The 131581-nt window shown below is 44.6% G+C and overlaps 1 long non-coding RNA gene across 2 annotated transcripts; it reads left to right on the forward strand.

Moving 5' to 3' along the window:
- Positions 1-30729: 30729 nt before the first annotated feature.
- On the forward strand, positions 30730-118943 carry LOC146857353 (uncharacterized). 2 transcript variants are annotated; one of them, XR_014979567.1, is made up of 5 exons: positions 30742-30820; positions 30908-30950; positions 70089-70286; positions 78242-78402; positions 118732-118943. It is a non-coding gene; the product is annotated as an uncharacterized LOC146857353 (long non-coding RNA). The 2 variants fall into 2 exon arrangements; XR_014979568.1 differs by lacking the exon at positions 30908-30950 and having other exon boundaries at positions 30730-30820.
- Positions 118944-131581: the final 12638 nt, after the last annotated feature.

Raw genomic sequence — 131581 nt, forward strand, 5'->3', positions numbered from 1 at the left:
TTTTCGTGGTTAATAAACGTGGCAGTACCTGTACTAATAAACCTGGTAATGCTTTAGTTTTGTCCCCAAGCCCTGAACCTGGACCTCGGGCCTTTTCTTCTGTTTCTAGTGCTGTCCAATCTATCTTTTGGTCTCCTACCTCCCACTCTTTTTCCTTGAGTTTTTCATAAATGGCAGCAGGCATTAATACCTTTAATATTGTCATAATGTCGGGATAGGTATACTCTCCCATGAGTAGCATGTCTTTAATTTCTCGGTGGAAACCCGCTGGGTCTTTGTCATGACTGGGTACCACTTTCTTCATTTCTAACAATTCTATTTTTGATATGGGCGTATACACATATACCCGTTTAAACTGATTGTCCTCGCCCTTTATTGGGTGCACTTCTCGTAAGGGATTCTGTCTGTCCATGTAATACATGGTTCTTTCCTTGATGGGCAGTGAGACATGTTCTGGGCATATAAAAAGAATGTACTGCTTTCTTGATTCTAGTATTTCTTTAATTAGCTTAGTACCTGAACCTCTCCATCTATTCGTGAGTAATTCGGTCAATATATCAGGTAAGGGACCAGGATCTGAATGTTGGCTTTTATATAGTATAAGAAGTTGTTGAATCATATAAATCCCAGCTAAACGCTGTTCATCTGGGGTGAGATTCAAAAATGTGTGTGCTACTGTGTCATCACTATACTTCCCGGGACTGTCAACCCAATGAACGGCTGACCTGGCTAATTCTTGTTCATCCATAGAATCGAGAAAATGATAACCCCTTCGTTCTCGGAGTAATTTATCTGCTGCTTGGAATGAATGCTCGTTAGACCTTATATTTATTATTGGTGTTTGAAATTTCCTGTTATTTTCTAGACACATCGGACGTATCGGATCAGTAAGACATCTAGTACTATTACAATATTTTCTTCTACCTACATAGGCTATAGTTTCTGACTGTCCTGTGGGCAGTCCTGATGCTTCTTCCTCGCTTTGTTCGAACTGGTCTACCGCTAATCTTTCTTCGTGTAGGCGTTCTATTTCTTTACGGATCTTTCTGCACATGGCTATTATACAGTTTTGCTTATCATGTCTCCCTTCTGATATATTCTGGCTCCATCTGGTAAGAGTTTGCATTGCTTCCGGGTCTACCCCCGGTCGGTCTTGATTTCTGATCACACAATTTATGAGGAAACGCAACAGTTCCCCCTGTATTTCCACCTTCTGGTATTCCATAGCTCTGTTAATACATTCAGAATCTCGCCCGGTTTGGACAAAATGATATATATTATCTAGATGTGCAGTCATTCCCGGTAATTTCCCTAAATACACTGCGGCTCGTCTGATACGTAATGATGCTAGGGTCATTTCGTCCTCTTTTCCGGGCACAGGGTCATATCTACAATCTATTAGAAGTTCCTTAAGCGTACGGGCATTTATGAGTTTGGGGGTACGTGAATGTGCTGACTCTTGAAAAGTAAGTTTATTTATTCTAGGTGGCGTAGAAAAGATGTTGGTAGCACCTCCGGTAGCCCCATCTGGGGTATCGGGTGTGAAAGGATTCGTTGAACGTGATACAGCAACTATAGGTGTGGATACAGCTATAGAAGTAGCTGTAGGGACAGATGCAGAAACAGATGTGCTTGCCGGAACTTGTCTCAGAACTTGATGCTGTAAGGGTACAGGTACTGGATCTTGGCGTTGAACCTCCCCGGCCAACGGTCTATGTGGGGCGGGGTTAGCATACTCGGGAGCTGCGTCATCTAAATATGAGGAAAGAAAAACATCTTCTGCGGTTCTAGGATGCCCCTTAGGATGTACCTTTATTGGAAATAATGGGGTTGGCAAGTCTTTTGGTATCCCTGGAGTAGCCTTAGGTAATCCTTCAGCCAGAAGGGGATACATACCATTCATAAGGGCATTTCTCTGTCTGTCTACTTGTTCTGATTTCACTCGTGCACCTTCTTTAATTAATAGATTTTCTCGGACTTCATTGGAATTCTCTTTACTCTTCTCTTCCTGTCTACGTGCTTTTTCTGTGCGTCTATATGATTCTTTACGCCATAATTCAATGGCGTCTTTCTGCGATTGTCTAGCTTTCTTTTTCCATAATTCTTCCTCTACTTTCACGATGCACTCTGCATCCCAAGTCCCCGCTGCGGGCCACCTCTGACTTTCTGGTAATTCCTTAGTGTAGTCTACCCATAGATCGAGAAATAATATGGCGTCTAGGCCATGTTTATGATACATGAAGTACCCTGGAGTGTCCCTAGGAGGAATGGGAACAGCTTCTTCGAGTACCCCTTTTCTGGTTGTGATCTGTCTTAGTTTCGAAAAAAGCGGCATATTGAGAACTGATCTGATACTTGATCTTGAACAAACTTAATACAGTAATCACAATAATGAACAGTCATTCATACCACAATATGCAGAACGTACTATAAACATTTAACATTTAACATTTAACTGAGCAACAGTGATGATGACGATGATCTAAGAAAAACTTAATCATTAAACATGATACTCGACTTGAACTGAATTATTCTGAATTTTTATACTTGATATACTAGATATACTGCTAAACAGTACAGATACACTGCTGAAACAGTGCAGACCGGATTTGTGTACCCAAACCCGTCTGGACCGGCACAACTTATGTGCACGCCAGAACGCCTCCCCAGTAATGGTACTCACCGGGTAGCTCGGAAACGGAAGGCCTCAGAAACTCGACTGAACTTGAACCGGACTCGACTCGAACACTTCGGACACTGGACTCGACTTGGGACTTCGGAAACTGGTGGGCCTCTGTATACCTCGGATCTTGCTCTCTCAGCTAGGCTCTGGTCGGGATACTTCGCACTTCTCACCGCCTCGTCTGGGTGTTGATCGCAGCCTCAGTCGCCCCCGCTTGACCGGAGGGAGATACAGGAAATCCTGCTGGTACGCGTTATTGTCCGTCCAGCTGTGGCAGGAGACCGGGCCTGCAACGCACCGCCGGCGCGTGAGATGAGAAAGTGTCCCTGTTCGGGCGCCATTCATGTGGTAAATAATTTAATTACCGGGACTTAATTTGGTACAGAAACATAATGAAATAGCTCAGTAAATAAGAGGCAGAATCCGTGGTATTAGAGGTTCGGAATGGGCTTTATTCCAGAAGTCGATTATAATCGGTTGCTCCAGGTTCCATCACCACGAAGGTTCAGGAAGTGAAGTACATACATTATTGACAAGAAATGACTTTTATAGAACATACATTACAATGAAATAGATGCGGGAGGCGTAACAATTGATAAGGAAGGTGACGATTCACATGCGTAACCGAAAATGGGTGTAATGAGGAGTAAAAAGGAACATAATTGGTTATGATGTCATATATAGGTGGATCTATAAGATTATACTTGGCATAGATGCGCGCGCAGCAGTATGACGTGTGATTGACGTGCAACTAGGGGGTGAGGGGGACTTGACATTTAGCTCTACATGTGGCGACAGAAGTCTGGAGGGTCAAGTCAACCTAATCCCAAATCATATCTAACATCCTATGTTTAAAGAACTAAGTTATCCAAAAGAGAGGTTTCTTCGAGTAGAATCTTATTCTATACTGACTATACTGACTGTTAGTGCGTGTACAAGCGTCTAAGTGTCTACACTAGATGCGAGGGCAGGAATTTTCCATAGTAACAGGGCTATGAATTACTTGTATGAAGACAGAGAAGCCGGGCCTTTTGCTCGGTAGCTGGCAGAATGTTTACTTAAGCTACTAGACAGGAATGCATTGGGCAGGGAGCGGAACAGATAATTTTCGAAGGTGAAATACAGTTCTTGGCAGGCAGCAAGCTGATGTCAGGCTTCGTGAGCCGCGCAGGGAATGAGACAAAGTTCATGGTCACAGATGCAGGCTCAGACTGGAGCTTTCAGAGGCAGAAGGCAAGAAAAGCTTGATGACAGAATCAGGGCCTACTTGCCTGGACTGTAAAATGGCATAAGTGAACCATATAAAGGTGGTGGCCTTTCGTACTTAGGAATGGAATATCCGGCCCATTCATGGCGGATCAACAGAGGACATGTTAACGGTGGACGCACATGTATTTGCGTCTTCATAACTGGAACTGGAGGGAACATACATGTACTTGTAACATGCACATAGAACCGTTGGGGTCCAAGATAGGGGACATAACTGACCAGAAAAATCCATATTTCCACAGCATGACCTCTGAGGCGGAGGCACGATAGACCACGTGCACGAAAAGTTAACCCCTCTCAGCATTGTCTCTGCATGCGTGCTGGGAGTCTGACCTGACTAGAGAAAAAGAGCGGGCAATTCCAAAGAGGGACAGAAAGTCTCTCTCTTTGCCTGTAGCCTGTCTGAATCTTTCCGACTCACAGGAAATGGAACTGAATCTTTCCCCAGACATGACACCTTCTTTAAAACTGTGGTGTGGGTAAGTTTTGCATTTCTTTCACTTATGCACTCTAGCAGAAAGGGAACCACTGGACAACTTTCATGATATATTGCAACGAGCAATAAATATAACAAAAGAAATGTTTGAAATGCATAGTTAGTCCTGCAGGTACGATGCCAGAAATCCTTGCGTGTTACAGTTTGGAGCGCTAATGTACATTTTAAAAACAACAATCGACTACACTGTCAGGATGATAACTGCAATTGGTGTTTTAATGTATTCTCAGAACATCAGGTATTACTTTCACACTTCAGAATTGTTGCTTGCACACTTATAAATGGTGCCAGTGGGCCCTATTATGTGTAACACAAACAACCACTCAAACTTTTAATCCAATCGCACTTTCAGTTTGAAATGCTTTATTGAGATAACTTGAAAGAATACAGAAATACTGACCAATACATATGATCTTAACGATAATGAATGACAGGGACAATAGGCCAATACTATCTAATAAGTAAACAAAAAGCATTTTATAAGGTTTTATGGATGAGACGGGAGGGAAAGAAGAAAGAAAGAAAGAAAGAAAAGAAACAGAAAAGAGGAAGAAGGAGAACAGAAGAAAAGAAGAAAGAAAGGGAAACAATATGAAGATGGTAGGAAGCAAACATGGCAAATAGAACAAGCAGATAAAGAAGTCAAAAAGCGATTGTCAGTTGAGTAAAGGAGAAAATAAACAATATGGGAGATATGATAAGGAGGACAGAGCAGAAACAATCAATCATTCATGGAGGTTTAAAATTCTCAGAAGAGCAGTGTGAAATGCGCCTCGACGCCATGCGATCAAGGTATGTTGTGAGGGGCAACCAAAACAAGTCCCTATTAAGAGAGGGAGTGGAGGAGGCAGCAAAGCGTACATCAAGCCTATGATGATGACAAAGAGAGTTCCACCAGCATTTTATGGATAGATTAGTGAGAGATTTCCACTTAAAGGCTATGTGTTGGAATGCCAGGGCAATCATAAGGTCTAATAGACCAGAGCAGTCTGAGGGGATATCTAAGGAATCAGAAAGGCTGCCTAAGAAAAGAAGAGGAATAGAGTAGGGGAGAGAGATGGAAAATAGTCGAGAAACATAAGACCAAACCTCACTCCACAAAGTAGCAACAGAAGGGCAAAGAAAGAGAAGGTGAAGAAGATCAGCATCAGAGGAACCACAGGTCCAACAATTAGAACCATGAGTAGGGGAGAAACGAGAAATCGAAACCGGGGAGAGATATAGTCTGTGATAAAGAAAAAATAAAGACTGAGTCAGGGAAGCAGAGCGAGACGTTTTCAATGATCTGGACCAGATTTTATCCCAAAGAGCAATCGACCAGTCACAACCTAGATCTAACTCCCAAGCGCACTCCAGCTTAGATTTAGAATGGTTCAGAGGAGGGGACGAGAAAGATTTATAAATAAGAGAGGCTTTGGGTAGATTGAGCAACATTTGGAGGAGAGGAGGCTGGGAGATAGGAGTTGATGAAGGAGGAAGGGAATAGTAAACATCGAGAAGGAGAGTCATGAGAACAGTGAATTTGCGCAAGAAAGACTGAGGACAGTGAAATAAAAGCCAAAAGTTAGGAAAGGAGCATGGGATAAGTCCATCAAAGAGCTGTTTAACCCATACAAGACCCTTTGACCTCCAAGAAGACCAATAAATAGGCCTATTATTTAAGAGGATAAGTGAATTATACCAAATAGGGGATTCTAAAAAGGATTCACGAGTAATAGGAGTAGAGCAGACTAGACAATGTAGAAGGGAGGAGGTATATCTGAATAAGGGAAGAGAAGTGAATAGATTTTTAACAGAGAAATGTATGGTTTCAAGAGGAGAAAACGGAGAGAGTAGTGAGCGCTCAATAGAAAGCCAAAGAGGGTCAAAAGGAGAGGGTTGTGAGATAAGCCATCTAGAGGCCTGACTCAGAGAGAAAGCCTTATGATAGAGACGGAAATCTGGAAAGTTGACTCCACCGTTCGGTTTAGGTTTACGAAGGGTGGCTAAAGCAATCCTGGACCTCTTATTCCTCCACAGAAACTTAGAAAGGCAGGAATCAATGCGTTTAAAATGGACATCCGGAATGTGCACAGGGAGCATGGATAAAGTATATATGAGAATGGGAGATACCATCATCTTAATCGAGTCAAGCCGACCCCACCATGAAAGATAAAGAGGGTTCCAGGATTATAATAATTTATCAATACGGGAAAGAACTATAGACATATTCAATTGGATGGACGCGGCGATGGAATTTGAGAACCATATTCCAAGATATTTAATTTTAGAGGAGTTCCATGCAAAACCAGTAGAAGAAAACTGATGGGGAAGGCAATATTTTGTAAGGGGAAGAATGTCAGTTTTGTCAGAGTTGATCTTATATCCAGAGACTTGTGAGAAGGAGGTAAACTCAGATAGTAGAGCTGGAATAGATTGTTCAGGGGTAGAGATAAATAAAAGAATGTCATCAGCATATGCGGAGAGTTTCAGATGCGTCTTGCCATACAGAAAGCCAGAGATAGAAACATTATTCCGAATAGACGTCAAAAATGGTTCGAGGGCAAGAACAAAAAGAAGCGGGGATAAAGGACAACCTTGACGGACACCACGTTGGAGAGGGAAATACGAAGAGAGATGGCCGTTGACAAGAACAGATGCCTTAGGGGCCGAGTAAAGCAAGGAGATAAGGGAAATAAATTTAGGACCAAAGCCATGCCAACGCAAAGCAGCAAACAAAAAGGACCAATCCACCCTATCGAAAGCTTTCTCAGCATCAACAGAGATAGCAGCAAGAGGAATGGAAAGAGACGTGACTTTATTTAAAACGTTAAGGAAAAGGCGAGAATTGTCCGAAGTGAGTCTACCTTTGACAAAACCACACTGTTCCTTCCCAATGAGATGGGGCATAAGAGGATCCAGACGTAGGGCAAGGAGTTTGGCAAATAATTTATAGTCTACGTTGACTAAAGATATTGGACGGTAATTTTTACATAGTTGAGGATCACGACCTTCCTTGGGGATAAGGCAGATCGTGGCCTCATGGAAAGAGCCAGCTGCAGAACCGGAGAGAAAAAATGATTGAAAAAGTGGTAGAAGTTTAGGAAGCAAAAGGTCAGAGAAATGCATGTAAAACTCAACAGAGAAACCATCGGGGCCGGCGCTTTGCCTTTGGTGAGAGTCCTTAAGGCACTATCCAGTTCAATGATAGAAAGGTCATGCTCAAGATCAAGGAAGTTAAGATGGGAGGTGGAGGGGGCAGGGAGCTTTTCAAAATAGGATTGAGGAAGAGAAGGGGAAGGAGGAGACTCGGGCGTATAGAGGGACTGATAAAAGAGTTGGAATTGGTTAAGAATCTCCTGTTCCTTATGAAGAAGTAGGTTATCCGAAGAGTATATGGAGTCTATAGAGGTACGCTCTTTGCGGGTTTTAAGATAGTTAGCTAGAAGCTTACCTGATTTATTGCGACCCCATAGTAACGAGCACTACTCCGAAGCAAAATTGAAGAGGCATTATCAGTCGTGGTTTTGTTAAAATCCATTTTTGCACGTATAAGGTCTGGCAAAACAGACTTGCTCGAGGAAGTATAGAACTTATGCTCTAAAGATTTAATATGAGCCAACACGCTTTCCTGCTTTTTAAGAAAATGTTTCTTCTTTTTAGAGACAAAATCAATAACAAAGCCCCGTGCAGTCGCCTTAAAAGAATCCCAAATAACACGAGGGGCCAGAGAGGGGTCAGAATTAAGTAAGAAGAATTCATTAGCAAAGGAAAGAAAAGAGGAAGAGAAAAGAGGATCTGTGAGGAGGGAATTGTTAAATCGCCAGCGGGAAGGCTTAGGAGGTGCAGGGAGAAGATCGAAGGTCGTGACAATAGGGGCATGATCAGAAATGACTATGGGTTCGATAGAAGAGGATAAGAGGTTCTGAGAAAGGGGTTGAGAAAGAAAGATATAATCAAGGCGGGAGAGGGAGGCATGAGGAGGCGAGAAGAAGGAATAATCAAGGGTGTCAGGGTGTGAAAGTCTCCATGAACCAATGAGGTGCGACTGCGAAATGGTGTCGAGAAATTGTTTGTGTGATTTGTGAGGGTTAAAACGGACAGAGGATTTGCGGTCAAGAAACGGATCAACAATCTGATTGCAGTCACCTCCTAAAACAAACATGGTATCTTTATGCTGAAAACATTTCGAGGTAATTACAGGCCAAAAATTACAATCAGGGTGAGTAGGGCCATAAACATTAAGAACAGTTAGAGATACAGAATTGATTAACAACTTAGCTAATACCCATCGACCATCAGTGTCAGTATCTTGGGAAACAACTTTACATTTTAACCTTTTATGGCATAAAATAGCAACACCATTCTTTTTATTAGAAGAGGGAGAGAATAAAACCGTGCCCACCCAGCTTCTTTTCAACTTAAGCGATTCCGCTTCAGTAAGATGAGTTTCTTGTAAAAGTACTAAATCGGGGTTGTAAGAAGCTAGGTGGGAAAGGACTCTCTGTCTCTTAATCGGGTTAATAAAACCTTTTACATTCCATGAAATAACTTTGAAGGCAAAAACAGTAAATTATGAACATGGAAAGAAAACCACAATAACAGAAAATAAGAAAAAGATGCCAGTAAGTACATATGAAGAGAAGAAGGAAAAAGAAGAATGAAAGGTGCAGTTAAAAGGGAATAAGAAAAAAGATGTAATAATAGAGCAGGCGGAGGAAAGATGGGAATAAATAAAAGGAGAAGCGAAAAAGAAGGGGAAGAAGAGGAAGGACAGGAAGAAGAAAGTACAAGAAGAGACAGTACATATCCAAAAAGGATGACTGAAAGAGACATACCTGAGAGGGAAAAAGGGGAGATAATGGGGTTATGGAAGGATTCGACAAGGATGACCACCCAAAGCCAGGAGAGCCATCTGCACCAGGACGGGGAAGGAACAAAACGACCACATGGGATGGAGAATAATAATACACCAGCCAATCTAGGGAAGGAAAAAGATAATGCAGACAATTAGACTAAAAAACAACAATATAAAAGCAGGAAATATACATAGGAAACGAAAAACACAATCCAGCAGCTAATAAAAAACAACGACAAAAGCGACAAAGGAAAGCCCACACCAGAACATTAACCGAAAAAACCTGCAAGAGAAGAAAAGAGGTTAAAATAGTCAACCATTAGCAGAATTGGAGGTATCCATGCCAGCATTAGTCTGAATATGAATGACATTTTTAAGTTCGGCAGGGTCATGAAAAGTCCACGTCTGATTCTGATGGGTCACCTTGAAGAGGCAGGGATGGAATAAACCATACCTAGCACCCAGAGAGCGTAGAGAAGGTCGAAGACTCAAAAATTCCTTTCTTCTCGCAGCAGTAACGTTAGAGACATCTTGCGAGAGGAACACCCTCTGGCCCATCCAGGAGACTTGGCGTTTGGATCGAGCTGCAGAAAGGACCAGAAGGAGATCAGTGAACTTCAGAAATAGGATGATGACTCCTCGTGGTTTAGTTGAGGCTGAGGAGCGAGGACCAAGTCTATGTGCTCTCTGAATACTAAGAGAAGTAGTAGAAGGGATGTCCAAAAGTTTCAAAAGAAAAGAAGAGAAAAATGCAACAGGGTCATCCCCCTCCAAAGATTCCGGCAGACCATAAATACGTAGGTTATTCCTCCTGTTTCTATTTTCCAAGTCCTCAGTGTGTTGTTGAAGTGTGAGAACAGACTTTTCCAGCAAGGAAATACGTTGAGAGTTAGTGTGGATATCTGTAATCTGCTGCTCCACGGAGGATACTCGGGTGTCCATAGTCGCCCATCTTGCCTCAAAAAGTTGCATTTTCGCATTGGTCTCTTCCACAAACGGGCGTAAAGCGCGAATTTCCTCCAGCAGTAGTTCCATAGAGATAGGAGACGAAGGTTTATCGGGAGGAGGAGAATCCTGTTTCAAGCGTTTAGAAGAAGTAGTAGAAGGAGACGCTTTATTAGAGGCTGATGATGGTGGAGAAGGGCGATTGGGAGCCGCTGCCGCCATTGTCTCTGTAAGTGAAGAATGATCCGCTGCTGAGGAAGAAGAGGAAGAGGGCATAGGAGAAGACTTCGAGGACACAAAGACGAACTTTGGATTGCGTAGCTTGCCCATAAAGCCCAAACGTGCAGAAAACAGAGTGAAAAGGACCCTGGCGAGCGTCGTGTACCACAAATAACAAAGTTCAAAAATGGAGCAACAGTGTTCAACTATGTGTGGTAAAGCTCAATAACGGTCCATAGAGATGTGTGGAGGCAGCAGCACACCCGGTATCAAAGGAAGTCCCAACCAACGATGAGCTGACCTTCAAAGAGTAGCAAAAATGACCTGCGGACATCCAGGAGCCATGCAGAATATATTTGTTTGTCAACTAAAGTGGGAGAGTCTGAAACTTCATATTCATACTTGGGGCAGAGAGGCAGAAGTCACCCATGAGGCAGGAATAATGGCTGGTGAGGGAGACAAGCTGCAGCATATCGTGAGAGAGAGTAAGAAGCAGCTATCAAAAATATAGGTAAAAGGAGGTGCAAATGTTCAGAGGCAGCGGGCAAGAGTAGGAGGAGGCATCAGACGCTATCCACTATTCTCCGTGTGAGGAGAATTTACACAGATTTGGCCGCGCGCGAAAGTCGCGCCAGCCTCAAAATGGCGGACGCGCTGAGGCACCTACGGTTCCAGCCAAAAAACGGAGCATTACCGCACAGAGGTCGGGTCTGGCGGTCACATCGGAGGCACACCACGGTCCGTAGGTGGCAGCCGAAAGAAATCCACAGGAACGGCCGGAAAACAGCAGAAACGGAAGAGAAGTCCGTCTCGGTGCAGCGGAGCTCCGGAGTCAGGCGGCCATCTTGTTCGGCGTCCAAGCCACGCCCCCCAATCCAATCGCACTTTCAATTTCTTTTTTACCACAAAAATCGTGCCTGTAAACATCAGTTCATGTAAGGTACTGTTATGTGAAATCAAGGACAGCTCCAAAGCCTGCTACATGACCTAATGCCCCCTGGTAGATTTGCATACCTGTCCCTGCTAGAAGTATGTACATATTTTGTGAGGGAGTCTTGAAATGATGATTGCTTCGTAAAATCGTAAATCCGGTATTTGTAAAGCACGAACTACCCACCCCTACAGGTCTCAAGGCGCTGGGGGCTGTCGTGGAAATTAAGGGAGCTATTGCCCAGAGTCACATGGTGCTGAGCTCAGCTGCCGCCGGAGCCGGGGATAGAACCGTGAGCCCTGTGCTCCGAAGTCAGCTGCCCATGCCGCTGCGCCACACCCCTCCCTCTCCTCTTCCTGTCCCTCTATTTTGTAAATGATAGTGAGGTTTGCACAGTTGTCATCTACGGTATTTGTTTTGTAAAGGTGAGTTTCAGCACCTGAAAACACGGCGATAGTGCGCTCTACAAATGTGCATGATATATCATTTACTTCCAGTGACCTACCTGTTTTAAGAGCTGCTGTCCATGCTGCTCATGTTTTGTGCAAAGTTTTTCACTCATCTCCTACCATTCTCTACCTATATTGTGAAGGAGCGTTCTCCTGCTACTTGATATAACTATGTGAAGGACACCTGCACAACTCTTTCTGGGATGCACCATGTTGTGGAAGAGATGCCTGCCCAACTCATTTCCATGGATCAGCTGCTTTTCCTAAGAGTTATTTTTAGGGTCCAGCCTGCAAGAGCATGCGCCTTGCTTACGAGACACTCTTGTATAGAGAAAAGGGCTTGGAGACTGCCAGTTTCTTACCATTTGTCGGCTTGCGTGGCACTCTTCTTTACCGCTCAGTAATTCGTCACTGCATGCCTAACATAATTTCTGTTCATCTCTGTGGAGCGGGGACCAAGCACTGATTGATTCAACTTAATCAGTGTCCGTCCGCTGCTCCTGACGTGATTGAGGTACTATTTTGTTCTTTTTAACTTTTAGTGCCGTGCAAACAGACGGAGTATGACTGGCAAAAACATACCCAGCAAGACAAATACAATTGCAAAAGTTTAATTTCTACAGTTAACTTTGTTTTATTTTAGCAAGTCTTCTTTTCTCACTTTGCACTCATGTTTTATACTATTTGTGATCATGGGCGTTATTCTAAAAAAAATTGGATTATTTTATTGCAAAGCGACATCCTTTCTTTCTTATGTGAAATTTCTGAAACCATGCTTTAACCCATAATCATGCAGTACACCCAAAATCACCACTCTCAAATCCGCCCCACTCAATTCAATCCACACCACACCAGACCAATCCAATCCAACCCACTCCAATCCAAATCACTTTCCCCAATCCAAACCCCTCACCCCAATAAAATCCACTCCAAACCTCTACACTCCAATCCTCCCAACCCGTCCCACTCTAACCTGCCCCACTCCAATCCAAAACAATCTGTCCCACTCCAAAACAATCTGCTCCTACTCCAATTCAAAACAATCGCCCCTCTCCAATTTGCTCACTCCAAACTGCCCCACTCCAATCCAAAACAGTCTCCTTCATTTCAATCTGCCCCACTCCAATCCAAAACAATCTGCCCTACTCCAAAACAATCTTCCCCACTCCGATCCATCCCACACCAATCCCAAACAATATACCCTATTCCAATCTGCCCCACTCCAATCTAAAACAATCTGCCCCAATCCAAAACAGTTTGCCCCACTCCAATTCAAAACAATCTGCCCCACTCCAATCCAAAATAATGTGCCTCACTTCCATCCAAACAAACTGCCCCACTCCAATCCAAAACAATCTGCTCCACTTCAATCCAAACAATCTGCCCCACTTCAATACAAACAATCTGCTCCTCTCCAATCAAAAACAATCTGCCCTACTTCAATCCATACAAAAACTGCCCCACGTCAGTCCAAACAATTTTCCCCACTCCAATCCAAAACAATCTACCCCACTTCAATCCAAACAATTTTCCCCACTTCAATCCAAACAATTTGCCCCACTCCAATCCAAAACAATCTGCCCAGTCCAATCCACCCACACCAATCCAAAACAATCTGCCTACTCCAATCTTCCCCACTCCAGTCTGCCCCTCTCCAATTCAAAACAGACAGCCCCACTTTAATCCACCCAACTCAAATATAAAACAATTTGCCCACTACAGTCCGCCCACTCTGATCTGCCCTACTATAATTTGCCCCACTCCAATCTAACTCACCCCAATCCACCTACTCCATCCCAATTCACCACTCTCCAATCCACCACAATCCCCACACTCCAATTCAATCCACCCCACACCAATCCAATCCACCCCAATCCAGCCTAACCCAATCTACCCCAACCCAATCTACCCCAATCCAATCCACCTCATCCCCATCCATTCCATCCCACTCCAATCCAGTCCACTCCAATCCACTCCAGTCCAAAACAATCTGTCCCACTCCAATCCATTCCACTCCACCCTTCCCCAATACAGTCCAAAACAATGTACCCCACTCCAATCTGCCCCACTCCAATCTAAAACAATCTTCCCCACTCCAATCTGCCCCAATCCCAAAAAGATTACCCCACCTGTCTGCCCCACTCCAATCCAAAACAATCTGCCCCACTCCAATTCAAAACAATCCGCCCCACTCCAATCTGCCCCACTCAATCTAAAACAATCTGCCCCACTCCGATTCAAACAATCTGCCCCACTCAATCCACAATAATATGCCCCACTTCAATCCAAGACAATCTGTCCTACTTCAATCAAAAACAATTTGCCCCACTCCAATCAAAAACAATTTGCCCCACTATAATCTGCCTTACTCCAGTCTACCCCACTCCAGTCTGCCTCACTCCAATCCAAAAGAGACAGCCCCACCTTATCCACCCTACTCCAATCTGTCCCACTCCAGATCCCCCCACTCCAATCCCCCCACCCCAATCCAATCTAATCCACCTCACCCAATCCACCAACACTCCAATGTACCACAATCCAGTCCACCCCACATCAATCCAATCCAGCCCAATCCAATCTACCCAACTCCAATCCAATCCACCTCATCCCAATCCAGCCAACCCCAATCCAATCTAGTCCACTCTAATCCACTCCAATGTGCCCCACTCCAATGTGACCCACACCAATGTGCTGGTTTCAAACAAGGGGGATGGAGAAGGGGGGGCTTTTTCTGCTCAAAATGGAGCAGGAGGTCCAAACAGGTAGGGTGCCCCAACAGCTAGACTACCAAAGGGAGTGTTACCTGTTGTTCCTCAATAGAAAGAGAAGGTTGAGAGTGGATCATCAAGAAAAGTGGATTAGACTCCAAGTGTGATATGTACGGAGTGGGTAATCCTTTTGTTGGATTTTAATGCCCTCACACACCCTTTCAGGTGTCATGCTTCATCATCTGGGCTGCTCCTCGTCGGGCCGGCGGTGCAATGCCCAACGGGCTCCCTTAAAAAGGGGCACTTTGTCGGAGTTCTTTTATCCAACAGCCGTTTGGTGAAGTGCGGGTATGGGGGCCTGATTGATGTAGATTAGCAAAAGTGATTTAAAACAGGGTCGAGATTACCAATATAGGGAATCAATTTTATTCTAGAGGTCTCCTTCCCTGATTAAAAAGGTTTGTTTAACAATCGGTAGAGTTTAATGTCTCTAATTAGAGTGTTTAAGATCAGTGTAAGTGGTCAACATGTTTCTCGCTTAGAGCTCGTGCACTCGCGATTCGTCAGGACCTATAAACAAAACTATCTACAAATGGGTGGGGACTATCTGAATAATTAGTCTCTGAATCACAACAAGTAATGTGATAAAGTCATTCATCTAAAATACCTGCCCCGCTTACGCCGTGCTTGTAGACCTACCCGAGCCACCGAGTCTGGGATCGGGTAGGTCTACAAGCACGGCGTAAGCGGGGAAGACACCTACTTTTAGAGGTTCCCCGGCTCATGCAGAGCCCACCCAGCACTGTTGTGGTCCACAGTCCTACTGAATAGGGTAGCACCAGACCATGACAGGTATTTTAGATGAATGACTTTATCACATTACTTGTTGTGATTCAGAGACTAATTATTCAGATAGTCCCCACCCATTTGTAGATAGTTTTGTTTATAGGTCCTGACGAATCGCGAGTGCACGAGCTCTAAGCGAGAAACATGTTGACCACTTACACTGATCTTAAACACTCTAATTAGAGACATTAAACTCTACCGAGTGTTAAACAAACCTTTTTAATCAGGGAAGGAGACCTCTAGAATAAAATTGATTCCCTATATTGGTACTCTCGACCCTGTTTTAAATCACTTTTGCTAATCTACATCAATCAGGCCCCCATACCCGCACTTCACCAAACGGCTGTTGGATAAAAGAACTCCGACAAAGTGCCCCTTTTTAAGGGAGCCCGTTGGGCATTGCACCGCCGGCCCGACGAGGAGCAGCCCAGATGATGAAGCATGACACCTGAAAGGGTGTGTGAGGGCATTAAAATCCAACAAAAGGATTACCCACTCCGTACATATCACACTTGGAGTCTAATCCACTTTTCTTGATGATCCACTCTCAACCTTCTCTTTCTATTGAGGAACAACAGGTAACACTCCCTTTGGTAGCCACACCAATGTGCCCCACTTAAATCCAAAACAATCTGCTCACTCCAATCCAAAACAATCTGCCCCACTCCAATTGTATTGTATTTTATTGTATGAAATTCTTGTATAGCGCAGCTGTCACCCGACGGTAATCCTGGCGCTCCAATCCAAAACAATCTGCACCACCTCCAATCTGCCCCACTCCAATTCAAAAGAATCTGTCCCACTCCAATCCAAAACAATCAGTCCCACTCCAATCCAAAACACTCTGTCCCACTCCAATCTGCCCCACTCCAATCCAAAACAATCTGCACCACTCCAATCTGCCCCCGAACCAATACAAAACAATCCACTCCTCTTCAATTCAAAACAATCTGCCCCACTCCAATCCAAAACAATCCACTCCTCTCAAATCCAAAACAGTCTGCCCCACTCCAATACAAAACAATTTGCCCCACCCCAATCAGCCCCACTCCAATCCAAACAATCTGCCCCACTCCAATCAGACCCACTCCAATGTGCCCTACTCCAATCCAAAACAATCTACCCCACTCCAAATTCAAAACATTCCACCCCACTCCAACCCAACCACTATACCCTAATCCAATCCACCCCGCTCCAATCCAATCCATCCCACCCAAATCCAATTTACCCCACTTCAATCTATTCCACCTCTCCCCAATTCAATCCACCTCAATCCAATCCACCCCTCTGTAATCCAATCTAATCCACTCCAATCCACCCCATGTCAAAACAGTCCACCCACTCCAATCCACCCCACTCCACTTAATCCAACACACTCTATCCCAATCCAATTCAATCCACCCAAATCTACTCCAGTCCAGTCCACCCCACTACCTCAGTCCACTCTACCCTATTCCACCACACCACACTCCACTCTGCACCACTCTTGGATAGTGCACTCTGGCACTGCACTCTACGACACTCTCTGCCACTGAACCAGTGAACTCTACTCCCCTCTACTCAACTCTATGACACTCTACTCCCCCTACTCCACTCTACTCCAACAAATCCAGTGTATGGGACTCTACTCCCCCACTTCACTCTAGGACACCCCTGCCACTTACTTGTAGCCACGCTGGATAGCAGCCACACTGGCGTACAACATGGCAAAACCACATTGCCAAAGCCAATAGCTTTTGGATAGGCAAGACCTATTAGCTTTGCCAGTGCTTGTTATAGTTGCTGTCTATATTGTGCCTTTTTTGTCCTAATCTGAGGAAAGCTTGCACTGCATCTGTCAATGTTTCTATGTTTGAAGAAAACTTGTAAAGGGACTTTTGTGTTTTACCTCTACTGCTTATGTGAGCGAAGCTTCAAATCCTGCTGCCTAAGGTATACCTCTTCTCTGTGTGATGAAATCTCACCTTCTAGCCTCTGTTCTCTCTGGTTTGTGTTGCCAACAAGCCTGCAATGCTGCTATCTGTGCAGTACAATTACAGCATGTGAGTTACGTTTAAAATTCTGTTGCTTCTGTCCCTTGCACCCTATGAGAGAAACCTTATTTGTTGCTTCCTTTTCATTCTGTTGCAAATATTTCAGTGATTTATTTGCCCTCACACCATTGAGCTATACACTCAACCACCGTGTCATAAGTAATCTGGGTGAGACATATACACTCAACCACAGTGTCATAAGTAATCTGGGTGAGAAACTGACTTGACTGGGCAGAAGGACCACAGTGATGGACTGCAGAGAACAAGTTGCGAGAGAAGAACAAACACAATGCTGTCAAGGAAGAGGCAGGACAACAGGCAAAGATGGGAGGAAATAAATCTAAGTGGGAGAGGAAAGGAAAATGTTGTGACCCCTTGATTCAATGCACCTTTGCAGCTACCACACTATTTCTCTCCTTCCCATTTCAAAATAAGCTTTAGATTGGGCATCTTGGTCTCGAGTCAGTATCACATAGCACAGCACGGCCTCCCCCATCATGTATATGCAGACTTTCTTCCACACTATAGAATGGGACTGATAGTGCTGTTGAATCTGGGTAACCTGAGAGGAGAGGTGTATGCTGGCTCTCAGTGTCCACATTCTTTTATATCTGGTGGCATCATTCACAATTAACATCTGTCATAATGGATTTTACAGAGGTGGGTATTCACGGCAGTCTAAACCAACATTGCTAAGACAGTGCCTTGAATACCTATCCATGATTGAATTTAGCAAAATCTCAGCAGCCTTGGTTTCCCAGTTTTGCTTGCTGTAAGAACTTGGAGTATTGCTTGAGAACCCACCTCAAATAATAATCACAAGCCTTATCAGCATAAAGCACTAGAGTCACTAAATAAACCTATGCTTAACTCTCTGGTAGCTTGCTACACAACAGTCAGTCTTACCTTTAAGGTAATGTGTATAGTATTTATGCAGTACTCAAACAGTAATAAAGTGAAAACACAACAAAACAAAAATCCCAAGCCAATTTAGGAAAATATAATACATTTTAATAAACAAGACTATACCAAATCGATACAAATCCAATAGGTAGAACCGGAGATACGAATAAGCATCAATCGTGGGCATCTGATCGTGTTAGACCAGTTCAAAATCAAAAGTTAACGACGACCTTGATGGAGAGTGGGTCAGATGCAGGGACTAGGTTCCTGCCAGTGGAAGGTTTACCTTCTTACTTAGAAAGTTTTATGGGGAAAATGTGGTATCTGAAGAGTCATCGGCGGGGCAAGCTGGATCTGAAGTGGTGTTTGATGATGGTGGGTTACTTATGAGCGGAATCACGGTGCGATTGTCGACGAAGGCGGGAAAGCGAGCGGGCGAAGTTTGAAGTCCATGCCTCAGAAGGCCTCAAGGATGATCAGATGCTGTTTCGCATGGATCCTGGTGTAGCCCTCTACATTCAGACTTAGAAACGTTTCTAGAAGTCATATCTCCTTCAATGGGGCAAACAAGAAAGACGAGACCGACAGAAGGGGGGTTGGGAGCACACTGCCTCACATCCCAGCACGACTGGCGATTTTACATCAATGACAGAGCTCTGGCTGCGATCCCGGTCTGTCAGTCCTCCAGGCAGACAGCCGCCAGAAAGTTTGAGTCCCACTTCTTGCAGTTTAGGGACAGGAGGAGTAGACTTTAACACCAGCCAAGGGTCTGTGCATAATTAAATTAATTTACTATTGCATGGTCACCATTTGTGAATGCCTTGCACTTGAAAATGAAGCCATTTACCTATGTACGACTACCAGTCTAGCTTCAGATCATGCTGTAGCTTTGAGACTACTACCTTACACGTCGTAAATAATACCCTCCTAATCCCAGATGATGTTACCACTGCCTCCTGATATTTCTGGACCTCTCTGCTTCCTTCAACACACCGATGATACACAGTTTTACAGTGCCTCAAACACTGCCTGCATATCATGCAAAGCTGGATGCCCAGCACCTAGCAGAAGCTCAACCCAACCAAGATAGAATTTCTGTTGTTTGAAAAAGCACCCAAAAGCAGTGTGCAATTTCAAATCTTGCATACTGTACATTTCCCCTACAAATACTTGGGAAAGAATATACGTATAGTGCACAGCCTTAATGTTTCGTCATAGCTGAGGGCCATGCCCCCCTAAAAATATCATTCTGCCTACGGGCCTGGGAGAGCTCCTGATTGTGTCCGGAGGGGGCCCCTCCACGTACCTTGCAGGGGGGCCCCCTCAAGTTTCGTTACGCCACTGGGCGTCAGACTCTACATAGGAATGGCATAAGGACCAGACATGTGGCATGCACCAGTGTACATTCATACAGTTATCATATCAGTGATTCTAAAATATTTTGTGACTAATTTATATGCTATTTGTGATTAAAACCATGCTCAAGGGAGCTATTTTGTATGAATAAGAACCTTAAGATGGCCACTGCAACCTGATTTAAGGACTAGCGTCCCATTGATTTAAAAAATGAACACCCACAAATCAGGATAAAAGCTGACTTACTAAATGTAATTATTAGAATACTGCTATTTTATTAGAGTACTATGGATCAACAACCTGAGGTCAGTGAAAAATTTAAAGTATGCAACCCAATTCACAATTGGATGATGCAGAATAGAAGGCTATATAGTTTCTACTCCGACAAACAAAAATCCTAAAAACTCCAGGTAACATTTAGATTACCTGAAAATGAAAAAGTGGACTATTTATCAACTAACTGAAAGGAAATCTCACAAATGATTGACTCGAGAGTTCTTGTGTCCAAGGCACATCAAGCACAGACTTTAAAAGTCTATTTAAAACTGACACTCTGATGCATGGGTGTGAGCCTAGGAGCCACAAGAAGAACCCACATTTTTAATGAGAAAAAACACCTATGGCCAATGCAGTCACAGACAGACACCTCCTTTCCCACCCTCTGGCTCCAACTCACAACCCACGTTGCTGCCTCACTGGGTCGTTGCTGCTGCAGGTTGTCTCAGTGACGATGGTGGAGGCTGCGGTACTGCTAATGGACCCGGCTTTGGCAAGGAGTCACATAATTCACAAAGCAGCTCTCTGCCTTCAGCACTAGCAGAAAGAAGATACAGCAACAAACAAGTTGCACATGTGCAATCCTTCCCTTCCTAAAGGCAGACATGTGCAGTACAGCGCTTCCCAAGCTCGCGCATGCAACTTCAGAACTGCGTAAACAGAGAGCAAGTGATAATTATGTTGAAGCCATGACGTAGGTGTAGAGCCACTCCTTCGATGCCCCAGTGACCGACAGCACTGTCTGTACATCACTTGCCGCGCTGCTGTAAATATAACACCGACAGTCGCGGTCACTGGCTCTCAGGAAACAGGTTTTCTCAAGGTGCTAAAAATGAGCGATTAATGAATTTATGAATTTAAACACAGCAAGGCGTATGGAGAGGTGTGGCTCACTGGTTAGAGGCGGCAGACCCGTAAGCAGAGAATCGGCCAGAGACCAGGGTTCAATTCCCGACGCGGCAGGGTCGTGGACCAGGGTCAAAACGGACTCGATAATTCTCGCCTCGGTACCTACTCTAACCAGGAACACACTCGGCAACTCTGGGCATTAAGCTTGCCTCATCTCCACAACGGCCCCCCACAGATGCTGGGGATGCCTGGTTTCACCTTGGAGATACCCAGAAAGGGACCATCTCACAGGGATAGCCAGGACGGGTTCCCCAGCGGTCTATAGCGCCGGGACACCTCCTTGTGAGGTAGCTGTTCGCGCTCTACAAATATCAGTATTATTATTATTATAATGGGCTGTCTCTGACTGTTCTCAATTGCCAACTTCTGGAAGGTTCCAGGACTAGGACCTCCATACACTTGTTTACAGTGCTCTCAGTGAAGAATATTTTAAGGCAACTTTGAAATTCTGCATTGCATTTGAAATCATATATAATGTGCCTTGTTGTGTTCTGAAGAAGTCACACAATATACGCCTTGCTGTGTTTAAATTCATAAATATTATGTTCTGAACCATACAAAGTGCTTTCTAAAAAAGAAAGAATTTTGGATCAAATAATATTAAATCCCACACAAATTAGAACTCTCAAGTGATGTTCTCCTTTTTTTAAATGAAGTGTACTTTTTCCTTGCTCTTTTGCTTATGAGACAAAATAAGGACTTCATTGATGCGAAATTCTTCAAAATAGGCCAGTTTTGTCACACTTATTCACCTTCTTACTGAAATTACTATATGTTGACTGCTAGAGTGCCGAGGTACAATTTTCTTTAAAACATATGCAAAAACAGGTTTCCTAGGAACACCTGTGTATTACACATCCTTGGTAGTGGGATGTTTATGTCACCTTGAATGGCACCGTTACTTAAATCAATGATGTATTAATAAACAACGAAAACTTCACAAACTATAGAATTCGATGTGCGACTGTTGGAAACCATCACTAGGTTTGCGTGATATTGACTCTGTGTACTCACCTACCCTGGAGTGGCGTGCTTCATCATACGACAACTACTCAACAGTGTGGAAATGTGTTAGTATGAAATGAATTTGCTCAACCTCACAGTAAGAGAGGTCTTTGTTGGGAGATTATTGTGTCTTTCTCCTCCACCCAATGGCTGATGCGGGGAAGACTTACTATTTTCTGCTGCTCATCGTGATGCAACTTGAGTCCTCCATTTCCAGGTCCAACCTTGAAGAATGGCTTGTGTCGTGCAGAGACCAGCATGTAATTTAGACTGCTAGCTTTGCGTAGTCGATCTGAGTGGTTGTTGTGACTTTGTGAATGAAACCAGTGAGGAAACTGTGACTGAAAGAGAGATGTCAGTCCATGTGAGGAGGGCACAGTCAAACAAAGGCCAGAAGTGCTGCTTGTGGGGTACCTTGGCAATAAAATATCATACTGGATTCCAGGTGAATGAGGCCAGTGCTGTAGTTTTTGTACAGTACATGAAGGTGACATGAGGTGTAGGGGTAGTTGCAAACTGGATGAATGAAGAGCGGGGATCATGTCGCTGCTGGAGTTGCCGAAAAATACAAAGAAATCCTAGGGTCTGAACATGTATCAATAGTATACATAAATCAAACAATACTCCTTATATAAAGAATGTGTGTGAACAAACATATGAGTTTATGAAATCATCCTAGGGCAGATCCCTTGTTAGGACGTAATCCCTCACTCACCAGAGGTGACATGCTTCATCATAGGGATTCTCCTCCCAAAGGAAACCCCTAGTTCCTTTGGGGGTTACAACCCCCTCACTGTGAGGGAGGAGCTCTGGGATGTTTTGTTGGAGTATATGGGGCTTATGATTAGCCAAAAGTATGAGTGAAGTCGCAGCGCAAATTAAACAATAATGTGAAACGGAAGTGAAAAATCAAGTGAATTGTAAAACTGGCTAGAAGGCATAGAACAACAATTTTAATAGAGATATCCCTACTGTCAGGATTAAAAATGCAGTGCACCAGTGGTATGAATATGAACCGCTACGGTGTGATGATTACTGGTCAACATGTTTCAGCCTATATGAACCATATTGGGATCAGGCTTTTGTCAGGACCTTAGCCAATTTATGCTGCTGCTGAAATATAGTGAATGATTGAATCAAACTGAAAAAGTATATCAAATCAAAATATAGTCTTTAGTCTGCAAATAACCAAATGTCATGATACCTGCAGGTAAAGAACAACAAAACAATTATGAGAATGTGTCATAGTAAAGGAATCCGCATTGGATGAATGCATTAAACAAAAAAACCTTACCCGCTATTGCTGGGTACAGAGCCTCACCTCTACCTGGCAAGCCGCTCAGGAGGCGAGCACCACTCTACAAGAGGCAAAAAGATTTTGTAGAGTGTGAGTGTCAATAAATACACCAAGGACATCATCTCCAAGTCTGCCAGTAATAGTTACTTAGTACATAGACAAGAGATGGGCTAATTGGGTCTGAGGTGTTCAGATGATCAAACCAAGGCTTCAACAAACGGATAAAAAAGTGACGTAGTCACTCAAAAAATCATCCGAACAATTTATTATATATGAAGCAATAAACGGGGTTGTATAACATAAAGGTATGGCAGAGCCCTGCCAAACCAAACCCTCATATATATATAAAAATCATATATCAGATGTAAAAATCATGACTACATGACCAAACAAATGTATAATTCTGTCTGTTCAATGTAAGCCACTGCATTAAATGAGAAATACCACAACTGAAGTCAAGTGGCATAAATAACAGCAAACCCAAGGACAGAGTGCTGAACCTTCTAAGAAGATTCCAACAGTGCCAACATAAACAAACCCATAGCATATTGTCAATGAATAGACCTAAGTAGATAGAGCGCTATATCTACCATGCTAAGGCAGCACAAAATCAACTATGGGTGCACAAAAAAGTACAGTAACCGCCAAAAGGTAGCTATCCAAACACAAATGGCAGTTACCTGAAAGTATTAATTAGGATCATGTGTACTCCGTTAATGCTAGTATCTAGGTAGACGCGCATGCTCCATAACGGATGCGCTCTAACTGGCAACGCACATGTCCGTTTAGTGAAACCCTCACAGCTGAGCATGTGTATAGTGAAAAATAATGCTCGCAGTATGATGCCGCCATGAGATACTGGCGGCTACACCCACTACTTTGCTTTGCTAAAGCACGCTGGCCTAACTCACAACTGAGTATGTGTATAGTACAAATAGTGCTCACAGTCTGATGCCACAATCCTAGCGGCTGCACCTGCCAATATGATAAGACACGTTGGCGGCTGCACCCGCCTATATGCAAATAATGTGAGAAGCCAATAAGGTGTCATATCACATCAAGCCACATAATGAAATTATTCAAACGGCTCGAACAATAGAGCACAATCCCCAAATAGGAGAAATGTGTCAGATGTGCTTGGCACAGATGTCCAAAGGACCAATCGAAGTAAAGCAAAGGCCCACACTCATGAGATCATGATACCTATAGTATATAAAGGAAATCATTGCTGGACTAGATTTGGTAAAAAGAAAATAGCAAATAGAGAGGTGAACTGAAATGTTGTCCCAATATCTCGCTCACTACTCAATACGTCCTAACATGTAACAACCCTCATTACCTACCAATGTGCTTAAAACACTCAGTGCTTCACGACGGAGAAAAGTGTCCGTCTCATGATTTAAAAATAGAACCACATGTATATTGACCACTCATGGATAGTAACATGTCGTCAAGGAGGCTTACAGTTGTCACGTGGTATCGATGGTGTATTGACCATTCATAGATATTAACATATCGCCATATTGGTTTTGCAATCATGGTAACACTGGAGAGTGCCCCAAAAGTGCCGCCCTGCTTCAAAGAGACACCCAAGGGATCTCATCGTTGAGACCCGACTGGGAGCTGTTGAGCTTATGTACCCTGCGCTGCTCTTTCCTGAATAGAAAAGTAGAAATATCTGTGATATGTGGGGGAATGAGAGGTTGTTCAAGCACTGTCCATTCCAATTCTTGCGGGGAGTGTTGTGCTGTAGCAAAGTCTGATATATGATTTTCATAGATATATATATATCATCTTTTCACATTTAAGGTCAGGCCAGGTGAGCAAAAAAACAATGGATTTAGGCCCAGATCTCTGTACTGGGGTGAATGTATGACATTGTTCTGCATTCTATCCATCAATTGTTCTTTTTGCATTTTTCACCCTGAGTGAGATGGGTATGCCCAGACGTGGGTCCCGTGCTCTCCATGCCACTGGAGTCAAGCTATTCTGGCTGAAGAGAGCTGAAAGCCCGAAAGCAGTCCTAGGATGCTTGTTTCCAGTCCAGGGAGGACCTGGCCTGGCAGTTCAGGCTGGACTGTTCCAATTGTGCGTAGGGTCAAGACTGATTTGCATATGGCTGGGTCCAAACTGGAATGGCATGGCGAGCAAAAAAACAATGGATTTAGGCTCAGATCTCTGTACTGAGGTGAATGTATGACATTGTTCTGCATTCTGTCCATCAATTGTTCTTTTTGCACTTTTAGAAGGTTTGCATTTTCCTGCCCTTAGCCAATTTTGTGCCTTTAGCCTGGCATGGGTCAGATGACTGCATGTAACTGACAGTTGGGCTTTATGAATTCCTCCCAGACAGTCACACAGTAGAGGGATTAGGTGTGCCTGAATGGGCAATCTGCTGGCAAGGTGGATGGCGGAGCTGAGCACAGTCCAATTTACATCTGAATAGCGTGTGGTCTGCATTCACACAAAGGGCCTACCGATCCTGTATTGTCACTGCATTCAGCTTGGAGGCAGGGCAAGTAGCCAGGAAATTCCAAGGACTTCAAATAACCTTTCCAGAAGCTTCTCCCTTCCAGAAGAAGGGCACCAGGGTATAACAATTGGACCTTCAGACCCACTCTTCACTTCAATACCGGACCTGTGGAAGGACTCTCAGATGACAGTCTGCTACTGTGACCTGGTGTGCACTCAGCCAGACTGCTAGGGTACCTGGAAGGACTGCTTTGCTGCCTGGAACCTGCCTTGAACCCTCAGAGGCCCGCGCTGCTGTTGAGCCCTACATCTTTGTCTTTACCCAGGTCCACCAGAAGTGACTCCAAGGCATATTTTGCTGGCCTTCTGTTCAGAGCCACAAGGACATAAAAAGCTCTCACCATCTTGACCCTGCACCTGGACCCAGCCTGAGTGAGTCTCACCAGCCCTGGACACCTGCTTGTGATGCTGCACAAATGGCCAATTCCAAAACTGAAGACTTAGACAAAAATTAGTCACACAGTGCTCTAAGAACCAGGAGGAGAGAGGGAATAACCTGCTCGCTTAACCGCCCAAGGTGCATCGCTGGTAGGATTGACTTCACGGTTTCTCCCGCAACGTTCTTCTATGCAGCAGCAAATCCTTTTCAGCAGTTCCCCACCAAAGGAGTATCTGACCTCATGGAACTGTCTTTGGCCAAAGCCCTCTACCCCGTCCTGCTGGATTTTGTTGACTTTCATTTTTGCAACTAAGTCTGAACGTAGAAATCTTCACGAGGAGGGGGGAGACCTCCTGCAGCCTTGCCCCACTCCACTTTACCTTCTCAGAAACTTTTCTTCAGAAATGTTCTAAGTCCAAAGGTAAGCGCTGCTGACCAGGTTCAATTTACTTCTTGTATCTGACCCACCTCCATCATTGTCAGCCTTAACTTTTGACTTTGACTCCTTCTTGTATAACCAGATGTCCACGATTACCACTTTGAACTTTTGGGTGCTATTTTGGACCTTAAACTTTAAAAATGTATGACTCTGGTTCTAATGATTTGATTTTTTATTGTTTATTTGTCAAAAAAAGTATTACAATTTGCTCTATTTTTCTAAATTGGTTTGTGATTTTTCTTGTGTTGTGTTTTCAATTTATTACAGTTTGTGTGCTGCATAAGTACTTTACACATTGCCTCTAATTGAAGCCCGACTGCTTTTTGTGCCCAGCTGCTCAAGGTTAAAAACAGGTTAATTTAGCGACTTCTTGTGGTTCACCCTGCAAGGAATTGTTGCTGTTGCTTGACCAGGAATCACACCCCAGTCAGCCAACAGCCCAATTTCTCACAGTGGAAGTTTACTTTTTTTCTTGCAGTTTTTCAAAAAAAGCAGTCCTCTATAAGTAGCCCATATCTTATGTGTGAAATTATGTTTTTGGAAAATGTATTTTTTGAGATACATAATGCTATATTTTCATGATAGATTGTCATGCCTTGTTGCTGTTGTTAGTTTCTGGACTGATCCCTGTTAACCAACTCTGCATGGATAAAGCTTCTGAGGTCAACCCACCATCAGTGCAACCTCACATAGACTTCTTAGTATTCCAGCAGTTAATGAGGAAATCCTTGCTGGTCAGAAGCTCTTTCGCAATCAAACACCTCTCAGCATTCAGGCACACAGTGAAGGGGAGGGAGACAATTTCTCCAGCAAGAAAAGCAGACAGTATTAGTGAAGGACGTTCTGGGGGCCGATGTGCATACTATGGTTTTGGACATCTTGATCTTACAGGCAAAGCAGGAAATGTTTTTCAGCAGCAGTAAGAAAACCCTTCTTTTCTCCTTTTTAGTGCTTGATCCTAGGTCTCTTGGGCAGTGCATGGTTTCCTCCAGTGCTTCCAGGAGCTGGAACAGTGCACATGAAAAGAGAGGAGAGGCTCAAACCCATACTTTGTTTATGGTAGCAAATATTTCAATCATTCCAAGGATTTAGGTTATTTTGTAATCTGTAGGCAAACCAATCCTTATTCAGATTGTTATGGTGTTTTTTTTCTAGGAGAGTACAATATGGCAGAGGAGACCGGCCCTGCAGGCGAATTGCAAAGTGGTGGTCGTCTTTCTTAGAAAGACAGAGGGGCATATTAGCAAGACAGGCGATAAAATTATCGCCGTTTTAGCGGCAGGAAACTGCCGCTATAACGGCGATAATGGGCTTGCTAATATGCGTTATAGAATTCCAATAGAAGCCCAGGTTAGATGTCCGCTAAAATGGCGATAATTTTATCTCCGGTCTTGCTAATATGCCCCAGAGTTCTCCAAAAACTTGAAGGCCACCTAATGTTAGCTAAGTCTCCCCCTTCACAAAAAAGGAAGGCGCATATTAACAACAGCCAGCGATAATTATCGCTGGCCGTGCTTAGCGATAATTATATTATCGCAGGCTAGCTCTGGTATTTATCGCCCTGGTAGTGCGTTATTAAACAACGTGTTACTCCAGGGCGATAAAAATTCCAGAGATAGCGAGGTTATCACCCTTTTGAAGAGAACATCGCTGGTTTTCCAGCGATGTTCCCTGCAAAAGGGCAATAACCTTGCTGATACGGCCCACAGGGTTGTATCAGCATAATTCACCCTCTATGTTAGGGATGGCTAAATCAGGATTTTAGCAGATGTTAGGTTTTGGAGAAAACGGCTGTTTTCGCCAAAATCTAATGTGTGCTAAAATCATGTGGGCTGCCTTGTAAATATCACGATGTAAACATCAGCGATATTTGCAAGGTAATCCATCTTGTGTTTGCCCAGTAACGCCCACTTTGCATCTCATTGGAGATGCAAAGTGAGGCGTTGGGAAAAAGGGTGCAAACATGCGATTATGCATGTTAGCACCCTCTTGTAAATAGGGTGCTGGTTTTATCTCTGCTTTTTTGGCTTTGTAAGCCTAAAAAGCCGACATAAAGCCCTTGTAAATATGCCCCGAAGTTTTCATCATCCAGTAACACTTCTCACAGGGTATTCCAGAGAGGGTCTGTAAGGGCCCCACAGTTGAGTTGATTGGGTCGTTGAAAAGGGGCGTCCCCCAGTAGCACTCAAAAATAATGTAAGCACATACAAAAGTTCTTCTATGAATTTATTATTGAATGTAGTTGAATTAATTAAATTTTTCCATCATTCTGACTTTTGTTTGTCAATGAATTAAATCCATATTCACAAAAACGTAATTTAATTTATATGTGAGTAGTCCAGATATATAATTGAACACAAATTCCATTTAAAGTACAGTGACCTTCCTCAGGGGCCATATATCTGTGAAAGTTAAAAAAGTGTTTATATCAGTCAAGGCATGATTCGTAATGAAAAGTAACGGTGTAAATTACAAAAGAATGTGCATCTAAATAAAACATACGTTGTGAATTTCTGATGTCAGTAATGGTGCTCATAACTCTGTGCAGTTCACAAGAACCGTGAGAGCTTATACCATGAAAATAAGCCCAAGAGTGAAAGAAACCGATGTTTTGGAACCGCTTACTTTATTCAATGCGATATCGGTATACGCATGTTACGGGAAAATTCTGAAAGAATAATAATAAACGGGTGTAAGACCCTGAAAGATCTGTTCAAATGAATAGCAAAAATAGGCGAACCCCATCGTGTTTGGTACCTGTTGAGTCTCCCCCTGCCTTGTCTGGTGGTCTTTGGCCTTTCTCTAAAAAAGGTTGTTTGTCTGTTGATGCACTGGAAGATGATGGTACATTTCCCTCGTGTGTCGTATCTGTGCTTCTAGTGCTGGATTCTTGAATGTTTTGTTGTGGTTTGGAAGTAAATCTCTGTCCACTGTATTGACTATCATCTGATGATGAAGCATCTGTAGCACCAGACGAGGCAGGGGGAGACAACAAATACTCGTCTTCCACACGTGAATCTATCAAATCTACAGGTACAGTACCATGTTGCAACTGTGGAAATTGTGACGCCATCATCAAAGAGGATACCATTCGACACCCACATACAGGAGTTCCCATCAAACTATAGATGATTGCCAATTGCAATAGTGAAAATGTTATATACTTCTTGAAATGCCCATGTGGACTGGCATATATTGGCAAAACTGAAAGAAAACTGAGAATCCGTATTAACGAGCATAATGTCAAACATTTGCATCAGAAATTTAAAATCACCAGTGGCAGTCCATTTCAACGAATTCAAACACAATGTCAGCCAATTACGGTTCTGTGTCCTTGAACAAATCACACCCATGCCTGGCCGGGACCTTACAAAATTTCTCTTACAGAGAGAAATGTTTTGGATTTACCGCTTGAAAACCACCAATACCAACGGATTAAATGAAAAACTTTGAATTTAGTTGCTTTCTCTGAGATTCAACAAATAATTTCACTATAATATGTTCTATTTTGCATATCAATTTTCATGTGTCATCTGTATATGTTCATTATTTGCAAAGTGATTATTTTTTGATAGGTTTCACTTATGCACCTTTTGACACTTTTCACAAGTTTCTCAGACGCATATTTTTTAATCACATCTTTATTTACACTTCTTCATTATCATTTTGTCAATTTGATATTAGTAATACATATAATTTTTAAGTATACACACAGATCAGGACCTTTTTTCCACCATGATTTTCATTTTATCGGTGTAAGGAATCTCCAGAAAAGTTTTGTTTCACCACGGGACTCGAGACGTAATCACGAACTACAAACTCTTCCGTTTCTATTAATCAGGTGACCCGTGATACACACGCGTGCTGTTATAATCAAAGTGATTGCCGGTATATTTATTGATCCCTTCAGAGAACATTGCACTTTGTCATCATTTATATTTTTTTTATTCATGGCTGCTTTATAAACACATTAGTTATGACACCTTTTAACGCGTCACCACGTGACGCCTACTCACATTTTTCTTCCTATATTCACAATCACGTGACTGGCGGAACTCACACGTGATACAAATAAAGCGATTTTCGCTTTATCTTTATTTTCATCCGTACGATTCTGGTTTATCTTATCTCAGTTATCTTCGAAAAACATTGCATTAATCATTTTTATTCACTTCGTTTCGGCCGTTTTTACTACACAAATCACATGATGTCTCTCCATCATTTAAATACGTCACCGTCCATCTACGTACGCATTACCCGGAAGCAGAGTATGTTTGTGTTTCGCACGAGACTCTCCATAATCTTTAGGTAAGACACGTTGGGGTTCGCCTATTTTTGCTATTCATTTGAACAGATCTTTCAGGGTCTTACACCCGTTTATTATTATTCTTTCAGAAGTTTCCCGTAACATGTGTATACCGACATCGCATTGAATAAAGTAAGCGGTTCCAAAACATCGGTTTCTTTCACTCTTGGGCTTATTTTCATGGTATAAGCTCTCACGGTTCTTGTGAACTGCATTTCCACGGGCATTACTTTTCCTGGTGACCACTATTTTTTCTGTGTTAATCGTAACACGGAGTTATGAGCACCATTACTGACATCAGAAATTCACAACATATGTTTTATTCAGATGGACATTCTTTTGTAATTTACACCGTTACTTCTAATTACAAATCATGCCTTGACTGATATAACACTTCTTTAACTTTCACAGATTTGTAGCCCCTGAGGAAGGGCTACGGCCCGAAATGCATTGGGTCACTGTACAGTAAATGGAATTTGTGTTCAATTATATATCTGGACTACTCACAGATAAATTCAATTACGTTTTTGTGAATATGGATGTAATTCATTGACAAACAAAAGTCAGAATGATGAAAAAATTGAAATAATTCAACTACATTCAATAATAAATTCATAGAAGAACTTTATTGTATGTGCTTACATTATTTTTGAGTGCTACTGGGGGACGCCCCTTCACGAAGGACAGCGCTATTGATTCTTTTTCTCATCCTTACTCTCAGGAGGATTAACCCATCAGCACCAGCAACTTTGTCAACCCAAATGAAACTTTTTTGAAATTTGTTCAAATTGAGTGCGTTTGTTTACAATTCAATTAACTATTTGCAAGAAACAGCTAAACACAGGCCGGCTCCACCCACAATTTCCTAGGGCTTGGCAAAGGCATACTTTAGAGATGTTTGCATAAGGTATTTGGGAGTCTCTGCAGTGCAGATGGGGTAAAAACCTACTTATAAGATTCCTAAGAGATAACTGCAAAATACTACATTTTTCATATCTCAAAGTTGGAATTAAATGTTGTCTTAAGATTTGAGTGTTTTTAGGATAATTACATAAATATAAGTTTGGTATTGGCATCTGCAACCAGGTCTGGGAAATTAATTGATACATTAATTCAACTACAATTTAGTAATGTAGGAAAGATAAGGCCGAAAAGTCAGCCTAATAGCTCTTTGTGTCAACAGCACACACTTCATGAGACACTTTTAGATCTGAAGAAACATTTTTTTTACCACAAATATCCTGTACCACATATTAATAATAATAATAATTCCTATTTGTAAAGCGCAAGCATATCATCCATTAAGGGTTTCAAGAGGCTGGGGCCCGTCAGGGAGATTAAGGGGCATATCAGCAACAACCGGCGATAATTATCGCTAAGCGCACTTAGCGCTAGGATAATTATCGCCGGCTATCGCTGAATTTTATCGCTGAGATAGCGTGCTATTAGCAACGCTTATCTCAAAAGCGATAAAATTCCAGGCGCAAGCTGCCAATTGTGTGATTATCGCTGGAAATACAGAGATTATCGCACAACGTTTGGCGATAGCTTGCTGATAGGGCAGGGCAGACTCAGCCATGATATCCACCTTCTATTGGATATCATGGCTAAGTCACACTAAAAGCAGGCGTATGGAAAGTAGCGATAACGAAGGTTAGTGCTACTTTTCTTATCGCTATGTTTGTTAGCGTGCCCATTGATAATTGGAGAAATGTCGGTTAGCGACATTTATCCAGCTATTTTTCTTCATTCAGACAAGAGATCCTCATCCAGTTTGCGACCTTCTCAAGACAGGGCCCTAAGGTGGGAGCTGTAACACCCTCTTTCGAAGTAAGTGACAAGACCAGTTTTGTGTCATCAGAAAAGGAAATTATGCATCCCAAAGGGAAGGACGATTTCCGCAAGAGGTCTCAGGTATATATTAATCAGAGTTGGGCTAAATGATGAGCCTTGTCGTACACTGCATTTTAGAGGAAGACGCTCTGAAACACAGTTTCCCTAAAAAATATGGAAGGTCCTGTCCATCACACCAATATCACGTAATCTCTCCACAAGAATGTTGTGATCCACATTGTCAAACACCGAGCTGGGATCTAGGAGGATGATCATGGCTGAGCCTCCCTAATCAAGTAGCTTTTTTGCTTCTTCAGCCACTTCTAGCAGTGCGGTGTCCGTGACATGATAGGGCCGAAATCCTGTCTGTAATGGATGCACGATGGAAAGTTTCTCTAGAAATTCAGAGAGAGACCGTTTTGTACATCTTTCCAGGATTTTACTAATCCCAGGCATTAGATATATTGGGCGAAAGTTAGCAAGATCCAGTAGATCCATTCCTTTATGATCAATGCCCTCAGCATTACATGCTTCCATGCCATTGGGACAGAGCCGGACAAAAGTGAGAGGTTAGCCAGTTCAAGAAAGGTTGGCCCAATTACATCCAATGCTTTAGCCAGGATGTGAGGTGGGGCAAGATCCTCAGGAGACCAATAGTTTATAGTGCTGAAAAACTCAAGAATGCTTTTGAGTGTTAACGCTGGAAAGGCACTCAGATTAACTGCCCTAGCAACCCCTTTATTTTCAGAGGAATCAACAAAAACTCCATGAGGGGTAGTTTGAAACATATCATTGTGTCCTATTTCTGTGTGTGGCACCTGGCCGGGGCCTAGGACCTGTTACTGGTCCCATCATGAGTGATCTTAAGGACTCTCCTGTTGTGGTTGGGCTATTGTCTGGTGTTCCGGTGTCTCCTGACCTCCAGGCTGTCATTGCTGCTGATGTAAAGGTTGTTTTCTGGGTTTTTGAAGGGACGCCTTCTGCCAAAGGACCTAGAATAGACCCTCCTATCGACAGAGAGGATGATGAAGTGAAAGGCCGGTTTGTGCAAGGCACAGACCTGGCCGTGGTTCCGAATCATGTGCAGGACAATTTGGGATTTACGGTGGCCACTCCAGTTCCAGATAAGGAGGATTTCTTTTCCCAATATGAATGGTCTGAGATGGGCTCTCTGCCTTCATATGAGTCCATTCGCAAGGTGCTGGCTGATGACTGGAAAGATGTGGAGAAGCAGATGTTTCCCCATTTCTTGTTGAAGCGCTACCCCTTGGTTGCCTTTGAGGAGGAGTTTTCCTCTTCCATTAAAATTTACAAAATACTGGCTGGGTTGTCTTCTCAGAGACCGCTGGTGTCTGAGGATGCTTTGCCTTTGGATCCAGTGGAGGGGAAAGTGGAAGGGGGGTGAAGCGGACCTATGCGGCTTCGAACTTTGCTGGTAGGGCCAATCCTTACTCTACTTACGCCATTCAGTCCCTCCTTAAGGACTTCCAGTCTTTGGCCAAGAAGGTGCAGAAAGGTGCAGATTTTTCAGCACTGTTGGCCGTGATGGAGCAGCAGGTGGGCTTTCTTTCAGATGTCCCCTTTTATAACCTCTGCGCTTCTGCAGCAGTCTCTAGTTCCGCAATTTCCACCTGGCGCAACAGTTAAATATGCTCTTGGAATCCCGTTGCCACTCACAAAGCGGTCCTTCTTAAGCTGCATTTTACGGGTTCTAAGATGTTTGGGAGTGACTTGGGGGGCATAATAAAGATACCTGTGGATAATCGGAAGCTGGTCACCCCTGTTTGTCCAGCTTTCAGACGCAGAGGTTTTGAGTTCCAGAAGGTTTTCCCCACTGGGGGTAAGACCCTGCAACACCAGCCATTTCAAGTTAGGGGTCATGGAATCGGTTTGTTTCCGATGCCTTGGCCATCCAAGTGGTCTCAAATGGTTAAAAAATCAATTTCAATGAGGCTCCTCCTCCTTTTATTGAGACTCCTGCTCCTCCTTCTCCTGCAAGGTTTTCTACTCTCCTTCAGGGAATTCAGTTGCTGCTTAAGAAAGTGACCATTGTTCCCATGCCTCCTGGGGAGCGGTTCCATGGGTATTATTCCCTGCTTTTCCTTGTCCAGAAGGCTTCTGGGGACCCCCACCATGTGCTGCATCTCAAAATAATGAATCACTACATCCCCCATGTTTCTTTCAAGACAGTTTCTCTGCAGCAGGTTCTGCCTCTGTTGCACAATGCAAATTCCTGACCTCCATTGATCAACTGGATGGGTACTTGCATGTCTTGGAGCATCTCTCTCAGCCGCACTATCTCCGGTTTGTGGTGCAAGGCAGCCACTTCCAGTTCTAGGCCCTGCTGTTCTGGCTGGCCTCTGCCCCGAGGGTGCTCACAAGCTCCTGGCTCCTCTGGTTGGTATTTTACATTATGAGGGTATCCAGGTGTTTCGCTATCTGGACTACTGGATGATTGAATCTTTTTCTTTTTCCAAGGCCCAGTTGGAGGCTCATAGAGTGACCACGTTGTTGCAGGACTTCGGCTTCTTGATCAACTGGAAGAAATCCCAGGTCAACCCTTTCCTGGATCTCCTGTTCATAGATGCACACTTCTGGATGGGCCTGGGGTATGTTGTGGTGTCAGCGGAACATTGTGTTCGTCTCCTCTCCCATCTGTCCAATCTCCTTCTTTGTTCCTCGGCCTAGGCTGGGACTTGGCTTCGCAGTCAAGGGGTGATGTCCTCTACTTTGTCTCTCGTTCCTTGGGGAAGGTTGCACCTAAATCTCCTTTTTTTCCATCTCTAGGTGCGTTGCGATCCGCTGTCCTAGTTGTACAAGGCTTTGATTATTGTGACCCCTCAGATCTGCCAGAATCTCCAGTGATGGCTAGACCCAACTCTTCTAGGCAGGGGTTTCTCTTTGATTCGTCGGTCTGTCCTGGCTCTCACGACCAATGCCAGTGGAAAGGGTTGGTGTGCCACGCTGGGGAAGCCTCAGCACAGGGCCTGTGGGATCCGCTGGAGGCACACCATTCTTCCAATTGGAGGGAAATGGTGTCTGTCCTCTGGGCTTTTCGTTTTTTTTGTCCCCTGCTGGGGGGTTCCTCTGTGTGTATGCAGATGGACAATCAGGTTGTCCACTCTTATCTGAACCGCCAGGGGGGCATGTATCCTTCTCTCTTTCTTCTTGGTCAGCAGATTTGCCATTGGGCCGATTGCAGGGGGCTATCTTTGAAACAATGGACTCCGAAGAGTTCCAATTTCTATCTGCTGAAGTGGTCTTTCTGGTGTCCATCTCTTCGGGGAGATGGGTTGAGGAGCTTGAGGCCTTGCTGTTCTCCCCTCTTTCCTTCAGTTTTTTCAGACAAAATGTTGCTTTGGCCTAGTCCAGCTTTTGCTCAAAAAGTGGAGTTTTCCTTTCATTTGGATTCGGCTATTGTTTTGCCCACCTTTTGTCCCTCTCCTGTTTCTGCTGAGGAGGAGTGTTTGCATTCACTGGATGTCCCTCTGGCTCTTTCAATTTATTTGCGTTGCACTGCGGACTTTCACAAATCGGATGCCTTGTTTGTCTCCCAAGGTCTGACCCGGTGGGATTGTAAACCCATCCTTACTACCTTGTCCCATTGGATTAAGCTGGCCATTTCACATGCCTATTCTCTGGTCAGGCTCTCCCAGAGTCTTACCTGGGGAGGTCTACCAGGGGTGTTTCGACCTCCTGGGCATCCTTCAAGGGGGCTTCCATTCGAGACATTTGTTTTGCTGCTAGTTGGGCTCAGCACCACATGTTCATGACTCACTACCATTTGCACTTGAGTGAGGATGTCTCTCCTGATTTTGGTACCACTGTTTTGAGTTCTGCGGTTACTTCAGTGCGATTTCTGTCATTAAATCTTCCTCTGCTTTGCACTTTTTGTTGTGTGATTTTTTTTCGCAATCAGTGGTGGCCTTTGGTATGTACTGTGGACTGTGAGAGGAAGATGAAAGCGGAGGTACTGCCCGGTTGCTTACCTGTGATATTCAGTACTCCGATTTACTTGTCTTCCTTGTCACAGTCCTGAATTCCCTCCACCTATCTCTTTGCCACTGATTTCAGTCTTGCTTGTTTATTTCAAGAACTCCTTCCCAGGAAGTGAGGTACTTGTACTCAGGGAGTACGGGCCACCTTGGAATGGGAAGGAAAGTCAAGTTTGGTGGTTAGGTTCTGCAGAAATGGAGTAAACTCCTGTGACGAGGAAGACAAGGATGGGAGTAATAATTATTACCAGTAAGTAACCAGGCATTCTGGTACATATTTTAGCTTTCTCCCTTTGAAAACATTACCAATGGGCTGCTGGTTTTGCTACTTGTGTAAGTGATGTAGAGAGAGGTTTTTCTGAGTGTGTCTACATTCCTAAGCCACCATACTACTAGCAAATCACTACGTCTGCCCAGCTTGGACAGTTATGCCCCTCTTTTTATAACAAGGAGGTTACAGCTGGTTGAACCTGCATAATTGACTTATTTACCTGTGCACCATTTGACACTACTTCATGGAAAACTTATTTTAGAAAGATAAACCCGTCTGTTTCACAGTTTCCTGTGCTTCCTTAAACATAGAACTGATGGCCCTAGATTGCAAGAAGAGGTCTGAAAATAGGCATTTAGTTAGGTGACAAGGAGAACTCCAACATCAACATGTTGTTATGTGTGGAATGCCAAAAAACCTTTCATACATTGGCAAGATACACACACTTCAAGAGCTTTAGAATCCATGCCAAACTGTCTGCTGCATGTCCCTCTAAGTCTGTCATACTTGTCATTGCATGTGCGAGAGAAAGAATGATGACATGCAAACATCCAGGACAATTTCCTACACCGCCTAGATTTCAAACATGAAACTCTTTCTACTTGTGTGGGCCAGTTTGAAGCCTCTATGAAAACAACAGGGCAGGTTTGGTTTCATGAAATGTTTCCATCCATCAATGACACCATAAAGTGAGACCTAAAATGGTGTAATCCCTGTGCTGTACAGCTCACTGTGGAGATTACTCATAGACGTCATCAGTATGCCCTCTGTACATAAGGACACAATGTATGAAAGAGACAGAACAGCCCTTCATTCCTCTGTGTGCAGTAAACTCTCCAGGCTTATAATGCCGGAACAGAGACATTTCTAGGTAATTAGCTATATATTTATCACTGAAAAAACCCAAAGGTTACAGGGACGTTATAGTTAGGCTCAGAATTCACTAGTACAAAACCATAGAAATTCGAAAGTTATAGTTACCTGAGCTAACTATAACTTATGCCCGCAATGCACTGCTTATGGCCTCACATATTAAATCACTCATGACCTGGTCAGTGACATCACTGATTTCATCTCAAATGACATCGTTGATGACATCAAGTGGGAGTCAGTGTTTTTAAGAGTTTATGAGTCCTAAACATATCTACTAACATGCTACAAAAAGTTAGATTAGTATACTAGTTGTACTATTAATGTGTGATCTGACTGGTTGTGTGACTGTCTGTATCAGTGTGGGAGTGGGTGTGTGAGTTGAACTATGGGTGGGTGAGTGCCTACATGAGTGACTTTATGGGTGAGTGAGTGGATTTCTAACAAGGTCTGTAGGTGTGTGACTGGTTGTATCAATGGATGTATGGGTGTGTGAGTGGGTATCTGAGTGGTTGCATGGGTGTGTGAGTGGTTTTGTGGGTATGTGAGTGTCTGTATGGGTGTGTGTGTTGCCAATTGGGTGTATAAGTAGGCATGTGAGTGGCTGTGTGGGCGAGTGGGAGTTTGTGTGAGTGACTATGTTGATTAGTGAGTAGGTGTGTCAGTTGCTATATGTTTGAGTGACTGGTTAAGTGAGTTGGTGTGTGAATGGTTGCATTGGAGAGTGAGTGCCTTTGTGAATGACTGTATGGGTGAGTGAGCAGATATGGGAGTGCTTGTATGGATGTGTGAGTGGGTATGTCACTGGTTGTGTGGATGTGTGAGTAAGTGTATGGGTGTTTGTATGGGTGTGTGAGTGGCTGCATTGAGAGGCATTATGGGTGTGTGAATGGCTGTATGGGTAAATAGGTATGTGTATGAGTAGTCGTATGGGTGAGTGTATGTCTGTATGAGTGGCTGTGTGGGTGAGTAAAGGGTTGTATAAGTGGCTGAATGGGTGAGTTAATGGTTGTCTGGGTGGTTGTATGGGTGAGTGGATATATGTGTCTAAGTTTGTCTGTGAATGGGTGCATGAGTGAGTTGGTCTGTGAGTGGCTGTGAGAGTGTCTGAGTTGTTCTGTGAGTGGGTGCAAGAGTGCCTGAGTGGGTTCTGCTACTGTTCTGCTCATTTTCTATAGGCCTGGGCAGAGCTAGGGGAGTAACCACAAAACTCTCCAAATTCGGTGAAGCTCTGTGAGCAGGCATAGTAGTGCTCAACCACCCCAAATGAAGTCCCATTGGCTGTGGAGGGTCGTTGGGGGCCGAGAATCCCTTTTGTTGCCACTAGTAAGTTCCCCACTTTGGGATTGCTGATACCTTGTCAGAGGTCCCACCCCTTTTCTCAACCACCCCTCAAACGTGCCTCCTGCCACACTACTATTGGTTAGTGGATGAAGTCCCATTGACAGCTGAGGGTAGTTGAGGGCCAAAAACCCCTATTGTTGACAACAGTAAGTTCCACACAGCAGGATTGCTGAGACCTCACTGGAGGCCCTGCCCCCTCTCTCAATCACTCTGCAAATGTGCCCCCTGACGCAATATTGGTTGGTAAATGAACTCCCCTTGGCTGCTGAGAGTCATTCGGGGTTAAGAACCCCTATTGTTTCCACAAACAAGTCCCCCACAGCGGGATTGCTGAGACCTCATCGTAGACCCCACCCCCTTTCTCAACCACTCTGAAAATGTGCCTACTGGCACACTACTGGTTGGGGATGAAGTCCTCTTGCCTGCTGAGGGTCATTGGTGGCGAAGAACCCCTATTGTTGCCACATGTAAGTCCCCCACAGCAGCATTGATGAGACCTCGTCAGAGGCCCCACGCCCTTTCTTAACCATTCTGCAAACACACCAACTGGCACACTACTGGATGGGGGATGAAGTCCACTTTGCTGCTGAGGGTCATTGGGGGCCAAGAACCCCTATTGCTGCCACAAATAAGTTCCCCACAGTGGGATTGCTGAGACCTCATTGGAGGCCCTACCCCCTTTCTCAAACATTCTGCATAGGGGCTTCCTGGCACACTACTGGATGGTGGAGGAAGTCTCCTTGACTGCTGAGGGTTGCTGGGGGCCAAACATCCTTGTGGTTGCCATAAGTAGGTCCACCACAGTGGGATTGCTGAGACATCATCAGAGGCACCACCCCCTTTCTTAACCATTCTGCAAACACACCTCCTGGAACACTACTGGTTGGGGGATGAAGTCCCCTTGGCTGCTGAGGGTTTTTGGGGCCCAGAATTCCCTATGAATGCCACAAGTAAGTCCTCCTCAGTGGGATTGTTCAGAACTCATCAGAGGCCCCATTTCTCAACCAGTCTGCAAAAGCTCCTCTTGGCACACTACTAGTTGGAGGATTACGCCCCCTTGGCTGCTGAGGGTCATTGGAGGCCAAGAACCCCTTTTGTTGGCACAAGTCCCCCACAGCAGTATTGCTGAGACCTCATCAGAGACCCCACCCCCTTTATCAACCACTCTGCAAATTCGCCTCCTGATACACTACTGGTTGGGAGATGGAGTCTAGGGGTGAGCGCACCGGTAAACTCTGCTCCAGATCAGAGGTTTTTGCCGAACTCTACATTCCAAGAGCAACTCGGAGTGGCAAAACCTCATATTCTTTGCTGGCAGAGCGGAATTTACCACTCAACCCTAGTTTTCTGCCTTTTTTTCTGCTAATTTCTGACCTGTATTTTGCCTATTTCTGCTCGTGGATGACCTTTAGTCTGACTCTTTCTGCTCGATTCTCACCTATATTTTGCTGATTTTGGCTCATTGCTGACCTTGATTCTGCTTCTTTCTGTTCGTTTCTGTCCTTTATTCTGCCTCTTTCTGATTGTTTTCTCACCTTTATATTGCCTCTTTCTGCTCATTTCTCACCTTTATTTTGCCTCTTTCTGCTCGTTGATGACCTATATTCTGTCTCTTTCTGCTCGATTATTACCTTTATTTTGCCTCTTTCTGCTCATTGCTGACCTTTATTCTGCCTCTTTCTGCTAGATCCTGATCTTTATTCTGCCTCTTTCTGCTTGTGTCTGACCTTTATCTTGCCCCTTTCTGCTCATTGCTAACCTTTAGTCTGCCTCTTTCTGCTCATTTCTGACTTTTATTCTGCCTCTTTCTGAAATGTATTTTGACCTCTTCCTTGTCTTTTCCCTGTAGGGCAGTAGGGGGAGCCTCAAGGCCCACGCGGTCTCAGCCGGCTCACTACCTCCTGCGGGAGCCGGCATTGCTCTCACAGACAGGTTATTGATAAACATGCAGCTTCCTGCCTGTCAGAGCGATCCTTTCATCTGTTTCCCTGCCTGCTTGACAGCGGCCTAAAGTAACTATAATGCACACCCTCACAATGCACTGTTATTTATCCCACATATTACATCACTCATGACATGATGTTTGATAGCATGATGCTCCTCCCTTTATTATTGGATGCAAAGTGTCAAATCCATGCAGTGAGATAAAACACACTAAACAGACCACAGTAGTATTAGCTAATCCTTAATGTCAGAATCTAAATCTCTTCTCCAATCCTGAAGCACATTCCATCTTGGACTGTGGCTATGATGAGCTTTTTCTTTTAAAGGGTGGAGTACATTCCTCATGTTTTGCCATCCATGTACAACTAAGGGGTCGATTATGATGTCGTTCAGAAACCATTCTGACCGAATCGGTTTTGAAATGGTTTACGACCAAATCGGATTTGAGGAGTTGGTCCGACCGATTACGATGGTTCCAAACACTGTTCGGTCAGACTCCTATTGACTTCAATGGGAGCCTGTGTTCTGACCGAATACACAGGCTCCCAATGAAGAAAGAGGTGGTTGGGTAAAATCTTGCACCCTGTGGCGGGTACCCCAAGGTGCATACCACACGGTGCATGGTTGGAAAGGAGGGACACATGGGTATCCTAACGGACCCCGATTCAGAGGCCTCCGGGTGAAGGGGGGGCCTGCTACGGGCCCCCAGAGTCAGTTTCCGACAGCCGATCCATTCCAGAACAACCGACTTAAAAAGGCTGCCTGAATCTGACATCCGGATCACTCGTTCTGAAACACACTCCTTAGACCTGTACGAGTCAGCTCCGAATGACTCGGTTACTCAGAATGTACATCATGATCGGTCATTCAGAAATGTTTCCAAATCACTTGGAAATAAGGCTTCCGAATCGGATTCGAAGGAATCAAATGCCATTTGGAGCCTTTCCGAATGACTTCGTAATCGACCCCTTAGTGTGGTTATTTGACTAACTCAAGCCTAGGTCTTCATAGGTCCTAGCCTTACTTGAAGCATGCCATAAAGCATAATTATAAAGTAAGATATTACTACCTATTTAATCTAGAAATGTGTATTTCTCACACTGGGAGCCAATTCCATTGAACACTTATATTTCATTAGTATGCCTGTACGTTCTGTTCCAATATGATAACTGCATAAATGGCATAAGAACATTGAACTTGGCGTTCCGCTTTTCCGATTGCATGTTTCATAGTGTTACAAGCCACTATTGTCACAATAGCACCTTTCTTGGGGGCACTGGAGAGTGTGCTGTCTATCTCTGCAGCTTGTTGCTCACACGTTCTTCACCTCTGTATTGTGGCAGCTATGTTGAATATTAAGCACTGGGGGCTTGATTCTCAAAATAAAAGTAGTAAATCTTTAGCTGCAATGTTATACTGTCATTAGCATATTTACATCTTTCAGGAATTTGGAAAGGTACTGATTAGGCCTGGGGAAATGTTGATTACTCTGGCATAATTCATGTAATTTCAGAAATTTTGCATTTTTCTTGAAATTCTATTCATTACACCATTGCGCCACTTTGCTTAATTACGTACTAGTCATGGTAAAAATGTACCACGTACCCACCATTTGCAGTAAAAAAAAAATGGGAATGATTGTCCACAAAAGAATGTGAACGCTGTTCGTGGTGCATTTTTTGCACTATTGTTTAGTGTGAAATGCGTTCTTGTGTCCAAAGTAGTGCAAACACATATCCTAAAACATAGGGCTAAATAATAGATTAGCATTTTTCATAATTATGCCTAATTTAGCATAAATATATGTGTTACATTTTTGTGAATTTATTCGAAAGCAATTTACATACATTTTGCACACCCCTCGATTTAATATTAACCTGAGACAGAGCCAGATTTCTCAGTTTACTTCTGGAAAACCTGTGAGAATTCATATATCCGCAAAATGAAGGCATTTACACTAGCATGCTTGTACAAGGTGTGCAATTACATATGTAGAAATTTTACAAATGTTTGCTTTTTTCTCAATTGATTTTTTTTTTTTTTAAAACAGACTTTTATTAATTTTCATGAAAATACACATTCAACCCCGCCGCCCACTGACTGGGCAACAGCAAAAGCAAGTAGGAAATACCACCAACATCCCGCCAATCTCAATATAGACCCACATCCAATGTCCCATTAGGTGTCCACAATACCCAGCAGTCCTTCTTGCATGGTCGATCCAGTTCAATGATGTGGAGCAAGAAGACCCCCCCTTTTGATAACATATGTTTTTATGGAGACCTCTCTACGCCTAACTAGGGGTCAGAGTAAAGCTTGAATATGCAAACAAACTAGAATTTGTGAGCGTTCCCAAACTTTCCAAGAAAACTCCACTGAAGAGTGCCCATGTTCTCTCTGTGAGAGGGGTTTTCTCACATGCAATATTGCACCATTGTGAGTCAATACTGTGCATGAGTAAAGTGGAAAGTGATTATTTGTGATTACTTTGTATTTGCACTTCAAGCCAAATATGCACGTAATTCAGATTCATATGTGCAAGTCGTTTGTGATCTTCAAAAGCTGTGAAGTCCAGATAGGTCTTGTTGTCTTTGGTTTGGGATGGTTTTCTCCAGCAATACACGACAGACAGCTGTTTAATCACCCAGCAGTGACCTGACTCTGGCCGGCAAACAGCGGCGGTCTGTGCAGGTAAGAGCATTGGGGTGGTGGAGCTGGGTTGGGGGGATTTGACAGATGACCACGAGGATAAATTAAATAATAATTAATTTTCCATTGTGGGCGTGTGCTGAAATCCCCCACCCCACCCAGCCCCACTGCTCTTACCTGCACGGACGCAGCTGCCGGCAAATATAACACCAACTTAAGTGACACACCAATTACCACGCAACAAACACGCCAAGAAAGCTAGAGAGAGTATATCAGATGCTATGGTCAGACCTCGCCTCTTAGGGAGTGAAACTCTCAGGAAATTAAATACTCAGGGGCATATGTATAAGAAACTGGTGGAGCGCGGGTTAGCTCCAAAATTGCTCAAGTTGCGCTCCATCACTTTAGAAACTCAGGGATGTGCCATATTTACAATAATATGGTGCAACCCTGCGGTTCTCCCTGGCTGGCACTAAATTCAGCTGCCTAGCGCCAACGCATGCACTGTAGTGCAAGGGGGCCTGCATTGAGGGAATGATTGTTTATGTGCAGGAAGGTGTCCCTTCCGGCACATAAACAATCCAGAACAGCGATTTGTAACTTCTATGTGTGCTGCATTGTGCAGCACACATGGGTTGACATAAACAATCATTCATGGCAATTTGCTGTTTCTGTGTGTGCAACAGCAAAAAACTGTGAGAAATAAATAATTTCTCCTCATTTCAACATGTTAAGACCAGGTTTTCCTGGTCTTAATTTTGGGTCTGCATCCTATTTACGCAACCCTTGTAAATAGGGGGCAGCATCAAAATCAATGGGTGTTGCGGTGGAACGCCCACCACAGCACCCATTGCCCACCCCTTTCATGCTAACGCCGCCTTGTAAATAAGACGAAGGGTTTATCACCACAGGAACATAACTAAAAGTGAAGTCCCTGTGGCGATAGGGACTTGTAAATATGCCCCTCACTATTGAGCATGTGTCAATCCAAGAACAACTCAGCAGAGTAGGAAGGAGCTGTCCAAGGGCACAGACAGCACCCACTGCTGGGGGAAGGATGTGGTACAGTGAGCTGCCTTCAGTGCTGGTTGGTTAGAAAGGTACTCAGCCCATGCAGCCCTGAGAGCAGGTCTGAGGGAGCTGCATCCCATTTGTGATTGGCACACACATTTAGGGGCAGATTTACAAGCCCCTTGCGCCACTTTTGCATCACTTTTCCCATGTTAAAAGTGACGTAAAAGTGGCGCAAGGGGCTTGTAAATCTGCCCCTTAATTTTTACTGTGGAGAAACAATGCTCCAGGGCACTGCTTGAGAATGACAAATATTGAAATATTTCAAGAGCCGCTTTTCAACATTTTTTATTAAACAGTTAGTCCAAGTGGAAAATGAATCTGTAAAATATATTTCTCTGCCTAATTCTATTACAATAATTGTGGTTGCGAAACCGCCATACCAGCCATCCTGGATAGGGTTAGGTTTTCACGCAAACCTTTTTATTTGGCAGGACAAAAAAATTTCCAGAGATTATTTAAGCTGGCAGCACAGCCCTACAGTTGGGTGTGATAGTTTACCCTCCAACCGTGCTGTAAGACGCATGATCTCCGAAATGCGAGCAAATGGAGAGGAGAACAATGTATCCCCAAGTTAGTGATTTTACAGCCTTAAGCCTCAGATTTCAACGCTGGCCTCCAGGATGGATACTGCCATAATGCAAATTGCAAATTGAAGGGTCAGATTCCAATTTACCTTAGAATGTGAAGCAACATTGTGATATCAGATTCCATATCGTCACAGTATGTGAAGTGCACATTTGTATGCTAATAAACACATATTACCTTTGTTAAGTGAAGTAGCATCGCCCTGCAAATGTCCATACTGCCCTGGCCAGTAAAGCACACTTTCAACATGGCGCATTTATGACAAAAACACATTTCTGAATCAATTTCTAAATAGTATGTTAGGCATCATTGGTTAGCCACTTTCCACATTTCTTAGTTTGTCAACCACACATTGTCTTGCCCGTTTCCTCATTCTGTTGCTATGAAAATTCATGCTGTCATGCCCATTATCACATTGCCTGGCTAATTTCAGCACTGAATACATCCAGCCTGAATATGTTCAATGTATGCCCTTCTCTGCAGTGCAGTGGCATATAAAGCACCATTTCTGTGGCTAGGCTTTCTCCTACATCACTTCTAAATGCTGAAACAACCTGACGCTGTACATCAAAGCCGCCTCTTCCATTCTCGGACCACAAGAAGCTGAAGACGTGGCTTGTCTAATAGACCTCACCAGCTTAGCCCAGAGTCAGAGCAGGTGTGCTCCTACTTATAGCGGCAGGAGGATACCTTCCAGGATGAGCGTGGGCTACAAATAAACATAACAGAAGGGATCACTGACAGAATATCAGAAACAGAAATATCAGGTGGACATAATCTGATGCTAAAAATAATGAAGACCAAAATATCGAGAAGATAAGTGCAAATAGGTAAGTATAGGATTACTATTCTTAACTCCACATCTATTTTCCTTGAAGATATACATATATATATCGTCAAGGAACATATATGTGGAGTTATATATATATAAAACTTTGCTTGCCTATAGAAACTTACCTTCACAATAATTGTGTCCTCCATATTCTTGACACAATATTTTGGTTCACGATTTTTCTGTTTCAGATATAAAGTCTAAGGGCCCGATTCACAGAACAAACTTAAGACTAAATCCTAAACTTACTACCATTTTGGTATTCACAGAATGCACCTAGTACTTCTGGTATTCACAGAATGAACTTACTACTTTTGCTATTCACAGAATGAACTTAGTACTTGTGCTATTCACAGAATGGATTTACGACTACTAAACTTACGTCCGCACTCGGGCCGGAAATTCCGGCCCGGAGGCGGAGCTTCCGGCCCAGAGGCGGGGCTTCCGGCCCGGAGGTGGAGATTTCGGCCATAGCCAAATCAGCCGGAATCCCCACCTCCGGGCCGGAAGCTCCGCCTCCGGCCTGGAAGCCCCGCCTCCGGGCCGGAAGCTCCGCCTCCGGGCCGGAATTTCCGGCCCGAGTGCGGACGTAAGTTTAGTAGTCGTAAATCCATTCTGTGAATAGCAAAAGTACTAAGTTCATTCTGTGAATACCAGAAGTACTAGGTGCATTCTGTGAATACCAGAATGGTACTAAGTTTAGGATTTAGTCTTAAGTTTGTTCTGTGAATCGGGCCCAATATACCGACATAACACGACACTGCACATCATGCATTATCCCTGGGGAACGCTGGTCTCCTTGGTGTCCTTTCGTGTCATGAACTGTGTCATGAACAGTACTTTGCAGTGGCGGGCCTGCAGCAGGAAGAGGGAGGCTTTGGGGCTTGGATCTCAGACTGGATGCCTCCTGGGCCCCAGCTCCTATGATTCATTTCTGCTGGCGGTTTCTGGCAGTGAACAATGACACTCATTTATGGGGACTGGGACTTAATTATCATCATCAGACTTTGACCAAGAGTTAGAGAGAGAAAGGCAGAAAGGAGGAGTAGGAGAAAGCCATGAAAACAGTGACACAGATGAAAAAGCACCTTCAACATCAGGCCGATAAATCTATTTTTCCTTTTATAGTTTAAATACTTCCCTACTCACCTACACATACTTACCCCGCCCCAGTCCCTACTCTCCCCATATTGTTTCACACAATCTTAGCAAAGGAATAAAACATGGGAAGCACAGCTCTGTCTATATCAGATATATAGGCATGTACTGCAGGAACATCAGTAGCAATTTAAAAGCAGCTTGTTATTTCAGGTCACAGCAATGGTCTGAAAGAACAGCCACCTTTGCAGTGGTGATGTTTCTTATATATATGCTGTGGAAGCAGCTGTACTACTGTCTCTCTGCCTCTACTACTGCCTCTCTGCCTCTACTACTGTCTCTCTGCCTCTTCTGCCGTCTCTCTGCCTCTACTACTGTCTCTCTGCCTCTTCTGCCGTCTCTCTGCCTCTACTGCTGCCTCTCTGCCTCTACTACTGTCTCTCTGCCTCTACTGCTGCCTCTCTGCATCTACTACTGTCTCTCTGCCTCTTCTGCCGTCTCTCTGCCTCTACTGCTGCCTCTCTGCCTCTACTACTGTCTCTCTGCCTCTACTGCTGCCTCTCTGCCAGTGGCGTAGCTAGACCTTCTGGCGCCCGGGGCTATCCCTCAGATTGCCGCCCATTGCTGGGGACTGGGGAAAAAGGACAGCGAGCAGCGGGGGTGGATTGGCAGGGTCTAAGTTACAAGAGCAACTCTCTACTCCACTGCAGGTGAAAGCAAAGGTCGGAGCGGAGGTGCTGCGTGGGTCTACCCACTATTTTCACAGGGGGAACGCCGTCCACCCTGCCAAGAAGTTCGGCCACACAGAAATATGCTGAACTTGTCCCGGTGTCATTGCGCTCCTTCTGGCCAAGAGAGCAATAACCACAAGATGGAAAGCTACTAGGGCCCCGTCCCTACAGGACTGGCACACGGAATTGTTGAGGTGGGGTAAGGCGGAGGGGGCTGAACTAAAACTAGAGGAATATAGAGGCCTACGAAAAAACACTGATTTTGTTGAGCTGGAATGCAATGATAGAGGAATACGCTGCAATAGACATTTTGTCTTACTGAGGCGGGCTCGGAATATTGCATGGGGGTTTGCTCAACAGCTGTGGGACACATGGGCTCCTCACAATCCTTGTGGGTTATACTGTGTAAGTTAGCAGGACTGTATAGTTGCCTATGTTAGTCTTTGGAATTAAGACACACACAACTGCAGATATAGAAAATGTGCAAATACTACTGTTAGATATTTATGGGCAAGCATGCGGGAAGGGGAGGGGGGGGGGGTTGGGTAAGAGTTTGTTAGAATATTATAACTGTATTAGATCCTGATAGATTTGACTAATTATTACATGTTTGGCTGGACTCCTGGTGTAGACGAAAATGCTGAAAACTTAACGTATTTGATAGCCGTTGAAATGCATATTCACGATATTAGACCACTGAGTGACGTCATACAGGGATCATCATGGATGTCTGACACTCTTAATATGTGTTATCCTAAATTGGTTGAAAACATGTGAACTATGCCATGTACTTCTATGTCCATATACCGCTATACGATGTCTGGCTCACTGTTATGTGAAATCAATAAAAACAAATAAATATATATATTTTTTAAATAAATAGAAAGGGGGCCAACCGTTTAATGTAGTCCATCATGGCTCTTGTATGGTAGAATCCTTACCCATTAATACAGCATATACCATCAGATTTCAAATCCTGTACACTCTCAAATGGTTATGAGCAGTAGACCCTCTATGTGTGCTCCTAGAAATGTAACTCCAGAGTTTCCAGCATCTGCTTGAAAGCAGTGCTTAATTTGAGCAGGTGGTTTCCGGTGCTGGCTTAACTGTCAACACGGTGCTTGTGACAGCCTGCCACAATTTGGCGCTGTCTGGATAATTTAGAGATGACCACAACAACAGTTAATTATTAAATCAATATACATTAAAATGACTTTTACCTGCCGCCCAAGCCATTTTTATGGCTTTGGGGCCTGAATTAGTCCGAATTGTCACACTTGTAGGAGTGTGATGGTCATTATCATTCACAGCACTTTCATTGGCAGCACAGCAGGGGCAATGTGTGGTGCAAGCTGCAGTGGCCTCCTGATGAGAGCCCTGCCACTTATTTTGTTTACAAATTAAGCACTGCTTGAAAGCAAACCTCACGCTGGCGATAGCTCACCATTTGCCATCACTTTGGCAAAAAAGGCCTAGTTTTAGTCTTCGTCTGTCACAAGCTCCAAACATGGCACACAGGGACAAGAGTACAATGTGCAATACGATCACAAACGTCTGCCCTCCGTCATTCTCCGATGCCACTGCCAGCCCACGCTGTGAGGATGAAGAACCTTCTGCAAGAGGATATACGTTTTGTCAAATCCATTTAATCCTGCCTAAATATTTGCAGTTCGCCGACTAAGTCGGATGTTATCCCATAGTCTGAGACCGCATAGTTTCCCACTGTGCCTCCACTAGGTTCTAAAATTCAAAGTTTAGTAATGAGGCCGCCGCGGCAGCGATTGTCAAGGCACTCAAAGGCATGCTTCGACTGTATCAGAAGGGGACGGAGTGTCGGATTACGGTCTGTTAAAATAAAAAGATGTATTCGGAAGGATGGGCCCGTTCTGATTGTTCGTGCTGGTGTGTTGTTACAGTCGCCCAACAGATGCATTGTGTCGTCGCGGATACATTGCATTAAATAACCCCTTGCACATTTCACATAATCCTGCTCATCGAAAACGTCTAAAATTGCCTCGAGTCTGTGCGTGCTTATAATAATCAGTGTCCTGCCATCGCAAATACAAGTCTGAGGTGTCCTAATGAAAAAATATATTGTATGCTCAACACGGTATGACAATTATGACGCGGTAAAGGCCTTTCTGGTTTCAGTTCGCGGTGCCAGCCGGTCATATGTTTTTGTTTGGTTTCATTATGTAAAGAGCATTAAGTGCTTTCTCGTGTTTTACAGAGGAGCCTTGGCACCTCGACAATAACGCTAGCCTTGTGGAGGTCCCAGGCGCCGTGGCGTCAGGGGTTTCATTCAACTCGGAAAAGGGAAGCATGCCGTGCTGTGAAATAACAGTCTTAAAATCCAAAAGACCGAAATCACAAATTACTACTTTTTGGGTGGGTAGGTTGTAACACACCCTTTTTTAGTCTCCATAACACAACCCTCGCCTCCATGTTCCAATAGCATTCCCTCCTACTGGCCATCAACGTCAAAGTGCTTTACATTTTTTTCATTCACATATTTTCATATTAATTTGGTAAAGCTTATTTAGGTCCATTGTACTGCCCTCTTGCACCTTTTACACACTTTGGCATTACCAATCATAATTGTTTTAATGATGTGCCGGGAGCACAGATCATTTGGAACATTCTTGCCAGCAAGGACTCTTATCTTACGCCCCTCTCTAACTTCCAGGGCAGCTAAGCACACACTTACTTGAAAAGAAATTGCAGACGTGACATCTCGAGAGCAGCTCCGTTTTCATGAGATGCCGTCCGCCTGGCTCGCCTCTCTCTCCCTGTTGTGACCTGCCGCCCACATCAGGCTCGTTCTGACCGGCTGGTTCAGCTACACGGGCCATTATGGTGGGACAGGCTGGGTCGTCGGGTGCGCGTCATGCAGCGGTCCACCGTATTCATTACCTCACTGGCTGTGAGCTCATTAACAGAAGCTACGAGCCATTTCCGACTTCAGCTGCTGCCCATGAACTCACGAAAGTGAAAGCAGTGTCTCTCTTTGACTCGAGAGTTAACTCGAGGCGTCACTGCAGCAGCGCATGGGCTGGCCAAAAACAGATGCCCAGGGCCGTCATTGGTAGCGCTTTCGCGCGCTACAAGATTGACGGCCCTGGGACCCACATGCATGGTACGCTGGGCGGCGCACCGGTGCCACACCACCACTACACTAGGTGGTGCAGGATTGGCCTGCAAGCAGGTGCGCTTGCACTTTCTACTCGTGTGGTGTACTGGCTGCTCAGCAACAGCCGCCGCACATGTGCCAGCCGCCCCCATAATAGTGCCGCCTGGGGCGGACCGCCCCCTCCGCCCCCCCCTAGCTACGCCAGTGCTCTCTGCATCTACTACTGTCTCTCTGCCTCTTCTGCCGTCTCTCTGCCTCTACTGCTGTCTCTCTGCCTCTACTGCTGTCTCTCTGCCTCTTCTTCTGTCTCTCTGCCTCTTCTTCTGTCTCTCTGCCTCTACTACTAGCTCTCTGCCTCTTCTGGTGTCTCTCGGCCTCTGCTGCTCTCTCTCTGCCTCTCCTGCTGTCCCCCTACCTCTTCTGCTGTCTCTCTGCCTCTTCGGCTGTCTCTCTGCCTCTTCTGCTGTATCTCTGCCTGTACTGCTGTCTCTCTGCCTGTACTGCTGTCGCCCTGGATCTTCTGCTGTCTCTCTGCCTCTTTGGCTGTCTATCTACCTCCCCTGCTGTCTCTCTGCCTCTACTGCTGTCTCTCATCTGTACTGCTGTCTCTCTGCCTCTCCTGCTGTCTTTCTCTTCTGCTGTCTCTCAGCCTCTACTGCTGCCTCTCTGTCTCTTCTGCTGTCTCTGAGCCTCTACTGCTGTCTTTCTGTCTCTGCTGCTGTCTCTTTGCCTCTCCTGCTGTCTCCCTGCCTCTACTGCTGGCCTCTAAACTCTTATTAGGTTCTTGACCATGCATCTCTGGACTCTCCAGCAGTAATGGGCAATAGGGTGGAATAGACAGCTTGTTCCTCCGCCCTCACAGCAGTGAATCAGATCTGGGTGGACTGAGACACTTCTTCTTCCTCTACCCAAAGTTAGTCAACTGCTCCGGTTTCCTAGGTATCCACGCGCTGCAGGCTGGAGTGTGTGAGGCTCAGTCACCTGCCTCCCTTCATAGCTGCAACTGTGTTGCTATGACCATGTCTTGAGAACTAAAAGTTCAAAAAGCATGGATGAAGTTCAGGGCCTTGACACATTTAATTTACATGGCATGCCATGTCTTTTGGTGTGAATGACTGTTTATGTTTCATGTATAGAAACTCCTTGGTAGCATGCACAAATTATTTTGACTGCTTTCACTGTTGTCTCTGAATTGTGATTTTGGGGATTTTAACCAGTTTTTCAAATGAAACAACAACGTGGTTGAACATCATTTGAAAGCAGAAAAAGGGAAAAGGGAATACAGGAAATGTGGGGACACTAGTATTCCTGTAAGAGAAAAACAAGCATCCAAGCAGAACACTGTAAGACCGAATTTATCGTGGATGGGATAAAAACAAGAATAAGGAGGGAAATCATCAAATCAAGAGCAGGCACCAGACAAAGACAAAAATACACCCAATCATGAGCAAGGGGCTGTTCCAAAGTCCACTTCAATTATATGTTATGTGTTGGAAAAAATAGGTCTGTAACCAAGGCTGCAAATTAATCCCAATTTAGCTGCAGCTACCCCCCCTCCCCCCTCCCAGGGTATGCCATCGTGAGGCTAGATAGAAGCACCGGGAGAGGTGGGGGACTGACTATTTTGTTTAGGGACCAGTTGACTTGCACCCTAGAGTCGGTTAAAACCTCTGCCATTTAGGGTTGTGAGGTGAGGTATTTCAAAATTAAAGCCACCCTCATACAGACTAGCAGGGTTGTTGGTTTATTGCCCTCCTGGTCCAAAAAAGCAGCTCATTTTGAACTGCAGTAACGTTACCATTTTAGGGAAATTTTAATTTCTATTTAGGAAAGCAAGGCAATAATGACATCAGGGCCTTTGCAGACCTAATGAACAGCTTTAGCTTCCCTAAATGGGTCTATGCCATCACCCATATAGCCGGTCATACGCTGGATGGGATCTTTACCAACCAGGATGCCCTGGCAGCGGATGATTGTTTTCTTTTTTAGCTGATCTGATCACCACTTTGTCATGTTCATAGTTCATAGGGAGATCGTGGAGAAGAGTGCACAGGGTAACTCCTTCAGTTTTAGAAAATGTAGTGAAATCTCAGGAAAGGAATTAGCTGAAGCTCTGGCTAAATTCCAAGTAAGAGACTTAGGTGTCCCGGGATCTCTAGCAGAGAATTATAATAATTGGGTATGGTCGGCTATTGAGGAGGTTGCTCCTGTCAGCCCCAAGGTTTTCTGAAGATCTTAAAGTCCTCCAAAGGCAATGCCGTGGCAAACATAAAGAGCTAACTTGAAAATATAAAAGTGCCTTTAATGAAGCTAAATGGTATTATTTTTCCCAGAAACTAAGATCTGCTGATAATAATCCTAAGGAATTATTCAAGACGGTAAGTAATCTCATGCCCCCCCACCCCAGACTCAACAGGCATTGGAGAATTTTTGCAATAAGGTGGCTGTGTTCTATAGAGACAAGATTTTAAAGATTTTTGCAGAATTTCAAGAGCCTAATGACAGGCCTAAAGCTTGTTTCATGGACGGCGATACTCCTAGACAGCCTTCTAACAGCTGTTTAGCCATGTTCTCTCCCGCTCTGGTGGAAAAAATAAAACCCTCCTAGGGCAAACCGCCTTGGAATCACCTGATGGTACTACAATTGGCCCCAGATTTAATTGCAGAATCCTTGGAGAAAGTCTATTTACAGGTCCCAGCGTCAGGAGTGTACCCTCAGTGCTGGAAGGAGGTGATTGTCAGCCCCCTTAAAAAAAAAAAGGCCAAGGAAGACACGGGTGATTTAAAAAACCTCCACCCGATTTCCTTGCTGCCTGCCTCAACTAAAATTCTGGAGTAGCATACTAACCAGAAATTAGCTCAGTTCTTCATTGGTCATGAACTCCTGGACCCCTCCCAGAACAAGTTTAGGAGGAACCACAGTACTGAATCAGCGCTGCTGGTGACAGCTGATTCGATTCGCCAGCAGGTTGATCAGGGAGGGATTTTGGTTATGGTCAATCTGTCTGCCAGTTTTGACACCATCTCTGTTGGTGCAATGGCTGGACAGGCAGGGCTGAGAGATGCTACCTTAAATCTGCTGGAGTCCTTTTTAGTGAACAGGACTCTAGCAATCAGCTGCAGGGATTTTAGGGCTAAATATTTTCAGCTTCCCTGTGGGGTCCCACATAGTTCTTCCCTCAGCCCCAACTTATTTAACCTGAATGTTGCCCCGAAACCTGTGCGCTGCTTCAGTTTCCATGTGCCGTCTTATGCTAATGACACCCAAATCATCATTCTCATCTCCAATGGCTGGGAAAGAGTGGCAGATAGGCTTAGGTCCTAGATGGCTGCAGTCAGTATTTGGATAAGGGAGAACTGATTCAAAATGAACAGGGAGAAGACCAAGATTGTGCTCTTTGGGGCAGAAAATTCAATCTGGACCAGCCTGGAACCTGTGGTAAAGTACCCGTCCCAGTAGCCGCAGCAATAAATCTGGGAGTGATCATTGACAAAACTTTGACATTTGACACCCAGATCAATAGAAAGGTGAGTTCTTGCTTTTGGGTCGTTAAGACCTTGAAAAAATGTCTTCCCTTTCTCCCATGGGAGTTAAGGGTGTAAGTGGTCATTGTGCTTATTACATGTAGTCTTGACTACCGTGATGCCCTGTATTTAAATGCCAACCAGTATTTGTTGAATAAGCTTCAGGTCATCCGAAATGCAGCTGCTTGGTTGGTCCTGGGTCTGCCTAAACTCAATTCAGTTAGGGAGGGCTTGAGGTCTCTCCATTGGCTGTCAATGAGGAAGAGGGTGACTTTTAAAGCCCTGTGCCTGGTACATAAGGCTCTTGATCAACAGGGGTCAAGTTGTCTTAGGGGCTGCCTTCAACTAGAAAGCTCCTAGCAGACTTCTGAGATTGGCAGGATGGAGAAAAGTGATAGTTCCTGGGTTCCAGAAAGCTAGATGGGGGGAAAACGTGCTTTATCGGTGGCAGCTGCCAGGTTGTGGATTTCCCTCTGAAAAATATTAGGAGCGTGAACTCTTACTTGATTTTTCGCAGGCACGCAAAAAACGGGTTAATTTCATAATTTCATTGCCCAGATGACTTGCTGCCTTTTTCTGCATCCACTTTGCTTGGGTGTGCCTCTTCCCTCTGGTGCCTTACTCGGGGGCAGTCCTTCAATTTTATATGCTTTATCAATTCAAAACTCAAATTCAAAAGGGACACAAAAAAAACGAAAGAGGACAGACACAAGGGAAAAACAGAGGAGAAGGAAATGTTGAAACTGAATTCAAAAAAGAAATAGAGAAGATGAAAACTGAAAAGGTCACATCGACAGGAGATACAAAAAATCATACTCAAGTTTTACCAGGTGTAGGCCTGTCTGTCTGAACTTTAAAAAGGACAGCCTTGCAAGTTATTACATTACGTTGCAATATCATTAATTTTATTTTTTATTTTTTTTATTCAGTGAATGACTACAGCTTTTCAGCTTCCTTGCAGTGGGAACTAGAGGTAACAAGCATATTTTATGATTGCTTTGATTTCCCTTGCCCCTCAAGGGCATTTTTACTAAAAGATTGACTTGTGGAATTAAACATATATTTCTGCTGTAGATATATTCCCACCGTTTCAGACTTTCTCAGAAAACCAGGTATTTCCACTTAAAAGCAATCCCTCCAGCAACACACTGCGTCAAATTCTTCCCACAAGAAAACAATGAACATTAATCAGAGTACAATCGATGCCGACTATTCAAAATTCGAAATATGGAAAAATATGTATAATTGGCATTTTGGGAAGTAGATAGGTGTATATTTTCGTTAATGCTTGGATTTCCTGTTTAGACTACTTTAGGAATTTTACATCATATTGTACTAGAACATAGAAATCTCCATAATTCTTGATAAGAAAGAGTGGGTGTTTAGAAATGATTTAGAGAAATATTTTCCATCTTCAAAGCCTCTCTTTTAACCTCTTTTAAGTCTGTCCTTTCCATGCCCTTGATTACTTACTCCCATTTTTTATAGAAAGTATACAGGGAGGGGACCCATGGAAGTCCTTATGAATGATAATCAAGGCCATAAACAGCACCCTTTCCCTAAAAGGAAGACCACGTGGCATCTACGGTGTGGCAGACACGTGATCGTCTTTCCACAACGTCCCACTGAGTGTTGGTGATGTATTCTGTACAACTTGTAGTCGGGTGCTCCCAGTCAAATTCCGGTGGCATAATCTAACTTGAAATAAACAAGTGCATTCATTGGAGTAACAAGCAGGTTCAGTTTTAGGAAAGATCAGGGTTCTCCACAGACGAAAAAAATCTCAAATTGACCACACCTCCCCCTTGAGTACACAATCATCGGGCATCATTGACAATATTTTGCTGTAGGGCAGCACCGTAAGCCGTCCTGCATCACTGCCCTACGACACAAGAAAAAGGCAGGAATGCAGCACACATAGAAAAAGGAAAATACAAGGAGAAATAAAGTTATTTCTTCTAGTTGTGCCTCCCCTACACCTCCCCTGGAGAGGTGTAGGATTTTGATGCATTCCCAGGTTTACAGAAAGTTGTAAATCTGGAAATGTGCCAAATGCCATGGGTGTTACGTGGGAACACCCATCATAATGCCTCCCCATCGCAGTGTGAGGCAATGCAGAGACTTGAGCTGTGTTGCCTCACACCATATCTACAAGGCCATGAAAAGCCACACAGGGTAGCTTCACATGGCCTTGTAGCTATGGCACTACAAGGTGCACTCCCAGAGTATCATTAAAAGTGATGTTCCATCAGCACAAGGGCCTTTTAAATGAGGCCCTCTGTTTATCTTTTAAAATGAAGCTGAAGTTCCTCACTGGTTTGTGGGAAAATGATTGATATCCCACAGAGAGGGGCCAGACGGTGGGGACCAAGAGTGAATTAGAGTGGTTCCTCACTGGTTTGTGGGAAAATGATTGATATCCCACAGAGAGGGGCCAGACGGTGGGGACCAAGAGTGAATTAGAGTGGTTAACAAGATACTCTGTCTAAAAAGGGCCCCTCATTAAAATGTTCTCTATTTGTTTGCCTGCTTACACACATGTAAAATCTACTCTAGGCCATAAAGCAGGTTACAAAATGGTCTTAAATAATATTTTAAATATGTAGAATGGAAATTAGCCATTGTTAATGACTCACCTCAAGGCAGGTGTTCTGAATGAAAACCACCCCACCTTCAAGGCTGGTGTTATAAATAACAAGCATTTGCAATGCAATAGGTCTCGCATTTGCAAGAGTTTAAGCTATTGGCATTGTAAATAACAATGCCTTTTATTTATGTTTTTAAAATCAACACATAAATAAAATGCAATGTCATTTACAATGGCAATAACTCAAACTCATGCAAATGAGAGACCTATTGCATTGCAAATGCGAGACCTATTGCATTGTAAATACTGCCCTCCATGCAGGGTGCATGGTGCTCTCGCTCCCTTCTCTGCCTTCCAGGGTGCATGGGGTTCTCTCTCCCTTCTTGGCCCGCCTTGCAGGGTGCATGGTGCTCTCTTTCCCTTCTCTGCCCTCCATGGTGCTCTCTCGCCCTTCTCCGCCCTCAATGATGCTCTCTCTCCTTTCTCTGCATGGTGCTCTCTCTCCCTTCTCTACCCTCCTTGCAGGGTGTATGCTGCTCTCTCTCCCTTCTCTGCCCCTCCAGGGTGCATGATGCTCTCTCCCTTCTCTGCCCTCCTTGCAGGATGCATGGTGCTCTTTCTCCCCTCCATGGTGCTCTTTCTCCCTTCTCTGCCCTCCAGGGTGCATGGTGCTCTCTCGCGTCCCTTCATGGTGCTCTCTCTCCCTCCTCTGCCCTCCAGGATGCATGGTGCTCTCTCTCCCCTCCATGGTGCTCTCACTCCCTTCTCTGTCCTGCATGGTGCTCTGTCTCCCCTCCATGGTGCTCTCACTCCCTTCTCTGTCCTGCATGGTGCTCTCTCTCCCATCCATGGTGCTCTCTCTCTCCCTTCTCTGCCCTCCATGCAGGGTGCATGGTGCTCTCTCCCTTCTGTCCCCTCCACACAGTGGGCTCTCTGTTTATGTTCTGCTGAAAGCCCACGGGTGTTCTTGAGCTTATGGTAGCAGGGAGCTGGATCCCAGACGTCGGACACTGCACGCGGACCAGCAGGCTTCGCTAGGTCACGCAGAGGTCAGATTACATAAACCTGGGATGACGACGAGGCTCCTTCACCGAAGTATTTTGGCACTAAACCAAGTAACTGGGAAATAAAAACAAGGGGATAGCAAGATGCGGTCCGCAAAACAGATATACGGGGCTGGAAACGTTTAGTCTAGATACGAATACCGTCTAAGGTATAGGGAATAGATATGAATACAGCCTATGGTATAGGGAAATAAAGGTTTTAACCATAATTAGGCGATTGTTTTTCCACGTGTCAACACTGAGCGCACCCCGCAGTGTCCATAGTTTGAAAGCTGGCCACTAACCCACATCTCTCTCTCTCTCTCTCTCTATTCCTGGCACTCTCTCCATTTCTTTTTGCTGCACTCCCCAGCGCCCGGCACTCTGTCCATCTCTCCCGATTCTTCTACTTCCATCCTCCCTGCCCTGTCCCTTTGATCGCAGTGTCTTTGTTCCCTTTGGAGTCCTATCGCCTCTGTGCTATTCCTCCCCCCACTCTCTTTCTTCCTCTCTGTCCCCCATTCCCTCCCTCCCACTTGCTCTCTCTTCTTCCTTCATCTCTCTCTCTACTTCTCGGTCTCTCTTTCCCCAGTGGTTCTCTCTCTTACTTCTCTCTCTCTCTCTCCCCCCTCTTTCTTCACTCTCACTTTCCACCGTAGCCGTCTCCCTGCCCCCCACCAAGTCTTCCTCCGTCTCCTCTCTCTCTTCTTCCTCCTCCTCATCTCAGGCCGGTGATCGGGAGCCCCGAAGCCCTCTCTGAAAATGCGAGCACCAATGTATGAACCGGGAGAAGAGGCTGGGCGGGGTGGGTGGCAGGTAGAGAGTCAAAGGGGGCACTGGCTCTCAGAGAGGTGAGAAGGGGCGGGGAGCAGTCTGAGCACAAAAACAACACCAGAGCAAGAGGCAAACACTCCGCGGGGAGCATGGTGTAAACCGAAGAAACGTTCACTTCTTAGCACTACAAAGCAGCCAAAGTGCGCCTTTCACTAGAGCCAACAAGCGGCTGTCATTGCCGGCTTAACAGATGGGGATCAAATACATTTTAAAAAGCCATGCACACTTTCACTTTCAAAATACCGGCCGCCCCACACAGTAATCTCGAGACGGGATGCGAGTGCTGTGTAGGGCGATGGGTATTCTTAAAGACGCAGTAGGCCGCGCTGCATCACCGATCTCACGTAGTTCTCCCGCGGGCGCCAAGCATGTCCTACCTGGTCAGTGATGCCGAGGATACCCATTTCCCAGGGTGAGTCAGCATGAGGTGCGCGGCATGGGGGGCAGCAAGCCCAGGGGAGGGAGGGACACAGGCCAGGTCCGCGGGAAGTGTGGGTGCTGTGGGGGGCTGCAGGGACACAAGCTTCAATACAGCACAAACCAAAAAAACAAACACAGCGGGAACCGCAACATACACGCCCCCTATAGATCTGAAATTCAGTCACGACAGCCGGCAAGCAGACAATCCAGTCCGGATGGGCCGAACGAAAAGGAGACAGGGCGTAAACAAAAAAGCCTCAGTTTCAATGGGAGGCCACCGTTTTACATAAACGATGACGCCAGCCAATAAAAACAAGGGGCGGGGCTTCAAGTCCCCTTCTCAAATCTCCTTGATCAGAATAGCCCTCGCAGAGCGAGCAACGCATGCACGCTGCAACGCTAGGCGAGACCTAAAAATCATGAAAAGCACCCAACTCAAGGGCTGGGTTCTGAATGAAAAGGAGTGTTTCTATCTGATTGAAAGCACTAATAAGGAATGGGCTGATATCAAGACCATACGCCTGGAATTTGCTTGGTCAAGTCTTTCCCCAAGGAGGCCATGATGGAAGGCGTCACTGGCAGTTGGCAGACTGATAAAATTCAGCCACCTCCCTTCCTTCATCATCCAAAACCGAGAGAACAGCGCCAGCCAGCATGGATCTGGGGTGGTGGGGAGGGGTGTGACGGGGTTGTAAAAAAAGAAAAATACACTTAACTCCTCGCTGCTCTCTCCCATGTCATCTCTCCTCCGTCGACCGAACAGGAAGCTGCCAGGCTCCCCTGAGCCAATCACAACGCTGCAATGCAGCATTGTGAATAGGTACCCTAAGCCAATCACAATGCTTCATTGCAGCATTGTGATTGGTCTGAGTACCATAGTTCAGCATTCAGACGGGGAATGAGGGCCTGGGGGCCTGGGCATGTTCTCCACCCAGGCTGTAATGCAGCCTGGGTAGAGAACAAGCTGAGTTGCGCATGACTGTTTGGCTGGCTCGAGATGGACGGCCAAAGCGTCATGAGCACCCCAGTGTGCCCACCACTCCTCCCCTGCCCTGCTCTGTGAGAAGAGCAGTCCCACCCGCCCTGATGCTGCCACAGTAGGAACAAATAAAATGATAATAACATCAAGTTATTATCATTTTACTTTTCCTTTCCTTCACAGCTGCAACGCAGTGGGGCAACACTTCTGTGCCTTAGCGGATGAGCCACCACTGCAAGAGAACCATCAGCTCAGTGCTCCTTCCTAGACTAAAACCTGCCTATGGGGGGCCAGGGAAACTGTTGGAATCCTAGAAAAATTGCATGACCACCACCTCCAGCAGCTTGGCCATGTGAGGAAGCAGGACGATGGTGTAGCGTCTTCCCCAGAACAGGAACATGCATATAGATTACCGCACACACGAGCTGCTGTCAACTATATCTTTATTCTCCAATGGGGACCAGCAATTATAACGCGTTGCCTTTGCAATGCAGTCGGAACAACGAATGCGTCTTAACAAAGCATTCCTTTACCACTCATGTCATTACAACACCATGCCTTAGGTAAAGCAGCCCTGGACTTTAAAATCCAGTGCTTTCCCTACTGTTGCGCTGACTGAAGTTAGAATTGTAAATTATACTGTTCCAAAGCCCAGCGCTTTCCCTAAGGCACGTCATTGGAAAGACTTGCGTGGTAAAGAAATGCGTGGTTAAGATGTATTCGTTGTTCCGACTGCGTTGTTAAGGAACACGTGGTTTAGGCATGCATGTCATACAACCTTCTACAACATTCACTCACACACTCTACATTACATCATACTGCCTAGACCCACACCCTAACACCTCCCTGCACATCAACTAGTTTCTGTTTAAATTCCGTCCAGAACCACGTGTGTCCTAGTGCGTATAGAATCACTATGCTACATCTCTCCCACTGTTAAATAAAAAGTGTCAAGCATAATTCGAAATCACATCTACTCCATTAGTCTGCGGGGAGCTCGCACTTGTCTGGAAGCTCAGGTGAGCCAAAGTGATTGAGGCTCATCCCTATCAGGCAACCGAGGCACAGGCTCATGCTTGTGAGCCAAACCTGCAGATGGAGTCACCTCTGATGTATCTTCTGAAGCTGGCGAGTGTTGAGGTAGACGTTTAAATTGTCATGTGCCCTAAGTGATAGATTTCCCAGGATGATGTGCTGTCACCACGCGTCCCTTGACCGCCACCATCTGTAAAATATAATTGGGGAAAGAAGTATCCATCTTTCACTTTTGTCTCTGCTTTACCAGTATCCAGTCTCTTTTGTCGAAGACTGTTACCTGGGCTTGGTGGGGATGATCAGCATATACTTTCATTTTCCACTTACGAGTGGCGTCGATGGTACACAGTTTGTCAGCATTCACTGATCATTTGAATGTCCATTGAAGTAGTTTTGTTTTGAATGCTCTCCAAAACAACAATGTGACTAAGCTCTGAGTGAGGATTTGATTGATAGGCCAGAGGGCCTGGCAATTGGTTTGGCTCAAGTCGACTCCTTCCATTGATGCTCATTGAATCACCCTCTTGAAGGTGCCCATAAATCTTTTGGCTACACCATTTGCTTGGGGCCAAAGGAGTGTACTCCTTTGGTGTTTGATGTTGAGTCATACAAGAAACTCTTTAAATTCTTTGCTTTTGAAAGGTGGGCCATCGTCAGATATGTGAATCTAGGGGATGCCCCAAGTTGCAAATATGTCATCAAGCCTTTCTATGACTTTATCATGAGCTGTTGAGGACAGTGTTCCACCAAAGGAAATGATGAATATTTGCCTGTAACTGCCATGAGATGTCATCCATCCTATAATGGTCTGATGAAGTCAACTGCAACTCTCACCCAGGCATGACCAGGAAGGTCAGACATGGTCACAGGGTGCTGTGTTACTTTAGGGGATAGGCACTTGCAGATGTGGCATGCTTTCAATTTCTTTTCTACTTGCTTGTCTAGTTGAGGGAACCACACTCTGTCCCTCAGCACTTTTGGTAGCTACATGGCACAGTATCCCTAATGGGCCAACTTGATGACCTGTTGCCTTAAGCTCTCAGGTATTATGATTCTTGAGCCTCTCAGTATGATACCTTCTTGGGTAACTGCTAACTCATCCTGTACGTTTTCAATATCATCAGTCAGAGACCGTGTGCGTAATCTCCATGATTGTGTCTCAATGAGGTACTTGACAATAGTCATGTCATTGTCTGTGTTGGTAGCAGCAATGCTTTGGTCCACGGACACATGCTGCTGGTGTGCTGGACCTCACAATGAAGTTGAGATATTCTTCAGCCGTCTCAGCCGTTGAACTGGGATGAAGTATCAGCGCTCTTGAAAAGTATACGGCTGGGTTCAGATCCTTCCCCAGGTTTGTGTACAGTCTCACAGACGTATTCTTTCAGACTCAACCCCCATGTTTCGATGCGAGGGGGAATTACATCCTTCAGGTTTCCAAACATAGTGAGCAATGCCTGGTGGTACATGATGACAGTAAATCATTTTTCATAAAGAAATACATGCAAATGTTTGCATGCCAACACCACAGTTTGACTCTCCTTCTTTATCTGAGAATAAGCCCTTTTTGTGTCAGACAGACTTTGACTGGCATAGGCCACAATGTGTCTCTGCGCATTTGGGTGGCTGTTTTGTTGAGCCATGATTGCCTCCAGCCCCACTGGGCTTGCATCTACCATAACTTCAGTGCGTAGCTTGGGGTAGAAGTAGGACATGTCAGTCGCATTCTCAATTGCATGTTTTATTTCATTGAAACTCTGATCGCATTCAAGAGACCACTGGAAAGGAACATTCCGCTGTTCACGTCTCTTAATGGAGCACTCACTGTGGCAAAATTGCGAATGTATCTTGAGCAATAACTGGCCATGCCTAGAAAGAATCGCAACATAGTAACATTTTAATTCAGCAGCGGAGAACGTGGGATTACCAATAAACTCCTCACTCTGTAATAGAGCAGAGGTTTTTTTTCAGTTGGCACGCTCATCACGTTGTTTTGCGTGAGTGGGGAGCGTAAAGAGACTTGCCTGGCACTTGCGACTGCCCACGAGATTTTCTAGCGCCTGCGAGTTCCCACGGGACTCTGTGGCCGCTAACACGGCTTTAGGCTGCACCAGCAACATCCAGCACTTTTTTGGTGCCATAAGCGAGCACGATTGAACGCCATTCGACCATGGCTGAGACCTGGAGAAGATTCTCTTCTTGAGAAGCAACTACATCTCCCCAGAAAGACAATTTGGAGTTAAAAACTTCTCAAATGGACCATTTGTGTTGGTTTGTTGAACCCGGGGCCCTTTTTTACTGTACCCTTTTTTTCAACAAGGAGGAAGTGCCCCAGAGACCCCAACTTCCTGTTCCTGTCCACAAGGCTCCTCCCAGTGCTTTGTCCACCTCTTGGTCACTTCTCATTTGGATTTGGAGCTTGAAGGATCACTCTGTCTGCTGTATATATACCATTGGATTTGAGGACTTTGTTTTTTATGATATCACAGGAAAGTTTAAAAACTGTTGTATAACGGTGTTTTTTGTTTGATAGAGGGCCGGCAACAGGATTTATTTGTACTTTTATTCGACTTTTAAAATTCATTGTGGTGGGTGGCCTGCAGGTTCAGTAGGGGCCTAGTTATTTTTTTGCATGTAATTTTCTTCTTTTATAAAGGAAAAATATAGCACAGTTCAGTAAATTTTCTCCACGTTTTTGATACATTTGCAATATTGATTTAATTCACTTTGTGGCCGATCTGCCAATTGGCCTTCCAGCCAGTAGGCCCAGTACTAGTCATGGGTGCATGAAACAACTGTTTTTGTGGTGTCTTTTGAGTTAAAACATCATTTGAGCCATGGGTGGCATTGGATTAAATTACAAAATGTGTTTTTTTGGGGTGGGCATTTCCTTTTTTTTCTGCAGACAGTGTATATGTTGGATAATTTATTTGATGCCTTTGGAGGATGTGTGTTGTTGTAAAAATCTTCAGCCGAGTATATTTTTGTTTTAGGAATTGCTGAATCAATGCTGCTTTCTCCTGTGTTACCATGCCTCATTTGTCTGGCCAGTGTGTGAGTGTATTTGCCATAGGCCACCATGCCACGTGGCCAGGGCCAATTTGTTTAGTCAGTGTTCTTAGGCCTGCATGAGTTATTTGTTTTCCATGCCTTCTGCTTGTTGCTTGACCATGTGGCTGGCTGCCATTTTGTGCAGGCAGCCAGTGGGCTTTTGCCATAAGCTTGCATGTGTTCTTTGTTGTGGCCATGCCTCCTTGCTGATTGGTGTTGTTTGACCATGTGGCTGGGGGCCATTTTGTCTATCCAGCCAGTGTGCTTTTGCCATAGGCCTGCATGCGTTCTTTGTTGCGACCCTGTCTCTTTGCTAGTTGTTTGAACATATGTCCATTTTGTGAACCATCCTTTTTTCAGTTTTGAAAGCCATTTTGTATGTAGAGGCTTTTTGTTTGTGCTCATATTTTTTTTACTTTTCCCTGATATCAGTTTAATATTATGCTTGAGGCCTATTAGCTCAATGCTCATACTAAATGTACTGTATGAACAGTGTTTTACATTATTGTATACTTTTTTGCATTTTTCACCTGCACCACTCCTCGCCTCCCAAATCCCAATGGGTTTCTCATGGTAGTCCCCTAGTACAACAGCAATTTTTAATTTTTTAATTTTTGCGCAATTTTTTTCTCCACATTTTCCCAACATCCATCAACTCTCTATCTGCCATATGTGCACAGCCACACAACACCATACATTTTCTAAGGATGAATCCATTGCCACCTGCCTGAGTGCCACATCCCAACTTGATGAACATAAGGCAAACAGTTACATCTGTACGTTGTTGCTCTTTTTTATCCTCCCTGATTGTAAATTGAAGTTTATCTTGGTGTAGTTTTACTTTTAAATGCATACACTGTATTGTTGATAATTATTTATAACTTAAGTAACCTCCCTAAAGGATATTGTTTGTACTACTAATTCAAGCTGCAACAATGCCACGTTTCACTGATGTTCTTGATTGTTTTCCTTTAGGTACACAATAAATCACCCACAGTACTGCCAGACAGAAGGCCTTTGCATGTGACACTTGACCACACAACACAAACATCTCTTTAGCTTGTAAAGCTAAGTGCCACTGCCAACTAACAGCTTCACGATGGCTCCAAAGAAAGGTACTACCATGAAAGTGGCCAGTGATAAGAATGAGACTACCCCCACTGGTATGTCGCCCCAGACCTTTTTCGGACAAAGTCATATGCCTGACACACCAGCCTCTGGGGGGAATTCTGGGCACAGCACTCTCACATCAATGGCCCCACCCCACCCCAACCTAGGCCCAAGCTCATGTCTGGCACAGAGGCAGGAACTCTAATCACGGCAACACCAACAAGCAGTGACTTTGAATTGGAGTTATCTCTTTCGCAAAGTAGTACCAATCATTGCCGGAAACTCAGCTAAGTGGACTACAACAGCTGCAGCCAAAACTAGTAATTCCTCCTGCAGTAGTAGCACTTCAGCAGATTGACCTTCATGCTGATGAAGTATAAGAAGTCCCTCTTTCAGAAGTTCCATTGTCTTCCAGGCCTCCCGCAAGAAAAAGTGTAATGATCAAGACTCCACTTGGATACCGCCTCAGTCTGAGACAAGCCAGGAGAGGCCAGGGAAATGAAAGGTTCCTGAAAGCCTTAGAGTTATGGATGAAGAAGAGGAGGATGATGACAAACCAGTCAACATTGTTGTTAGTCCAGCCCCAGTGGAGATCATCGTTACCCCATCTGGACCTGCTCTGAGGGATGTGGCACAGATACCACAGCTATTTCCATAGTTGCAAGGCCCCTGCGACATACATATAAAACTACCTCAGTAGAAGTAGACACTGCAGAGAGGCACACCACCTCTTCTTCTCACATTGGCAGTGGCACCAGTGTAAGAAAGTTGACCTCCCCAGTTTGGGACTTCTTTATGGTTAGCAAACTGAAGCTGAACATTACCATATACTCCATTTGCACAGCAAGTGTTAGTCGGAGTCAGCTTGGTACAAATTATGGTACCTGGGGCCAAACAACTCATTGGAGAAAACACCGCGCTGTCTGCTGAGAGGCGTACCTTAGGCAAAAAACTGCAAGTGGTGTTGGGGAAGGTGGTGAGAGCAGGGAATCTGATCCGACTCCGGTGGAAGGTGAAGGTGAAGAATAGAGTGACATTTTTGTTATGCAAATCAGCCCTGTCCCTAGCAGTGCAGTTCTATTACCCACATCAGCAACATCTCAATGGCACAAGACTCAGTCAGGTCGAGACACCAAGGAAAGAGCATACAATGACTGCCCCGCTGAGACGCACTTGAGCCTACTACCTTCTGCTCTCAAGAAGCCGTCAGCATCAATGGCACCAGAAAAGAAAACAATCTAGGCTACTATTCCTGTATTCCTGGCATGTTTAGGCAGGAGGGGCAGTACGAAAGCAATGGCACGTTTGTACAATGGGAAGCTGGCTAAAATGTTAGTGGTGGACCTCCTTCCTTTTTCATTTGGGGAAGGAGAGTGTTTTCTAGAATTTGTGGTGGCCATCTGCCCAAATTGGAAGGTTCTCAGCTGGACCTATTTTGCCAGGGTTGCTGTTCCAGCACTACATCATTACATCATGATGTGCTGGAATTGGTTAGACAACCTTTGAAGCAGAGTGCTGTTAACACTATCCACCTGATGACAGACATGTGGATCAGTTGCCCGCCACTGATTACATGTGCATCACTGCACACTGGATCTCTTTTGTGGGCAGAAATTATATCTGCAGGTGTAGACACTGCTGAAATTTCTAATGGTGCTTTGAAGCATGCAAAAGTAGCCATGTTCACCATGGAGTAATATAATACAGCTGCAAACCTCTAGGATGATTTTAACAATAAGGTCCCTGAATGGTTGCAGCCCAGAGGGCCTAAGAATGAATTTGTTGCCAAGGACAATGGCAGTAATGTTGTTAAGGCCATGTTAGATGGTGGCTACTTAAAGGTCCTGTGTTTGGCGCACTGCATGAACATCATTGTACAGGACTTTCTAAAAAAAAGAAGGATGAGTCAGCAACTTACTGTCCACCTGCAGAAGAATCTGAACTCATTTCAGTCATTTTTTTAAAGTCAAGAAGCAGTTGAGGATCCGTCAGGGTGATAATAGAATTCCATACACCCAAACAGGAGGTGGCAACATGTTGGCACACATCTTATTACATGTTTTGACATCTGTTTGAGCAGTACAGACCGATCAATGAATATGTCATACAAAGAGGGTATGCAGCTGTGAAAGGCATGATCACTGAGATGGACCAATGAGACCTAGTCAAATGCTTGACAGAGATGCTGTTTCCTTTTGAGGTCTTCACAAGGGAAGTCTGCAAGGAGGACAGTACCATGGGCCAAGCTATCCTGTTGTTTCATATGGTACAGGAACAGCTAAAGGAGGTGTCTTAAATGTATAGCGGTGTGGATGAAAAAATAGATGTGCATGAGTTGGCGGACAGCTTAATCCCTTCCTTATCTGTTAATGCAATTCTTGATCCATGGCACAAACAATTACTGGCCACTTTTATTCCCCTTTCAGATGGGGATGTTTCAAACTACAAGACATGGATTGCTGAGTAAGCCAGTGACCTAAAAGAAGAACAGCTAGGAATTAGAGGCCAACTCCATTGGCAGAGGATCTGGAGTGCAGTCTTCAACTTCCATAGAGCCTGGAGGCAGTGCTGTTGGCTCACAGCAGCCAAAACCAACAAGAACACCAGCAAAAACAACAACAGGAACAGACTCATCAGCCCCAAAATCTGCATTTGTTTGGTTTCTAAAGGCAGAGCTTTAGTCCAGTGCAGAGGCGAAGGCAACCAAGTTGGAGCACCAATGACTATTGAGAGGAAGGTTCAGGCCTTTCTGGATGACTCAACAGAGGTCTATCTAGATCAAAACCCAATAGTATATTGGCATGTGAAGAGGAGCCAATGGCCAGAACTCAACAGCCTGGCAATAAAGTATCTGGCTTGTCCAGTAGCAAGTGTGTCTGCTGAGCATGTGTTCATTGCAGCTGGTGCAGTTATCAGAGTGAGAAGGACCAGTCTCTCACCCCAAACTGTGGAGAGATTAACCCTGATCAAAATGAATCAGCACTTTATACCACTGAATTACCCCATACCTGAAGTACGACAGGAGGAGAATGAGGGTGATTCATCAGACTCAGGTCATGGTAGTGTGTTACCTAACCAAATTCTGGAGGAAACACCTGAATTTGAGGAGAGAACTTTAATTCTCTGACTACTGAGTAGGCCTGGGCCACCATATAATTGTCTATTGCTGAACTGCTTTGAGAAAAAAAAAGTGTAAAGCTAGGGGAACATTATATTACTTTGTTTGTTTGTTTGTGTCTGACTGACTAATGCAGCCTCACCATTTTAGACACATGTATGGCCGGATTGGAGTTTGACCAGTGTGCAGTGAAAAAACCTCCCCCATTCCCTTCAAGGACATTGGCAAGACAATGCCTTCCACATCACCTGACTTTCCTTTATTTTATCCCCTAGCTGGATTACCCCAAAATATTTGGGGGCAGATTTACATGCCCCATACGCCACTTTTGCGCCGCCGTTGCGTCACTTCTGTGACGCAGCGGCGGCGTAAAGCCAGCGCCATGCTGCAGGGTATTTACAACGTGACACATCTAGGAAGATGCATCACGTTGTAAAGCCCTGCGCCACATGAAACCTGCGTCAGGTTTCATGTGGGCGTTTTGGCGCAGTGGGGGCGTTCCGGCGCAAGAACGCCTCGGAAAAGTGAAATCTACAAGGCTTGACGCACCATGTTAGACATAGGCAGGGTTGGCACAGTGCTGGAGTTGTGTCGCGCCCGCGACACAACTCTGGCACTGCGCCAACCTTACGGCAGCAGATGTGACACGCATCTGCATTTCCTTGCGCCATGATGCACCGCATTGTAAATGCATCGCATCTGTGGTGGCGCAAGGATTGAGATGCGTGTCGCAAGTTTCCTGGCACATCCCTGCTGATTTGCAGGGATGCGCCAGGAAACATAAATCTGACACTATATTTGCAAGGCTGGCCAATCTGTGTTGTGTGAATCAAAGAGGATCGGCAATGTACCACCATGTTTGAATTAGAACAGGTAAGTAATGCACCAATGAGTGGTATATGAGTGATTATTTGAGAGGTTGAGATGATTCATGTGGTGGCAGATAGTGAGGGTGTGTGTTCAACTATAATTTGTAAGCTTGATTGAGTTTGTGAAGATTTACGATGCTGGTGGCCTAATAGGTGATCCGTTTTCCTGAAGGTGATTTTTTCCTTCCCCTTTGCCACTTGGTGAGATTTGTTTGCAAGGTCAACACTGCTTTGTTTTCTGGTTCACACTACTCAAAGACCCGGACAGTCACTTTAGTTAACAAACACAAATCTAGACTATACAAAAAAATTACTCAATGTTTCTCTGGTTGTTCATCGACAGCATTGCACTACAGGTTGATCTCTTTCATTTGGGTCGGGAGTCAGAACGGAGTTGGATGATTCGTTACACGAAGTCAGGAAGATGATGGAAGAACTAAGGGTGTGACTACCTCAACAACTGCCAGAAGAAGGAAGTTGTCAACTTCACTGAAACCAACATGGTGATGACTCCAAGAGACCTACTCAACTTTGCAGTCTGGTGAGAAGTATGTTGATTACTTGATTTGGGAAATGCAATGTTTCTGAGTGTGTGTGCTGGCTGGCTCAAATTTTGAAGCTTTGTGATTGGATGGGGGGCCTGTTGTTGTAGGTAACTGGAAACAAACGTGATGATGTCATATCACATCATAACATTATGTGCATGCTGGGCTAAGTGTTATGATTATCATGACAGTTGCGAGTCTAAACAGCTTGATATATGCAGCCACTTGACTGTGATTGTTGGTTGTTGGAATTGCTCTCACTTAATTAATTGCACATGAGTCATAAAAAGAATGATTACAAAGGACTATGGGCCCCATGCATCAACCTAAAAACCGGTCAAAAACGGTTAGATTCACAGAATCTGCACCTTTGCGACCCTTATTTTTGCATTCGGGATGCCTCATCCCAAATGCAAATATCGCTATTTAAGGAATCACAAAATTTGTGATTACTTAAATTGCGATTGGATTTAAAGAATCGCAAATTGCAATTCCTTAAAGGCAATGCATTAAACAAAAACAAATTGCGATTTCGCTAATATGAATCGCAAATTACCATCAATCTAAAGTTGATGGTAAGTTTTTGATTTCTTTGAAAGTCACATGTTACACACACACATGCCATTGGGGCATGTGTGTGCACAACATGTGGTTAAATTGGAATTTCAGGGGTGCAACAGGGTATCCTATTGGAACCCTTGCACCCTTGAAATTGCATTCACAATTTGCGAGTACCTATTGGGTACTCGCAAATTGCGCATGCAATTCCCATTTATTCCTATGGGCCTTTGGCGTCATAGGAATGAATGGGAATCAATTCCTTAATTGTGACTCGCAATTTGCAAGTCGCAATTAAGGAAATTGTAGGAATCGCAAAATTGTATGCGATTCCTACATGCATAGTCACTAGCGATTCTTTAATTGCAATTCCTTAATATTCACAATTAAAGAATTGCTATTGTCTATGTTGATGCATGTGCCCCTATGTTCTTGCTCTGCCTCTGATTCTTCTTGAAATACTCCTCATGAAGCTTTCCTTCTGTCCTTCTCCTTGACTCCACAATATCATGCCTGTTTTACAATCCACAGGCCTTCTCTTCTCCCCCACAAAAGGCAAAAGTACCATAACACTCATGCTTACCTTACCCAACCACTTCAGTCAGGCGCCCAAGATTCACAGACAATCCAAGAAGAATGCAGATGCGCTGCCCAGTTTCCAATACAGTATCATTTTACTTCCAAGAATAATGTTTTACAACTGTATGGATTAGGTTCACTCCTCCATAATTTGTATTTACTCTTTATCAAACCTAGATCACAGAATAATTAGATATATATTAACTTGGTTCTCTGGGGCTGACAGACTGTTTGTAATGCATTTAACTTAACTGTGCCATACTCATTCCTTCCAGAACAGATTGATGATGGTTGGCTGCTCATTGCCCAGATAAATATTGTCTTTGTGTAGTGTTTTTTTTCTGACACCTTTCACCAAATCCCCTTTCCCATCCATTTATTAAAAAAAGACCTAACCCTTGATAAGGCCAAGTTTCTTCCTACCAACCTACTATGGAACTCTTGGCCAATGGACCTTTGTTACCTGCTGAGATGTGTGGAGGGGAAAATAACTCATCAAAGCAGACTACAATGTATTAGACCATGACTCTGAAGCATCACTGTCTCCGAATTTCAAGTTAGTGGGTTTATTACAAAGCCAAAAACAACTGGATGTACAAGTACCTCAATACAAGGTTGTAGAAATTCATCGGAACTAATCCAAATCCAAACCTGAGAGCTAATTTATTGCGATGAATCATAAACAAAATAACAATTTCCAGAATCAGAATGCAGGCAATGATTCCCCCCACGTCAAGATCCGCCTTTATCTGTGCTGAATGAATAAAGAGCATTAGTCTATCCCTACACTAACACTATTGTGACATCCTTACTTAGCATTCCCCAGGCAATATAAGGTAATGGTGTCAGCACGTGAAGACTTCCTAAGAAGTACACTCATGTTATATAGGTCTAGTAGCCAATGCTACAGAGCTCGTTTGAAGATGCTCCTTCTCTCTCCTTTGATCTCCTCATCTCATCTCCCGACTCCGCCCAGGATCACTGTCCCTAATACATAAACACAAAATGTAGAACACGGCCCCAGATCACCTCATCTCGCTGGACACTTCTCATAGGTGATTTTCCATGCGGTGTCGAACTCCCAGCTCCTGGCTAGATGACCTTGAGTCCAAGGCCTCCCTCAGTGAGAAAGAACACCGTCTCCCAACTATCAGCTCTCCTTATACATAATCTCTCCTCCCCGAGCCTAACTCTCCTAAAAAAAAAGGCGTTATTCTAACTAACAAAGACGACTTTCTCCACCTGCAACAGAACGTAAGAACAGTACAAGTTCAACATGCACATGAATTTCACCTACAAGCCTTATTCGAGAGCTTCCAGGGAAAAATACATTTCAGGCCTACAGAAATTGACCACCATAAGAGTGAAACACATAGGCCTCTCAAATACACACATAAGTGAAAATTTCATTTAGGACTTTCTACATCATTGCATCACAAAAGCATATCAAATTCACATTTCATTGCAAGCAACTTATGAAATCAAATACTATGGATTACGATATTAAAACAAAAATGCCACGTTGTTTCTTTGCATGGCACGATACTTTTTCTATCATTACACTTTCACATGTTATTGCTAGATACAACCTAATAACCAATTGTTAACACGACAAATGAATTGATATGTGGTTGCTGTCTATCCATGATTATAATGCACCCCTACAAATGAATAGCACCGTCAAACTCCATCAGTCCCCCCCTCTGATGACAAGTGTCATCAAAACAAATCACAACTCGCTGGAGAAAGAACCGACCTGAACAGAAGTTGTAGCCAGTCTTCCCTGTCAGAACTTCTCTAGACTCTTGAGATTCTCATAGTGACTGTCCTACAGTCTCTCCATCCTCCTCTCACGCTCCCTAAGAGATCTCTCAGCCTGACCTGCTTTATGCCATTTGTAGGCTTTCACCAATCCCAACAAGATGATCACACAAACGACAACTATGATGATGGTCTTCAAGATGTAACCAAGAATCCCCTTTCCAAGTTTGGCAAACCAATTTCCAACCCTTCTAAAGCCTCTTCCAACCTTGTCCCAAACACCCTCTGTGTCCAAATCATGCACTTCATGATGAATCTCAGTGATGTTACGTATATACTTTCTAAGATGTTTGCTGTTATCAGCTATAGAAGTACAGCACAGTTGGACCCTAAACATTTTACAGACTCTGCCCTCTTTTCCTAGCAAGACATCCAAAGCAAGGTGGTTCTGCATCACCATAGCTTTTATTGACACCATCTCTCCATCTACAAGCAATAAACACTGAGGTGTATTTCCTGACAACTTATCCACAATAGTTGACAACCTTCTAATCTTAATATCATTCAGAACTACTCCCAGACTTGGTATCATTGCTCCAAATACATCTCCAAGTATCTCACCTGCACATGTACCTTGTTTCTCTCTATGATGTACTCCACCTTCCAAGGGTCCTCAATCCTCAACATGATAAATTTTGGGAATCACAATAGCCACATAACATGTACCATACCAATTCAGTGGCAATCGCACATAGGTGTTTTCCCCACATACAAAATACACATTTGGTACCACTTGCACCGTATCCTGCAAGAAATTCTTTGCAACTGCTTCGATTGTAAAAATGTGATCACACATACTCTGTCCTACATAGATATTATCATAGTATGTCTGTACCTGTCTGATACAAAGCTTTCCTCTCTGTTCAAAATCTAAAGCTATTGGACCGGAGCTCCCTCTCGCCTTGTGTGCTAGTTCCTCCTTGGTCCAAGCAATTTTCCCCTCTCTACTATTACGTTTTACTGACAACTGCCTATGTCTATCTTCTGCTTGAACTACAAATTTATTTTCTATGTCAGTGAACATACAATTCAAATTGTGACGATGTGCATAAGTTGTATCTAATGTGGTATGAAATACTTTCCCACTCTATGTTCCTGCTTGTAATAATCATACTTATTCAGGTTCTTATAAGCTGGAACCTCTGAAAGAACCACATTGTAGTTCGGAAAGTAATACTCATAATGACCCTTACCGTATCAATTTTCAGCTCTGGGGTCCTGCTGACCACTCGTGAAGACCTTAGCCTCCAGAGCCACACTGCTCCCGACATCTGTAGCCAGATAAGTCCACTCTGGGGCAGCATATCTCTGACAAGGCCCTCTTGCCCTTCTTGAACTTCTCGGACTTTCTTGTACTTGTTCTGCATCACTTAGCCCCGATTCAGACATCTCAGAAACAGGAGCAAGATCTCTTTCAGTTGCCAATCTCAGATTTAACCTCCTTTGTCTCCCAGGCCATGATTCCTCTGCAAGCTCTGCTCGTCTTCTCTGCACCCGACCACCTTGCACACCAGTTCTTTCAGCAGAGTCTGACTCTATCACCACTCACAACGTTACCGTTTCCCTCAGAGTCAATACCTGGGCCTTGTGTAGCGTGACCCCCCTCAGACAGCTCTGGTGGGCAATCAGCTTCGTCAGTAAGCCTCACAGCTTGGCTTGTACCCTTCTGTCGCCTCGCAACCACAGCTGGATTTTCTTCTGGGAGAGGACCTGTTTCTTCCGAGGGTCCTGAAACTCTGCGGCTGTGAGAGGCGTGTATCTAGTTCGCCAAACCTCCGCACTTCACAGCTGTATTTGTCACCAAGATCACTTGATATGGATCTTCCCAGCGGGTGTCAAGGCAACTCTTCCTCACATGCTTGTGACCGAGCACCCAATCACCCGGGCACAAATCATGGCACAGGTCCTTCAAGGTCAGGGCAGTCTCAGCTTCAGCCTGGTGAGACACAGAACGGACTACGTCAGCCTTTCCTTTGCAATAATCAAGGATTAAATCATCTGTGATGTTTTTCAAGGCTGTAGATGGCACTGCAGGCAAGTGCATCGCCCTTGCCTGCAAGGTTTCATGAGGAGAAAGACCTGTTGGCAATACTACGAATACTCATCAACATCAAGGGCAATGCATCAGGCCATTTCAGGGACGTGCATGAACACACTTTTGCCATTCTCATCTTGAGAGTTCTATTGATTTGCTCCACAATTCCAGATGCATCAGGCCTGAAGCTGCAATGCAGTCTCTGATCAATTTGTAAGGCAGCACAAAGCATCCTCATTAGGTCACTATGAAAGTGTGTTCCTCTATCCGACTCCAATAAGGTTGGAAATCCCAAACGTGGTAATAACTTTGCTACTGTGAGACTATCACACCTCCGTGTTGGATACGCTTCCACCCACCGTGAGAAGACACACAACACAACCAAGATGTACCTCAATCCATTGCATCTAGGCATTTCAATGAAATCAAGCTGAATCCTATTAAAGGGACCCTCTGATCTTCCAACGGGACGCAATGCAGTCACAGTCTTTTTCCCAGCAATCATTTGCTGACATGTAACATATCTGTGACACACCGCTTCAGCAAACGGACAAAACTGTGGATTAAACCATGTCTGCCTGAATACTCGCACTATGGCATCCCTTCCAATTTGAACTGCTCCATGAAACTGCCTCACCATAGGGCTCATTAAATCATCTGGCAATACTGCTCAACCATCAGTTGAAAGCCAAATACCATCATGCCTTTTCTCACAACCTGCCTTGATCCAACCAGCTTCTTCCTGTCATGACACTTCTCCTTGCAGGTGCTTGAGCTCGTCCCAAGTGTCTGCTATGACTAAAATCATGCTGAGCTTGGTTCTTTCTGTGCTCTCGCCAGTATATTCTCCAGTCAAAATTCACCCTTGTTCAGCACAGAAACATGCAACCTCATCCACATATCTGTTCCCAAGCCTGACAAAGTCTTCCTCCCTCCTGTGGGTGGCACATTTAACCACTTCAATTTCCTTTGGACGTTGCAAGGCTTCTAACAACTGCCTCACGTATTCTCCATTTCTAATCGGAGATCCTGATGACATTAAGAATCCCCTCTGTGACCATATCTGTCCGAAGTCATGAACCACACCAAATTCATATTGGCTGTCAGTGTAGATGGTGACTCGGATTTGATCAGCAACCAAGCAGGCACATGTCAAAGCAATGATCCCAGACACTTGTGCAGAGTATACTCCCTGTAAACAAGCAGCTTATAGAACTCCAGAAATGGGCCACACAGCAAACGCTGCTCTCAGATGGTCCACGTTATCTCTTAAGCAGGAACCATCTACAAAGAAGATCTAATCAGATGAATAGAACCCGTTACAACGCATGCGTTTTCTGTGCATGCCATTACAACGCAAGCCGTTACAATGATGCATTGTTACATCGCATGCCATTATAATGCAAGTCGTTACAATGACTTGCTGCAGGGGGTGGCGCTGGAGTTTGAAATAGTATAATTTACTATCACCTTCTGCCCCCTACAGCAAGTCATTGTAACAACTTAAATTGTATTGGCATCCATTGTACCAATGTGTCGTTGTAATGAGACTTGCGTCGTAATGGATTGTGATGTGTTGCATGAGTTGTAAACTATGCTTCCCATTCAGATTGGAGTAGAGGTTCATCGACAATGTCAGGTCTTGGTTTGGTACAAAGTTCAGTCATGGTCCTCACAATCTTCATCATCAACATTTGGTAAAGGCATCAAAGTACCAGGATTCAATACAGAACATCTTTTCAGAGTCACATTCTCTGAGGCAAGTATGACCTGCTCATAGCGTTTGAGTCTGTTGTTTGTCAAATGCTGAGTCTTTGTCCTCATCATCAGAACCCCGAAACCGGTCCTAGGATGCTTGTTTCCGGTCCAGGGAGGACCTGGCTTAGCAGTTCGGGCTTGACTGTTCCCTGAGGCACAGGGTCAAGACTGATTTGCATATGGCCAGGTCTAAACTGGGGTGGCATGGTGAGAAAAAGATTAATGGATTTAACCCAGATCTCTTGACTGGGGGTGAATGTTTTGATTTGTTCTGCATTCCGTCCATCAATTGTGTGTCTTTTTGCTTTCTCGCCCTAAGTGCGAAAGGTATGCCCAGACGTGGGTCCTGGGCTCACTGTGCCACTGGAATCAAGGTATCCTGGCTGAAGAGGGGTGAAACCCTGAAACCGGTCCTAGGATGCTTGTTTCCGGTCCATGGAGGACCTGGCTTGGCAGTTCGGGCTGGACTGTTCCCATGAGGCACAGGGTCAAGACTGATTTGCATATGACCAGGTCTAAACTGGGGTGGCATGGTGAGCAAAGGAATGATGGATTTAACCCAGATATCTTGACTGGGGGTAAATGTTTTGATTTGTCCTGCATTCCGTCAATCAATTGTGTGTCTTTTACTTTCTTGCCTTACGGGTCACATCCTTTTCTAGATACAATCCAATAACTATTATTAACACGACAACTGAATATATATGTGGATGCTGACTATCCATGATTATAATGCATCCCCTACAAACAAATCGAGCTCCATCACCCTCTTCCCTTGGACAGTGTGATTTATTGAGGTGTGAATTAATTTACCCCATTAATTGATCACACACTTGGTAGGGAGGATGCGGTGAAAGCAACACCAACTCAGTGCAGGATCTTCAGTACTATTACTTAAACAATAGCCCACAACGTGATCCATTTAACAACCCACGCATAAAAAGTGATCAATATTTTGAATATAGAAGAAAATCATTCTTTAGCATCATCATTCAGACATTGATTCAAGTATTTTGAAACTTTAGTTTTAATTAAAATACTAGCTCACCATTACTCTAAAAAGAATTGAATATTGTATTTTTGTTATATTTTTATTGTCAGGTATTTTTTGTTGTGTAGTAGTCTGGCCCCAATTGTTTGTGGAGCTATGATATTGTAATAATAAAGGCCCACTAACTCACTGTTTTTATTTCAATTTAGTTGCCAGCGCCTTCTGATTAATCCTACAGTTGGAGTTCACTTAGATGTGAGTGGGACCTCGCTTCTGATTCCTTCACTGTTAGTAGTCTCCCATTCTACTACTACCACCACCATAAGATGGCACCTTGGGAAACCATGCAGCCCTCGCTTCATCTATTCAGGTAAGGGAATTGTGGAGCATTGTTGTAGGCAATATAGGCAATGGCAACCCCCACTCGCCTTAGTGGTGAATATAGTTGCAGACTGCAGAGACTTGTAAGAGTAGTAGGACAAGGGTACTGCATAGCTAGTTGTTGTTCCAGATTTTAAAATCAGGCTGCGCTAGGGCAGCAGTGCAAAGTAAAATACTCCCAAAAATATTTAAGGCATAAATGAAGTAAAATAAATATTTATTACCCTTCTGAGCAATATTATAAAACCTACCCCTTTGACCCACAACTTGCCCACCCTTCTCCCTAAACAAATCTCCCGTCCCCATCCAATGTCTAAATTCCCCAAAAAACTGAAGTCCAAACCGTTTCAGTCCCAACTCCCATCATTCCCTCCTCACCACCCACAAGTCCCACCCATCAAAACAAATGGTAAAAAAGGGGGGTAAACAAGAGGGTACTAGAGCTTTCTGAGGTGCCACTCCATCTGTGCCTGCCTGACTTCAATGGGCGCCAGCCTCAGCAGGACGTAAATTTGGATGGCGCGGTCTGACATTGAGGGAGGGGGGCAGCAGTGATGAAAGAACTGCAGGCTACTGCCAGCTGACTGCATCACCAGTGGTTGGAGGTGCTGGTGGCTGGCTGGGGCCCTGGGCAGCTGCTGCCTCCTCCTACTCTTCCTGGGCAACCAGACACTAGTACCCTGCCCATATGGCCTCCAGCTTTGCCGCCTCTGACAGGCTGCTATTGCCTGCTGAGATGGACCAGCAGGAGTAGCTATATCAAGAAAGAAAAACAAACAAATTGTAAACAATGCTCTGTGCAAAACACTTGTGGCACAGTAGCAGTACATTGCTGTTCCCCTAGGGCCATTCGATTTTGATGTGATTAGAGTCACAGCCATTACCCACACATGCCTCACATAAAACTAAAGGCAAATAGCAAATGCACTAACTGTCTGAAAGGAATTAAGGCAGAATAAACAGCTCACCAGTTTTAAAAAACTGTTATGTTTTTTTGTTTTGAAGGAGTTCCTAATGAAAAACAAACTAAACAGACACTTTGGGGCTTTTTACAATGTCGGTCGGAGTTTCCTACGACCGACACCGTCACAGAAACGGGACCAACTAACTAATTATGATGCAATCGCACATGGTGCAGCTGCATTCACACACAAGAGGTTGTGGTAATCCTTGCCCCCCAAGGCAGGCATCTCAAGGTGCCTGATACAAGGTGCAGGGATCAACAGGGCCCCCTCGGCCCCCAACCGGAGACCGAAAACAGAAAGGGTCCCTGCTAGGGCCCCCCAAACACGCTTTCCAACAGGCTTTCTATATTGGAATGCACAGCATGAAAAGCCTGCTGGAAACCGTGCATCGTAATCCGGACGGCGTAAAACGCCTTCTATATGGATTATGGGCCGGTTCTGACTGACCGATGAGCTCCTCGAGCCTTTCGGAAGCTACCCGGAATGACTGGCCAGTTTCAATTCCAACCGGCTGTATTGTAATCAGCCAGTTGGAATAGAAACCGACGATCTTAGTCGTTATGACCGAGATCATAATAGTGCACTTTATTTGAAAAATAAAAAATAAGTTGCCTCTCATTAATAAGTAAGGCATTATGCACTGTGGAGTACAAGTGTTCTCTCTCTTTTTGTGGTAAATTAATGGAGGAATGCTAGCTGGCACCCTAGTTGTACTCGTTAGTCGTACTTTGCTACTCTCTGAGGTCTGCAGTTTGGCAGCTGTAATAGACAATCTTATTCCAATTGTCCTGCTTTTCTCCAAAATGCCTTTCAATTTTACCCAGACTACAAGGCAGATATAAATAATAATGAATCATACACGTCACGTATAAAATCATGCAGGCATCCTGTTTGCTGTAAGCAGACAGTGGGAAAAGTGATGCACTGCAGTACAGGAAAAGGATTAAGGAATGGGATATAGATTGTATTTGGCACATTCTTCACAGACTATCCCATCTGCAAAAGTCAAGGCACTTACATACTCTCACTTTATTCCCTGGACTCACCCTCCACCAAACTTTATATTTATTTTTTCCAACAAATACATTTGCATGGCTGTGAGGAAAGGAAACTTAACATACTCTACTGCATGGTAAATTAGAGGGATTAGGCCATGTAATCAGACATTTTACTACAGATTAGTGCGGTGTCACTGATCCGAATCATTTGCCTAAGCTTTGGCTAGTAAATCACTGTGGTTGACAAAGTTGAAAGGGAGACATTTGAGCAGGCATAAGTCAGTTATGGAAGCCATGATGAAATATATCACTTGGCCCAAAAAATGTGGCACATGCCAAGAATTGATTTTTCTACTTTTTGAGAAGGCTGGGACATAATTTAGGAAAGAAATTAAAGATAAAGGAGTGAAGTACTAGGAAGTGACTGAGTGGTCACTGGGAGGGAAGGGAAACAAACCTTGTTTTCACATTGCCATGCATTGAAAACTTTGTACATATCACATTAACTGAAGCAGATGCACATTGCACAGCCAAAACTGAAGTGTCGAATTGAACAATGCAGCAGTTAGGTTATCATGGGTGGCACTGATGAAATGCCATGGGCAGGGATTAATGTGATGATTGATGATGGGTGGGATACATATTATCTGCCTCGCTAAAAAAAATACTGTGAGTCCATGGAATAGACAGAAATACCACCCCAACCCTTTGAATCAAAGCTTTGATAAAACCATTCAAAGCAATTGAATTAGGTGATCATGCCCCTATCCAGAAGAGCTCCCTTGTTTATTCATCAAAGCAATTATCCATTCATCATTTCATTGTTCTAGTATTCTTCACCCTTGGCTATGATACACACCATTTAAGGTTTACATTCTCTCATCCAGTCTTTCACCAATGAAAACTATCCATCCATATATATCCATCAATCGAAACATGGCTCTCAACGAGCCTTTCACCAACATCCATTTATCCACCCACACATTCTTTCACCCATTCACCCATCCTGCTTTAAGCCACCTGAGCATTCCTATCACCCACCCAGGCAGGCATCCTTTCACCAATACTTCACCAACAAGTGCATCTTATCACCTGTCTATATGCATCCTTTCACCCATGCATCCTTTTGTTCATATTATATTTCACCAATCCTTTCTCCTTCCATCCTTTTTTCCCTTTTCCATCAACCCATTGTCGGTAAAGGTCATTATGAATCTTTGTCTGCTGAGTTGCAGATAGAAGAGGCCATTAACTACTCAACTCCCTCTGTATCTGCTAAAGCAGGGTGTTCACTCACGAGTCAACCCCCTTGCAGTGAGTATATTACTAATTGTTAATAAGGAAGAAATCTGATTTACCACCGCCCGATGCTGCTGCCGCTGGGATCACCCTCTTGGACCGCTGCTAACTCGTCCACTGGCACTCTCGCTGTGGGCCCGAACTGGTGGTCCATGAGGCTAGTACAACATTACACACCTGATGTCAGATACAACCCCCCCATTTATTGTTTTTAGCAAAATACAACCACAATACATCACTACAGTTTGCTTACAGTATCTTCTATCAAAATATCCCATTGAGCATTTTGTTTCGTTGGCAATTTTTGAAAAGCCAGGTAGTCAAGCCAACCAAAAACATTTTATAATGGAGGGGAAGAGCTATTTCGAATCTGAGTCATTGAAGTGCAGTGTAGGGGTGAAATAATTGGTCAATGAAGGACATAGGGTCTTGGTTGTAAAATCCAGTAGGGCCATCTTCATACTTTCAGCAATGATGCACTCTCATCAACTGCTGGTATACTAAGATAATAACACATACACAACATTGAGGGGTCCACCATGAGCTTGGCCACGCTCTTGTTTTACTGTTTCAGCTTAAACAAGAAAAAGAAAGCCTTCTTAATAAACATGCCCCTAGTAGTTAACTTCCTTGGGCATGCAATCTTCACAGTAGAGTACCTGACATAAAATGAGTTTTCTGGGAGATAGAAAGCTTACTGCCAAAGCAGAAGACAGGAAACTACAGACAGACTAGTATAGACAGTTTGAAGTCAAATGCAGAAACTCAAAATCTAGAAAATAAGTAAATAGGATATTTCAGGGATAAGAAGAATTTAGGAAATAGATAGAATGAAGAGGAGTTGGAAAAAAATTAGGAGACCGGCACAGTATAAAAAAGAAAAATATTTCTAAGTGTGGAGAGGTAAAATTCAGAGAAATAATAATAATATTAACACAAGGACTTACTGGGGCCAGCAGAGCCATCTGCCGCGGCACTTGAGGAGGCACTCCAGGCTCCCTCACCCGCCTTGGTGGTTCCAGGCCCAGCCCTCTTCTTGCTCCTGGATGCTGATGTAAGAAATAAAGAAAATAAAATAAAAAAAGATTTGTGGTACAGTTAATAATATCCCCACATATATTTTGACAGGGAACAGCAAACACAGTAATACTGAACTTTTCTAAATCAGATTCCTAATTTCATGAAACCTAACCCTTTTCCTAATTTCTTAAATTGCATTTTTGAACTACTAATCAATTGAAATGAATGATCTTTGCTTCTCATCTCATTCTCAATCTCTCAACTCCCTTTGATAGGCCAACTCTATCTGCATTTTTTTCAATGCATAGATGCATGCATACTAGGCCTGGGCAAAATTTCCGTTCCGTTCGCGGAATTTGCGATAATTTGGCATTTCCGCGTTCCACGGAGAGCGCGGAAATGTCAAAATTTCCGCATTCCGCAGCTTTGCGATAATTTGGTTCTTGCTCGCGCTGTAAAATAATACATTCTCGCGCGCGCGCGATCGCCTTACCTGAATCCCCACGTTCGCCGACAAGTTTTCCCGATCCGGTCGCGTTCTCCATGAGATGTTGTATTGTTTTAGCCATTTGCGCTGTCTCGCAACAGTTTGCGTCCGCAGTGACGTCATGCGTCGCGCGATCACGTTTTTTTTCTCGCGATCATGCACCGCGAGACAACTGAAAACAAGATGGCCGCGCCCGCAAGCAACCACATGGGTAAGTTGGCGACCCGCAACCATGCAGAAAATCTCGCGAACATGCCAGAAAAAAACTTCCGCATCTTCGCGATATTTCCGCTTGTTTGCGGAGATTTTTAACATTTTCTGCGATAATTTGCGAAAGTCGCTTCCGCAAATTCCGCCCACCTCTAATGCATACTACACATCACTGGAACATTGCTTGGGACTGTAAAAGCTACAAAAAATAAAGGCACAGAGAAGTGAGAGAATGCTAATTTACTAATCCTAATAGCTACCACGATTTTAGTGACAGTACAGAGGAGTTTCTCTGTAATGTCTTAAGTAATTAGCCCAAGCGAGGGACAATGAGCAGGATTAGGTAGTTCCAAGCACCTGGCTAGATGATGATCACATAATATTTGTTTTATAAACAAAGGAGGGACACGGAGCCGAGTTTATGAGGTCCTGCTCACAGGCTCCAAAGGGAGATCTGTGTAAAGAGGTTGAGCAGTTCCTAATTAGCTAAGACTAAGGGGGAAGGGGAGGAAGGGAAAGGGGAAGACAGGTCTTTCTTCGTAATGCCCTCACACACCCCAAGGGATGTCATGCTTCATCATTTGGGCATTTGCCCCTCGTCAAGCCGGCACTGCAATGCCTGACGGGCTCCCGGAACCGGGGCTCTTTGTCGGGGATCTTTTGAAGAAGCCGTAGGGTGCGTGCGGGTGTGAGGGCTGGGTAGTGCACAAGGCGTCAGGTGAATAAAATAGGTATAGAGCAGTCCTACTTAGGTCAAGTGTTTATTATTGAGGTAGCTCTAGCCTAGTTTAAAAACTGTGTAGAAGCCTTTATTTTGGAGTGATGTTCCTAAAGGGCTAATGTAGTGAAAGTGGTCAACATGTTTCGTGCCCAGACTGCCCCCAAGGGGTCAATGGCACTTCGTCAGGACCGATGAGATAATTGTGTATTGAGTGCACTACCGTCTAGCTCAATGAAGTCAAATGTGCTAGCGACGGTAGGGAGTATACTAAGGGACTGGTACTGGGGTATACTATAGACCTGTGGGAGAAGGGAGAGATAAAAACAAGGGACAAACAACCAAGAGTTAAACCAACGAAAAGACGTATGAATAATGCACTGAGCTTATTAAGTGCAGATCGTGTGAACACACGTGTTGTGTTTAGTGCCTTCACTGGGGGTGAACTAACCCTCAATTTTGGAGCATGAACAATCAACGACACAAAAACAAAATTATTTCAGGCTAATTGCGTTAATGGTAATACATATTGCAATGTAAACATACAGTTGTTACATGTACGTAGTGAATAAATAAACGTGAGGGTGCCTTGAGAATTGTGTAACACCAACAACCCGTAAACAAAGTGCTGGTGGTCGCGCTAGATCTCATGACTCAGGAGTCGAGTCGTGGTGAACTCCAGTGAAGCCTTAACGGATGAGAGCAAGTAGATCTCTTCTAAAAATCACCATAGCAGAAGGCACCATGAAGGCAAATATTGCCAACGCCGCTTTCAAGGCCAAATTGGCAGAAATTACCAAAGAAATTAATGACAACAAAGATTATTTGATGCGACAAAAAGTAACGAAGCTCCAGAAGGACATCACGCGATTCAGCAAAGAAAAAATATATCCTTATCTCAAAGATGACTACATACCTTCAGGAGACGATTACTCCTCAGATGATAGCACAAACTCACGCCGGAGAACAAACTCCTCAGGAAGTAATTCCAGCTCCGATACACAAGGCACTTACCAATACAACCTACAACACAGAAGACCAGCGAACGCCATGTATGGTTAAGGCCAACCACCCTACCAAGGGCCCATTCCCTTCCAGGGACCCACCCCATTCCAAGGACCAGTCCCATTCCATGGACCACCGCTATGGCAATACCCACATGGACCACCAACACTCTTTGCCCCCTTTCAACCACAACCTTTTTTAGGCAGAGTCTGGGGCAAAGGGCGAGGCAGAAGAAGAAGAGGCGTACAGAACCAATGGCAGGATCAGTTGCAACAACAACCACTGCACATGGAACTGCGGAGTCACCAGGAGAAGAAAAACTGATCGTAAATTTATCGGAACGACCCCTCACAGTCACAGAAACCAATATCCTTAACCCCTTCAGCGCGGCGGGAATTCCCCCGCGGTGCTGAAGGGTTCGAGCGCGGGCGGGGCCATGACGGAACGGTTCCGTCATGAGCACAGCGCAACCGATGCTCATGACGGAACCGTTCCGTCATGGGCATGGAAGGGGTTAAAAAAGGCCTAGGGTTTGTCCCTACCCCAAAAGCGGACCTTTTTCGGACCAACTGTGAAATACAAAAATTTTTCAGGAAGATCCGCCTGAAGGCTTATTTTGGCAATCGACCGGATTTACCTTCAACAGATACCGGCTTACCAAAACCCTCCACTTTCACACCAACAACCAGCATGGTACCACCAGAAGTACTAACCTTCGAATAAGCTGTGCTCAAAGAAATAACTGAGAAGCGCCTTATAACTAATTTCTCCAACACTACCAATGCTGAAATTACAGCCATAAAAACATTATCTAACGACGCTTCCATAACCATCAAGGAAGCAGACAAAGGCGGAGCCATTGTCATTATGGCTAGCACTGACTACTGGACGGAATGCCTACGCCAGCTACAGAATACCAACTATTACACACCCCTTACCATAGACCCAACCCCACGCCTTTCAACCAAAATAGGCACAATGGTCACAGCGGCACTCAATCAAGGGTGGATCTCCAAAAATGAAGCAGAGTTCCTCATAAATCCAAACCCCAGACTACCCTATTTCTACACGCCGCCAAAAATTCACAAAGGGGTCGCCCCTCCACCTGGGAGACCCATCGTCTCTGGCATAGGGTCCCTCTTGGAACCATTATCCAAATTCTGTGATCACTTTCTACGCCCACTAGTCCGGGCGACTCCAACATTCCTCCAAGACACCAGAGATGTCTTGAGACTCATCGAAACAACCAACACAGAGGGTCCGCTACCAGATGTACTTCTTACACTGGATGTGGAGGCCCTCTATACTAACATTTCTCAGCTTAACACTCTTGAGGTAGTAGAGACAATATTGCTCAACACCAACTGGGACTCACCAACTCCCGTGAGCTTTATCATGGAGTGTGCTAACATCGCTGTCACAGAAAACTTCTTTCTGTTTGAGGATCAGTTGTTTCATCAGACACAGGGTACTTCGATGGGCAGTACCTTCGCCCCAAGTCTGGCATGTCTTTACATGTCAGACTTTGAGGCGAGGTATGTGCTCACGAATACCAACCCTTTCTCGATTAACATTCTCCTTTGGAGACGTTATATCGACGATATTTTAATCTTCTGGAAGGGCAATAAAGATATGATCCCAAACTTCCTATCATGGATCAATAACCTTAACCCCTACCTAAAATTCACTGCAAATTGTTCAGAACAGGAATTGCCATTTCTCGACCTGACAATCATCAAAAAAATGGGGAAATTGGAAACCATAACCTACAAAAAACCAACCGACAGCCATTGTCCCTTGCAGTATCATAGTTTCATTTCCATCCAAAGGCCCTTAGGGAGAATCTTCCATACGGCCAATTCTTACGCATTCGTAGAAACTGTAGTAACATAGAAGACTACAAAAGACAAGCATCCGAGCTTAGTGTCAACTTGGCTCAGAGACAATATCCTGTCTGCATTATCACTAATGCACAAAAACGAGCACGTAACACAAACAGATCTAGTCTCCTTGAATCACAGACCAAACCAGAAACAGACCTCATAACTTGTGTGACCACCTTCACCTCTGAGTCCAACATGTTAAAAAGGGTCCTCAACAAACATTGGAGAATACTTGATTCTGGCGACCTAACCCTTGACAAGCCAAGGTTTGCCTTCAAACGCACAGCCAATATCAAGGACCTACTCATCAACACCAGACCAAAAAAATCAGCCCCAACAGCTCCCACCACCTTATGGAATTTGCCCCCGGTTACCGGACATTATCCCTGCGGCCAATGTGTAGCCTGTCCGCTAACTCGAGCAACAAAAACTATTCAACTCACCCCTAATTGGACCTGGACCCAAAAAAACCACACAAACTGTAATACACGTAATTGCATCTATCTCATTACGTGTCCCTGCCACCTCCAATACATAGGGATGACCACACGTACAGTAAAAACAAGAATAACTGAACATAGGAGTAATGTACGTTGCAAAAAAACCAATACCAAAATGTGCTCACACTACGTGGAACACAATCACACCCCAAACGATTTAGAGTGGACAATTCTAGAAGCCTTCCCTACCATCACCAGAGAAGCCTTATTTAGGAAGGAACAATGTTGGGTGTTCAAATTGGGGGGACACACAAGGGGGTTGAACGATGACATACCTTGGGCTGAACTGCACCGTTAACTCGCCCTGCCTATACTGTCCCAGTATAACATTGACCTCCGACCTGTTGTCCTGAACTTCCCACTTAGAGTCCTCTACCTGCGTATTTTAACTGAAGGCGATACAGGTAGGCCTGTTACATGATCAGTCCACGCCTACTTACCCCTATATGGATGTCAATTGTCTAGGTTACTATTCTCAATACCTTGACGTCCTTAGTCAATACCTTTTCAATAAAGTTTTAATACATCCTCACCCAATATGGCCGCCACGCCTACCCACGTTACTGACATTGCTATTTATAGTGGCCCGCTGGAAGTGCTCCTCACGGGGCCCAGAGCGAGGATAGGACGATCGCAAGTTGCCCGCCTACACTTCGATCGGAGTAACTAAAGTGCTCTGGTCCATCCCCGTCAGCTTGAACTGGGTTACGAGGGGTGAGTCTCCCCGCCTTTGTACTACTTTCGTATCTGTCACTAGTGTTTTAATTGTGCATGAATGTCCTGCGCCAACCCCCGGTGACACCGGGCGTTTCCCGCTACCTTTATTGATTCAATTAGGGTGCCGGTTGTACACACTACTTTCGCACGCCTTCTCCCTTTTCACCTGACGCACGCATCTTGCAGTATTCTAACTTAGTCATAATTTCGGAACCCCTTCCGTAGCTACCGCTCGGACGGAGCATTTATAGCAAGAGTGTTACCCTGGCCGAGTCACTCCTAATAACGGTGATTCTTGTACATACGAATAGTTCTCGCATGTAATTTTTCGAAGAGATCTACTTGCTCTCATCCATTAAGGCTTCACTGGAGTTCACCACGACTCGACTCCTGAGTCATGAGATCTAGCGCGACCACCAGCACTTTGTTTATGGGTTGTTGGTGTTACACAATTCTCAAGGCACCCTCACGTTTATTTATTCACTACGTACATGTAACAACTGTATGTTTACATTGCAATATGTATTACCATTAACGCAATTAGCCTGCAATAACTTTGTTTTTGTTTCGTTGATTGTTCATGCTCCAAAATTGAGGGTTAGTTTACCCCCAGTGAAGGCACTAAACACAACACGTGTGTTCACACGATCTGCACTTAATAAGCTCAGTGCATTATTCATACGTCTTTTCGTTGGTTTAACTCTTGGTTGTTTGTCCCTTGTTTTTATCTCTCCCTTCTCCCACAGGTCTATAGTATACCCCAGTACCAGTCCCTTAGTATACTCCCTACCGTCGCTAGCACATTTGACTTCATTGAGCTAGACGGTAGTGCACTCAATACACAATTATCTCATCGGTCCTGACGAAGTGCCATTGACCCCTTGGGGGCAGTCTGGGCATGAAACATGTTGACCACTTTCACTACATTAGCCCTTTAGGAACATCACTCCAAAATAAAGGCTTCTACACAGTTTTTAAACTAGGCTAGAGCTACCTCAATAATAAACACTTGACCTAAGTAGGACTGCTCTATACCTATTTTATTCACCTGACGCCTTGTGCACTACCCAGCCCTCACACCGGCACGCACCCTACGGCTTCTTCAAAAGATCCCCGACAAAGAGCCCCGGTTCCGGGAGCCTGTCAGGCATTGCAGCGCCGGCTTGACGAGGGGCAAATGCCTATATGATGAAGCATGACATCCCTTGGGGTGTGTGAGGGCATTACGAAGAAAGACCTGTCTTCCCCTTTCCCTTCCTCCCCTTCCCCCTTAGTCTTAGCTAATTAGGAACTGCTCAACCTCTTTACACACATAATATTTGTAACATAAACTTAACTTACCTCCAAGTGTGAGCAGCATGCTTGCTATTTGGGAAAAAAATATTAGCATAGAACACAACAAATAAATAATTATTACTCACCGAGCCCCGCAACCTCAATACCCAGCAGGTTGAGCAGGTCCTGTCCCCTGTCTCGGATGTTGGCCCAACAGTGCGTCAGCTGTTGTTGAGTGTGTTGGACCCCAGAGCTGCAGGTCACAGCCCAGCGCACCCTCTCACAGTGCTGCTGACGCTCCCTGGGGCCATACCCAGTGCCAGGCCCGCCGCCTGCTGCAAGGATGAAGGGGAGGTTGTGCTGCACATCAAAACAGCCAACTACACCTCTCAAAAATGGAGCGGCTGCACCCCTTCAAGGTGTGGCTGAATGCAAGGTAAGCAGCTGGTGCAGTGGGTGGTTCAGGGGCCCTGGCTCTGCAGCTCCCCTACTCTGCCGTGGCGCTGGGTTGGGGGATAGAAACCGGAAAAGGAAGGAAGGGAGGGCAAAAAAAGAGGAAGTAAGCGAGAAATGAAAAAAGTACATAGGTCACACAAAAAACACCCAGAAAATTACAAAAAATATAAAACACACAAACGCAAGACACACACTAATATAATAAATAAAAATGAGGGTTAAATAAGTGAAATAGGTGGAGGATTAAAGCGATTAAAGAAAAATTATAAAAATAGGCCCAGTACCATAAACAGAGCAAAAAGAAGATGCCTGCCCCCGTGTGAATCGCATGGTGCCGTTTGTGTGCGATTTCAGGTTTGAGAATGCGCTACGCATTGAAGAAAGCGTAATACGTCACTCGAGAGGCGAGTAGCTCTTCCAGGTCATGGACCTCTGCGTAGTGCAAAGAAGTTTTTGGGGCACTTCGTGGAGTTCTGTGTAGCACAACTCTGGAACTCCTCCCGGGCTTAGTTTTTTAAAACTTTGGTCTTCTTCACAGACAGCTAACCCCACATGTGTGCGCAGTATTTTGGTAGACATCATCAGCAAACACCCATCTTCTTCGCTGGTGCTCAATAGCGACGTTGAAGAACCTTTGCAAAATGAACTTGACGACGTTTGATTCTGTCTGGTCTCTATTGGCCGTAGCTGATGTTACTTTTTGGTTTTGTGGGAGTGGTGAGAGTGCTTCTGGTGTGTTCTTGCATCCATCTTGTCTTTCCATTGTGACGCACTTGATTTTCCTGTAGCTCGACACAGATTTATGAAGTGGTTCTTTTTCCCACAACCTTTGCAAGTTTGCCCATCGGCTGGTCATTTGCCTTCACGGGGAAATGAAAATCCACATTCGTAGCATAGTTTTTCCTTCTCCACTGATGTCAACTTACATGCACCTGTTTTGTGCTTACTATTCAGGGTCAACAATGATTTATGGTACTCCATCCCTGCTTCCGTTCTTCTCGTTCATCAGTTCTGGTGGACATTTGTATTTTTTCCGGACTGAATGTTTGATAAGTGCGTCAAGTCTTTCAACAAACTCATTTATTGTTTCACCAGACTGTTGTTATGCTTTGCTGAAGATACACCTATTATAATCAATGTTTAGCATTGGATTAAACTTGGCTTCCAGGGCTTCCTTCACTTTTCGGTACGATGCTGCGTCAGTCTGTGGAACTTTCTTTGAAGTTTCTTTCACTCTATCACATGCAAGAATTTTCAAATAGTTGATCATTTTCTTATCATCTTCTTCTTTTAGTGCATCTATGAAGTCATCAAATGTTTCAATCTATGCAGTCCATCTGGCACCAATGTTCTGTCTCTTAGATGTGTTGAATGGCAGTGGTGGCTTCAAGAACATGGCTGAATTGTGTTTCTCGCTCCCTTCGGTCGCCATTGTGGTAGTACGTGTTTTCAGCTGATGGCGCACCGTGGGGCGGCTAAGCAAGTTCTGCAAGATCCAGCCTCCCATTGGCCCCTTTATTCTCTATATTTCAGCAGCATAAAGGAATAAATATACACACATGAAATACCCAAGATAAAACATTCAAAAACATGATAAAATCAACTCCCAAAGGTCAATACAATAAAGGATCATGCAATATGTTGGAAGTGGTGGTCCCTGTCGCTTACCGCCGCCACAAATGCTGGAGGCGTGCACCCTCGTCCCCTCACTTCAACGTAAGGGTAAGTAAGGACTCCGTCTGAGATAGCCCTGCTCACCCCCTTAGTAGCTTGGCACGAGCAGCCAGGCTTATCTCCAAGGCACAAGTGTTCAGTATGTGCAACCACGCTCACAATAACCCAGTGATGTCATCACAAATAGACTCCACACGAGTATTGATAAAATGAGTATAATCTTTATATATGAAATTATACGATACGACCCCACGATACAAAATCAACATATAAGAATGGGTAGTATTGTCTCCGGTTGGTTGGTAGGTTCTAATCCCAACCACCGCGTCTAACCAACAGTTAAGCCCTTCTCTAACCATTTTCCAAAAGGTTAGACCAGTTGTATTGCTAGAAACACACACGTTGCAAAAGGAAACAATACTGCAATGAGTAACAATATTCTCTTATACTGTGCAACAGAGAAATAATGCCATACGTAGCGCACAGTCATGTACTTTGCAATTGAAGGAATAATGCAATGCGTATTACCACTAGAATGCCCTGTACCAGGAAGAAACAAAGCAATGCGTAATGCTACAATCCTGTACGGTGCAATTAAGAAATAATACACTGCGCCACATTATACTCAGATACTGTGCACTGACAAAATCCTACAATGTGCCACGCTACAATAAAATAATATGCAAGGGAGAAATAACGCATTGCATAGCGCACCAAGCATAAAGTTTGTTAGGCAAAAATGAGGTCAGGCGTCATATGACAGTTCGATAGTTCGTTAGCAGCAATAATGCAAAGTGTAATACAACAGTTTTACGTGCTCCAGTAACAGAGCCTCCGTTATGGATCAAATGATGACACACAAAGTACTGCTTCCCACTCCGGCCCCAGTTCTGCCCCGTCCTGGGTCAGCATGGGCCAGGATCCGAGCCGAAGCAACGGCCCGCGCAGCTGACTGAGCGGGAGGCCGAGAGAGTGTCCCTCCGGGCCCGCACCCCAACCCAGGTGTTGATCCACGTTACCTGGGGGGGCGTGATCCCACTCTCCTCCTCGACGTCAGCGACTTGGGCCTTGATCCAGAAGTCCATCATGGACTTTGGCAGACTCGGGCTGGAGGCTCAGCTCTTCCGTGGCTGCCAGTCTCGGCCACTACTGATGGACTCCGAGGGCCCCAATGACTTGGCCCTCACTCCGGTGGTCTCAGTCCACACCGAGACCCGCCCTCAGCACTGTGGAGACTTTACTTCAGTTTGGTGCACAACCTAACCCGGCACTCCTCACCAGCGCTTCAGGTTGCACTTTGACACGCACACCGAGACTTGCCTCTTCTCTGGTGCTCGCGATGATCCGGCACTCTTCACCAATGCTCTGCTTGCACCTCAACACGCACCATGCACGTTCGAGCCTCGCCTCTTCTCCCGGTGCACACGATGTCCAGGCGCTCTTCACTAGCGCTCTGGCTGCACCATGACACACACTCTTGCTCATCTGAGTCTCACCTCTTCTCCCAGTGCACACGATGTCCAGGCATTCTTCCCTGATTCCCTGGCTGCACCACAACATGCACCCTTGCACGTCGGAGACTCACTTCTTCTTTTGGTGCCTCCAAGGCCCAGGCGCTCCTCACCAACACCCTGGCTGCACCACGACACGCACACTGCGAGTCCGAGTCTCGCTTTTTCCTTTGGTGCACACGAGGCCCAGGTGCTCTTCACTAGCACCCGGGCTGCACCACAACATGCACCCTTGCGCGTCCGAGCGTCGCTTCGTCTCCCTGTGCACACCACGACCAGACGCTCCTCACCAACGTCTTGGCCCACACCCTGTTATGCACACTGCACGTCTTAGACTTAGCTTACTCCTGCTTGCCCACGATCACAAGGCACGTCTGAGAGTCTCAAGCGGCACAAAGCACGCGCACACCGCGTTGCTTGTGACTTCTCCGGAAACTTTTATGATCCTGTATTTCCAAACAGGATCTGCTACAGATGGACTCCGAGGGCCTCAATGACTTGAACCTCACTCCGGCGGTCTCAGTTCACACCGAGACCCGCCCTCAGCACTGTGAAGACTTTACATCAGTTTGGTGCACAACCTAACCTGGCACTCCTCACCAGCACCTCAGGTTGCACTTCCACACGCACACCACACGTCCGAGACTTGCCTCTTCTCTGGTGCTCGCGATGATCCGGCGCTCTTCACCGATTCTCCGCTTGCACCTCAACACGCACCATGCACGTTTGAGCTTCGCCTCTTCTCCCAGTGCACACGATGTCCAGGTGCTCTTCACTAATGCCCTGGCTGCACCACAACACAGACCCTTGCACGTCGGAGACTCACTTCTTCTTTCAGTACCTACAAGGCCCAGGCACTGCACCACAACATGCACCCAGCGCATCCGAGACTCACTGCTTCCACTGGTGCACAGGATGTCCAGGCGCTCCTCACCAACGCCCTGGCTGCACCACGACACGCACACTGCGTGTCCTAGTATCGCTTCTTCCTTTGGTGCACACGAGGCCCAGGCGCTCTTCACAAGCACCCGGGCTGCACCAAGACACGCACCCTTGCGTCGCTTCGTCTACCTGTGCACACCATGACCAAATGCTCCTCACCAACGTCTTGGCCCGCACCCCAACACGCACACTGCGCTTCTTAGACTTAGCTTACTTCTGCGTGCCCACGATTAGAAGGCACAACTTCTGAGTTGCTTGGGACTTCTACGGCCAGCTCACCTCAGGCCCTTGGGGTTACAAGACACAACACAAAGCACAGTCTTCTTCAAGCAGGGGAACCCAGCGCCTCCAAGCACAGTCCCAACAGCCTCTTCCTTAGTTAGAACAGCAAACTGCAGACCAGCCCCAGATCACGAAGCAAGGGTTGGTCTATCCACCATAGTCTCTACAGTTGTTCCTTCTTTAGCAGAGGTTCCTCTTGACCACAGAATGGGTCCAAGCCTTTTCAGTCTCAATCCATATCTGTTTCATTCCAACGTTCAGGGGTTTCAGCTCTCATAGTTCTACCCCTTAATGTCTTTGAAGTTTGTATGTGCTCAGGGGTTCCTGACCCCTCCCTTAATCACTTCTGGGCGTCTGCCTCCCAGTGTCAGCTCTCTCTCTTTGATACTGGGGGCCTGGGTCCTTAATCACTCAGCAGGAGATGGGTCAATTGGTTTATAGCACCAGCCCAGGCCTTTTCACCTCCCTGGCTTCTCCTCCCCTACTATCCAGATGCAGGGCAGCCTGGTGCCATCTCAACGCCTCCCTGGGTCAAGACCTCTCCCAGCTCCTCTCACCTTTCAATTCCAGACAGACAATCCACATTTCAGAAACACACAGAAATGCTCAGAGTACAAAACTCAGCCACTTTCTAAAAGAGTGGTTTACAAACACACAGTGACAAAACCACCTTTACAGAAAGATGCATTATGACACTGTGAGTTCACACATACCAAACTTCACCTCTCCATTATAAACTGACAGGAAACTAGGCTACCAAACACAACACCCAGCCTCCCCCATTCTGCCCTACGGGCAGAATGGCCTTTCAGCAGTGAAAAACGAAATGGAGAGTTTTTCACTGCTAGAACATAACACACACCTCAGTTTATGTTCTGCCTTTTACCTACACTGCACCCTTCCCAGGGGTTACCTGGGACCTACCACAGGGGTGCCCCATGTGTATGTAAGAGGGAAAGTCAGGCCTGACAAGTGGTTGCACTTGTCAGGACAACATGCTAACTTAGCATTCTGTGCGCAGGCCCTACACTGAAGGCCTGAGTTCCCTTCTCTGCGCGCCCTTCCATTACTAGCCCTTGCACACACAGTGCACATCACTAGGGACTTTTACTAGTAAGACAAACATACCAATCATGGCCAACCAATCCCCATACATTTTACATAGGGAACTCCTGTTCTTTGATACTGATCAGCAGTGGCAAAGTACCTAAAACATCTAAATTGGCATGTCTAGGTCAGGAAAACGCTCTAGGGGGGAAAGCAATAAGTTTAGGGAACTTTAACCAAAAAGGCCAAGTCCTACACAGTACAAATCAGTTTAACGTACAATGCAAAAATTACCTTCCCAAATTGATACAGGGGAATAAAAACTTAACAATGCAAATCATTCAGAAGGCGGTACCTCCCTGTTACCTATCAGCTACTGCACACTTCCTTACTTTCTTTATCTGCCATATATAGAGCGCCTTAGAGTAACAGACCAGAAGGCAGTGCAGTTGCTGTAGAATGAGTAAAGCAGGTCTGCACTGATGATATTTTAAAACTTTAAACAATGGTAAACTCAAATTTGTCCTAGGTTCTTCATAAAAGGAGCAGAAAAACACAATGTGCAGATTTGATTGGATTGACACTCCATCACACGAACAGGGATCTAAGTCTGACAGCATATAACAGTTTGAGGGGTAGCTAAAGTACTTAAGTTCTAAGTACTAAAGTAATAATTCACTTTAAAGGAGCAGCATCAAATTGCAGTGAACAATTGACCATCATGGTTAGGAATTCGATCTAAATTGGAAAAAGTAGCTTTGGGAGTCAGACTAGTCAGAATGGACGGGTCTTTCATTTTTTTCCACTCTTTTTAGGTCTCGCATAGGCAGCACATGCACTGCCTCTACGAGGCATCAAGTAATCAGTATTACTAGTGAAACTCCACCCATTGCGTTTCTCTTTGTTTTGTTGCTTGCCATTGGTGGAATCTGGCATTGCTGTTGTTAGCTCACTCATTGTTGGCTGGTGGTCTGATACATCACTTCACTTTTCTTCTGTTTCTGGAGGAAGCAGCATTGACCAACTACAGTTAACTTACGCTGCTAGCTGTTATCTTTTTATTTAGGGACTACTTTTTTTCTATTGCTGCTCGCATTTCCACATCTGGTAGCTTCCTGCCCTCACCCGACGCCATTTATTTATTTACGTTTAATATGCACGAGATCTCGGTTTATTTATAATTAAATGATGCGGCCCAAGCCGAGGCTCGAACCCTGTTCTGCTCCAAAGTCGGCAGCGTTATATGTTGAGCCACCTCCTCGCACCGATTGATTTACGTGGTTTCAGATGCTACATTTTTTCATTTAACGGCCACTCCCTCGGAGGTCGCTTTATTTGACACTTTCTATTTACAAAAAGCTCTCACCCGCACGTCGCGCTTTAACTTTAATTATGTTTATTTCTTCCTTAATGGCCTCTCCCCCACTTTGACTAGAGCTGCTTTGGAGGTCTTTTTTTTTTCTGTGTAGCCCTCCCGCCTTGTTGGTTATCAGAGGCCCATGCTCTGTCTTCAGAAGGGCCGGGTAAATACTGCTCTTTGAACCTGCCGCTGACCTGTAAAAGCCCTGTGAGTCGTTTTCATTTATTTTTGTTTTTTTTTATATAGCGCAAGCTCGATCAGCAGATATTGGAGCACTTTACATGCATACATTAGAGAAGAACATATACATTTTTTGTAGGTGTGCGGGGATTAATTTATTCATGATATCGGAGTGGGCGGAGTCAAGGGTGCTCTAGTTACTTCTGTGACTCCGTTTGCCGCTCCTTCTCGATTATTGCGTGTTTTTCTTCCTTTCTCCCCTTTGCTCCGCTATTCACTTCTTCTTATTTGGCTGTGGTTCGCCAGTTGCTCCACTCTCCCCCTCCTCCTCCTTTGACCAGCTGCCATCTCCTGGATGCTTCCCTGCCTCTTCTCTGTAGGGGGGATGCCTCTCGTCTGACGGGACACATGGTCATGCGATGCTTGCGATGGGCTGTGTTTGTTTTGACGGTGACCTGGGGGTTGAGCTGTGCTGAAGGAGGGTGGGCTCCTCCTCCGATCCACCTCTCACTGGTGCCAGGGTATTTGGGGGATCCATGGAGTTGGGACTGGGAAACCTTGTTGCGAGCATCTCCGTAGTGCATCTTCCAGTGTGTGCATTGTCTCTCGAGTGGTGAAATGGAATAAAACCGAGCATGATGCATTTTACTGTTCTATACTGGGCACCTAACTTAGCCCTTTACATTTTAATTTTTGAGAATTTTTAAACTTTTTTAACTCGAGGTTGTTACTCCTGAACAGCTAAACTGGAGAACACAGGCTTGTAAAACGTGTTTTTGCTTTATAGGGGTAAGGAATACACTAAAAAAATGTGGTCTATTAACCCTTACTAGACCGCAGCATAATTGTAGCGCACCCTTCTCTTTTTCTTACTCCGCACTGTAGTAATTGGCACGCATTTTAGTGACCTTGCACAAAACGTTCGAGAGTAAGTGAAAGGATTTCACAAATCCGCGTGAGCTGCACTTCAGGACAGTTTAGCTCAGACTGGGCGATTGTTGCTTCAGCCGGGAGCCCATCGGTTGGTTTATGGGTCTGTGGCAACCACATGCAGTGAATGTACTTACCCAGGGGCATCATCCGTCGTGCGCCACCATTACTGGGCAGCAAGATCTTCCCGGCAGTAGCACTGTCACAGGCACTTAACTCTACCCCCTTCAAAGGAACCGCGCCCCCTCCTCTCGGAAAGATGCCATCCTAAAACAAACACTGATTAAAAGTGCGCACAATAAAAACCCAGTGCCGTACACATGCACTTTTATTATCCTGTCACTTCGTGTCTTTTGTCGCCATGGTACCCAGACATGCAGTATATCACACAGCTCACACTGGTGTAAATGGGGAACATCAGTGAGACAACACAGTAATAGAAGTCAGACCTCAACCTAATGCACCACAGACCCCTTTCTGCTCGCGCTTCTTCCTCACACTGCGTGCCATAATGAACAGGCAAGCCATTAGCACATTATACAGACAAGGATTGTACCCCAGCTAGCGATACAGCAACAATCCGGTTAGATATAGCGCCAAATGTAGCACCTGACACATGACCACTGTCTGCTCAACTTACCCTGCCTCTCCTTCCTCTTCTCAATTTAATTCCAGTGTGAACCAATATGAGTTTTCTATCCTGTGAGATGTGTCCTTGTACATCCAATGGGAGGAATGAGCATGCGGGATGTAGAGGCCTTGAGGATTTTTTACACTTGATTAAGGTGACCTGCAGGGGGCTGGTGCTCTCGGTTCAGGGGAGGGAGTGCAGCGTAGCGCTGGTCTGAAGTTTCAATGCTTAACTGCATCAGCTGTTCATGACAAAATGTCTTTCTCTACCAAGCTCACCATGGATATGGTTGATGAAAAAAACAAGAGATTTGTGATGAGGTTAGCGCTGGAATTTTGGGGATGGGGTGTTTACCGCTGCACCATGAACTTGTCACTGCCTAGGTAAGGTGACACCGAGATGCAGTGCTCCAGTGTTGCTCTTGTCATTTACAATGTATTGTTTTTAGGTTAGTTACATTGGGTAAACTGGAGTGAGCTAAGACTTCAATTCCCAGAATTCATTTTTTGAATGGAGATCCAGGACTGGAGCAATGTGTTATACGGTGGTAATGGAGCCATCTGATACCCTTATACCGGATGGGGCTGGTGTGGCTGCTGCATTAGGGCTGCAAGGTGGGAAGGGCACGCAGTCTTCTGGCTGGAAATAGTTGCAGCATACGTTTTTACTCCCTTCTTAAGGTAGATCGGCAAGTCAGTGGTTTAAACTACGAAGCTGGCTGGAAAATGGGATAACTACGGTGTTGGTTCATGGAAGCTGCAGCCTAAAGCTGGTGTTGGCTCTAAATGACAAAGGGCTGCTGGCTCTTAAGGGCATGGTCTCTGCTGGCTCATAGAGCATTGATTTTTGCAAGATAGGAAGAGCACAGTGCTGAATACAGCCTGCCCCCTCAGTCCAATATCCAGAGGCGCTGCAGTCGGTTTCAATGGAGAATTAAGCATTGATATCGACATACAGCCCCAAAAATTATTTTACCCACATTTTTTTGGTGCTGACGTGAACAAGGGCCACATATCATAGTGTTTTAATGAAAATATTATCTTAGGGAGGAAAAAAGCATTCGTCATTCAAGAAAAATGATTCATGGGCAGCATCATCAGCAGTGGGCTGATCACATCCTCCCTGCATCTCTGTTCAGGTAATGCTTTTACTTAAAGCGACTTAAAGCGATGCCGTTCTTTTTGGTTATTCATTTTTATAGACCTCTTTGTGGAGGGTTGACTAGGTTTCAGCAATTGTATTACAGAGGCAGCATCAGCCTTAATTTTTAGTTTTCAAACTTGCAGAGACGCACTAAAATGGCTGAGAAAATGAGCATGCGTGACACAGAGGCCCTACATTTAGCAAGTCTCACCAACCCATATGAACTCGGCTTTGTCATAACTGAAGAACGCAGCACGTTTCCAGATATTGAGCTCACAAATTATGCTTCATCATTTTTAAACTTGGCATCACAATGCACATAAATACACTTCACACCATGCCACATAATTCTAATCAGCATAATTTCACTGAGTGTCACACACTTCCCCAAAACACAATTCATATCTTCACGTTTCCATTCCACGCCACATAATTCAACAGCAAGCCACATCAATCAACACACCACATACATCCAATCCACACAATTCCACATCATGCCACAAAATTCAACAGCACACCATATAATTAAACAAAACTACATACCCCTCCACAACACAAAATACCATTTCACATAATTACATTCCATAACACACAATCCCACTCCACATAATTCCAGTACACTCACTACTACATAATTACTCGCCACACAATTCCACTACACACAATGCCACATAATTCCACTGCAAAAAACCACACCACACAATTCCAATTCGCCCTACATAATTCCACTCCACACTACATACATCCACTCCACTCGAAACCAAAACACATAGGTAAAACACATTGTCATTTACAACGCCAAAAGCTCTAATTCCCAGAAATGCGAGATCTATTGCATTGCAAATGCTTGTCTTGAAACAGTCACTCGAAAGCACCAGCACGTATGACTTGTCATTTTAATCGGTTTACTCAAGTTAATTTTCTGAAATGCTGTTACTTTGGATGGAGCACAACCTACTGGTGAAAGATTGGTATAGCGCCCATCTTTTCCAACCTCGACATTGCAGCCGAAAACAGTCATACAACGAATCTAAAACAAGCATTTGTAAAGCTAAAAGGTTTATAATTAATATGCTATTGCTAACGCATACAAGTGTGAATTAGCACAGGCCTGTGTATACATACATTAGCATATTAAAGTCACACAAGATGCATTATAGGAAAGAGGCTACAGTAAGATTATAGCTAAAAATTAACTACATTTCTCTAGAGAGGAGTACACAATTTAAAATCTTTTGCATCGGGCATCCTTCTGCAGTATATGGTTGTTTCATTAAACGTGTTTACAGAATTATTTGCATCATGGGAAGAATACTCACAGCAGCAAAAAAAAGGCCGGCGGTAACCTCATATCCTAACAAAAAGAAATGGGTACGAATGAATATGTGTGTGCCCCCTGCAGCTGTGGTCACTTCAATGCTATGTTCAACATAGCTACTAAAAGACACTCTCCTGCTGCCAACGGAATTGAAGGCAACAGTATGTTTTCATTTACATACGTGACATATGTGCAACTGGGAGGGAAATCAGCCTTTAAAATCACTTAATATATAAAAGGGTCAGTTGTGTGACGCTAGTTAAAGCGTGGAAGAGAAATCGGTACTGTGCTTGAAAAACAAAACTTTTGCAATGACGAGCATTAAGTGACAAACAGAATATAAAGCCGGCACTACTGACAGGAAAGCAAACACTTCAAGCCAATTAATAAATGCACATTTCAGTTATCACATGTGTTGAAGAAAATGGCTTTAAATTCTCTATTTCCACCCAGCAAGGATTATTTTATTTGCTAATGTTATGGAAGAGTTTTTCTTTCCCATTTAAAAATTTGTAACCAACACAGGGGCATATTATCAAGGACGGCGTTAAAATGATTGCCGCTTTATTGGCAGTTTTGGCGCTAAAGCGGCGCTCATGGGCTTGATAATATGCCGCAGAGAATTCTCATAGAAGCCCATGTGGACACCAGAACATGGGCTTCTATTGGAATTCACAAGGGCATAATATCCAGCCCATTATCGCCGCTTTTTTGATCAGTGTATCTAGCTCCAAAACGTCTTTTATCTAAAGAAGCCTCGTTGTTGCCTTCCCACCAGACAGGACTTACTGAGAGGCCACATTCAATGGTCATGTAGAAAATGATGAAGAATGTTAGCAATAAATGACTGAACTTGTCCTCTGTTCAAAAAGGTCTGGAAAGGGAGCCGTGGAGCTCCCTCGTTTGCATATAGTGGCAAATTCAGATAACATACAGTGATGCACATCTCCAAAAGCAAGAGGGCATGGCTCAGGGAGGTGAACACTTGCCCTAGAAATAATATGGCATTTAGTGGTTATGAGTTTGAACTCCGGCAAGGAGGATTAGCCTCTATAGATGTTTTGTTTTATTGTACGCTACTACTAATGTGCAGTATCAAGGATACAAATGCAAATTGAAGCACGTATACAGACGCCAGCTGACAGTGAACCAGGCTGAATTTTATGGGGTGGGCACAATTCCACATTGTAATAAAAGATTTTTTTAAAGTGATCCTTAGAAGCATCTCCAGGGCCTCATTTATGAGCACTTTTGCACCACTGGAAGGGCAGTTTTTTGACATTCCTGTGGTGCAATGTACACCGGCATATTTCCAAGGCCACATAAATCAACTTTACGTGGCTTTTCATGGCCTTGTAAAGATGCGCCCCTTTCATTCAGAACACTGCATGAAAGAGGCGTACCACGGGTGTTGCTGTGGGTGTTCCCATGCAACACCCATGGAATCTAAAGCATTCCCAGATTTACAAATAATCATAAACCTGGGAGTGCATTAGAATCTAATACCACCCCAGGGGTGGCATTAGGGAAGTGCAACGAGGAGAAATGTTTTCATTTCTCCTCGTTATTTCCTTTTTTTATGTGTGCTGCATTCTGCAGCACACATAGAAAGAGGAAATCACCTGAATTGATTAATTTTGTGCAGGAAGGCGTCTCTTCCTGCACAAAATCAATTAGCACCGCAACGCAGGCACCCTTGCACCATGGTGCAAGGAAGCATGTGTTGGTGCATGGCAGCCCATTGTGCACCAACATAGGGGAAAAGGACAAGAATGCACTGTAACTCATAGATACAGTGCATTCCTGCCATTTTGTTTTACAGTAGGGCAGCGCAGAAAGATTTCTTTGTGGCTCTGTCCTATGTCAAAACCTCATAAATGAAGCCCTCAGATCACACGCAATAGACACAGCTACTCAGGTGGGGTACAGATTTAATTGGGAGAGGTGTGGGAATAGTAGAATATTTGTTATTTTCAACTGAATTTCCCTTCATTTTTGTAAAAGCAAATTTTCTTTATTTTGCAGTTCGCACAAAAAACGAGGCGTATTAGGTCAATGCAAAATCATACACTGCTTAATAATAAGATAAAGGAAAAAGTAAGGACCTGCACATGCATAGCCCTCCCACCTCCACCCCACAGCCAGTAATAAAACACAGAAATTTTCTATTGGAGACATCTGTATAAAGGCCCACCCAGCCTGCTCTCATCGCGCAGAGGTCCGGACTTCATCTCGAACCAATTGAACCCCCGGATGGACAGGTGCCAACTCTATGCTTCGGTTTTCTGCCAATCTGTGACATATCTGAGGGTGTTTCTGAGGCCGGCCCTTGCCCTATAAGCTGCTATTTCCAACCTGATACAATGGTTAATTCCCCTCTTCCATACTGCCATGAATGGGGAAGCCTTGGACCACCACTCTCACGCTATGTCTTGCTTAACTAGAGTCAGTCCCAAATACAGTAGGAATAATCGATATCTGTTACCACCCAAGCCATTGGTGAAATAGAGAAGGGTCAGCCTGTGGTCCATTGTGATCGGCTGAGAAAGAACCCTTTCCAGACAGGCCGTCACTCTGCGCCAGAATCTATGCAACCCAGGACAGCTCCACATCGTGAATAAAGGTGCCTTCTCAGATGCCACACCGGAGACAGTTTGGGGAGGTGATCACACCCAGGCACCAAAGTCTATGGCATGTAAAATATACTCTATGGAGGTATTTAAATTGGTTCAGCCTTAGCTAAGCTGGGCCACAATGGCAGCCACACAAGGAGCCACTAATGCCTCAGTCCAATCCTTATTGTCAAGAGTCCCCAGGTCTGCCTTCCATTCAGCCCTGTGAGCTGAAAATGTGTCTCTGTGATTTGATATAAGTGTTTGATAAACCTTGGCAACTTTATGATCACTCAGATCACCCATGAGGAGCTTGCCCTCTTATGGTTTGAATTTGGGAAGGTCAGTCAGAGCAGTAATATAGGAGGTCAGTGCATGGCGAAGCTGAGGGTACCTAGAAAACTGGCTATGATGAAGCTGATATTCCGCCAGTAGATTCTGAAATGACTTCAGTACCTTTGCATGACATCTCCTAGGGTAGAGATCCCAATCAGATCCCAACTATGGAAACCCTCTAGTGCCGCTACTTGGGAGAGCATGTGACCCCCCTACAGTGGTGTCCACTCTGTGAACCTGCCCCACCACCCCATCCACCAGAGAAGGCATGCCATAAATTAAAAACTACTCTCGCTTCCGAGAGAAGAGAGTCTCTGTCACTACCACCATATTAGTGAGAAAGAATAGGGGTATCCCACATCGCCCATTTCTCTGACACATAAGTGGGATCTCCCTGGACACCATACCACCAATCATTGATTGTTAGGAAATAGGCCATTTGATAATGTGGTCTGATATCCACCATGGCAATTCCCCTACAGTGTGTGGACTGAAAACATTTACTCGGGCTTCATGACTGGTGCCCCTTCCCAAAGAAACGCATAACAAATGGAATTCAATCTAAAGGTCCAATGACGTGGGACCTCGTACAGAAAGTTCAATAGATTATAAAGGAAACGGGTCAGTGATACGATTTTAAAAATGGCAGACCTCCTAGTCAAGGACAAAGGGAATGGCATCTTTTAAATTTGGGTGAACAAACTACCCCTATCCCGAAACCGATCTTTGCATTTCGCAAAAACAAAAACCTCAGAAACCTGTTAGTCAGAGCTAAAGATTCAGATCGAAACACCTGGATACAAAAATCCATTGATGGTTCATCACCTGTTAATGGCAACCACAAATGTGGCTCCTGCCATGCTTGCATCAATGCCATTATTGGCACCTCCATATGCATTAATGGCTATACCGCTGACCTGAAGGAGATGACCAATTGCAGAACATCCAACTGCATATATGTGATTCAGTGTCCTTGTCTCCTCTCCTATGTGGGTGAAACCTCCAGAGAGGTCCGGGTCCGAATAGGGGAACATAAATCCAATATAAGATGCTCCAAACACACTGCACCTATTGTGACCCATTGGATGGAGAAAAATCATACAGAAAGTGAGCTGCGTTGGTCTATCCTTGAAAGAATACGTCCCCATAAAGGATATAATCCAGATAGCATCCGCAAAAAACGCGAGGTTTTTTGGATTTTTATCCTTAACACTAAGGAAAGGGGACTTAATGAGTCCCTCCCTTGGGAGAATGCGCTTCTGTAACCATATCTGGCCTTCTCTGATCATTAACTGTTCTTTCTGGAGTTTACTTGTGCAAAATGTTACTTTATTCGTGAATCGTGGTGTCCTTACTTTGTTGTTTATCCATGTATTGTTGTTTGGTCACTTATTGTTTTAAATCAGCTTCTGGTTTCCTGTTATCATTTTCTTAGTAAGTTTTGTTTTATTTGGTTCTTCCCTTTTTTTCGTGTTTTCATCTTTTAATTGACAGGAATTCTTCCCCTTTAAATCTGAGGCCATAGTCTTTTTGTGCACACCCCCTACTGACGTTATTCTGATTGGAGGGTTTAAATTGTTTGACCTTTTCCGGTTTTTACACTCGTTAGTGACTGCATCGTTCCGGACGCCGTTTCAGAGACGTTGCTCTATCCGTGTGTAACGTCCGCCGAATGACTGAGGTATCCCTGCTCTGTAATTTCCTCCCTGCCGCTCTTGCGTGGCGCTAGAATTCCAGGGGCTCTTTTGATGATAGGGGTATTCCTGCTCTGATAACTCCTCGAAGCCGCTTTTACTTAGAGTTAGAATTCCGAGGCCTTTCTTACGATTGTCAGCTCCTCCCTGCCGCTCCCGCATGGCGTTAGAATTCCAAGGCCTGCTTTTATGATTGGGGTATTCCTGCTCTGATAACATCTCGAAGCCGCTTTTACGTAGAGTTAAAATTCCGAGGGCTTTTTGACGACTGAGGTATTTCTGCACTGTTAGCTCCTCTATGCCGCTTTTGCGTAGCGCGAGGGTTCTCTGTGCCACACTTTTGATCGGTATTTGTTTACTTTAATTTTAGTTTATTCATCGACTTTCGGCTGTTTGTTACCAGCTTCACGCATCCATCGTGGAATCTGGTCCACTCCGTGCAGTATTTCTGCCTTCACCCGCACGGAATATAAAGATACTCTCTAGTGTGTTTGGAATATAGGTGAGTTTAGACCCTACCGATCCTTTGGACCTGGTTTTTACCATTGACCTTATGATCTGCTTTTCTTCTTTTTTCTTTTTTCTTTATCCTTTCTATATTAGCGGCGATCTGAAAAACACCAGCTTTCTTCGCTGCAGCACTTCCTGTCTGCATCGATTTTTTATAATTTCTGGAATGCAGACTATTTAACGTTATTATCCCTGGGCTTTCCTGGATCTGTATTTCTTTTTGGTAAATACATTCAGCATTCATTCATTGTCAGTCCGTTAATATGTTATCATGCATTTTCGCTGCCTACATTTACCTTTTCTTTTGCCTTTATTTATTTGTTGGTTTAGCCTGCAAATCGGTGAAATCATCCCAAATCTTGTAAATAGTCACCTCCTGGATTTTTTGTTACTTCTATCAATTCAGGTAACCTGTTTGCTTTAATTACATGTTTATTTGCACATTGGCCTTTTGAAGTTCTGTCGTGTTTTGTTTTTAGTTTATCTGTACATACATTCTTGTGTTTTTCTTTCAGGTTCCGGTGTCTTTCTTTGTTATATTTGTTTCATTTTTTTCTTTTATCTCTAGTGCACACGCTCAATCCCCTGATTTTAATAGCAATATTGTATATATCATTTCATTGATGCAGTAGAGACACCTTTTCTGTATGATAATCACAGATTGAAATTGTTTTTCATTCGAATGTTTCTATTTCTTTTCATGTACATACATTGTCCTTTCTGTTTTTATCCCAGGTCCCGTTCTTGATTTGTGTGGTTTTGTTTTTCGCCCTGAAGAAGGTGGTTCTCCGCTCCTCGGAGTTGTTTCACCGAAACGCGCGTCGGCGTTTTTCCCAAGAGCCCCGCCCCCTTGATTGTTGAGCTTGGACTTAATATTTTGATACATCGTCTTCCCCTGAAATTTATATTCCATCTATAATTTCCATACTTATTTGTGTCCTTGAGTATCTTTGTGAAGACCTCCCTGAGGGCTGGGTCCTTGGTGTTTACCACTTATTCAGTTTTTGCACTAATAGCACAGTTATATATACCTTGATGAATGTGTGTGATTGGGTGTGAATGAAGGTGTATATGAGTAGAATTTGCTTCCTTTCAGTGGGAACCTGTGTGTGTATTTTGATATTTGTCATTTTGTATTTGTATTTGTTTTGTCTACCCTGAATTTGTCTTATTAAATAGCCATTAATGTATCATATTTATCCACAACATTCATTTAAAGTAATGAAATAAATGTTTGCATATTATTACTGGTTTTTTGTTCTTTTCTCCTTGTGTGTCTCTAGCTGGCATCTTAAGATATTTTTTGATACTGTGTACCTCTTTGACAAATAGGGTAGAGTTCTCCTCCGTTTATTCTGAAGGACAAAGGCAAGACAGACAAGATCCGGACATCCTCAAGTAGGTGAAATGGCTCCAGATTGTGCAACCACACCAGAGTCACATAAGAAGACATAAACACGCCCAGATATTTGAATCAATACAGGGCTACCTGCACACCCGATGCCCAATCGAAATCTTGAGGTTATGCACTAGTCAAGAACACTATAGACTTGAACATATTCATGTGGAGACCTGAAGTTTCCCTGAAAATACACAGAATCTGTAGAACCCGGGGTCCTGTTTCATCAGGGGATGTGAGGAAGAAAGGACATTGTCAGCGCGTACAGAGCTATTCTATCAGCCAGTCCCTCTCCCCACTCAAAGTCCCACACTTGGGTGTCCATTCTTACCCAGACCACCGAGGGTTGCATGGTGAGAGCAAATAGCAGGGGGGCGGGGCAGGGGACAACCTTGTTGCATTCCCTGCTATATTGGGAATGGAGCTGAAGGGTGCGAGTGCTAGCACATTGTACAGGTATCCAATATTGTGGCAAGTGGGATGGAGAGGCATAAATCCGGATTGGTCTGGATGCACCAGATCTGGGATCAGGCATACCAGCCTGTTTGCAAGCGCCTTCGACAGAATCTTCAATTCAAGGTTTAATAAAGAAATTGGGCGATGCAAAGAATATTCATGGACTGGCCGACTGGGTTTGGGAAAGACTACTATCTTTGCGCCAATCAGGCGGCAAGACGGAGACATTTCACTCCATCTTTGGCTTCTAACTGAAGCCAGTGTGCAAGAAAGAACAAATTTTGCACAATGCTCTCTGAATCACATTAAAGCACGAGTAGCCTCAAATTCAAAATGATATAAAGAGCCAATATTCCTAAAATCAAAATCTTAGGCACACTTAATAAATGCATGCCTTTATTTCATTCCCATTTTTCATTCAGTAGATTTTGCCATATGAATTAATGAATGATTAGTACACAATAGAATATCATTATATGCTGCAGCTCAGGTTCTGACTCTGGGTACAGTGCACTTTTAGACAACCAACAGACACTTTATGTCACTGCAACTAGAAGTGTCTGATGGATGTAAAGATAAATCATTTTTGTGAATCAGCCATCAGGGTAAAAAAAACTCACAGATGAAAACGTTATCTAATTCTGTTTTATCCTGTTTATTTTCATTATTTGTTTATTTCAAATATGAGGGTCCTTGGGAAAACAGTGGGTGATCTCCACAGATGAACCTCTGCCGAATTCAGCATTGTATCTTCAATTCAGAAATGTTTAATTTTCTCGGTTCACCAATCGGATTCACACCTGTTTCCACCACAAACTGCATGTCGGTGGAAAGCACAAAAATAGGAAAAAAATACTAACAGTTAGAAGATTAAAAACACTCTGGTAAAAATGATGTTTTAAAAACCCTGCTTGTTCCTAACAGCTGGGAAGGTAGTGATCTTAACACAGTAAACCTTTTGTTGGTGATATTAAAAAAAAGGAAAAAATCTGAACATGCGCCTTTTTGCACAACACTTCCCCCTTCGTCTCCACAAAAAACAAAAGGGCATATTTACAAGGAAATGGCGATGCGTGGCATTATGCAAACATTGCTAACCCCACGCTCTGCCATTCTAAAAAACATAGCGATGCGCCCTATTTACAATGTTACGGCACAAACTCAGCTGCCTATCACCAATGTAGGGAGGAAGGTCTCTGAAAATTAAAAAAAAAAAAGAAAATTATGAAGGATTAATTATGAAGTGCCTCAAACATAAAAAAAGGGCTCAGCACTGTAGAGGAGATGGGGGACCGGGTGAGAGGTCAGCAACAGCAGCTAAGTTGTTCATATTTAGGTCTGGTTCTTCCATAGTTTTAGCCAGGTCACTGCCTCATCGACAGCATAAAGTGGCACCAAGTTACCAAAACAGCTGAAAAACTTTTGCTTTCTTGAGTAGATGGGAAAGCAGTAGGAAAGCAGTGCTTAATTTGTACCGGAGCTTTCTGGTGCTCAGCACCGGCACTTATTTTCCGGGGCCAGTACTACAGCTTTCTTCATGCGGTGTTAGGCCATCCCCAGATAGAACGTAACGGTCGTAACAAACCATATATTACAGGTTTATCACAAACACTTCCAGGTAAACTTAGTTTGCGCATTGTATTTTGGAGACCTGATGCATGTAACAAAGAGTACAATACCCCCTTGGATCATGCACCGTAACATCTCATGAGACTTCAGGAGTTACGGCCGCCGTTTAATTACAGATCACACCCAATGTCACATGATTGTGAAATAGCGCAATATCCGGCACATTGCACATGAAATACTGTTGTGTAATATGCATGGTACACATTCTTTGCATCAGGCAAAATGTATATAGCACACCCGAGAATGAACCTTAACTGTAGAGAAATTGCTAATGAGACTTTTCATGATGAGTGACTTCAGAAAATCCAAACAGCCATTCACACCAGAGTCTGGAAGACACTCCTAGCAAGCATAAGCTTCATGGTAGAGTTTATCAACAGACATTAACAATTGCTCTGTGGGATGCTGTTTTTGTCACATAGATCCTTTTATTACTGTGCAGTTCATACTTATAACCCAGCACACTGAGCTATGAACTGCTATCAAAGCGCAATATATGCAACCAGCATGGTACAGGTTAGAAAGTTATGTTTTTCCCCACTCTTTGACTATCCTAATTTGACTAAAAAGGGTTTGTTTGGGTAGAAATACATTGTAATTAGTAAAGTCAACCCTAACCACTGTGTGGCACTGCAGAAGTTGCATTAGTCGTTTTAGCCAATTTATTCCAAAATAGTGCTTTACATGCACTTTTGCATTCACATTTTTCAAACTTTTCTCAGGGACAAGGGGAACATCCTATCAAAATCTTACCTGAGGAAGGCTCCCTTGCTGAAATTTAGATCGGTTATTACATCTGGCTTTCGGAAGCGTCATTTGAGGATTTGGGTGGGTCAGTAGAGTAAGTGGGTGGTGCCAGTGGAGGAAGTGTATGTAGCCGGGGGAAGTGGGTGGAGCCAGAGGAAGTGGGTGTGGCCTCCTAAAAATAATTGAGCACCTGGACCTAAAATTTTTACAAATTAAGCACTGTGGGAAAGCGCTCTAGCAGCAAAACATTTCTATACCTATTGTACCATTGCATCATTCCTAGCAAGTAACCAGATATTATACATTATATCTCTCATTAACGGTATATTCATGTAGCTATAACCATACGAAAAGTTATCTTGAATCAGGTGGCTATAAAAGTTCTTGTTAATGATGCTTAGCAGTTTATTGAAAGATCCTGATTCCTTTATTACCGATTAAAACTCTATAAATGGGCCTCCTGTTCCTCTTAGTTTCCTATTTTGTATGCAGATTGCTTTTCCTCGAACATCTGCCTGGATTTCACCAGACAGTCCCGGTTTTCAGAGGACTATGCCGGTGTACTTTTCCTCATTTTAAATATATGTCGCGGTTTTTAGAACAAAAGTCAGGTCATCTTGCAAAGCAGAATTAAAAGGTATGCTCTCCTTTCAGGGGCGCATCTGAAGTCTGAAACAATTTAAGTAATGTATTTGTTTCTGTCAGGCAGCACAGAAGCAGGTCTGGTGCCCTCCCAGCAGAAAGAGAGAGTGGGGAGGAGGGCAGGGGGATGCAAGGTGGAGCTACAGCCATAGCTAATATTATGTAAACGTAGTTGTTATAAATGTGTGTGTGTATATATAAACACATACACACATATATGTATGTATATATGTATATGCATATAAATAAAGACACACATTTGCCAAACACCGTTTACACAACACAAACGCATATATTTACAATTTGTCTAGCATATATATATATATCTTTGCCATAAGTGGAATTTCATCCTTTGAAGGCTTTAAAAAGACATTGTTGGAACTGTAAATGAACTATAACGTGGGGAAGGTTTGGGATCGAAAATAAGAACAAAGCATTGTGGGCATTGTGGTCCTGAGTATTGCGAAAATAAGACGCAAAATCAAGACAGGGCTGATATAAGGTATGGGAAGTCATACTATTAACGACCTACCGGCTTAAGCACGGTGAAAACATTCACTGTCATTATGCATTGTATGTGATAATAACTCCGCAACAATTGAGCCACTGCCACTTTTAAAGGAATAACATGTGAACGTCCCAGTCCTTTCTTACTGTTTGTAGTTACGTTTTTAAAGATCAAACGTGCTTGCCATTAGTAAATTCATATGAATAAGGCTCGTGGGAGCAGGAACGTGTAATGCCAGTGAACTTGTCAGGAGTAACAAACTACTTTTGAGTAGGGGTGGCCGGAATTTGCGAAATTCACTTTCTCAAACTATCGCGAAAATGTTGAAAATCTCCGCAAACACGCCGGAAATATCGCAAAGACGCGGAAGTATTTTTCCCGCCTGTTTGTGGTATTTTTTGCGTGATCGCGGCTCGCCAACTTACCCATGCGGTTGCTCACAGGCGCGGCCATCTTGTTTTCACTTGTCCCGCCCGCTCGCGTTCGATATGACGTGCCCGGGTCCTCACGCTCTCGCTCGCGGTGGACAATGACATGTTCGAGATCACAATCTTCTCATACTCTCGCGGTGCATGATCGCGAGAAGAAAGACGTGATCGCGCGACAAATTACGCAATGGCGCGACAAATGATGTTAATGCGGGTGCGATCTGTCGCGAGACAGCGCAAATGGCTACCAACAATCCAACATCTCGAGGAGAACTCGACCGGATCTGGAAAACTTGTCGGCGAACGCGGGGATTCAGGTAAGGCGATTGCGCGCACGCGAGAATGTATTTTTTTACAGCGCGAGCAAGAAAAAAATTACCGGTAAAATGCGGATTGCGGAAATTTTGACATTTTCGCGCTTTCCGTGGAACGCGAAAATGCCAAATTATCGCAATTTCCGCGAGCGGAACGGAATTTTGGCCCAGGCCTACTTTTGAGACACGTCTGGAGAGCCTGTTTGTAAGTTTGTAAAGCACTGAACAGTGAATGTCTCCTCTTTTGGAATATAGATATATATATAGTTGTGTGCTGAATAAACACTCATACGCACTGAATTGGGTCCACTCTAGTTTTTCTCCATGGAGGGAGCAGCAGACGAGCGTTCCTGATTGATATATTACCTACTGGTGGTCGCCAGTAGGTAGTTATAGTTAGGACCTATTTTCCATGGGAAATCCGCAACATTCTATTTGGAATAACTTTGGCGCCCGTTGACGAATCTTCACGAAATTTTCAAAACATTTGGCCAGCTCCGGTCCTCTCCTATCCTGAAAGTCTCTAGATGATTCATGTAGTGGCGGCTGAGAAAAAAGGGGGGTCCCAAAACGTGTTTTCCCCATGCAATTTCCCATAGGACATTTAGCCGCAACTACAGCCCGAACTGCTGAACGGAATTACAGCAAATTTGGCAGAAAGGTAGACCTTGGTTCAGAGTCGTGCCTTTTGCTCAAATGGTGTAAATCCGTTCAGTAGTTCCTGAGAAAATCAAAAGTAAAATCACATATATATCTGGGCGGAGCCTAACCACACATCTCATCGTGAGATATGATTGGCTGTCAGCACTTCATCCAAGAAGTGTTGGCAGCCATCTTGGAACCAATATACATGATAGCACCTCATTAAAAAGCATTGCAGTTAATAGAAGGTTTCAAGACTTTAGTTACATTATAAATCATTTGTTGATGGTACCATACTCATTTTAGGAATTGTGGTATGTTCTAAGGTGATTTTACCATGTGAAAAAGCCTTCTGCTGGGATATCATGAATCATGTTTGAGAGAAAAATATTTTCTCATGCTTTTCCCACACAGGTTTGGAAGGTGCTCTATAAGCTAAACTGAGAGCATATTTTCTGTAAATTCACATTATCTTTCTCAGTCATGTGAGAATGAAGTCTGACATTCTCAGTAAAATATGTACATCCAAGGGCAGAGACTGTCAGTTGATTCTACAGCAGGAGCGGAGGTGAGGATTATGCATCACTTTCCTCACTTTATTAAACAGCAAGTTGAAAGACACAAGAAAAAAACATCAGACCACAACTCCCATGAGGCTCGGGAGTAACCATGGCCACCAGTAGTCCAATCATAAGTAACGAAGCAATCCATAAACAGTCGCAGCCCCCGTAGTCCTTCCTCTTTCTTCACTGCTGGCCCGTCAGTTAAGTCCCTTCTCTCCTTATTGTGGCTTTGGGTCTTGGCTTGATGGGCTCTGTGTAGTTTTTCTTGGGCACTGTTTTTACTTGATTCTGACAGGTTTAGTGTACGTTGCAGCGGGTTACTCTCCCGCTGTCAGTCGCGCGGTAGGCTTCGGCCCGAACGCGTTTATTCACGATTCAGAGCGGGTCCACTAGGTGGCGCTGTTTCGCGCCTTTAGCGCAACGCTCTGTTCTCGGCGCCGGTGAAGCGCTGGTTGTGAGGCATCTGCCTCAGAGTATTTGGAGCGATCGCTCCGATCTGGATCCTTGCCCCCTCGCCTGACACCGCTTTAGCGGTAAGATTGACGGGCTTAGCCCTTTTGATTGCAGTATTGTGCTGACTCCTCCGCGTGTTGTGTTCATCACCAGGGGTTGTCAGCTCCTGGACACCCGCGAGGGGGAGAGCCCCCTTAACTAAATTGGGGCGTTTTTTCGTGGTGTCCTCACCTCCTATTAAAATGAATGCTCAGAGAGAGCATGATTATACCCCATCTTTGTCCTCTGAGGAGGACCGGCTTTCCCAGGCACGCAGACCTGCAGAGATGGACAGGCTCCTCTCTTCGGCCATCGCCCAGGTGCTTGCCCCTTTGCAGGAAAGTGTTGACCGTTTGTCAGCCCATGTGTTCAAGGGCACAGGAATACTGGGGGACAGGGGAGCCAGGCCTAGCGGTGTGCCTTCTTCTCACCTGTGCAAGGCCCACAAGCGTGACGCGGGGCACCTTGAGGGCTTCAGCCGTCTGGCGGAAGTCTTTCATAAAAGTGCGCGCACGCTTCGTGATGCACCCTATCGGGAGGAGGTCTTACCCGGGGAAACCGGCGACGATGGTGCCACGGATTACGACCCTGAGGGAGGTTTCCCGAATTGGGGGAGGTGGAATGCGAGGATGATGGGGATTCCTCTGATGGGTACCAGGAGCACGACAGGTCTTGGCGCCCTCAGTCTTCTGCCTCGTCTGTAGGAGAAGGGGAGGGTCCCTCGACGGATATGTTTAATCCCCTGTGCATTTACAGGCCCCGGTCCACGGAATGGGTCCCGGACAAAAAGGTAGCTGATTACGTGGCGGACAAGATTCGGCAACCACTCAATAAGGAGGTTAGGGCCCGCCTTCGGTCCGAATGTCCCAGACCATCTCTCCCCAACGGCGTCACTCTGACCCCTGAGATTGATCCCAGATTGTGTACATTTTTTTCTAAGTATATGAAGGATCCCAAGAAAGGGATAGATAGATCATGGTGGGCTTGCCAAGACAAGCTCTTAGATGTAGTGGGCCCGTTGACTAAGGTGATAGAGTTAGCAGAGAGGTCCCGAGATTCTGGGGAGCCCCTGCCTGCAGAAGAGGTGGCGGGTTGGGAGCAGAGCGCTATGTGCCTCCTAGGCAATGCGAATTGTGCCCTCTCGGCCGAGCGCCGCCGGTCCCTGTTGCTGAAGATTGACCCCAAGCTTGGGGAGCTTTCTTCCTCGGAGGCAGGCCCGATAGCCCAGGGTTCCCTGTTTGGCGATCCCTTCGTCAAGGAATTGGGGAAGTTTGTGGCTACTTTTTCGGTGCTGGACAAAGCGCAGGCTTCTATGGAGAAGATTTTTCTGGGGAAGGTTTTCGGTGGGGCCGGAAGAGGCAGGGGTCGCTCCTCCGGCCGACAATCGAATCAAGGCCCTAATAGAGCACAAGCCAAGCGCAACAATGGATGGCAGGACGGTCGCCAAGGGACCTTCTACCCCTCCCGGGGCGGCAGAGGAAAGAACAGCCGAGGCCGGGGAGGCGCCCACAACAACGCCGGTGGATACAACGGCAAGCGTGGCTTTGTTAGCCCCGGTTCGGTTGGGGGGGAGAATCGCCCTGTTCTATCACAAGTGGGCAGAGATTACTTACGACCCTTGGGTACTGGAAACGGTCAGAGGATTTCACATAGAGTTCTACGGAACGCTGGTTCAAGGTGTCAGGCCCCGACCTATGGTGTTTTCTTCTCAGGACGAGTCTCTCATAGACCAAGAGGTTCAAGAGCTTTTGTCCAAAGGGGCGATCGGCCCTTCAGAATTCCATCCTATGGGGTTCTTGAGCAACATCTTCCTGGTAGAAAAAAAGGACAAGGGTTACCGACCCGTTATCAATCTCAGGGACTTCAACGAGTGGCTAGTCTATCGCCACTTCAAAATGGAGGGGATCCATCTTCTCAGAGACCTTTTGTTGCAGGACGATTGGCTAGTGCGTCTGTACCTCAAGGATGCCTACCTCTCGGTCCCCATTTTCGCTCCACACCGCAGGTTCCTCCAGTTTCAGTGGAGGACACAGGTCTTCGAGTTTCTGACTCTTCCCTTTGGCCTGTCCTTGGCTCCGTGGTGCTTTACGAAGCTCCTCAAGCCGGTGATGGAGCATCTCCGGACTCTGGGCATTCGGTTGATCATTTATTTGGACGACATCCTGATAATGGATCAGTCCAGGTCGCATCTTCTCTCCCACTTACAGATTGTAATCTCTCTCCTTCAGAGCTTGGGGTTTACCATCAACCGGGAAAAGTCGGATTTAGTTCCGCGGCAGAGCATGACCTTTCTGGGGTTCAGAATAGATTCCAGGATGGCGACCCTTCACCTCCCGGAACAGAAGATTGGGAAGATCAAGAAAGAATTGAGGAAGGTCCTCCGGAGGGACAGGATCTCCTTGCAGCAGCTGGCCAGGATTGTTGGCCTGTTATCTTCCCCGATTCAGGCCATCTTTCCGGGGCCCCTGCACTACCGTGCACTACAGAGACTGAAGGCGTCCCATCTACGGAGGGGCCTTACCTACTCCCAGTTGATCTATCTGAATCAGGAATCCAGAGGGGAACTCCAGTGGTGGATCAACCACATGGAGGCGTGGAATGGCAGAGCGATCTTTGGGTCGCAGCCGGATCTGGTGATAGAGTCGGACGCCAGTCGCCTCGGATGGGGAGCCCGATGCATCTCGACCTCCATAGGGGGCAGGTGGACGGAGGAGGAGCTTTCCCTTCATATCAACTGTCTGGAGCTCCTGGCGGGGTCCTTTGCTATTCGATCCTTCACGAAGGACAAGGTGTCTTGTTGTGTGCTCCTCTGGATGGACAACACGACGGCGGTGCAATACATCAACCACTTGGGTGGCACGCGGTCCAGGGTTCTGGTGGATCTAGCCAAGGACTTCTGGCATTACTGCCTTCAGCACCAGATCTCAGTGACGGCCAAGTACTTCCCGGGAGCTCAGAACTCGGTTGCGGACTGGAATTCCAGGCACTTCCGGGATGCCAGCGATTGGAGACTGGATGCGGAAGTCTTCAAGTCACTGATGGCCTCCTGGGGTCCATGCGAGGTGGATCTCTTCGCTTCCAGATGGAACGCCCAGCTTCCCAGATACTTCAGCTGGAAACCAGATCCCGGAGCGGAGGCGGTGGACGCTTTTCTCCAGGACTGGTAATCGATTCAGGCTTCTGCCTTTCCACCATTCTTGTTCATTCAGAGAGTGGCGGCTCAGGTTCGGCGGCAGAGGGCCTCCTTGATCCTGATAACCCCTATTTGGCGCTCTCAAGCGTGGTTCCCTTCTCTCCTAGAGCTGAGCTGGGACCTTCCGATACGTCTACCGTTCTTCGACGAGGTCTTGTTGGACCCCCTGGACAATCCTCATCCCCTGGTACTTCAGGGCCATCTCCATATTATGGCGTAGAGGATTTCAGGCGACGATGGTCGGACGGATCTCTTTCGCGAGAAGCTGAATTCCTCATCCAGCAAGCATGGGCCCCGGGGACCGTCAAGAGGTACAGATCAGCTTGGAGGCGCTGGGTACGTTGCTGTATGGAGAAGCACCTGGATCCTGTGGGCTCCAGAGTTTCGGATGTCATCAACTTCTTAACTGAACTTTTTCGGGAAGGGCTCGCTTATTGCACCATTAACGCCTTTCGATCTGCCATTTCAGCAGGCCATGTTCCCATTGATAACAATCCGGTGGGGGAACATCCCTGGGTGTGTAAACTCCTGAAGGGCATTAGGATTTCTCGCCCCCCTGAGCCTCGTTATGCAGGCCTCTGAGATGTCAATCTGGTCCTGCGTTTGCTGATGTCCTGGCAAGACAATCAGTATCTATCTAGAAAGATGATTTCAGCGAAACTGGCAATGTTGTTATGCCTGATTTTGTGCAAAAGGGCGTCAGATGTCAGAGCTCTGGATCTCACAGCACGGATTTTTACCCCGGAAGGGGTTACTTTTAAGATCTCGAGGAGAACCAAGACGAGTACAAGGTCAGTAACTTATCCTGCTTTTCCAGATTCCCCGAAGTTGTGTGTGGTTACGTGCCTAAAGGCCTACGAGGATATAACATTGGAGGTACGACCTCCGGGTGAACGGCAACTTCTGATTGCCATTAAGAAACCGTTTAAGGCGGTGTCTTCCCCGACCATTGCCAGATGGGTCAGGTGGATTATGACTGAGGCTGGTATTGACACTAGTGAATTTGGTGCACACTCTACCAGGGAAGCAATGGCTTCCAAGGCCATTCAGGTAGGGGGTAGATTGGAGGACATTATGAATGCGGCGGATTGGTCTTCAGATTCAACTTTGAAAAAGTTCTACTTTAAACCAATCCATGAAGCGGCCGCATTGGTGGTAAGTAAGCTTTGAACATGCATAATCCTCGCCTCCGCTCCTGCTGTAGAATGAGAAATTTCCTAGGTAGCACGAAGGAAAGTTTCAATTCTAATAAGGAGGCGGAGGCGAGGATTATCCCCCCCGGGCAGGTTTTCTCTTATGCCTTCCCACCCTTGGTAAGTTTTGGTGGTGGCTCTAAGATCAGAGTGAGTTCAGACTTTCGTATCAGGGAAGTAACCTTTCGAATCTTCTATTGTCATTGATTCTTGCTGATTTTCAATACTTTGTGTGTATCTGGTTTTCAAGGTTTGTGCTATATCATGCTGTTGCATTCTCGTACTATACTTATTTCTGATTGCTTTGACAGGATTTTGCAATTGTATTGATATCTTATGTAGTATGTTGGCCTTGGTAAGTGTTATGGTTTAGTAAGCAGCCTTCAATATCTTGTATATATCATCCTAGGTTCCGACTCCAAGACGGAATAGGACCCACAGGGCTTAACTTCCTGCAGCAGAGAAAGAGGAAGGACTACGGGGGCTGCGACTGTTTATGGATTGCTTCGTTACTTATGATTGGACTACTGGTGGCCATGGTTACTCCCGAGCCTCATGGGAGTTGTGGTCTGGTGTTTTTTTCTTGTGTCTTTCAACTTGCTGTTTAATAAAGTGAGGAAAGTGATGCATAATCCTCGCCTCCGCCTCCTTATTAGAATTGAAACTTTCCTTCGTGCTAACTAGGAAATTTCTCATTCCTTTGTGTTCTACTGCAGCTTCCCAGAGTGTTCCAAAGAACAACTAGAGCGCTAACAGTCCTACTTATGATAAACATATGGCACACCTGAAGCCATCTTGATTGGAATAAAGTGGTAACTCTTAAAACATTTAATTTAAAAAGGAACAAAATGAGGGGGTTCATTTTGCCATAGAAAGTATGATTAGTGCTGCAGAAAGAAAAATTAGGGCACATTTTGAGTGACTTCTCAAATCCTCTTCTATTTCATTAAAAAATTCTGACATGTAGATTGAAACATGCACTTTCAATACCAGCAGCAGACTTCCCTGGTGAGCAGTAGCTTTACTGCAGTGATCTAATGAGCAACTAGAGTGCTAACATTCAGAATGTATGGCAAATGTGTGACATATCTGAATACCTTCTTGATGGAATCAAAGTAAAAAACTGAAAGCATTTCCTACTGAGGAGACTGCAGTAAAAGAGGAAATTAGGAAACTTCATAACAAATAAATCTCCCAAGATGGCCACCCGAGACAAAAGAGCCCAAATGCAGCACAAATATCACCCAGATATAGCCCAAGTATAGCCCAATGACAGAATGTCCCAGAGTGTTTTAAAGAACAACTAGAGCGCTAACAGTCTTACTTATGACAAAAGTATGGCACACCTGAAGCTATCTTGATTGGATTAAAGTGGTAACACTTAAAACATTTAATTTGCAAAGGAACAAAATGAGGGGGTTCATTTTGCCATAGAAATTATGATTAGTGCTGCAGAAAGAATAATTAGGGCACATTTTGACTTCTCAAATCCTCTTCTATTTCATTAAAGAATTCTGACATGCAGACTGAAACATGCACTTTGAATACCAGCAGCAGACTTCCCTGATGAGCAGTAGCTTTACTACAGTGATCTAATGAGGAACTAGAGTGCTACCATTCAGAATTTATTGCAAATGTGTGACACATCTGAATGCCTTCTTAATGGAACCAAAGTAAAAAACTGAAAGTATTTCCTACTGAGGAGACTGCAGTAAATGAGGAAATTAGGAAACTTCATAACAAATAAGTCTCCCAAGATGGCCACCAGAGACAAAAGAGCCCAAATGTAGCCCAAATATCACCCAGATGTAGCCCAAGTATAGCCCAATGACAGAATGTCCCAGAGTGTTCTTAAGAACAACTAGAGCGCTTACTGTCTTACTTATGAAAAAAGTATGGCACACCTGAAGCCATCTTGATTGGAATAAACTGGTAACACTTTTAACAAGGAACACAATGAGGGGGTTCATTTTGCCACAGAAATTATGATTAGTGCTGAAGAAAGAAAAATTAGGGCACATTTTGAGTGACTTCTCAAATCCTCTTCTATTTCATTAAAACATTGTGACATGCAGACTGAAACATGCACTTTTAATACCAGCAGCAGACTTCCGTGGTGAGCAGTAGCTTTACTACAGTGATCTAATGAGCAACTAGAGTGCTAACATTCAGAATTTATGGCAAATGTGTGACATATCTGAATACCTTCTTGATGGAATCAAAGTAAAAAACTGAAAGCATTTCCTACTGAGGAGACTGCAGTAAAAGAGGAAATTAGGAAACTTCATAACAAATAAATCTCCCAAGATGGCCACCAGAGACAAAAGAGCCCAAATGCAGCACAAATATCACCCAGATATAGCCCAAGTATAGCCCAATGACAGAATGTCCCAGAGTGTTTTAAAGAACAACTAGAGCGCTAACAGTCTTACTTATGACAAAAGTATGGCACACCTGAAGCCATCTTGATTGGATTAAAGTGGTAACACTTAAAACATTTAATTTGCAAAGGAACAAAATGAGGGGGTTCATTTTGCCATAGACATTATGCTTAGTGCTGCAGAAAGAATAATTAGGGCACATTTTGACTTCTCAAATCCTCTTCTATTTCATTAAAGAATTCTGACATGCAGACTGAAACATGCACTTTGAATACCAGCAGCAGACTTCCCTGATGAGCAGTAGCTTTACTACAGTGATCTAATGAGGAACTAGAGTGCTACCATTCAGAATTTATTGCAAATGTGTGACACATCTGAATGCCTTCTTGATGGAACCAAAGTAAAAAACTGAAAGTATTTCCTACTGAGGAGACTGCAGTAAATGAGGAAATTAGGAAACTTCATAACAAATAAGTCTCCCAAGATGGCCACCAGAGACAAAAGAGCCCAAATGTAGCCCAAATATCACCCAGATGTAGCCCAAGTATAGCCCAATGACAGAATGTCCCAGAGTGTTCTTAAGAACAACTAGAGCGCTTACTGTCTTACTTATGACAAAAGTATGGCACACCTGAAGCCATCTTGATTGGAATAAACTGGTAACACTTTTAAAAAGGAACACAATGAGGGGGTTCATTTTGCCACAGAAATTATGATTAGTGCTGAAGAAAGAAAAATTAGGGCACATTTTGAGTGACTTCTCAAATCCTCTTCTATTTCATTAAAAAATTCTGACATGCAGACTGAAACATGCACTTTTAATACCAGCAGCAGACTTCCGTGGTGAGCAGTAGCTTTACTACAGTGATCTAATGAGCAACTAGAGTGCTAACATTCAGAATTTATGGCAAATGTGTGACATATCTGAATACCTTCTTGATGGAATCAAAGTAAAAAACTGAACGCATTTCCTACTGAGGAGACTGCAGTAAATGAGGAAATTAGGAAACTTCATAACAAATAAATCTCCCAAGATGGCCACCAGAGACAAAAGAGCCCAAATGTAGCCCAAATATCACCCAGATGTAGTCCAAGTATAGCCCAATGACAGAAGTGTGCAAAACCCTTATTTTGTTTGTTTTGGCAGTTTTATATAGTGCAGACTTGTCAGGTATTGGAGTGCTTTGCATGAGCATTGGTTACATCACACAAGAACAAATTCATTTTGGTTGTAGACATGGGGAGATTAAGTGATTTGACCAGAATCACAGAATGTCGAGCTGAAGCAGAAACTCCAACCTGGTTCCCCAGTTGCAAAGTCTGCAGCTCTGGAAGTAACACCACATTCTCTCCTCTAAGTGCAACATTTATTCAAGTGGTCAACTGGATAAAAAAACATAAAGATAACAAATAATTTAAAAGTGCTTTATCGCTATTTGAAAACTCAGAAAATATGTCCTCATTTTAGTTTTTTAGAGCACTCACCATAATTTTGATTCAAATAAGACCCTCTCATATATGTAATTTCTAAAGGAAATGCTCTAGGTATTACAGTTTTGATTACATCAAGATGGTGTCAGGTGTTCCACACTTTTGTAATAAATATAGAATGTTAGCAATCTAGTTGTTGATTAGGATACTGTTGAGAGGCAGAGGCCAGGGGCACGGACTCTGAAAATTGAAGGCAGGTAGGAGGGTGCAGAGGCATCAATTTGACCACACTGGCAAGCAGGAAGGGCCGTGGCAGCACAACAGACTATGGAGGGCAGTGGAAAGGGGGGCAGGGACAACAAACCAACAATACAGGACTTGCAAGAGAGGCTGTGGCAATATAATAGACCATTGTGGGCAGAAGGAAGAGGCAGTGGTAGTACAACCATACATGCCAACAGACCCGATTCAGCCAGGAAACGTCCAATGTTTTTAAGCTCAAATGGGCTTTATTTGATCTGTATCCTGTCTACAATATCCTCTTTTTCAATGTAACTCAAAGGGGAAAATCAATACCCCAGTTTTTTTTTCAAAATCTCCCTCTTACCATGTTCAAAATGTTCGCGAGTATGGTACATTGGATCATGGAAGGCAGGAGGAATTGGGGTAGGGACATGGACTTGGATAACAGAGGACAGGAGGGACATGGAGAGGTGCACCAAACTGACCCTGCAGGGCAGGCATCAGGGTTTGCAGCAGCACAATATACCACACAGGGCATGTGGGACGGGAGTGCAGCACAACAATCCATAGAAAGCAATAGGGAGGGGACAGGACCATGCACATGGACAACAGAGAACAAAGGGTAAAGAGGCAATGGTAGCTAGCTAACCATAATGGACAGACAGGAGAGAAAGCTGCAGCATAACAGACCATAAAGGGCAGGAGGGACGGATCAGGGGCATTACAATTTAACAGACAAGCCAGGAGGGAGGGAATAGGGGTCTACACATGGAAACAGAGGGCTGGGGGCAAGGGGGCAGGGCAGGAGCAGCAAGATGACCATGGAGGTCAGGCAGGATGGGCACTAGAAGCAAGACACACCATGGAGAGCAACAGTGAGACTATGATGGAATACACACAGACCATGGAGGGAAGGTGGGATGGGGTCAGGGGCAGCTAGCTGACCACACAGGGAAGGTGGGAGGGGCCGTGGCAGCACAGAAGACCATGCATGGCAAGCAGGAGGGTTAGTGGCAGCACAATGACTATGATGGGCAAGAAGGAGGGTGCAGGGGCATGCACAAAGGACCATGGAGGATAGAAGGAAGGGTCAGGACCTGGGCACAGACAAGAGAGTTCAGGGGAAGGGACCTCACAACAGACCGCGTGGGGCAGGCAGGAGGAGCAGTTGCAGCACAACAGACCAGGGAGGGCAGAAGGGTGTGGTAGAAAAATGGACCATGGAGGACAGGAGGAAGGGGATAGGGGCATGGCTTGTGGACAGGCAAGGTGGAGGTGGCAGGGAAGGTTACAGTCATTTGACAATGCTAGGCAGGTGGGAGGGGAGTGGCAGCTCAACAGAACACTCAGAGTAGATAGGAGTGTCAGGCCCATGGAACATGGTGGGCAAAAAGGATGGAGCAGGGGCATGCACAAAGACATCGGAGGGCAGGGGGAAGGAGAATAGGGGCAGCAAGCTAAGCACAGAGGCTAAGCAGGAGGTCAATGATGGGGCATATAATAGGGCAATGGAGGGCAGGAGGAGTGGACTGGTACATCATGCTAAATGGAGGGCAGTGGCAGCACATCAGACCATGCATGGCAGGAGGGAGGAGGCTAGTCCATGGATTCAGACAACAGAGGATAGGGAGGAGGGGGATGGGGCAGCAAGCTAACTGTTTAGAGAAGGTGGGTATTAGGAACTTTATTGTTTTTAAAATGTGTGTCTGTGCGAACTACTTAAAATATGAACAAGTATGCAGCATAATCTCACTTTTATTCAGGAAGAAGAGGATGTTTGTGACTGTGACTCTGGGCTCACTTGGCAAAAACACCCCCATACCCTCCACCCCCATCGCAAAATGTAATGCCTGTGAAAAGGGTAGGTGAACACAGTGTTATATAGAACATAGTCCTGAGAGCACGATTGAAAATGAAAACTAGATGTAGTATATGGTATAAACTATGCACCAAAAAGTGTGATATAAGATGAACCGGGCGTGAAATATAATATGCAATACATTGTGCGCAATGACAGATTCATTGGAGAGCGCGAGATAGCACAGGGACTAGTGCGTGCTATGCGATATGCGCCTTGGAGTGTAATATGTACAGGGCAGTGTTGTGTAACCTAACTAGTCTCTAAAGTTGTAATATAAAATATGTCCTGGGGAGTGTAATGTTGCATATGCACTGTGACAAAGATATGGATCCCAGATTGTAATATGTATGGCATAGCGCTGTGCGTTATAACATAGGCATCGAGGAAGGCACGTTAGATGGGGCAATATAACCCGTGCGAAGGCAAGTGTGGCATGACATATTCACGGGGTGGTGTTACAGTGCACATGGGCTAGAGAGTGTCATAGCATACACACTAGCTGGTGGAATACAACACAGAGGTGTGTGGCACTCGGCGGGCACTGGTGGGTGTAACACAGCATTGGGCTCAGCCAGGAGCACGCTGTGACTCTCAAGTGAGGTTCGCCTCCTTTCCAGAGAGTAAAATAAAAAGTATTACACATCCGGCGGTGGATGTGTGTTTTATTACCCGTGAGGGGGGTTTCTTGCATAGTTTTGGTCGAATTATTGTCGAATCCACTTTGAAAGGCTTGGTGGGCGTGTGTATTAAATGTGCCCGTCAATAGCTACCCATGTTTGTATAAATAAACAACAAGGGTGTCTACTTGGAGAGTTCCCACCGGCGGGGGCACCGGGATTAGGCATGGTAGGGCATCAGACACGTCAGAGCTTCACTAGCGGTGTAAATACATTCCACGTGGATTCATTGTATGCATAGTCGCCTTTTAATGAATATCACGCAAATCGTCATGGTGATAGGTACGTACGTTTTGTCCAGCATGTCCTAGGTGTTTCTATAAATATATATTTTTTAAAATAATAAAAAACAATGGCCGGCCCCGGGGGAGGGGGTCCCTGGGGCCATAAGTGGCCTGAGGAGGGGGGCAATGCAGCCCCCCTCCTAAAGAATTTAAAATAAAAAAAAAGGCCATGCCCCGGGGATTGGGGTCCCTGGGGCCGATTAAGGCCGTGGGAGGGGGGCCACGTGGCCCCTTTCCAAATGTTTTTTTTTTCAAAACAAAGAAACTAGGAGGCAGGCCCTGGGGGATGGGGTCCCCAGGGCCAATAAATTAGAAAAAGAAGGGGGGGCCACACAGCCCCCCTTCTTAAAAAAATTTAAAAAATAAAAGACCGGCATCACGCCAGAGGCCACGCCCCCTCCTTGCAGCACTCTGCAAACACGCCCCCTGGTGAGTTGTAAGTTAGGGAATTAATTCCCCTTCAATACTGAGGGTCCCTGAGGGACAACTAGCCCAACAGGTATCTCCAGTATGCGCCCGGGAGCTGCGCTGCAGACAGGTGTTCTGAGGCCATGCCCCTTTTTACACCTCTCTGCAACACAGCTCTGTGGCGCTTACTGGAGGTACCTAGTGGGCTAGTTTGACTCTAGGGACCCTTAGGATTCAAGGGGACTTAATCTTTCAACTTAGAACGACCACAGGGCGCGTTTACACAGTGGTGAAGGGAGAGGACGGGGCCTGAGGTGACGTGTGCAAACACGCCCTGTGGCGCGTTTTAAGTTGGGGAAATAATTCCCTTTGAATCCTGAGGGACCCTGGTGGCCAACTAGCCCACCAGGTGCTTCCAGTAAACACCACTGCGCTGCGTTGCAGAGAGGTGGTGCAGGCAGTGCCCCTTTTTACACCTCTCTGCAATGGCGCTTACTGGACGTACCTAGTGGGCTATTTTGCCCCTAGGGTCCCTAAGGATTCAAGGGGACTTAATCTCCCAACTTAAAACGGCCACAGGGCGTGTTTACACAGTGGAGAAGGGAGGGGACGGGGCCTGAGGTTACATGTGCAAACACCCCCTGTGGCATGTTTTAAGTTGGGGATATAATTCCCCTTCAATCCTGAGGGCCCCTGGGGGCCAACTAGCCCACCAGGTGCTTCCAGTAAGCGCCACTGCGCTGCATTGCAGAGAGGTGGTCTAGGCCGTGCCCCTTTTTACATCTCTCTGCAACACAGCTCTGTGGCGCTTACTGGAGGTACCTAGTGGTCTAGTTGGACCCTAGGGACCCTCAGGATTCAAATGAACTTAATCTCCCAACTAAAAACAGCCACAGGGCGTGTTTACACAGTGGTGAAGGGAGGGGACGGGGCCTGAGTTAACGTGTGCAAACACGCCCTGTGGCGCGTTTTAAGTTGGGGAAATAATTCACCATCAATCCTGAGGGACCCTGGGGGCCAACTAGCCCACCAGGTGCTTCCAGTAAGCACCACTGTGCTGCGTTGCAGAGAGGTGGTCTAGGTTGTGCCCCTTTTTACATCTCTCTGCAACGCAGCTCTGTAGCACTTACTAGAGGTACCTAGTGGTCTAGTTGGACCCTAGAGACCCTCAGGATTCAAGGGGACTTAATCTCCCAACTTAAAACAGCCACAGGGCGTGTTTACACAGTGGGGAAGGGAGGGGACGGGGCCTGAGGTGACGTGTGCAAACACGCCCTGTGGCGCGTTTTAAGAGGTCGTTTTAATCCCCCTGCCCTATTATATACTAGAGGCTTACAGAGGAGGTCATGCTAATCACAGGACGACCCCAACACATAGTGTTCCCTAGTGTATGTAGGTGTTTTCACTGTATTCTAAGTGTCTTTTAACATAGAACTGGCTCTAGGACTGGTTAGTCAGACTCAGTTACCACCAGTATCCGTCTGAAAAAGTTTAGGGTACAGGATGATTTTGCAACAAGGCTTCTTTCTGCTCTTCTGTTTGTTCTTTCTGCACGTTATCCTTCTTCCTACACTTTTCTTCGTCTTTGAGGACATCTGTTGCTTCTTTCTGCATTTCTTTATTTTCTTTCTGTTTATTTTTTCTTCTTTCTTCACATGTCCTATCTCTGTGGGCATAGTTAGAAATTAGCATTTAAAAAACATTTGAAATCCACTGAAAAAAACATAGGTTTCAGGCACGTTATAGTTAGGAATTAGCATTTAAAAAACCTTAGAAATTCACTGAAAAAAACATAGGTTTCAGGGGCGTTATAGTTAGCTGGACTTTTCACTCGTACAAAACCATTGAAATTCCCACGTTATAGTCAGTTCAGTTAACTATAACTCGCGCGCCCGCAATGCACTGCTGATGACGGCACATATTACATCACTCATGACATGGTCAGTGACATCACTCATGACATCACTGATGACATCTCAAATTACATCACTGATGACATCACTGATGACATCATCCTTGTGATAGAGTGGCAGACCTCCTCTCACCCTAATATAACCTTTGATACACACATTCAAAAAAAGAAACTAAAATTTTCAAAACAATGGACATACCAATACCAGTTACAACAACCTATTCCGTAATTCTAAGATCCACATACACATCCACTCATTCACCAACAGTCCTATACAGTCACTCATACATGTACTCACTCATCATATGTACTCATACACCTATACATCCTGTTACACAATGCCACTCATCCATAGAGTTACTCACACACATAGTCACTCATGCTAATAAAGACTCAAACATCCATTTACTTGCATATACAGTTATACACACACCACCACACTTACTTTTACAGAAACTTACACATACTTAGTCTTTTAAACAATCACTTATAGAAACACATACTTATTCATACAGGAACTCTTCCAATCTCTCACTCTCACATATACTCACTTATATACACCAATAGTCACATATACTAGCTTAAAACATATGTAGTTACTCATAAAGACACTATTGAGACAGTCATTCACTCACTAACACACCAATACACACACTCATCCACCCATACAGTCCTGCACACATGCTGTCTTCAACATATACAAACAGTGAGTCACTCATTCATGCACCTATGCACTACGTAATACCCCCCACCGAACCATACAGACACTCAGACACTCATACTGATACTCAAAAAACCAACTAATAACCTATATAGACACTCATGTAGCTACTCACCAACCCATGCAGCCACTTATACACAAAGTGAGAGACTGATACAGATATTTACATATTTAAACATTACTCACTAAGCCATGTATTCACTAAGATACACTTAATCAGTCAGTTATACAATCAATTTTTCAAAAACAAATCATCCATTTAGACACTTATATACCCATTTATTCTTCCATCGACCTTGAGATATACTTATATAAAACATATTTAATTTTCAGAAAAACACACATTCACTGGATGATGTCATCGGTGATGTCATCAGTGATGTCATTCGAGATGTCATCAGTGATGTCATCAGTGATGTCACTGACCATGTCATGAGTGAAGTGATGTAATATGTGACGTCATCAGCAGTGCATTGCGGGCGTGCGAGTTATAGTTAGCTGAACTAACTATAACGGGGGAATTTCAATAGTTCTGTACGAGTGAAAAGTCCAGCTAACTATAACGCCCCTGAAACCTATGGTTTTTTCAGTGAATATATATCTATATATATATATATATATATCACTTAAAAAACCATAGGTTTCACACAAGTTATAATTAGCTGTACATTTCACTCGTAAAAAACCAATGAAATTCCACGTTATAGTTAGATCAGGTAACTATAACTTGCGCGCCCACAATAAACTGCTGATGACGTCACATATTACATCACTCATGACATGGTCAGTGACATCACTCATCACATCAATGATGACATCTCAAATGACACATTGTGGATTGCGGTCGCGCAAGTTATAGTTACCTGATCTAACTATAACGTGGAATTTCATTGGTTTTTTACGAGTGAAATGTACAGCTAACTATAACTTGTGTGAAACCTATAGTTTTTTAAGTGAATTTGCAAGGTTTTTTAAATGCTAATTCCTAACTATAACGTGTGTGAAACCTATGGTTTCTTCAGTGAATTTGTACGGTTTTTTAAATGCTAAGTTATCTATTTATTGTTAATTTTTGCGCGCACGGTGCACCTTGCGCATTTCGTACCGTGCACGCCACGCCATTTTTTACAAAATATCAATTGTTTTTTTCTCCCTTGGGGGTCCATAGATTTATATATTAAATGTGATTGTTAATTTTTTTTTTCCCGTACGCGTACGGTAAGCTTACCGTACGCGCAATCCCCGATTTTTAAAAAAAATTATTAAATTTATTTTTCATACTTTTTGGTCCTTTGTGAACCCCCTGACGAACGCTAGGGGGTCTGCAACTCTCTTCGTTGCCCCCTTTTCATGTTATCAACCTTTGTTTTTCAGTGCGAGAGACAGAAAATGGCGGCCGATACTTCCTGGTTTCGACCGATTCGAATGTTTACTTTGATCTAACAACCAATCAGAATCGCGCTCGCGCACGTCACCGTACGCGTACGGTAAGCTTACCGTAAGCGCACGGAGCGCGCTTACAGATATATATATTGATTTAAATGCTATTGTCTCAGAAACTACTGAACAGATTTACACCAGACCTACAAAAGGCACTTCCTTGACCTGCGGACTACCTCTCTGCCAAATTACAAGTAATTCTGTTCAGCCGTTCGGGCTGTAGCTGTGTCTAAAGGTCCTATGGAAAAATGCATGGGGAAAACGCATTTTGGGACCCCCCTTTTTTCTCAGCCCCCGCTTGACGAATCACCCCGAGACTTTCAGGGTAGGAGCGGAGCGTAGCGCCCCATTAGTTTTGAAAATTTCGCGAGGATTCGTCGACCGGTGCCAAAGTTATTCCAAATAGAATGTTGCGGATTTCCTATGGAAACAGGGTCCTAACTATAACTATCTACTGGCGACCGCCAGTAGATAATATATATATATATATATATACATATATATATACACAAATTTACACGGCCATGCAAAAACCGCAACAGGCCAGATATAGTAGTGAGACTAAAGGCTTTAGTCCTACTTTTATGTCTGGCCTGTCTTGGTTTTTGCTTTCCAAAATATCGTGACTCTAGCTTTTCCACATTGGAGCTTTACCGCTATTGAGAGATGTGCAGGCTTGTAGCAGAGACTTCCTAGCCAGTAGATGTTTTTGTGCTGCAGTGGGTGTAGAACTCAAATAACAGAACTTTTTATTTTTTTATTTTTAGGGCATTATTTGAAGCTTAATACATATGCAACAATGTATATTTAAATATCTTAAGGCTTTCCCGTTTTTCCAATTTTTTTTTTTAACCCATTACAGTAGTGATCATGTTGGTATAACCAGGATATGAATGACAAGAGTCAGCGATTCAACAGTCTCTTTAGGATACATTTCTACTGCTAAAATAAATAAATATAAGCAACCAAATTCAAACTAGACAACAACACATTTCCCAGAGTGGCGGTGTGATCCCACATTATCAGTCAATGACTGATTGTTTAAAATCATTAAGGATCTAAAAGAAATGTTCAATGCGGTTTGGGGAGGGAGTAGTGAAAAGTATCCTAATTAATGTGTATGTACATTTATTGGGTACCTCTCTACAGCATCCCCCTGCTAGTCCTCCATGCTCTGGGTGGGGATTGCATTTCCAACTACATCCAGGGATAGGCCTGGTCAATATGACGTCCATGCCTGTATTGTGCCCCTTTCACCCTAATATAGTTTTGCTCAACATTAAGCATTTACATTCAGTCCATTTGAACAACTCTTTATTCGACTTCTGTATAATACGGCCACACAGTGATTTCCAGTTTGTCATTATCAGACGACTGGCAAGAATACGACCAGGGACCTCATTTACATTAGCCCTGCACTGCCGGAGGATCACTTTTTATGACGCTCCAGTGGCTCAGGCCTCTGAATCATATCTATAAGTAAGCCTCGGCAAAGCACTACGCTACGCTCGCGTAGTTTGCGAAGTTTGCGCTACTTCGCACTACACGAATTGCACGTAGCACAGTGCAAACACGCGTAGCGTTACGTTGCGTAGTGCAGCGGTCATTTTTTGCTTGCTCGCGGTCCTCAACGTCAAGTTGGCGACCGTGAGCAAGCAAAATGATATCCCGGCGAGACTTTTTCCTCATTCGCGATCAGCAACATCAAGTTGGCGATCGCGAGCGTGGGAAATAAACCTCCCGGCGAGATTCTCAATGCAGGGAGGTCAGGATTCTCATTGCGAGTGGTTGCATATGCTCGCGACTGCTCGCGATGAGAAACTACCAGTCCGCGTTGAGAAAGCTGCCGCTCGAGTAAAAATCTACTCGAGCGGCAGAAAACTACAGCTCACACTGTGCAA

Source organism: Triturus cristatus, chromosome 3_2 (genome assembly GCF_964204655.1).
Source record: "Triturus cristatus chromosome 3_2, aTriCri1.1, whole genome shotgun sequence".
NCBI classification, from domain to species: Eukaryota; Metazoa; Chordata; class Amphibia; order Caudata; family Salamandridae; genus Triturus; species Triturus cristatus.